Raw genomic sequence first — 121,896 nt, 5'->3', positions numbered from 1 at the left:
AGACTGCTATCTTTCAACTCTTATTATCCTTACTGCGTAGCTTCCATCCTTAGGGTGATCTGATAGGCAGATGACTGGGTTGCAGCCATCTCATTCAAGTCCCAAGCTGGAAGCTTGAGGAATCAGGCAAAGCTAAAGGATGTCTGCCTCCCTTCCATCACTCAAGGATGTTAAAGAGCCTCTACTGGGTGAGTGGGCGATGTCACTGTTCTTAAATTCACATATGGCCCTTCTGACCAGACAGACCTAGGCTGAGGCTGGCTGCGCCCTTTGTGACACTGGGCGAAGGCTGTCAAGATGTAAGGACAGTTCTGCTTGTGTGTGGTCCACAGCAATGGTTTAGTGGAGACCAGATCAGACTGTCATTTCTTGAGTAGACTCCTTCTGGGCAAAGAGTTAAGAGTGGCCACAAGTGAAGGTACACATGCTGCAGCCAGCCATCCAAACAGAGTCAGGAAATAAAATGTTAAGTCTTTCAACAGGAGCAGAGGCTGGCCACCATCTCGGCTCATCCCACAGGGCCTGATGCTTCTTGGGACACAAGAAGCAGAGCTAGTGGCCCTGGACTGGGAGAGCCTATTCTCCAAGGGAATTGTAAGTTGAAGCCAGAACCCTCCACGTGGGGAGGCGTGGGTTAAGAGGGGTGAGGATATAGTCTCTGTCCTGGAACTATGGCCTTTACTATCAAACAGCAGGAGAGTCAGTGCTGGGCTTTGTGAGGGGCATGGCTTCATGGATGGAGACATGGGCTAAGAACAGAAGCGGGTTATGGGCAGGCCATCACGTGGTTGAGTGGCAGGCTTTCTAGAGGTGCTCAGGGGCATCTGTGAGAGAAGGCCCCTGGCTCTATCTGCCGACTGCCAGAGATGAGAAAACGCCTGCAGTAGGGGCTTGGAGCCCACACCTTGTCAGATACCTATTTACCATCTCCTCCGTCTTCTCTTCAAACTAGGCTTCATGCGGTTGAAGGGGAGGAAAAGAGCAGGCTTCCTGGAACTTTTCAACAGAAGCACTCATCAAGGCAGCAGAGCACACTGAGAACTGAAATTTCTTTGAGATCCTGTGTTCTATTGTTGAAATTCACGTTGAAGTAGCATTTCATGCCCCCTCTCCATGCTTCCAGAATTTTGTCTTGTGTATTTCGCTCCTCAGGCATGCCAGGTGGCCTGCCTCCTCCCCTCGTGCCCTCCAGCCACACCAGTCTTTCCCAGGCAGCAGCCATGGAGGGTCCCCGGCGCAGGCAGAGCAGTTCTCATGCTGGGCTCCCCGGCCAGCCGGGCACACCTCCCTCAAGCAGCAGCCGACTCTATTAAGCAAAATCTTCAGATGTCCGGGTCGCAGGGCGGTGGGGATTTTCACAGGCACTGAAGTGGATGGTCACGTTGAGAGGCTGCCAGCATCTCACCTGCTGTCAGGAAGAAAGGCTTCTGGTGTCCAGGGAGTCAAGAATGACTCACTTAAGCAGGAGTGTCACTAAGATGAGAGAGGATTCAAGAGTGCAGCTGACAGCGGAGCACGCTGTTAAATCCTCCCGGAAAGTGACAGAGGACAAACCCACAGGGTGGGGAGCCGGCCCCCTGCCATGACCACGATGCTGGCAAGCAGACACTCCGGGAAGATTTTCCAGTTACAGTTCCGAGCGCCAGGACTTTCCCTCTTCTGCGGTGGGCCTGCTTTACAGCTCTGGATGGCCCTATCTCTGTGACTAATTGGAACCTGAAAGTGAAAGAAGCAATGCCCTTGCAAAGCTGCTGTGGTTTCAAGTGTGGCCTCCACGGTGGGAAGTGGCAGACAGATTAGATAGATAAGGGAATATTTAAAAACAAGATAAGACAATCACAAAACAAAACACTTCTCATTCATTCCCGGTATTAACATCAGTGAAGCAGTAGAATGAACATGCAGGAAATTTTTTGCTCTCCCTTACTAGAAACATACTAAAATATTAGCAACAAATGGGCCACTTGGGGGCAGGGAACAGGGCAGGAGCGGTTTGCTTCAGAGGTGAGGACAATGAGCCCAGGGAGGCTGACTTGCCCAAGGTCACCCAGTCAGGTGGAGGTGGGAGTCTCACCCAGTTCTGACTCCCAAAGTTTGTCCTGTTCTTTCCAAGCATCACATCCGCTTGGTGTTCTGCCCTGTCATCTGAGTCTCGGAGGTCAGCAGAACCGGTGCAGCAGCCTGGGCAAGTTCTGGTCCGGCCTACATGGCAGCACTGTGGCATCGGGCATTTAAAGTGACAGTGTCCACCATGGGCCTCCTCCTCTTGTCCCGTGCTGAGCTATTGAAGAACTGGTGTGGTGGATATTTCGTGCTCTTTTCTTCCCTGACTCCTTCGAGCCTCTCAGCTGCCTTCTACTTGGAATTCCTACAGCTCCATGAAGTGTTCCACAGCGGAAAAGCTGATTAAAAATGGCCTTGTAGGGTTCCCCGATTGCCTCGGGTAGGTCTGATCCAGGGCAGGAAGGGCAAAGGCATTTACCTCCCATGGACGTGGGATGCCTGGAGAGCCGTGTTGAGATTTCTGAGTCTGAATTCAGCGGAAGAGTACTGTGATCGATTTGTGATGCCTGGCACGAGCAAGGCAGGGAGACCAGGTGTGCATGCTGCTGCTGCTGCTAAGTCGCTTCAGTCGTGTCCGACTCTGTGCAACCCCACGGACGGCAGCCCACCAGGCTCCCCGTCCCTGGGATTCTCCAGGCAAGAACACCAGAGTGGGTTGCCATTTCCTTCTCCATAGTCTAGATTAAAAACACCTGCAGGAATGGCCACTCAGTCTGTGCCCTTTCTCCACATACCAGGCAGTCCTACTCAGAATTTTTCAGAACCACACCAGGTGCAGAACTAGGCACTGGATGCCCCACAGCAGGCTTCCACCCTAGCCTTGCAGGTAACGCCTGGAGAGAAGGCAGGGTGACCAGGCAGAACACAACAGCTTTCACTCCAGACTTCAGTCCCTTTCTCTCTCCAGACAAGGCCAATGATCTTTCCTAGAAAAATGAGAGCCTTTCCTCCCAGTATTCAGTGGTTCATATCTGCTCTGTCTAACAGAGCTCAGGCTGCCAGATGAAGACTGACATTTCCTGACAAGCACCAGTAAGGGTGGCCAGATTAGAACCTGGCTTCTCTTGATGATTAGCAAGCAAGACTTTGATCAATTTTTACACCTAACACACCAGTGGCTCCGAAGCTTTCCTTGCTATGATGTTAAAGTTTCAGAGGAGCTCTACAGAACTGCTGAGAGGTCATGGATGAAAGAGATGCAGGGCCTCACTGACAGCTCTTTCCTTCTCCTCACTGCTCTGGGGAAGGGGCTGGCCCGTTTCCATGTTACTGGACAATGAATGCTGAACTTTTCAGCTGAAGACATCATCCTACCCTCAACCAAGATTAACTCAGCAAGAGCTTCCTACCACGGTGATGTTACTACATCGGCCATGGTATTCCTCAGTAGGGGTGTCTAGACATGCGTTATCAAGACTGGCGTTTAACTAAAGACATGGGAAAGAAGACTTCACCTTCCTTCTCATCTTCACAACTTGAAGGAATTCACTAGAAGACATCCCTGCACTTCCATGGTAGGGACCAGCCTTCAGCTGTATCTATTACGGGAGGCAGCCTCTAGCTTCCCCAAAGGGTAGTGCCAGTGTGGGGACCCTCAAAAAGATTCCTCAGGCACCAAGGAAAGCTGAGAGTCAGGGTACAGCCAGCCCATTGCCTGAGGGCGCTGGGAAACATGAGAGTCACTAACCCTATTCTTCAATCCGTCCAGATTCTTTCCAAGACTCTTGAAGAGCCAGACTCGGGTTATGTATGACCCAGTACTGGAAGACAAAAAAGAATGAAGTTTGCTTTCTTTTACCAGGACAAATCAGTTTTCATATTACGATCCTGCACCATTTACACTCTTCCCATTTGCTAGTTCAAGTGCAGACTAAGAGTAATTGGGTGAATCTCAGAAGTGTCCTAAGTGGTTTCCACATTCTTTGGAAGTGACTACCTCCCTAGCACTGGGCAAGATGCCGGCTTTGTGCAGCTTTTAGGTATGACACCATTTCCTTTACCATGAGGGTCACAGTTAACCTACCTGCAGTTGGCCAGAAATGGGTTCTTTCCAGGGTTCTTCAGTCAGGCACTGAATTAACCAGTTACGCATCATCTTCAATCCCTTCATTAAATCACCACTGCCTACCTCAAAGGACTCTTTTAGAGACACTTGTTTGCTTTCTTCCAAAATTCGGGCGTCCTTTTGTTCCATTATATTTTCTGCTGCAGCTCTGAGCCATGTCCTGAGATGCCCAAATCAACTTCAGCATCTTATAAACTCAAGCTCTCCTCAAATACTACCTAAGTGAAAAATCTGAGTACAAAAAGTAACCTACTTGCTAATGTCTACACAGACAAAAATAAAGATTTCAATGTAAATTTTACTATTTTATTTGTGAAAAAACTACAAGCAGAATTCATAAATAGACATTTCTATTTAAAGCAGGAAAACGATAAAGTGGCTTCTAATAACATAGTCGTGCACATGCCAGTAACAGGAATATATTAACATCTTTTATTTGCTAGACAAAGAGCAGTGTCCAATATAAATTTCCCCCAAACATTTAAGACCTGTGAATTTCTGACCAGTTCACAAAACCACTGACACTTTAGCATGAAGAAAAAAACAAACCTAACAGACTGTCAGCTCTAAAGACATTACAGAGCAGAAACTTCCAAAAGCGTTATACAAGCTGTCTTTCTGGGCAAATGAAAAATATAGCTCGTATAATACATTAACAAAAATTCACAAGATAAGATTATGTTTTGACATACTTAACAAGCATTCTCTATTTGTCTCCAACAAACAAAGCTAAGGAAATAATGTAACCATCTTTACACAGTAAATTAAGGTTACAAGTCATACACAAGAACAGAACTGCTTGCGCATTAAAAACTGTTCAGCTCCATTGTCATACTCTAAATGTTGGCTCTTAAACCATTTTCGGTTACATACAAGCAAAGGTTATTATATATCAGCAATTAATAAATTTTCAATAATTTAAGATACGGTAGCTTAAAAAAGTAGACTGAGAATGGTCTTGATAAGGCAGGTGAAACATCTTAGTGGAACTAAACTCACAGAAGCTTCTGCCAATGTTTTAAATGTCCAGATTAAAACTGAAAGATTTTGATTGAAAATATTTTGAGGGTATCAGGATGTCGTATTTACCTTTTTTTGCCTTTTTTTGAACTGCATGACTCAAGCAAAGCAGGTTGGGTAAGCCCTGTGTGCGCGTGCGCACGCGCAAGTGTGAAAGATCGTGTGGTATTAAAACAAATGGAAACTTGCAAGCATTAACACTGTGCTTTTGTTTTGCTTTTATAACCTGCTTACTGTGCTGCCGAATACCAAGTATTTCTGGTCCTCTTTCAATATATATCTTTTATCATCTACACTAGTGTTTTTACACGCTGCCTACTAATTGTAGGGTAAACTGCAAAAGCAGGAAGTTACAGGAATTCCATTTCCAGAATACATGCCTGAGGGATGTCATCCATTTCGGAAATTAAAAGTCTGAAGTACCTATCATCTCACTATTGTAACACAACACACAAGAGCAGCTAGAGGATGGGCCCAAAAACACCTGATTGCTGAGAGCGCTCCCACCGCGAGCTGCTGCAGTTTCTACCAAACTGGCAGTATCATCTCACCTGTTCTAAAGCAGCCCTCCCTTCCTTCACCCCTCCCTATTCTTTATCCTTAAATTTATCACGGAGGCAGAACTGAAAAACCGAGACATTGGCAATGAATTAGCAGCCTCTGAGTAGCTGGTTAATCAGCTTTTTCCACTAGTCTAGGGGTCCAATCACTTTACATGAAACTAATTTTGCAAAAGTACAGTGTTTCTGAACAAAGTGCATACCAACATTACTGGTTCCAAAAGCAGTGCAACCCACATGAGTTTGGTGGCATTTAAATTTTTTTAAAAAGTTAATTAAAAAACCTAGCAACTTCTTACATCTCTGGAAAATAAATATGGCTGACTAATTTACCCTCCCTGAGACCCTTAATAAAAGGAATATTAAAACTTTAGAAGGAATGTCTTTGCAATACCCCACTAATATTAAAATGTGGATTTAAAATTCATAGTCAAATCACTATGTATTATATATTCTGATGCTTACAGAAAGCATCTGATTTCCTTTGGTTCAGTAATAAATACTTTAAAAATGTATTTAAAAAGGTTAAGTATAGCTTGCATCCCAGATACAAGCAGTATTTTTTAAAAAGAGGGGAAACATTGTCCATGCATTTGAGAATAGGACCACAGCAACAAATGGCACTGCTTTATCATCTATACCTTTGAGAACAGAATTTAAATGATGGTACATCAGTGACTACAGAATAGTTTTAATGTAAACGTGAAAGGAACCTTTCCTGTTGGCTACTCAAATCAAGCTGTTAATTTTTCTTTTAACTCGTTGCCTCCATACACAGAAGTTACTTCTATTCTTAAGCAAACCAGGTTTTTCAAAACACCAAAATGCAGCGTTTCATCACTAATCTGCTGCCCTCCCAGGTCGAATAAAGGAAGGTGACATCAAGTTCCCATGCTTGAAATGACTCTCAAGTCTACCAACTCTGCGAATATGAATGTAAGAGTCAGATAGAAGAGAGATCCTAAATCCAAACAAAGCAAAACAGAACATTTTTTTTTAATGAGGAGGGGTGGGTTCATATTAGTGGTCTTTTACACGTTTTTTATTTTTGCAAGGCATCTAAAAAAAAAAAAAAAAGAGTGAAAAGAATCTTTTTAAAAAAGAGTTTACTCAAGCTGTCTTTGTGTTGAGGAAGTAAAAGCTCACAGGCTCACAGAAAGTAGGAGCTTTCCCTGCAACTCTAGCTGCCAGCCCTCCAACCATTTCTTCAGCACTTGCATTCCTTCCCACAGCAGGGAACTGAGACACATCATGGGACTGAAAACTTCATGTCGGGACTGGATGTGTTGGTTGATAACCTCTGTTCAGTCAAACAACAAGACTAGACTTTAAGAAAGGAAAAGAATTCTCACTGAATGGTAAGGGAAACAAGGGGCTGTGAGGCAAATAAAGTTCGATTAAACGAAACACCATGGGCAAAGTGGAAACAGGGATTTGCTTCTTGTATGGACCAAAAGTACAAGTTAGACAGTTTGAATCCTAAAACTAAGAGACAATTTATCGATTTACCTCAGACATGAGTAGAGGTCTGGAATATGGATGGAATTCGAGTGACAGAATACCATATTTTCATGAGTGCTTATGTAAGAAGAGCAAAGTGAACATGTAACCGTAATTTACACGAATACTTGGCATTCTGGAGCTAGTTTAGTTACTTTCGAATGATCAAAGCCCTCCCAACTAAACCACTTGTGATTTGTCAGTCATTCCACCACAAATGCAGGCTATCTGGAGCAGTCTTTAAATTTGAGATCACATTGTTTAAAAAATATATATTTTCGTATCAAGCAGTACTCTTTAGACAGATGAGAAGAGTCAAGTTCCCACGTGGGTTGGAACATACTTCATGTGAGACTGATTTTACTTTACTTTCAGCACTTTCATAGAAGGGACTGTCCCAGATCTGTAACTGTTCAATGTTGTATTCACTTCACAGTGTATCAAGCACCAGCGTTGCCATGGATTGGTTTCAAATAACCTTTTATATATAATTTTATATTTATATATATATAGTTATATCAAAACTGATAGTACATAGTATAACTGGAAGAAAGAACTAAACGTAAAAGGATATGCTGAAAGGATGGAGTCTGTGAACACAATAAATAAAAGCGCCCTCCCCCGCCCACCCTGCCCTCCCCCAACAAAACAAAAACAAAAAACCAGTTGTAATGTACATGGAAAATTGTGCACAGCAGATTTTTTTTTTTTTTTATAAAAAGTAGATTCAGGAGCACATCCAATTATAAATGATTGTTAGGAAAATCATATAAAACAATGGAATACATAAAAGTGTCAAGAGTAATCAATCGTCAGGGTGCGAAATTCCTTGGTGGCCAAATGCCCATGGCAAGCAGAAATTATCCTGGCAGCATCACTAAGAGGTCGATGTCCACAGAAGATTTTCCAGGGGGTGCAAGCAGCATGGGCAGGTGGAGGATGTGAATTTCATACCCTGATTCATAGTTTTCACAATTCCATGTGCAACTTCAGAAAGACTCATCATTTACTGCTGACATGTCGCCCTTTGGCGTGGAGGAGCGGGAGGAACCCTTGTCTGTGCTCTCCGACCCCGAGCTGCTCTGGTTCTGCTGTTCTGACCCTGCACTGGAGGTCACTGTGGATGAGGACGTCGAGGAGGAGCGAGTCTTTTCCTTAAAGTCTGTGATAATGACGGTGACGTTGCCCACAGTCACTGCCAACTGCTGTGCGGTGCTCCTGTCTACGTTTTTCAGCCGGGGCCTGGAGGCAGCACCACATGGGAAGAGCCTGTTAAATCAGGTATGCGTGCAAAGGACCTCGGTTCCAATGTCACACACTCACACTTCATGACACTGTGGCAATCAATCTCTCTCTCACACACACACACTTCATGGCACTGTGGCAATGAAACACACACACACACTTCACGGCACTGTGGCAATGAATCTAAACTGCCAGCACGAATACCAATGCTTACTACCAGATCTGCTGAAAAGCTTAGCAAGAATGGAAACCATGGTGAGCAAAGCTTTGGACCACTGTGAAATTAAAATCAATTTATCTTTCTCCTGTTTTGGTCTCAGTGATTAAAAAAAATAGCTCATATCTATGTGCATGTATTTTGAAAGTTAATAGTCCCACCCCAACTCTTCATCCCACCCCTTAGCCTACAAACCCACAGACACAAAACCACCCCCGACTCGAGTATGAGCAGGTGAATCTGGGCAGTGATGTATTTCAGTCTAGTTTCAAATACCTTGAGGTGTGATTCGTTTCACTGGTCTTTGTTGTAGCATTTGCAGACTGTATACTGTTCACTTCGCTAGGAGGATCTTTCAGAATATCAGACTTTGGTCTAAATGGGGAGATAGAAAAAGAGGCATTTAAAAGATATCTTTGATTTGCCTGCAAAATAACACAGTACTGTACTGAGTTACTCAAGAACTTACTTTGTTTTCTTGTTGGTATTTTTCTTGGTGACACTAGGACTAATTTCTTTATCTTTCTCAGGCTTCTCTTTGTCTTGTTTTTCAACTTTCTCCTTCTTCTCCTTTTTAGGGGGTGGTGGAGTGGCATACTGCTGGGCCACTTGCTGTGCCACCAGCTGGGAATTGATCCGAGGTTTTCTACAACATTCAAGAAAAGATGCCTCATTATTTGCTTTATAAATATTTCTCTGATTTTAAAATTTTGGTCTCATAATGTTTAGGCATTTTATTACCAGCATCTGGCAACTCAAAACTAAATTATATGGTGTTATTTCTACATTATTATTTCTAGGTAGTATGGTTAAGTCCATAGACCTTTTCCTCTTTCAAATCCACTCTCTGTATACCTTTAACAACATAGACACATGTGCTCAAATACACACATCCCTGTGCAGTCAAGACGTTCAGCCAATAAAACACGATTGCTTCTAAGAGTGCTGAGAACACTACTTCTTTTGAGTTGTCAAGATTATACTGACTGACAGCTTTCAAATACTGCTGCTGCAGAGGGTTAATCTCATTTTATTAAATGGACACTGGTAATCCCTTGAAAAGAGAATGAAATTAGAAGTGTGACATTCACTCCTCAATCTAATTATTCCGACTTGGTCTGGTCCCCTGCAGTTCTGTGATTGGCACCACCAACAACACAGAGCAATAGAAGGTAACTGTGGTTCATGCGCGCTCCCAAGGGGGTGAACACTGAAAATCACTATGAAAAAAATCTTAGCAAAGTGATACATTCACTGTGCCATCGATCATTATGTGTGCGCCAGTCTCCAACTGACACTGCTTTTTAGCACTATTGTTTACAAAGTCTAAATGGTGCCAAATGTTTCTCACAATGCATGACCATTCAGACCCAAACGGCAAAGGGAGAAAGGAAAAGCTTAGAACACAATATTAATTTTCAAAGACATTAGCATCTAGATCGACATTTACAATATAATAAACTCTCCAAGTATAAGGTGTGAAGGTGAAAGTCAGCCAGTCATGTCCGACTCTTTGTGACCCCATGGACTACACAGTCCATGGAATTCTCCAGGCCAGAATACCGGAGTGGGTAGCCTTTCCCTTCTCCAGGGGATCCTCCCAACCCAGGACAGAACCAGGTCTTCCACTTTGCAGGCGGATTCTTTACACCAGCTGAGCCACAACGGAAGCCTGAGGAAGGATGCATGTATCTACATTAGGGTCACTAATGAGGTGAAGCACCTGCTGGCCACCATATAACAACCCCCCTCAGACCCTGTATCGGCTCTGCTCCCCACCATGGAGGCACAGGCCAAAGAAAAGCAACTGGACAGATGAGCCCTGACTCATCCATGAAAGAGCCAGTGGTAGAGGAACGGAAATGGAAGGAAAAAAATCAAAAACAAACCTAGGAAAAACAAGTTTCTTTTAAAAATAACCATGCCATTTTATTAAAAAAAAAAAAAAAAAAAAAAGCTGCTAGGAACAGGACACACTGTCTGAAATACCTCTTGGGAGAGGCTGTGATGTGGCTGAGAAGAAATAGAGGATGGATGGAGAGGGGACAGCCGCCTACCCCACAACTTCATCAAGGCCGCCTGCTCGGGGGAGTCCCTGGCTTTTGTCTGAGCGTCTCGGAGCTGGTTCCACAGTCGTGGCTTTGCAGGAAACTGATGAACAAAGGATCAACCCCAGGGCAAGTCTCCTATGGTCTCCAGCAAACACAGGCCTTGGCGATTGACGGCACACAATGAAACCCAGTCACAGGCACCGTCACCTCAGGCTGGCCCACAACCACCAACAGCCTCACCTGCCGCTGAGCAGGGACTCAAACACAGATGTGCAGTGCAGGGGGCAAAGGGAGGCGGCGCTTCAGCTAAGGCCCTGCCCTTTCCTGCGAAAGGGAACTTTCCTTTTTAATAGGTTTGCTTCCTTGGTGGCTCAGACAGTAAAGAATCTGTCTGCAATGCAGGAGACCCGGGTTCGAGCCCTGGTTAGGAAGATCCTCTGGAGAAGGGGATGGCAATCCACTTCACTATTCTTGCCTGGGAAATCCCATGGACAGAGGAGCCTGGCGGGCTACCACAATCCACAGGGTCGCAAAAAGTCAAGACACTTAACAAAGGCAGCAGCAGCCTATCCTACTCCTTCAAAGAGGAAGTGTATCTGTTAATACGTAAGAGAGAAGATAATCACCACTACAAGTCATTTCACAAGTACTCACCAGGGACACAAACAGATCAGATCAGCTGTCTACAGGGATTACCAGGCAGCTTAAATCAGAGTAAAAAAACAAAACACAACTGTCTTACACTAACCAATACTCAAGATGAAATAACTTAAGCAGAGTTTAACTAAGTATATAACAAAAAGCTACCTTGATGGAGAATTTCAATTAAGCTCGTATGTATACTTCACGACACAGAATGACGAGAGAGGACAGCGTGACAGCAGTCCAAGACCACCTTCAACAGACACTCAATGGCACCCCAAGCCCTTGCCCCAAAGAACCCCTAGGCTCGCCCAGCAGGCCTGCCCAATCTGAGTTACGGGGGCCCTGTCTCACTCCAGGCACATCCTATAAAGTTCTACAAGGCTACTTACCACACCACTATGTAACTATCAATCAAAGGCACACTCCTGAATGGCACGACTGCATCTTAATCATCTTTGTCCCTATGGCATTCAGCACAGTACCAGGTACCCAGTAAAATTACCTCCTGGTTGAATGAAGAATAAACAAACACTGCAGAGAAAGCCAAAGTAAGATAAGGACTGAGAAAAAAGCCCAAGCTCTGGTGATCAGGTCACTGCTGACTTTTAGGAGAGCAAGCCGCATGAGACTGGGGTTGCAAAAATGAAGGGGTGACAGGATGTCAGAGGAATAACCTAGAGGCGGCCAGTAAGAATTTTTTTGGAGAAATGTCGCGGTGAGGTAAAGATGGTCCTGCCACTACAGAGATGGGTCAGCATGGTCGGAGCAGATTTCCATAGGAAAGGGAGGCTGAAGTCACGTATATTGTAGAGGGAGAAAGACGGAAGGCAGGCAAGACAGCAATGTCAGCCATGGGCCAAAGGAGAGAAAGCACATAATCAAGCAAAGCACTGGCAGAGGCACAGTCTTCTGAGACAGGGGAGGGATGCTAGGTACTGGGGGGTTATGGACAGAATATGGAAATGAGAAATCAGAGAAGAGATCCTGAAACCATAGACATCAGAAGTGGTGCCTAGGTTGGTAAGCAGCTGGAACTGCCAGAACAGAGAGCTAGGAATAGGCAGAGATGAAAAGAAGTCACCCTTGTTTCACAAACAGCCCTTTACACAAGTGCCTGGTGCGACTGAGAGCAGCTCGCCAGCATCGGGACGTGCTGCTCCATGATGGAGCCCTGGGGGCCGCTCAGGCGGCTCACCCAGGCCAAATGCACAGTGTGCACAGGGAGCAGGCCCGGGCCGCCTCGCGCTCCTCCCACGGACGACCACGCTCTAACACCGCAGCAAGCAACCCCTCAGGGTGCTTCAGTACAGGTGCCGCAAGCCGGTACCTAAAGGGCACAACCTACACGCGTGTGCACACACAAAACCAGAGGATGTCCTCACGTGCTCCTAAGGAATGTCTGACCAGAATGGTGAAATAAATGTTCCAACACTCTAATGTGTAACCAAACCGAAACTTCACAAATGAAAAGGACCCAAGGCTAACTCGGAGAAGGCGATGGCACCCTACTCTAGTACTCTTGCCTGGAAAATCCCATGGATGGAGGAGCCTGGTAGGCTGCAGTCCATGGGGTCGCTAAGAGTCGGACACGACTGGGCGACTTCACTTTCATGCATTGGAGAAGGAAATGGTAACCCACTCCAGTGTTCTTGCCTTGAGAATCCCAGGGACGGGGGGGCCTGGTGGGCTGCCGTCTATGGGGTCGCACCGAGTCGGACACGACTGAAGCGACTTAGCAGCAGCAGCAAGGCTAACTGAGATCAGATTACCAAGAAATATAGAGTGTCTGCTAAAGGCGCCTGTGTTGTTTCAGAAGTACATTCTCAGTGTCCTCAAGCAACAACCTAGTAACTCTTCCATCACCACTTGCCCCTTGCCCACAAAAAACCCTCACCAACAAGTTGACAATCATCATTTTAATTATTAGAGCAGTTTTTTCAAACTAGTTCCCCCAACAAATTCCAGTCTTTCTTGGATCAGGGAACGTGGTGAGGTAGGAAAATGCATCCAATTCATTTTGAAATGGTGCAGTGTCACTGAACAAAATGCGTAACTTTTGGAGAAGATGAAGAAACAAGAAAGGGTCATCAGTGGGAGGCCCTCCAAAGGTGCCACCCTGCCAGATCTGCCTTGGCAGTTCCTGCCATCCGTCCCCGCATTTCTAGGCCAGCACGCTCCAATGGCATGAGGGTTGGGAATGTGCCAGCTCCACTAAGAGCCACATGCACCCCATTCCCACCCTGCGGGCCCTCCCAGTTCAACGCTATAAACTGCTGTGAAGCAGCAGGAGCAGAGCCACCTCCCAGCCACCCCAGGACAGGCACACTGTGAGCCCCGAGCCAGCAGTGTCCTCTAGATCAGGAGGTCCAGACCCCTGTCTAAGGCTTATAGCAAATGGCTGACCTGGGGGTTTCAACACAGGCCCAAATGAACCATCATTCAAAAACTCCTCTTACGAAAGGAACTTCACAATGTCCCTCCCTTCACCACCCATGTGTTGTGTGTGCACACGCGCGTGTGTGGGGTGGGGAGGGGGCACAGGGTGCTAGGAATGAAAGACCCAGGTCAATCCAGGCTACGATTTCGACAGACACCTGCACAAGAATTCCAGCACACCTGCTAACCCCACTGTCCTCATTGGAGCAAGCGGAGGACTACTTGGTTATCCTTAAGAGAAAACGGCAGGAGGAGACAAGCTGGTGAGAATGTTTTCTGATGTCTACGGAACATTTCCCATAAAGAATGAACCCTATCACAGTATTTAATACTGTTGATCAGTGAGAAATAGTTACTTCTCACAGATTTACACTGCCCAATGCAGTCTTTTAAATGTTACACAACACACCATAAATAGCTTGTTTAATGCGCATGTTGTAGGGAAGTCAGTTCTTCAATATGGAGCTGAGAGTCTGGATTCTCCAAAATTACCTAAGTTTCCCAAGAAACAAATCTTAAACAAGCAATCAACAGCCTTCACAATATAGGGGAAACCTCAGGTCAATGAACGTGGTTTATTGCTTTTAGTGTCTAAGCCTCAAAGCCCATCAACTAAAAATAATAAAACAAACAATAAAAATGCTACACAGCCTGACCAGAAATGCTAAAATACAACAGGGGGCCTGGTTTCCTTTGTAAAAGTACATTTAGCAATGAAAGCTTTTTCCTATCTTAGTCTTCAACACTATATTCTGTCAATAACAAAATTTTTAGTTTTCTCAAAAATTTTGTTTATTGTTGTTTTTACAATAGTTTACAAAAGAAAATCTGCTGTGAAATTTCAAATAGACATCATCAAGAAATCTTGTCTATTTGAGCCCACACGAACACAAATGAGAGCAAAAAACAAAAAAAACAAGCCATCTTCCTGGACTGCTTAAATGGGTGCACTCATGGCACTTTGGGGAACATGGGCAAACCTTACATTCCCCCACACAGCCCTTTCCTTTTCCACTGTGTGCTCAGGGGATCTGAGGTCACTTCTCCTGTGCTTTTCTGTATCTCAGCTCCCACAACCAGAAAAAAGAGACAACTACTTCTTTAGCTCAGGCAACAAAGAGCAGTAACACATGGTTTCTTTTGTTTCATGATGGCCAGCTGTTCCTAAACTATCACTTGTGTTCTGGCTCACCTATGGGATTTTCAACTAAAATACCTCAAAAGCTCTGGAATCAGACAATCAACTTATTCACTAAAAAAACAAACAAAAAAAACTACTCTGCAACTTACAAAATGTCTTCTCCAAGTTAACTTACATTGCCCTTAAGTTTTCTGAACATCGCCTTTATGCCCCCAGCTAACCCCTTCCTTGCCTTGGCAATCTGTTCACTGAAGAATTAGCAATTTTAAGATCTAACTACTCTGAAAATGCCTGTCCATTTAGCTCACACTATCAGGAGAGCCGACAATTCTTTATGACAGATCACATCATGACTGTAATTCAAAGGAGACATCTCCACATGACCCATTTTCCTGTCCCTACACTCAGAAGAGTCTACACATGTGCACTGGGCTAACTAGGGTGCACTCCTCCCGCTCAACAATGACTGAATTTTTCTATTACTGATGCCCCACAATACATACATGAGCGCGCACGCGTGTGCGCGCGTATACACACACACACACACACACACACACACACACACACACACACACACACACACACCAGCTGGGAACAAAGCAAAGTACTCTGCATATCTATTTCCGACTACAACATTTTGAAAATGAAATGGGAATAGTAAATGTAACCTCAAGGAACTGGGTGGGCCAAATGCATAAAAATGCTTTATAAACTTTTTCCCTTTGCAGAGTACCTTGGTAAAGCCATAATGAGGTTCAATAAGGCTGGACTTGTCTGCATACAGTATGTATTTCAAATTAAAGCCACCAAACAGCAAATGTATTTGTGGGATACAATCCATTTTCACATGGGCTAATGCCTGTATTTACCTTTTAAGGCGATTTAAGATTCATACTATGTCTGTCCCAACATTGTCAACCACACACTAAACGGCTCCTGGCTTTCACAGCAAAACAGAAAAGAGGTCCTACAAGAACAACTCGTTTTCTGTGCATTTTACCCACCCACTCCTGACCCATTATATTTTAAAGACCAAAGATAAAGCAGAGGAGAAATGCTGTGAGCAGAACACAGAAGTCAGGATTCTGGCTCCAACATCAATGACCACAAAATCTTAAAAGGGGATACAAGACTCCTTTTAAAATCTAACATGCACAGATAAAACAGATTTGAAGTAATCAGACTACTTTAGGCCTCCTTCCCCTATACCTATCCTTCTTAAAAAAAACACACACCAAAATCCAACAACTAACTACTGCTTATCTGCGACAACGCTAACAGGTATGTTACACAATCACTAGTATTTGGAGTTAAAAAAGAGAAAGAGGATTTACAACCAGACCAAGGACCATTAGTCTGGTAGTCTTTCAGGTATACCAAACTAGGCTGCGAGTTTTTAAATAAAGGGTTTTAATCCCATAAAAATTTCTGTACATTTTTGTATCTGATGACTGCTGCAGTACAGTTATTACTAAGAATCACCCATGTGAGCCAATCTAGCCCAACGAAGACAGACAGATGAGAAAACATGGCAGGTGATCTAGTTCAGTAAATTCCAAAGGAGTTTCTATGTAAGCACGTTCTTTGCCACTATTTTAAAGGATTGATTATCTTGACGGACCAACAGACAAATAAATACACATCTGTTCAGTTATGGCAAGATGAAACCACACAGTACTCCAACCAAATTCTCCCTTGATGGAAGAAACATCAGACGTTGTTGTACAGTTGTTAGTCCCAGTGACTAGGGTGCCATTTCAGCTTGCTGGTTTAGGCCCAGGTCATTATGGAGAAGGGAATGGCAATCCACTCCAGCACTCTTGCCTGGAAAATCCCATGGACCGAGGAGCCTCATAGGCTACAGTCCATGGGGTCACAAGAGTCAGACATGACTGAGCAACTTCACTTCACTTCACTATTACTCAGACCTAGCTGGCTTTGTTTTGGAAAGAGGAATACTCTTGGCCTTCCCTAGAGTTGCTCTTGGCACAGAGGCAGGCTACTCCACAAAGTAGTGTGGAATGTTTGTGACCTTGGGACCTTCACTGCTAGGAGCATACACTGTATAGTGTTATTAAATTCTCTCTGCTCCTCAAATAGTATCTCTTCTTGCTGTTCTTTTCTCTCCTAAAGAGTTTTCCCCCCATCTCAAGTAAATACTCATCTTCAGGAAGTTTCTCAAATCCTCTGGCTTATCTTCTAGAATGAGCCATTGGAGGGCCTTAGGGGTTTGAGTTCTTCTCCTTGACTCAGGAGAACCACTCTGCTCTGCATAAGGAAACAAAAATTTCCCCTTCAAACTGGACTCCAACTATCAGGTTAAAAACAAAAACAAGCCATTCCCTTTATCTCAGCAACTTCTCCATCCTCGCTTTAACAGATGATAGGCAGAGTGCAGACTTTGAGTTAGGACAGGCTCTGGACTTTATCCAGACTTGCTATTGAGCCTGGGTAAATTCTCTAAGTGGGAATGGGGCCACACCTAACTTAACAGGGCTTAAGATTAAAGGAGGTCAAGTTCACTTAGCTCTTGTCATAGTTCATGTACACAGAACATGTAGACATTCTACAAAATACTGATTGTTGTTCAGTTGCTGGGTTGTGTCCGACTCTTTGTGACCCCGTGGACTGAAGCATGCCAGGCTTCCCTGTCCTTCATCATCTCCTCATTTCCCGGAGTTTGCTCAAACTCATGTCCATTTGGTGATGCCATCCAACCATTTCATTCTCTGTTGTTGCCTTCCTGCCTTCAATCTTTCCCATCATCTGGGTATTTCCCAATGAGCCGGCTCTTTGCATCAAGTGGCCAAAGTATCGGAGTTTCAGCTTTAGCATCTGTCCTCCCAATGAATATTCAGGGTTGATTTTCTTCAGGATTGACTGGCTTGATCTCCTTGCTGTCCAAGGAACTCTCAAGAGTCTTCTCCAGCACCACGGTTCAAAGGCATCAATTCTTTGGCACTCAGCCTTCTTTACTGTCCAGCTCTCACATCTGTGCATGACTACTGGAGAAAAACCATAGCTTTGACTATACCAACCTTTGTCGGCAAAGTGATGTCTCTGCTTTTTAATATGCTGTCGAGGTTGGTCACAGCTTTTCTTCCAAAGAGCAAGCGACTTTTAATTTCATGGCTGCAGTCACCATCTGCAGTGATTTTGGAGCCCAGTCTGTCACTGTTTTCACTTTTCCCCCATCTATTTGCCGTGAGGTGATGCGACTGGGTACCATGATCTTCATTTTTTGAATGCTGGGATTTAAGCTAGCTTTTTCACACTTCTCTTTCACCTTCATCAAGAGGCTCCTTAATTCCTCTTTGCTTTCTGCCATAAGGGTGGTGTCATCTGCATATCTAAAGTTATTGATATTTCTCCTGGCAATCTTGATTCCAGCTTGTGCTTCATCCAGCCTGGCATTTTGCATAATGTTCTCTGCATGTAAGTTAAATACACAGCCTTGCTGTGCTCCTTTCCTGATTTGGAACCAGTCCATTGCTCTATGTCTGGTTCTCACTGTCGCTTCTTCACTTGCATACAGGTTTCACAGGAGGCAAATAAGGTGATCTGGTATTCCCATCTCTTTAAGAATTTCCCCCAGTTTGTTGTGATCTACACAGTCAAAGGCTTTAGCGTAGTCAGTGAAGCAGAAGATGTTTTTCTGAAATTCTCTAGTATCCAAAATACTGATAAACCAACTTCAAAGTAATAGATACATTTCAAAGCACTATCTCCTCAGCTGGAGTTGCATCTACCACCCTTGCTCAGCTGTGAGGCCAAGGGAAAGATATACAAGTGAAAGAAGCTGGTAAGCCTTGCTCCAAGGAAATGGTTCTAGCAACAGATATCCTTCATGTAGCTGTCCCTAAGTTAATCACACTGTCTGGCAGCAACAGCAGAACTAAGGATCCTCATTGAGTTAGCCGTCAGTTTTTCTGCATTATTTCAGACAGAATTTGGGTTTTGCAGATGTGCGTGCATGTGCTTAATCTCTCAGTCGTGTCAGACTCTTGCAATCCCATAGATATAGCCTGCCAGGCTCCTCTGTCCATGGGATTCTCCAGGCATGAATACTGGAGTGGGTTGCCATTTCCTTCTCCAGGGGATCTCCCCCACCCAGGAATCAAATCCAGGTCTCATGTATTGCAGGCAGACTCTTTACTGACTACAAGGGAAAGCGAAGTTGCTCAGTTGTGTCCGACTCTTAGCGACCCCATGGACTGCAGCCCACCAGGCTCCTCCGTCCATGGAATTTTCCAGGCAAGAGTACTGGAGTGGGGTGCCATTGCCTTCTCCTCAGACTACAAGGGAAGCCCCCCAATATACATGGTACTGCACAAATTCACCAGATACGACTTGGCTGGAAACTGGCTCGCTCCAAAAGAACTAACGTAAGCATCCTTTACAGCAGAATCTTAAATGTTCTACTACAGATTCAAAATTGTCATTGTGAATATTCAAATGTCTCTTACGCTCTGAAAACACACTTGAGCAACAAAAACTGTTCGCATTACTAACTTTTCTGTAACTCAGGAACATATATTCAGAAAGTAGGAGGAGCTACAAGTGGTTACAATTCTTGAGAACAAAATCCCTATTTTATAAACCAACCTGGCAGCAATGGAGAGAGATTCTGGTCCAACTGTTCTTAGGCTGTGGTCCAGAGACACCTGGGGGTATTCAAGACCCCTTGGGGAGGGTCTACAACACCCAAACTATTTTCCATAATCATCATCTCCATAATAATACTTGCCTTTTCATTTTTCAGCTTAAATGGCAAGTGACATCACCACTCTGAGAGCGAATGTGGCAAATTCTTGTGTTCTAAACATTGCTCAGTTTTATCTGATATAGAAAGTAGCTACAGGTATTACCAACAGGAACAAAAGGTACTTGGAACAAAAGGTACTTGGGTCCATAATAATTTTAAACAGTGCAAGAGATCCTCTGATCAAAAAACCCTAAGAACTGCAAATTTTAAACTTATCAAGCACAAGAAAAACTTCCAAGAAGGAGGCTTAAAAGTATTTTAACCACAGACTGTAAATCTGGCTTACTTCCATTTCCTCACCCAGGTGGTGCCTAAAACAACTGAATTTCATCATGGTCCTTCAAATACCTAAAGTAAATGTCCCATAAATATGTCCTTTAGATCTCTCACAAAAAGTAAGTCCACTGACAAAGAATGGAATAGTTGACAGATACGGAGAAATGTTTCCTAAACTGTTTTCAAAATGGACCTTTTCTGAAGATGGCTAACTGCATTTCTTTTTGACACCTGCCATTCCTTATTTCAACACAAATTTTATTCTACTGTAAAAGACTTCAGTGTTAAGACTGAAAAGGCTCTTTTGCTGGCTGAGCATCTGGCCTGAGCAGTGTTTCAAGGTGGCTACAGCACCTGAGGCAGAGTAGGAATCACAGGAGTTGCTGGTGCTGTGATTACAGGAGTGGTGGACACACCTCCCCTTGCCTCGCTAAGGAAGAAAGTCCATGTAGGTACCAAATCCTGACTCTCTGGGCAAGCATTTCTGCTTCCTAAAGCCCAACTGGGTAAAGGAGCAGAGAGAAATTTTAACAGTCCCTGTGTTGTCTCTTATTCTGGTTTCATCTTTGGCATTCTGGCTTATGTTTCCAAATTCATTAAACTGATGTCAACTATACGCAGAGGTAGGGCACTATGCATTCTAGGTACAGAAATGTTTATTTTCCAAAGAGTTCTGGTAAAATATAATGCATTAGATTTCACTGGCCCAGATCTCTGTTGAGGGTCCAGTGTGTTTTCTGGACTGGTACCTGTCACACAAGTTGCATCCTAGGATTTAGCAGGTGAGATGCCTTGGTTTTCTCCTCTGCTTTCTGCATTTATTTTGGAATCTAACTCCATGACTTTGGATGAATTACACACTCTCCCCAAACTTCAGTTTCCTCACTGATAAGAGAGATTAGAACAGAGTAAGTAAACAATCTCTATGGCTCAGATACTCGTATTCAGTATTTAATAAAAACAACTGTTCTTAAGGTACAGGCAAGTCTGCGTGCAGTACACTGGTTTAGTGACTCTGACAATGACCTCTCCCCACCCCCCAAAGATACCCGAAATTACCTTGTAAACCATGTCAGTGATTTTCAGAGGGATCACAGACACTACAAATCTCTTAGCAAACTGTATCTTCAGATGCAAGTAAACTTGATGACGAATCAAGTCTTTCTCCAAGAAACTCTATACTAAAGCAATCAATCTGCTCTGCAAATTACTTTACAGCTGTCAGAGATCCCATTTAAAACGCGTTTAACCATTTTGAAATTACAGTTCACGTCACAAAACTGGGCACTTATAAAGCACACAGAAAAATTAGTAATTCTTCAGAGGGGGCAAAAAAAAGCTACTTAGATAATTTAAACAAATCAAGGTCTAACAAACTTGCCCTCTTCGGGTCTTGGTTTCCTCACCTGTGAAATTAGAGAGTTGGACTAAATTAACGTAATCTTAAGAACTTCTTCAAATCTAATCTTAAAACAAAAACATACGTACTAGAAAATAACAGTTCTAACAAACAGGCTAGTTCATGGTCAAATTATAATGGGCTTCCTAAATCGTTGGTAGTCAAAACTTTCTTAAAGCCTACCATCACTTTGTAAGGGTGTCGACTGCAGGGTTTCCCAGCCACAGCATTGGTGATATGCTCGAGAGCTCCTAACTCTTTGCTGTGGGAACTGTCCTGATGCATTGTAGATGTTTAGCAGCATCCCTGGCCACTACCCACCACGTACCAGTAGCACTTCCACCCTCAAGTTCTGACAGACACTGCCAAATATTTCCTGAGTGGCAAAATCAGTCCCAGGTCAGAATCACTGGTTTATACAAGAATATAATATAAAGGAATAGAAATATTTACAAACAAAGGGAGGCAGCCCAGCAGAAAAACAGCCCTTGGCCCATCAAAATTTTATCAAAAGATATAATTTTTTGATATTAAATCCGTCAAAAACATAAATATAATTCATCATTCTAATTGCTTGGGATTGTAAGAGGGTAGGATTCAGAAAGAAGAATCCTAAGAGCTTTTCATATATCGATACTGTGGGGCTTTTTAAAAATTAAATTGTAACTATCACTCTTCTCAAATAATTTACAAAAGTTTTATTAGATAAAGTTCTATACTGCATAGCAGCAGGGAAATATACATACCCATTTTAAGACAGATCAGTTACAATGATTAAACATGATGTCTTTGGTAATTCTAAACAGCTATCACACATTTGTTCAGGAACATATCAGTTGCTCAAGATTTTAAGTAACATTATTTTAATATGCAGAGGCTTTTCTAGGGGAAAAACACGAAGTAAAATGTAAAGCAACTTCTGAGTGTAATACACCACAAGACCAGTCTGTTTAATCACCAAACAGATGCTTGAGGGAAGACCATCTGATGGTTTCTACACAATTACAACTCTGACAACTCACAACATCTTACACTCTATACTCTGGGCACTTGAGGTTAATCATGGTCTTTATTTCCAGGGAGAGAAGGAAAAAATTTTAGGTTTCAACCATTTCAAATGGTTGAAAAATCAGATGTGAATGAAGGTGAAGATTCTGAAACTACCTGCAGTTATTGCTTAGAGACACAAGCACTGGGTTGGAGAAGTCCTTCAACTCAATATACATGATTTTGTTGTGCTAGGACAGTGAACAGGTTAACAATGGGATTTCACATATAATCTTTGAATTAAATGGGGTCATATTTGCTACTCATGGATGAAACATTTCTCAGAATTCTAGGAAATAATTTGGAGGATAAAAACAGAAACTTAAATGTCAATACAGTCATCTCTCAGTATCTGAGGGGGACTGGTTCCAGGAACTCCAGGGACACCAAAACCAATGGCTGGATTTGTTTATCTGCTGAACGAACCTCACACTTCATCTGCAAAAGTCATACCTATTTTAAGACCCAACTCATATGCCACTGCTTTCCCAATTTCTCCTGGCAAACAACAGTTTGTGGTCACATTTTCAGGGTTCCCAAAACACAACATACCTCTACCACTTAATGTTCATAGTATCTGTATATCTGTACAGTATTATCTGTTGCTTTGTACATGTCTGCAGCGGGTTTACATTTTATGCTCTAAGTTCCAAACTTGCTTCAAAGTAATCATTTGTTCCCAACAGCATTCTCTGTACAGTGTGGCGTAGGGAGCAGATGCTGCATCAGCATGTACCATAACACTGTATTCTAATGTTGAACTCTCTCTGGGCTTCTGAACTGAGAACTTCATATAACTCATCTTTCATACTGCTAAGTCTAAGCAAAAAGCCTAGGACATGACACATTCTCAATGAATAGAACTATCTATCCCAGAGAGAACAGCTCCCAGTTTGTCAGAGGTAAAGGAAGAAAACAGATGATGAAATGCTTCCTATGACAAGGCACTATGTTGAGTTTTTACATATATAACTCATAATTCTCACAACTTTTTGATGTTTTTGGTGGAACCAAAGCCCAAAGGTCCAACAGCAAATAGGCTGGAGCAGTTTACTCCAAGTTTATTTCTGTTCTTTCCACTAACCTACACGGCCCACCCAAAGAACCTTAAGAAAGGGAACTCAACTGGAGCCAGTAAAACTGAGGAAAACAAAGGAGAATGGTATAACCACTAAAAAGAGCAGGAGAAAGATTTCATGAAGTGGTCAGTAGTACTGAAAACTGCTACAAAAGACCGGAAACAGGTCTCTGATTCGGCCTGAAGGGCACTTCAGGGATGCCCCCTTCCATACGAAGTGATGTGATTCTCTTCTAATCCTTCACTAGATCACATGTGCCCCCTAACCCTTCATCTTTCCTCTTAACCTCAAATATCCCAACTACTTCAACATATCCCACCCTAGAGTCACAACCATACTACAGATATGAAAAAAGCACACTCTGACATTCTGTATTACATTGCCTGTATTTTTAAATATCAAGGGCTAGGGAATTAGGACAAAATTCTTAGGAAGTCAAGTCTAATTCCTTCAGGAATGCCCTTGGTTTCCTGTTTCTCTATCAAAGTAAAAAAGACCTGTAAGTAGCAACAACTAACTTCTCAAAGAATGGCACATTTAGTAAGTCTGCTTACTTAACCTTAAGAGAAACTACATTATCACCAGAGTGAGTAATGCAGACCCAAGTGAGATTCTCACAGTACCAGCAAGCTCTTCAATTACACAGATTTATCTAAATCCTCAGCTTATAAAAACGGATACTTAAACTGGGATGATGATATACTGTATACACGCATGTATCTGCATCATTCTGGTACAGGCACTTTTCAAGTTGATATTCCACTCCAAAGCATCTGCCTTTGGCATCAAAGTAAGCCAATTTGCATGCCGGTAATAAGTTTCCAACAAGGTAAGGATTCTGTGTGTGCCAAAAATAACTTTGAAAATGCCTTCATTTGAAAGGGACTTTTTTCTTCTTCAACTAAATTGCTGCAAGTGCACTTTCATCAAACAAAGATTTGCTGAAAATTTGATTAACTCATTTGCAGAGGTACAATGGAGATTTGCAAGGTCTTTTTTGAAGTCTGAAATGAAATTTTCAATGTTTCATTTTAATTTTCAGAGTTTCAAAAATGGTACAGAGTTCCCAAATACCCCTCACTCAGCTTCGCCTAATGTTAACATCTTATATAAACACAGTATAATTATTAGAACAAGAAAACTAGTCACTGGTACAATTCTGTTAACTGAACAGGACACTTTTTTTGAAAAGTTGCACCAGTTTCCCCACAAATATTCTTATCACCAACAAATTTCCATCTAGGCATCCACAGCAGAGTTTGTTTTTCCTCTTGTTTAGCCTCCTCCTATCTCCTATCCTATCTGACAGTTCCTCAGTGTCTTTGATGGCCTGGACACTTCTGTGAGTATTAGTCACTTATTGTGGAGAAATCGCCCTCAATCTGGGTTTATCTCATGATCATGATGACAATATACACTCTGACAATATCAGAGCAAAGATGTGCATTCTGTTGACTGCATCACAGCAAGGAGTTCCTGAGTTTCCATGTCTTATCCCCACTGATGTTAACCATGATGAGGTGCATAAGGTGATGTCTGTCAGGTTTCTTCACTTTAAAGTTATTACTGATTAAATAAAAGACTTTAAGAGTTATCTTGAAACTATATATGTAACAATATGCCATTTCTCCACAAACTTTCACCCATTAACTTGAGCATTCCAACATGGATTCTGCAAATATTGCTATTGTTTTGGCCCCACGGTGATTTGGTCTTCTACATTTATTAACTGCAATTTTTCTGTACGTGAGAGCTGTCTCTTTGAATTCATTTATTTAATTTTTTTATCAGTATGAATTTATGGCTATTTCTCATATACTAGAGGTTAAAACCCAATTCTATCGTTATTTATTTTGTTGTGCAAATTGTCCCAGCTTTGGTCATCAGGAGCTCTTTCTTCAGGCTGAGTTCTTTTGATAGGTTCCCACCCTTTTTTCAAGCCCAAAAGTATAGAAGTTTTTAGGATCAAATGTTCCTTGGACTATTTTATATTTCTAAGTGCTATACTCAAAGAAAATCCTTATAGTCCAGTTAGAGAAGGAATAAAACAAGTGTCCGACATTCAAAGTGATATATCATTACATCTTATCCCAATCAGGGATATATTCCACACAGCATAACCACTAACAGAAGTTGGGTGATATCTAAGCAAATCAGAGCTCTGGATATCATAAGGAGTACATTTTCTCAGAATGTAATCATTAATCTAATGCTTCTATTAACAGAAAACTTTTGTGTTCTAAAAACATACTTAATCATCAAACATTTTGTAGCCAGTGGTAAAAATTCCAGGTGGAATGATAATACAATTCCACTTAGTCAGACAAAAGTTTAGTTGCTCAGTCATGTCCAACTCTTTGCAACCCCGTGGACTGTAGCCTACCAGGGTCCTCCGTCCATGGGATTTTCCAGGCAAGAGTACTGGAGTGGGTTACCATTGCCTTCTCCAGAGGATCTTCCCGACCCTGGGATTGAACCTAGGTCTCCCACATTGTGGTCAGACAAAAGTGTCCTCTAAAAACACACAATATATTTTTCTGGCATTCTGCAGAGGGAAAGGGAAAAGATTTCAGACTCTGGAAGAAACTGGAGGTCTTCTGCACAGGAATAAAGGTACAAGACCCGAGGCTGAGAGCATGTTCCAAAGAATAAACAGCCTGTGGTGGAAGAAAGCAACAAAGACACTGTTCCTTCAGACATTACCCTGCCGTCTCCACAGCTCTAAAGGCACTAAAGAAAGTGGGGCTTCCCAAATTCCTTTCTGTTTACTTACAGGTGCCTATTCACCTGCCATCCAAACATCCAAAAAAGGGAAGGGTTGGGGGAGCCAGAAAGAGGAACCAGTGCTGAGGTCTGCTGACTTGGACAATCTCTGCCTAGAACAAATCTGAAGAAGGAGGTGTAATTTACATACAACAAAACACACGTTGTTTTAAGAGTATAGTTTGTTTCGACAAATGCATACAGCGGTGAAATCACCACTCCTGATCAAGGTTCTTCAGTGTCCTTTCGCAGACAATCTCCACTCCCAGCTCCAGGAGACCACCAAGCTGTTTCCTGACCCAGGAATCGCACGGGGTTCTCCTGCATTACAGGTGCCTTCTTCACCAGCGGAGTTGCGAGGGAGGCCCTCTGTTCCCCTGCACTGTGGATTCAATGAGTCTTTTCTGGAGTTTCACATAAAACAGAACTACAGGGCATAAAGCTGCTGTTTTATATGGCTACTTTCAGTGAGGACAGCATTTTCTGAGAGTCATCCCTGTTGCTGTGTGTTTTGTTTACCGAGGCTCCTACTGATGGACAGCTGGGCTATCTGCAGCTTTTAGCTCTCATGAATCAAGCTGCTATGAACATTCATCTACAAGTCTTTGTGTGGACATGTTTTCATTTCTCTTGGCAAAAAAAAAATCCATGGCAAGTACAATATATATTTAACTTTGTAAGAAACTGCCAAACTCTTTCTCAAAAGTGACTGCAGGATTTTCCAACTGCTCCCCATCCTCCAGAGCGCTTGCTACCCTCAGTCTCTTTGAGTCATTCTAGTGCACGTATATTAGCATGGCAATGTGGCTTTAACTTGCAATTCCCCATGACTAATGACGCTGAGCCAACTTTTTGTCCAGGATGCACATTTACACAAATGCAGGTGATGGCTTACCAGAAACAATAACTTTTGCAGTGTTTGTGAAGATCAAGAAGCTTGTCAATATGGTAACTGCAGAAACTGAGTGATGGGCGGGGAGGCTGATGTCATTACAGAATTCTGTGTTTAAGTTGTGTCCACTGAAAAAAGTTATAAATAAACCAGAAGGCTGGTGGGCTGCCTACCTTAATTGAGGTATTGGACTCCGAAAGAAGAAAATAAAAGACAATGACTTGTCTAATTTAGGTGTAGAGTAATGGAATAAAAAGCATTTTGACTCTGAGCCAAGCAGCTTTTCAAGAAACTACTATCAACTAATTCTTAAAAGTTACCCAGTTGACCCAGACGAGTAAGAGTGTATGTACTATATAAAGGTCTGTAAAAATCAACTGATTAGATGTGGACACAGCAGACAGGTGGCCAGCCTAGAAAGGACAGCTGGAGGGAGATCTACCACTTTGGGTGACAGAATGGAAATCTAAGGGTTTCAGTGAACTGGAATAATGGATGTGGGATCAGACAGTAAGATTTCACAGGATAAAAATATTTATACAGGTAATCTGCTTGCTATATTTCTTAATCTGAATGTAACTGGTCTAGTGAAGAGTCATAGATGATAAGAAAATGGCATTTTATCCCCAGTTGTCTTACCAATTCGCAGAACGATCTTTAAGAACCACAGCCTTCAGCCTCAGTTTTCCCAACCACTTAACAGAGAGAAAAATACAGGTCCTACATCCGTCTCAATACAGATGAGATAAAATGTTAGAACCAGCAAAACCTACATTTGGGTGTAGAAGAGCAGAACTATTTTGGTTTTCACTTTCACACACACACTTTTATATGCACAGTCTTAAGCAAATCCAAGTTTTTAAAACTGGTTTAGTAAAAACAGAAAAATGCTTTCCTAAGTTTCATACCAATATATGCCTCAGAGGGTTGATACTACATAAATAATCATTCAGTAAGGAAAAAAAGACAAGTCTTAACTGCCACACTACATGTATTGAGCACCACTGGTGAGTCGAGTCAATTAGCCAAATAATTTTCTCTTTTTTAAGGTTTTTAAAAATTGTATTTTGAATTACTAGTATTATTAAACATTACATGGAAAACAATTTATCTTCTGGTTACTTTAGGTTGCTATTACACCGAAATTCCTTGGAGAAGTGCACAGAGCTGCTCTGGTCCTATACAGTCCCCATACAGCGTTTACACAGTATATAAATCGATGACCATATCCTGTACTTCTGCCATCTCTGTTGCCCTAACAGCTGTCCACTCATCCCGTTAAAATAAGAGCACCCACACCCAAAACCAGGCCTCATTCTGAGAAACTGGAATGCTCTTAAAATAACATGCCCAGACTTGAGAACACAATTCTTTTAGAAGCAGATTACAATGCATTCAATTTTTAACCACTAATTCAGGGTCTTGTCCAAATGTCTTTAAAAGGAATTTGTTTTTTTACATGAGTTATTACTGCATCAAATTCATCAATCACAAAAAATTTATTTAAAACTGCCTCCCATACCTAACTGTTCTTAACAAGTAAGCCACAGCCACACAATCTCGCCAAACTCAAAATCTAGTAAGGAAAACTTCAGCAATTTTCAAGTGGCTCAGTCAGTAAAGAATCTGCCTGCCATTCAGGAGACCTGGAAAGGAAAACTTCAGGAAGACACAAACTCATCAATAGTCATATTCACTCTATAAGTAGGAAACATCTCCTGAGAACAACGAACACAATAAATCAAGACCAAACCCTTTCCCTTCGAACAGAAGCTAGGAAATCTATTCTTGACTGGCAGGGCTATCTGTAAGGACATGAGGACTAACCATTAATATCTTCAACAGAGAAGAGGTGTTTCCTACCCCACAAATGACTCCTGAAGAATGAGCAAATTCAATTCAGAAGTTTTACAACTGCATGACTCTTAGGTAATATTCATTAACTCCCAATTTATCTTGCTTGGTGTACTTTTAACAGAATCAGCTTCATTTAACCTTTTCCACTACTGAAAAATATGATTAACAATTTGTTGACTATGTTTTGGCAAAACTAAAACTCTCCCATCGAGTTAAGAAAAATATGAGCATGCCTGAAATAGAAGGAACAGTAAGGAGAGCGAGAGGCTCCATCGCGGTGGGGAGGCACAGCCCCGGCAGTGCCTTCCGCTCCGTTTTTCAGCTGTGAGAAGCCAAGTCATCCACAGAGAGTATGTCATAATACCCCCTTCAAGGTTCGCAACAGATGGTAAACGTTCAAGAAAACGTCTATACTGGATCTGCATAGCACTGTTTTTGTCCAATGATCCCACGTTTACTTGACCATAGAAGCTTCTTTGGTTTTCCTACCAAATATTTCCTACCAAATATTCACTGAGTCTCTAACTTTCATACGGTGTGTTCTCCTTGTGTTCCATCCATCCGTCTCCACTCAAGTCAATTAAAGTATGAGGACGGGTGCTTTTTTCTTCTTCAGGAGAAGGGAGTAGGGGTGGTATTGTTATTCTGAAACAAGTTGTGTTGCACTGTTGTCCTTTTTCTCTAGTGATAGAAATTAACTCTTCAAAGTGCTGTGTCTGTGATAAAAGTCCAAGTTAGTAACCGATATGGTAATGAGTTTATACACTTTACATATGACAATTTGCAGGGTAATCTTACTGTGGGTGCATGATTATCCAGGAATGCAGACAGAGACAGGGGAACACCTGCAAAGGGGGCTGGTGTACACTGGCTGCTACTCTGCTTAGTTTCAAAGTAATTGCTTTTTAATAATAATGAAAAATTTTCTTTATTTTACAGAGGAGCAGTATGCTTAGAGAAAACTAGTCATTGTCACAAGAATCTGGCTTTAATTTGCCTCTCCACACAATAAACTACCAGGTAAGTGCCTAACCAAGACTCTTAAAAAAATTTTCAGAGTTTTTAAGAGAAGGGTCAGTGCATAACTGAAACTCTTATTCATCTACTCCAAGCCCCAACTGATGTCATGTTTTCTTACCAGATGTCAAAGGTAAATTTTCACACCTCTACTTGCGAACACCAAGTAAAATGTCAACCATTTTAGTATATGTCAGGAAGTTTAAAATACGGGAATGTGGCATATCAGAACAGGCAAAACAGTGTATGATTTGATTTACTCCTTTGGATCACTCAGCACTTGAGTTGCTACCACTGCAATAAAAACACACAGTGCTTAAAAACAAAACTGGATTTTAAAAACGGAATTAATTTTTAAATACCGTTTTAAAAAACGTTTATTTATTTTTGGCTGTGCCGGATCTTTGTTGTCGCGCACACTTTTCTCTAGCTGCGGTGTGCAGGCTTATTGTGGTGGCTTCTCTTGCGTGCGGAGCATGGGTTCTAGAGCACAGGCTTAGTGGCCCCGAGGCATGCGGGACCTTTCCAGATCAGGGATCGAAGCGATGCCCTGCATTGGCAGGCGGGTTCTTTACCACTGAGCCACCATGGAAGCCCTATATACACTTACTATTCTCATTTCGAGGTCTGCTTGGATTTCCTCCTCTCTATACCCACTTGACCTGAAACAGTTAACTTTGATTAATACCTACCCCCTAAAGCTCTAGGGAGTGGTGCCATTTCTCTACCTAGGGACTTTAAAAAAATAAAAATTCTCAAGATGATCCAAGAGAACTGCTCTCCTTAAGATGCTCTGCATTTTATTCTGAAGTTCTGGGGCCCAAGAAGAAAAAGGAAGCAAAACATGCGTTAGTAGAGGGAATTACGGGACATCTACAGCAATAAATTTTCGCAGAAAAATACCAGACTCATATCCCTAGGACATACTTAGTCACTGTGCTAAGTGCTGAGGAAACAGAGATAAAAACACTATGCATGTTGCAAGTAAATTCTTCAGCAGTTCTTAACCTGGGTGGGTGTGGGTCCTTCTTGCAAACTTTTGCAAATATGGTAACTATTTATCTACTCAGAAAAAAGTGCCCACAAGTAAATGTCAGGGTTTAACTTCAAAAGATTTGTAGATCCCATAGTTAAGACAGGTACAACAAACACTAGTTTATATAAAAACAAACAAGAACTACAGGGATGACGGGCTAAGATTTCATCTGGGACTTACAAAATCTCAGGATGGTATCATTGAAGCTGTCCAATTCTTCTCTTTATCAACTGTGAAAACCGCAAATACTTATTTAAGACAGTCCTTGAACAGTATCCAAACACTTAGCTAAAGGAAAATGACTGAAAATGACTGAACACAAATGCCATCCTACCTTTTTTCTATATAGTCACCAACATTATTACCATTAGGGTGCGACAGAACACCCATATCCCAGAATCATTCCATCTTTACCTTTCCACTTTGGTCCCTTCATTACCTTTTATTAGAGAAGAATTAACAGAGTTTAAGTTCAAACTTGCTTGTCTATTCTTGAGTTTCTGCTTGCCTATTAATTTCCCTAACTAATAAACTGCAAGTATTTTGTGATGTAAGAATAGTTTTTACTTATTCTCTTTTGAAATCTAAGCCTCTATAAACCGTTAGCTTGAAGACTAACAAAAATCGCCAATCGTCTAGTATTACAGGATGTTCTGTTTCTTTTCTCCTGTGACACCATGGGCAAATAGCCCTGAACTCAAAATCTGCATTTTAAAGTTCTCTCAAAATAGAAATGCTTTGGAATATGTTTCGACTTATTTAATCTCTCTCATAACCGAATCCACTAGGCCCAATCTGAAAATGTTAATATAAGAGTTTGGTGATACTTCGAACAGATCCTTGGTGATGGAAATAGGTGAAAATGGGTAGCTTGGGTGAGACAAATTCAACAGGCTTGTACAAAGGACATCCATATTAAATACATGTTTTTGCTGTTGTTCAGTCGCTAAGTTGTGTCTGACTCTGTGACCCCATGGTCTGCAGCACGCCAGGCTTCCCTGTCCTTCACCATCTCCCAGAGTTTGCTCAAACCTATGACTACTGAGTCGGTGAGGACATCCAAGCATCTCATCCTGTCGCCCCCTTCTCCTCTTGCCCTCAATCTTTCTTTCCCAGCATCAGGGTCTTTTCCAATGAGTTGGCTCTTCACATCAGGTGGCTGAAGTATTAGAGCTTCAGCTACATCATCAGTTCTTCCAATGAATGTTCAGGGTTGATTTCCTTAAGGATTCACTGCTTTGATCTCCCTGCTGTCCAAGGGCCTATCAACGTGTGTGTGTGTGTGTGTGTGTGTTTGTGTGACAAAATATTTCCAGTTCACAGCAAAGGCAGCGTCCAAAAGGAGAAATGCCTCTTGGAGGCCTCCAAATGAAATCTCACCCCACCTGAGAGAGTGAAGAGTCTACCTTATCCCACCAATCAATCAGTCTTCCTTCCTGATAAAAACAGTATCCCACTGTTACCTTACCTCAATCTCACTTCACATATACCAGCACATACCCCTTCAGACAGACACATATTCATGTCCACTCACACCCCTTGAACAATCTCCCAAATCCACTTCATAGAAAACCACACACTCCTCAAAAGCACAGACTCTTCAAACACATACCATGACACCAACAAAACCCAGACACAAATATACCACCCAAATAAACTAGTGCTCCTAATTCCACCAAAAGATACCTACTGCCATACCTTCCTTCTGTCCCTTCACGTCCTAACAGGCATCTAACGGACAGAATGGGACTCAGGTGCTCTGAGCCGAGAATAGGAGGGGCCTGCAGCATCCTCCCTGCTCTCTGGGGCCACTGAAAGAAGCCAGCAGTCATTTACTGAGGATGCTTACAAGGCCTTAAGAAGAGGTTCATGTGATGAGCAGCTAAGACCTCCTGCCTTGCCAACCGACAGGTGTTCAGCGAAGCCACACAAGAAGTCATCCAGAAAAGCAGATCCTCTGGCCCCAGTCAAGCCTTCAGATGACTGCAGCCCCATCCAACATCTTGATACAATCTCATTAGCGACCCTGAGCCAGAATCACCCAGCTAAGCCACTCTCAGATTCCTAAGCCTTTTTAAAGGTGTGAGAATTGGATAAGGGCGGTGAAAAGGCACAAACTTCCAGTAATAAAGTTAAGTAAGCACTGAGGATGTAGCACACACCATGATGACTGTAGTTAACACTCCTGTTGGTAATCTGAAAAGCTGAGAGTGAGCCTTCTTAAATTCTCATAAGAAAAAATATTTTTTTCCCTTTTTTTGGGTATCTGAGATGACGGATGCTAACAAAAATTACTGTACTTATCATTTCACAATATATTTAAGTCAAGTCATGCTATACACCTTAAACTTATATACAGTGCTATTTGTGTGTGTTTATACATAAGTCAATTGTATCTCAATAAAACTGAAAAAGCTGTGAGATAACATTTGTTTTAAGTTGCTATTTGGAGGATAACTTGTTACACAGCAATAGATATCAATAGTTCACACATGGACACACACCTCCTACAGTTCCCAAATAGACAATAAGTTTAAAAGAAAAATGTCTAGTTAAGAGAATGCATGTTTTCACGTTAAAATACATCTATTTTCTACAAAACCTTTAAGATTATACAGTCTCATCAGATCTACTCTAGAGGGAATAATGGTTAATTCAAGGAAGCCAGAAGTGAATCTTATTCAGTAATTAATGTAAGTAACTCAGCTCTGACCTCATGTCAACTCTTCAGATACTCATGACTCATATTTAAAACATATATGAAAAAGCCTAAAATAATCTCATTGTGTCCACTTAACTGTTATTAGGTGGTAAGCAGGTGTCCTTATAGTTAAAAGGGGAGTGTTGCAGGACAATGGAAAGAAATTAAGGTTTGAAAAATGCACAATTTGCTTATGCTCTTTTATTAGGAAAAGTCTCTAAAAAGTCAGTGAAATGTTATCTAAAGGGAATGCCAGTCTCATTGCTTAATTTGCCTTAAGACAATGTTTTGTCTCTGTCTCTAAAATTAGAGAGCCATTAATTTTCTCATTAGAAATCTTTTCCCCCCAATAAAGGTTTCTTGGTAAATGTCCTCCCTTAAGTGGAAATATCACTGACAGCACTTGAAATCAGTCTGGTGCGCCAATGACCCTGAAAACCCCCACAGGAAAAACAACAGGATCAAGCTACATCTGCCACAAACAGATAGCTGGCTACTCACTGTGAAATTATACATAATCTTGCATTCCCTTGGTTAACAGTTTTCCTGTTTAGTGGCTGAAAGCTTTTAGGAAAGACTCCATTGTCTATCTCTGACATCTGGTGACAGGTAAGGATTCAGTTTCAATCCAAGAATGATATGAATACTGTTTAAAGTCTTTTAATACTTTAGATATACTTAACATAAAGCTGTGTATGTATCTGGAGTCCATACTGAAGTAAAATTCTTAAAAAACTAAAAAATACTAAGTACTTTAGAGAAATTCAATGTTGTAAGAAAACTTAAAAATTTCTTTAAAAATCGAACCTTTATTCTACTTCCATTGTATACCACAAAGAAGGAAGTGGATGATAAATTTTCTTAATCAGAGATTATATATATATAAAATATATAATGAAAGACCAAAGCGGAAAATTAGGACTAGGAAAAAGAATATACGGCACTGATGTTGTCACTCTAATCACCTGAAATTCAAATTCTGGCTGAGTTTCCCATGGCTTCCTCATACTTTTAAAAACCAAAGGGCAACAGTCTTCACTTAGGGCCACTGGACCCTTAAGAAGAGAATTTAGGGACAAACAGACTGTTTACATTATTATCAGTAATTTGGGGGAGGGGAGATTTGGGGGGGGGGAGCTGAACAAAATAAGCTGGAGGAGGAATTTTGTGATGAGGGCCCAGATACGAGCGGCCATATACAGAGGTAAGTCCTGAAACGTGACAACAACGTAGGCACTTAGACCAGGTCAACCATCCCCTTGCAGGGTGGGCAAGCAGAGGCATCTATGGGTAAAGTCTCATGTTCTGTTACTTGAAAAGCCCACCTCAGTAAGCGTACAAGTTCTAAACTGACCCCCTAAAGCTCTACCTAAGCCATGGAGGGTGATTTTTGCCTGGAAATTTTTCAGAAGAGCTGGCTACCAAGATCCCAGAAAGGTCTTCATTCTACTGTCATGAATACTGCGGCTTTGCTAATGCTTTCCAGTGAGCTTAAGCCTCAGGCTTCCTGCAAGGTTGGTCATTAGCAAATAACACTGATGAATCACCATACATTTTATTCCCTGGACAATTAAAAGCAGGAATTAAGGGACGTGCATCTATGATTATCTTTCATTTTGTTTTCATTTAAGCTGTAAGGTAGGGTAAATTCAGACCAAAAAAAGAGCTGTAGGTAACAATGTTCTCTCAGTTCTTCCCAGTTAGAAAATATTTAGTTCAATTTCTTCTATTTTACAGATGACAAAAATGAAATGTAGATACTCAGTGATCTACCAAAGGTTTAACTGTTATTTACTGTCTAACTCCTGGGTATAGTGGTCTTGCTCTTCTTATTCCGTAACAGTGCCTTCCTTATAAAACTCATGTAAATATTCTGAAATTAACACTCACAGATATGTGAAAATACATTCCTAAATATTAGACATGTATCCTCAGACTCCTCTGCTATTAATAAACAGGTGGCTTAATAAACAATTGGTGTGCCTGCCAATTCTAAACCCAAGGTGTGAATTATCCCCATTTCCTTAAAAGAAAACAAAAGCACCCAAAAAAGCTTAATCTGTATCCATAAGTTCTGCTACCACTGAATAACAATTCCTCTAGAAATAATCACTGTTTATAAACCACTATTTTTCCCTATTGACTCTTAATCATCCATCCTGCAAAGCCCATGGAAGACAAATACCTAGCACAATTTCTCTCCCTTCCAAACCAGAGCAAACGTGCAGAGCTCAAATGGGGCTCCAAAATCCTCAAAACAGCACTCCTGAAAGCTTTAAGATAAAACCTATATGCTACTCAGTATCTCCAGCCTCAGAAGTCTCTGAGTTCCTATCAGCTGTCCTATTTATTTGGTTCTATAGACACACACAAGACTACGGAATTTGTGTCCAGTTACACTGCCACTTTAATTCACTCATTCAATGCACACAGTGTTTCAAGCCCTGTGCTAGATGCTAGACACAACCAATAGTGGGTAAAAACAGGTTGATCCCTGTTCTTAAACAGCTAGGTCTAAACAGGGAATCAAAGTAGCAAATAACCACACACATGCATAGAAAATTACAACTGAGAAAGCACAGGAACATGGAGAGCATATTCAAAAAAGTGGCTTTGGGGTAGGCTGATGGAGTTAACCAGAGATGGGTGGTGGGGGAGGAGTCAAACAGAGGCAGTCTCAGGTAGGGAAAACAGGCGAAACGACCCTATAGTCAGAAGGATAATAGTACGTTGTTAGGACATACTAAAGGAAGACCAAGGTGGCAGATTTGCAGACTGGGCATCAGATGAGACCAGAAGGCCAGGCAGGGAGCCAGATCTCCACTATTATTAAGGGAGCAGGTACTCAACTACTCTAAGTCCTCTGTACTGTCTACTACATACTATTTTATAGAAAAGTAAAATTCACTAGTTTAACGAAAAGTTGAGTTCAACAACAGGAATATGCTGAAGTATTAAAAGACACAAACTGCTAAAGGAGGAATAGCTTTGGTAGACAATCCTACCAGATTCATATCACTGATTGCCAACTACTACGTTTACCCTAGATCAGAAACTGTCAATATCGACTGCACATTAAAATCAACAAGGCAGCCTAGAAAGCATAATGAGGCTCCAATCCCACCAACAGAGACACTGACTCAATGGGTCTGAGATGGAGCCCATCTAGGCAAAGGAACCATGCTCCCCAGGAGACTCTAATGTGAAGTCTACATGAAGAGCCATTTTAGGAATAAACTCTCCTAACAAGCTTCTCAGAAATAGCCCCATGTTTCTCATAGCCCTTCCTTAACTGCTAGACATTGCCCCCTAATTCCTCCTAGATTTAACCCAATTGCTGGGGTCCCCAAACATAGATCTGAGTACCTGAGTCCCAGGAACCACACTCATTCTTTTCAGATCCTTTTCAAACAAGCAAGCTGGTATAAAAAATGAGGTGGAGATGGAGTGAGGTGCTGAACTAGAGTAATAAGAACCACTCTAAAAGTAAGTTCAGTCTTGAATACGAGTCAAAACTCTTGATTGTGGGAAAGGAGTAAAATCTATAAATGTCAGACAAAACTAGAAGGGTGACTTCTGTTCAAGAGAAAAGCTTCCCCCCAACCTCCAAAAAGAAAAAAAAAAAAAAACAACAGGGGAAAGGAAAGCACTGGATTTGTGTCTACTTGCCATCTACAGCAAAAAGCTCTGAGAAATCAACAGAGAATATCAGACAGCAGAACACCAAGAATGGGAAGAAAGAAGGGCACTCAAAACTGCTCCTGAAGCTGCAAGCATGGAACAGTCTTAGGAACTCAAATACAAAGTAATGTAGGTCAACTCTTAAGCTATTAAAATTGCCTGAGTTTAAGCAGAGAGACTTTAACTATAGCTTACGCTTGTTATATAAGAAAACTGCTAGTCGATATTATCTGTAATAATAGGATTCTATCCCTCAATCCTGGTTATATACAATGGTAATGTTTTTAATAATTCAAAATCAAATGCAACTTCAGAGTAATTTTAGATTTCTCTGGCAACTGTGGATTCTCTGTGCATCTCTCCAGAGGTGTGAGGTTGATGCACTAATGCATCAAGATTTCAAGCAGGCAGTTTTACGTATGAAAAAAATCAGAATTTGGTGACAATTATCTCAAAAAATGCAATGCAATTTTCACTTTCTCTATTTTAAAAGTGAAGCCATTCTAAGAACAATTACAGGTGACACAATGAGAAAAATTAGCTCTCTCCAAGAACTTTCCATTCTAAGATGAACCCGGGCCAACTGTAAACGACACCATCTTGGCACCATTATTTGAAGTCATTTCCATTTAAAGAGTCTCACCTCAATGGCAGAAGTACCTTTCACTGTCTGTAGCCCTTAATGCCCACAATTTCTCCCAGTTCCACTGATCAGAATACACAGATTGATGAGACAGTGGATTACTGGGATCCTTAATGTCTTTACTTCTCTTAGCGACAGGCTGGACCCTGGGCAGAGTGCCTGAAAGATGGAGCACATGAACTGTCAGCCTAACATCACGTGTCTTGAGGAGTCTTGAAGGAATTAATGAAATAAAAAACAATGTCTGCTCACCAAATGCCTCTCACCTCTATAAACTTCTAAGCTGCAAACATACATAAAATGTTTTTTTTCCTTTAAATTTATTAACAAGAATATCCCATTCCACATTTTGATGACATAATAAACAACAATTTTCGTGCATATTCTTATTTTCTTCCTGAAAATTACACTTTGAAAAAATGAAATGACTTGAAAATGCCATCCAGTAGAAGTCCTTCTTTTACAACAGCTGCATTCTTGGAAATGTGTTCTATTCCATCATCAGCACCATTAAGGCAACAGTATGTCTTTGTGTTTAAAATTTTAACTTAATATAAATCTTAGAACTGGCAGAAAAAAGTCAAAATTATTTTATAACACATCAGGCATCTTTTACAAATAAGTGCTTTTCATGTGGTACTTAAAAGTTGTTTCTATAAACTCAGCAATTTAATAGGCAAATTTCCTTTGCCTTTATTATTTCATCCAATTGGTGTAGCTTAAAACACACACAAAACTAGAATGACGAAGTTTGTTCCTTATTACAACTTTTTTTTTTTTTTTAATGAGTCTGCTCACATTGGATTCAATGCAAACAAGTGGAAGATATTACAGTTCCCTTTTGGAGATTATGGTCTAGATATATAAATAAAAATATTCACAACATATAAAGTAAAAAAAACAAGATAAAATATCTTAAGCAAGCTAAACACTGCATTTTGCTGTTTAGTCGCTAAGTCATATCTGACTCTTAACCCGCAAGCCCACCACATCTCCTGCAAGCAGGCAGATCTCATTCAGTAAACTGGTGAATAAACAGGCAAAAGGGTACTAGCAGTAAGCTGCAATAAATCATATGACTCCCTATAGAATAGCTGCACCTCAATACAACAGGAATCTACCTGATCCAAATCTCTGGGGTGACTGAGGGAAGGAAGGTGACCAGCTGATAGAAGCACTTCAGAAAGAAATGCAATTAGAAAGGCGGTTTGCATGAAGAAATAGAAAGCTTAAATGAAGTGGATTGCTGCGTATAAACCTCTAAGATCTATGTAAAGTAAAGAAGTGTGAAGACATCAGCGAGGAAAACATCATCTGTTCTAGGTAGGGGCTCTGCAGAATAAAACACACAGTGGACACCATCAAATACTTCACTGATTAAAATTTTACTTTCATTTCTCCTTTGGGTGGTTAATATATACTTAGGTTACTCAAGTGGCAAGTTAGTTACTGGACAGAGCTCTTAGTTTTACTTTCCAATGTGTGTATTTGTTATTTTTCCTACCCCAATTCAGGATCTTTACAATACATTACCCCACCATTATCAAATGAACTGGTAGTATGAATTTCCAAAGTGGTTAAAGATCCTTCTTCACAGTAAGACAATGTTCAGTATAACAACAAACAAACAGGAATTTTCACCCACTCCCACTTTTCCCTGTTATGTAACACCTTCCTCTGCAACTGGAGTCAATACATCATACTGACTCCGTATGTTCCGGATGGGTTATGTCTATCTTCATCTTTAAAACGGCAGTAATACTAGGTGTCCCCATGGCTTCTGTGAAGATAAAAAAGTATATGCCTGGGTAGCATATAATGGTCCCTCAATAAATGGTTATTATTCCACCTCCCACTGTGGATCAAAGTACAGCTCACCTGAGCTATTTTTTCTACAAACCTTCAGGCCTCTAGTATTGTCCTGTCTTCAGTTTATCACAAGGAGTGTCAAAGTTCATTCGCTGTCACTGATTACACCACTCCCTCCCGCAAAGCAGGAGAGGGCAAAGGCACCCCACTCCAGTACTCTTGCCTGGAAAATCCCATGGACGGAGGAGCCTGGTAGGCTGCAGGGCATGGATCACGCAGAGATGGATACAACTGAACGACTTCATTTTCACTTTCATGCATTGGAGAAGGCAATGGCAACCCACTCCAGTGTTCTTGCCCGGAGAATCCCAGGGACGGGGGAGCCTGGTGGGCTGCCGTCCATGGGGTCGCAGAGAGTCGGACACGACTAAAGGGACTTAGCAGCAGCAGCAGCTCCCTCAAAGTGTCAGCATGAGTTCCCTCATGCCCTAGAAGCCAGATCTAAGTTCTTACCATGACAATTCATTGCCAGGTAGCACTGGCACTTCTAGACATGCTCTGGAAGATTCTTTGGCCTGGACCACTCTTTTTGCACTCCAATCCAAGCCACGGTGTCATTTTTGTTCATTATATCCCCAAGCCTCACTTGTTTGCTTGACTCAAGAAATATTTATTGAACATTCACTATATGCAAGGCCTTATGTATTAACCTCTTTAAGAAAAGAGGTGACAATTCTAGAAACTTCTCAACAATTCAAACTTCAGAATCTGTTCCGGTTTCACTAATATTTCACACTTCTATTTTGTTGCTTTCTCACTTTCAACACACTTGCTCATACAGCCTCAAACAATTCTCTCAAAACAACAGTTTCACAAATGAGAAAACTATGAGAGGCCCAAGAATGGTACTGACTTTTTAAAGCCGTTCTATATATCTATGTAATATATATAGATATATATAATATCTATATAATATATAATTGCTAAGTAAGGTCCTACTCTTTGCAACCCTGTGGACTGTAGCCCACCAGGCTCCTCTGTCCATGGGATTCTCAAGGCAAGAATACTGGAGTGGGTTGCCATATTCTCCTTCAGGGATCTTCCTAACCCAGGGATTGAACTTGCATCTCCTGTATTGGCAGGCAGATTCTTTACCACTCAGCCACCTGGGAAGGCCTCAAAGTGACAGTATAAGCCATTTCATTTTAGGTTTTCTGGGTATGTACCTCCTTTGAAGCTCTATTTTATTTTTTAAAAGTTCTTTCTGCCTTGTTCTATGCCACTAATAACATACCTGTATTTGACGTACGCAGCCTTTACATCACTTAAGCTGTTTTTTAATGTCTTTATGCTTTTGTCAGCTGGTAATAGCAGTTATGGGGCTCAGGTGATTTGAGTGTGGTATTAACAAAGCCAAGACTGCATTTCTATATGCACATGGACCAAAACACTCTGCTGTTTGCTACCCAGATACACTGCTGCAAAACCGTACTATAAATGCCTATCATATCTACACTGAACAAGAGTGTAAATGGATTATTCCATATTCAACCAACACACATCAGGTGTTGACAAGTCTAACAGTCCCTCTGGGGATGGATAAGGATGGGGTTGTGAGATGCTGCTGTAAAATACTATTTTTCAAATGTGAAAGATGGTTACAAGGCCAGGTATTGGGGCACAAAAGAGGGAAAACTAACTCTGTACCGGGAGATGAGTAACAGAAGCTGACTAGGGAGTTTTCAGTCAATGAACCAGTGAACAAAGGGAACATTCCGAGGAGGGGAAACATGCAAGGGGAGAGACAAACAAGTTTTAAGTGTGGGGAACTCCAAATAATCTGGGCAGCCAAAGCACATGATCACCAGTGATAGAAAGGACTGTAGGTGTTCACTGAGTGTTTGGGTTCCTGGAAAACTAAAAGCATATGCCAGGTGCTGATTTCTTAAGTACACAGAACATCTCTGCTGCAGGTTTTTGTCGAGCATTTGTAAATTCACATGAGAATCGATTACACCACATCAGTGTCCACAGCTTTTCTCAACTTGAACCACAGAGCACACAAAAAATGATCGTATTATTTTCTCAAGTCTCCCAAAGATGCAGATAGGAATACGTGTGTGTGTGTGTGTGTGTGTATACATAAACTAATATGACTGTGAGTGCATGAGGGAGAAGGTAATTCACTACCTCCAATGCAAGCCTTAGAGCAGTAGAGTTCAATTCTCTTCAGAACCATTAAGAAAGTCAGTTGGGTTTAAGAATTCTGTGCATTTAGTTATCCTAGGACTTTACACAGAATGTGTATCTGTTCAGAACACATACAGAATGTGTATGTGTTCTATACAGAGTATATGTATAGAAACTCAACCTGAGGCTTCTGCACTTATCTAAAAGCTAACAGACGGCAAGAAATTTCCAATGGTGTTACAGTTTTTTCTTAGAGGTGGCGGGGGAAGCAGTAAGATACGCTAATCCACAACTGTACAATATTTGCAAATAATTTAATTGCTGAGCATCTCAGATGATGTTATTTACTTAGAATAAAACTAGGTAAAAAACAATTAGAACCCATGAATTTAAGGATTTGGAGCTGCAAAGCACTACTGAGATCTAGTAAAAGTAAGCCTCTTATTTTATAGCTTAGAAACAAAAGCCAGGGCAAGTTTAGAGTCACATCCCATATTTAGGCCTTTGCAGGCACTCTCCATTTCCCTTCACTATTAGTCCTCTTTATAGGTGATACACACCAAAGAATAAAAAAGGACTTTATAATGGAGTGATAATTAGCAATAGGAGCGATAGGAAAGAAGAAGCATTACTTTATAACGCTTCCCAAATTCAACGTTTATATCCAGTTGAACACACATTGTAAGAACTAAGCTTATCTGTTTACATTTCAATGTCAACTTTTTTAAAGTCTGAAAATACTTTTAGATTTCTTTACTTTTTAGTGACACTGTTGTTCAAGTCAGCGAGAAACTGACTACTATCAGGAGAAATATGCTAAGACCATCGAACCTACAGGTATCTCATTTGTAGTAATTTTTGAAAAAGGTAGAAATAAAGTGTGAATTTCATCTTTAATGCTTCTATAAGAAAATACTTTATAAATTCAACTTATTAACATCTCATGTCTCATTTATACTTTTAGAACGAGCTAAGTTTGAACTTACTTGGCTCAAGCCAAAGCCATTTATTTTTGGTGTCACAGGTTTTAATAGTGATTATTACTCAAACTTTTGCCATGATTTAGAGACTTTAAAGTATATATTTTAAGCTATTAATATACAGACACTTCAGAACACAAACTTAAATACAACTTATATATGAGAAATGAGGAACCAATCAACTTTAGCCCAAGAGACAAACTTAAGACCAACAAATAGCAAAAATTAAGGATGATTCAGCCAATTTGTGAATCCATGATGAGAAGTCACCTCAACATTTATCTCCAGAACCAAATGTAAACAGAGGATGCCCCACGGCCCATAAAACCAGGATGACATACGCACCTTGGCAACTTTAAAGGACAAGATCTCCAGGGAGGCAAAGGGAAGATGGGTCACTTTTATCACTCAAGAGACTCAGAAAGGTCCCAATCGACCCTTATGCAGCTACACGAACGGTACAAATAAAGGACAATAGATCATCTAACACTTTTTCTATATTGTAGCAAATGGGGTTCCATTATTTACTAGCAGATTCACCTTTTAAATGCATGTTCATGCTTAAGTGGAGTAGAGTAGCCTAAAGATACAGCAGTTCAAGTTGCCTGATCAAATCAGAATTCTTTACCCAAACACCCTCCCTGCATACTCTGGCACTGACACTGACAAACAAGGGTATCAGAGAATATTCTTCAAAAACAGAAAGATAAAAATCACCAGCTGTAAATGCTGTGAAGAAAACCTCATTAAATCATATAGTTAAAACATGGTCAGTGAGAGCAACACCATTACTTTGAGGAAGAAAATTAAATACAGGGAAGTCCAGTCACCTGCTTGTTAACTCTCCACATTTTCTCAACAGTCCGCAAAACACGCACCCTGGTTCGTAATTGAGAGATGGCATCCAAACTAGGTTGGAGGGTCCTCAGCTTACTAGATGTGGTTGGTAACAGGACAGGATGAGACTGCCTATACAACTAAGTGCTGCTTGGCTAACTGCAGCCTAACCAAAAAAGTTTGTGGTTAACTCAGCAGGATCTATCACGTTAGAAGGCTTGAAGACTATTACTTACTTGAAATACATTTCTGGCAAAACCTCTAGAGAGTAGATGTCTGCAAGATTATAGCATGCTTATTAAAACACTTTCCCATATTTTTACTTCTGTGCAATCAACCATGCTGGGGAAAACTGCAACAAGTAAATATCTGCACAAACAGGTGTTCCATGTCTTAAAGATCAACCTCCATGGCATGGTGTATAATGCAAAACAAAGACATCTTCCCAAAAGACTCCTGAGAGTCCCTTAGACAGCATGAGATCAAACCAGTGAAACTTAAACAAAATCAACTTTGAATATTCACTGTAAGGACTGATGCTGATGCTCAATATTCTGGCCACCTGATGCAAAGAACTGACTATCTGGAAAAGACTGATGCCGGGAAAGATTAAGGGCAGGAGGAGAATGAGGCAACAGAGGATAAGATGGTTGGATGGCAAGATCAACTCAATGGATACGAGTTTAAGAAAACTCAGAGATAGTAAGGGACAGGGAAGCCTGGCATGCTGCAGTCCATGGGGTTGCAAAGAGTCAGACACAACTGAACAATAATTTTCTCTTGGGATTGATCCTGCACGAGACCTTCACATGTTACTCCACCAACACCCTGGATGCTTACACACATTTTCCCGAATACAATTCTTTCAGGTAATAGGCCTTCACTGAAGCCACAACTAAATCCCTGCTAACTTTTCCATATTATCAACTTTAGATATGACATTTTACTTCTTGGCAAGAAAAATTTTACCTATTAGAGGCAAAAATATGCGTAGGAAGTTTACACACAGTTCATACTAAAAAGTGTCCTATCTGAGAGGTGATCACAGGTGAAGTTTCTGATCTTCATTATCAGAGTCTCTTATATGGTCTGCTATCTATTTACGAATACATACTGACCCAAAGCCAGGGCTGTTCTGGAATAGGGAGATTCATAAAAGACGGTTGATGCAAAGCAGTGAAAAAGTACTCAATAATCTTTAACCTGAACCCATCTTGAAATCCACCCAAGAAGTTCACTTTCAATTAAACAGAATCATTCTGCTGCCTTCTGCTTATGAAAATGAGTGGGTAAAAAATTCAACTCCAATGCCATAATAGGTGTAGTTTGCATTCCTTTCCTGATCAAATTAAAAAACAAACAAACAATTTACTCAAGATCTACCTTGCACTTAATAATTTACTACTAGTGAGCCAATGTCAAACTAAGACAGAAGTGAGATATGAAGAGGAAAAATGATGATAAAAAACTTGATACCTCTCAAGCAAGAATTACATAGTTGTGACTGAGCTCCAGAGTTCAGAGACACTGGTTCCCCACTACCCTGAATTTTGGGGGAGAATCATTTATTACTTTTTCACTATAAAGTAAATGATGAAAACCTAATTTTTCATACAAGATTCATAATACCTTCAGAAGGCTCTGAATATTATAAGCTGTTGTTTTACTGTTGGGCAAAAAAAGCTAAAACCAAGAAAACAATCAAGGCTGGAACTCAGCATATTTTAGAAACAGATGAATAAAGGTCACAACGTAAGTATATTTTTTTCACTGGTAAGACTGCCTTCTTAAAAAATGTTTTTCTATTAAGAGGATGAAAATGATAAATTTAAAACTTGTGCCCTTCAAAACATATCAATAAGAAGAAAAGGCACACATATTTGATAAAACAACATATATTCAGAACATAGAACTCTTACAACTCTAAAAACACAGACAACTCAATTTTTTAAATGGGAAAAATATCTAAATAGACATTTGATTGGAGAAAATACACAAATGGCTAATAAGCACAAGAAAAGATGCTCTTCCATTAGTCATTTCAGAACTGCAAATTAAAACCACAATGAAGTTTCAACACATTCACTAAAAAGACTACAATAAAAAATACAGTACAACCAAGTGTTGGTGAGGGTGTAGAGAAAATGTAACCCTCATATGTTGTTGGTGGGAATATAAAAAAAGTACAACCCCTTTGGAAAGCTCTTTGACAGTCTTGTGGAAGTTAAATATACAAGTCAGCAATCCACTCCGAAGTTATCTACTCAAGAGAAACAACACGCAAATAATAATAATAACCACACAAATGTTTATAGCTGCATCATTCCTAACAGTCGTAACTGGAAACAATCCTAACTCATTAACTGGTGAAAATACAGAAAACTTGGGTTTAACCATGCAACCAAATACTACTACAATAATGAAACAAGGTGGACAAACCTCCAAAACACTGTACTAAGTGAAAGAAGCCAGATACAAAAGGCTATATAGTGAATTATTCCACTGCCATGAAATTTATAGAGAGACTACAAACTTATCAATGGTTGCCTGGACAGTGAGGACTCACCGCAAAGAGGTCCGAGGGACCTTTCTAAGCTGCTGTGTTCTAAAACTGGACTTTCGTGGTGGCTGTACAACTGCATCAGTTCACTAAAACTCACTGAACCGTTTCACGGGTGAACTGTATAGTAAATAATGCAATATGCTATTAACTTTAAACCCAACCCTCTAAATTATAAAATAAATTCTCAAAATTTTCTCACTTATTCTTTATTTACCAATTAGACAATAGGCTATTTTCAAAGATAAATTTTATTAGAATTAAAGGAAATTCAAGATAGTAGCAATTTATCATTTAAGACATGTTTAGAAAATTCTACTCAGCATACATATTCCAGTCTTAACTGCAGTGTTTAAAAAAAAAAAAACGCACTGCCACTAATTGTACTCTTGGGCATTTATCCTAGAGAAACAAACTTAGGTTCACATAAAAACCTGGACACAAACATTTGTGTTAGTCACTCAGTCACTTTCGACTCTTTGTGACCCCATGGACTGTGGCCTGCCAGTCTCCTCTCTGTCCATGGAATTCTCCAGCCAAGAATACTGGAGTGGAAAGCCATTCCCTTCTCCAGGGGAAACGAGGGATTGAACCCAGGTCTCCTGCATTGCAGGCAGATTCTTTATCATCTGAGCCACCAGGGAAGCCACACAAAAAATTTATACCAGTTTTATTTGTTCATACTGTTCAAGGGATTCTCAAGGCAGGAATACTGAAGTGGTTTGCCATTCCCTTCTCCAGTGGACCACATTTTGTCAGAACTCTCCACCATGACCCGTCCAGCTTGGGTGGTCCCATGCATGGCTCATAGTTTCACTGAGTTAGACAAGGCGGTGGTCCATGTGATTGATTGGTTAGTTTTCTGTGAGTATGGTTTTCAGTCTGTCAGCCCTCTGATGGAAAAGGATAAGAGGCTTATGAAAGCTTCCTGACAGGATAGACTGAGGGGGATACTGGGTCGTCTTCTGATGGGCGGGGGCCATGCTCAGTCAATCTTTAATCCAATTTTCTGTTGATGGGTGGGGCTGTGTTCCCTCCCTGCTATTTACCTGGGGCCAAACTATGGTGGAGGTAATGAAGATAATGGTGACCTCCCTCAAAAGATCCCAGGCATGTACTGTTACAGTCTGTGCCCCCAACCCTGCAGCAGGCCACCACTAACCCATGCCTTCACCAGAGACTCCCAGACACCCACAGGCAAGTCTCCTAACAGACCACCTGACCTGCCTCTTGAGAAACCTGTATGCAGGTCAGGAAGCAAAAGTTAGAACTGGACATGGAACAACAGACTGGTTCCAAATAGGGAAAGGAGTATGTCAAGGCTGTATATTGTCACCCCGCTTATTTAACTTATATGCAGAGTACATCATGAGAAACGTTGGGCTGGATGAAGCACAAGCTGAAAGCAAGATTGCCAGGAGAAATATCAATAACCTCAGATATGCAGATGACACCACCCTTATGGCAGAAAGTGAAGAGGAACTAAAGAGTCTCTTGATGAAAGTGAAAGTTCAGTTCAGTCGCTCAGTCGTGTCCGACTCTTTGCGACCCCATGAATCGCAGCACGCTAGGCCTCCCTGTTCATCACCAACTCCCGGAGTTCACTCAGACTCACGTCCATCGAGTCGGTGATGCCATCCAGCCATCTCATCCTCTTTCGTCCCCTTTTCCTCCTGCCCCCAATCCCTCCCAGCATCAGAGTCTTTTCCAATGAGTCAACTCTTTGCATGAGGTGGGCAAAGTACTGGAGTTTCAGCTTTAGCATCATTCTTTCCCTGGTGGCTCAGAGGTTAAAGCGTCTGCCTGCAATGCAGGACACCCAGGTTCCATCCCTGGGTTGGGAAGATCCCCTGGAGAAGGGAATGGCAACCCACTCCAGTATTCTTGCCTGGAGAATCCCATGGCGGGAGGAGCCTGGTAGGCTACAATCCATGGGGTCGCAAAGAGTCGGACACGACTAAGCTACCTCACTTTCACTTTTCCAAAGAACACCCAAAAGCTCAACATTCAGAAAACTAATATCATGGCATCCGGTCCCATCATTTCATGGCAAATAGAGGGGGAAACAGTGCAAACAGTGGCTGACTTTATTTTTTGGGGCTCCAAAATCACTGCAGATGGTGACTGCAGCCATGAAATAAAAAGACGCTTACTCCTTGGAAGAAAAGTTATGACCAATCTAGACAGCATGTTAAAAAGCAGAGACATTACTTTGCCAACAAATGTCCGTCTAGTCAAGGATATGGTTTTTCCAGTAGTCGTGAATGGATGTGAGAGTTGGACTATAAAGAAAGATGAGCACTGAAGAATTAATGCTTTTGAACTGTGATGTTGGAGAAGACTCTTGAGAGTTCCTTGGACTGCAAGGAGAGCCAACCAGTCCATCCTAAAAGAAATCAGTCCTGAATATTCACTGGAAGGACTGATGTTGAAGTTGAAACTCCAATACTTTGGCCACCTGCTGCGAAGAGCTGACTCATCTGAAAAGACCTTGATGCTGGGCAAGATTGAAGGTGGGAGGCAAAGGGGACGACAGAGGATGAGATGGTTGGATGGCATCACCAAGTCAATGGACATGAGTTTACTTGAGTACACTCCATGAGCTGATGATGGACAGAGAGACCTGCCGTGCTGCAGCCCATGGGGTCGCAGAGAGTCGGACACAACTGAGTGACTGAACTAAACTATTTGTTCATAGCCCCAAAGTGTAAATAACCCAAATGTCCTTCGATGGGTCTATGTCACAATTATGGTACATTCATATCATGGAATACGACTTAGCAATAAAAAGGAATGAACTATTGATACACACAACCTGAATGGATCTCAAACGAATTACGATCAGTAAAAAAATCCAATTTCAAAAAATTACATATGTATGACTCCGTTTATATAACATTCTATAGAGATGGAGAACAGCTGAGTAGTTGCGAGAGCGGCTGGGGGTGCAGGTGGTTCATTATGGCCAGTAAAGAGCAGCATGAAGGACTCCTGTAATGGGGCTGTTCGGTGCCTTGACTGTGACAGTGGTCACACAAACTACACATGTGGTGGTATTATAAAAAAGCAAATACACAAAATTCTTTCACACCCACCACCAACAAAGGGGTCTGAGTATAAATATAGGAACCTGAAAAAAGTCTACGGATTGTATCAATGTCAATTTTCTAAAAGTGGTATTAGTCATGCAAGATATTACCACTGGGAAAAACAGGGTAAAGGATATATGAAATTTCTCTGTAGTATTTCTTAAAACCGCAATGAATCTATATGTATTTCTAGATAAAGGTTTTTTAAGTTAAAAAAAAAAGTCAAGACGCTATATATTACTACTGTGCAATACCAATGTATCACATATTCTGAGGAGGCATTATGTTTAAGTCTTGCTATACATTATTCTTTTTTATGGGGCATAAGCCTCCTCACCAGAAGAAAAGTTTTGATCAAAAATCAATCATTAACTTACAGCAGAAAGAAATTCAGCACTTAAAACTTTTATACCAAGTCACATCAAACAATTTCTGGAGGTAGACTTAAAATTTTCACCGAAAACAAGAACAATCTTATTATCAATCAGAAAGGTATATAAGCCATGCCTTTAAAAAACTGTAAGGCACACAAACAGATTTGTTACAAATTCCAGGTTTACCAAATAAGTTCAAATCATTAACCTGGGTTCTTAGCACCCTGGCATGTGACAAAGTGCATCTGATAAGGATATCTGGGCATTCTGGTTAGTGGAAAGAAGTATCACCATAAACTGCCATTCTGCTTCCAACCTGTCTTTTGCAAATCTGATTTCATATTCTTTCACCGTTTATTCCCACTACAAGCCTGTGACAAAAGTCAGTATAGTCAAAGCTATGGTTTTTTTGAGTAGTCAGGTACAGATGTGAGAGTTGGACCATAAAGAAGGCTGAGCGCCAAAGAACTGATGCTTTCAAATTGTGGTGCTGGAGAAGACTCTTGAGAGTTCCCTGGACAGCAAGCAGAGCAAACCAGTCAATCCTAAAGGAAATCAACCCTGAATATTCATTGGAAGGACTGATGCTGAAGCTCCAATACTTTGGCCAGCTGGTACAAAGAGCCAACTCACTGGAACAGACCCTGATGCTGGGAAAGATTGAGAGAAGGGGGAGACAGAGGATGAGATAGTTGGATGGCATCACCAACTCAATGGACAACTCCACCGGCTCAACTCAATGGAGTTGAGCCAATTCTGGGAGATGATGAAAGACAGGGAAGCCGGGCTTGCTACAGTCCAAGGGCTTGCAAAGAGTTGGAGATGACTTAGCAACTGAACAACAACAACAAAAGCCTGTGAGACTCAGTCCCTGGAACCTGGTGATCTACTGATGGCACTATGTAGTCTTCAAATGGAATGCACAGCTGCCAGGAAAAGGAGGATTGGGTAGAAGTGGGTAAGATTTCCTGTCCATTTCAAAGAAAGGAGCAGCTGTAAAGTAGTCATTTAAAACTACAAACATTACCTGGTAGTTATAAGAATAGAAAGATAATCAAAATGGGCACACACCATAGTCCTCTGCACCCTGAACTAAACAGATAACTAAAGACAAAAGGACAGAAAATATGAGAAGAGATTCTATAAAGCAACAAAAAAAGGAATGCCAAAGTTCAAAATTATAACTCAGGGAAGTATGTTCAGAAGATTAACGTTTCAATAGTTAACAAATATAGATGGATTTCAAATAGCCAACAAACATTTGAAAAGATGTTTAACCTTCTTGACAAAGGAAATGTAAATCAAAACCATGAAAAATCCTTCCCCATCCTATAGATTCCACTCTCCCCTCTCAAATTTAAATCGGATAATCCCACTGCTGGCATTATAGACATACCCTGGAGATATCCTGGGTTTTGTTCCTGAACTTTCTGATTTTCCAGTGCATATAAAAGGTATGTTTATACTATACTGTAGTTTATTAAATGTTATGGGCTTTAAGAAAAAATACACACCTTAATTAGAAAATATTGCTTAAAAATGCTATCATCTAAGTCTTCAGCACATCATAAAATTTTGCAATAGTAAAGTCTTTGATTTGTAACATCAAAGATCACAATCATCATTTAACAATGAAAAAGTTTGAAATGCTGCAATAATTACTGAAATGTGACAGACACACAAACTGAGCAAATGCTTTTAGAAAAATAATGTCAACTGACTTGTCTGACACAGGATTGTCACAACATTCCATTCGTCAAAAAAGAAAAAAAAATGCATTACCTGTGAAGCACACTAAAACAAGGTATGCCTTATATATGAAAACTGGAATCTGTTGCTGGCAAAGAGTCTGGAGGACAATTTAATACACAGTCAGCCCTCTATCTGCAGGCTCCACATTCACGGATTCAACCAAGTGCTAACTGAAACTACTTGCAAAAAAAGGAAATATTTCCAAAAAGTTCCAAGACCCAAAACTTTAATTTGGAGTGTGACAACAACAATTTATATAACATTTACTTTGTATAAGGTATTAAAATTAATCTAGAGATTATTTAAAGTACACAGGAGGATGTATGTAGGGTATATGCAAATACTATTTGCATATAGTTTATTTAAGACACTTGAGTATTCTCAGAGTTTAGTATCGTCACGGGTTCCTGGAAACAATCCCCTGGTAATTCCCAGGGATGACTATGATTCTTAATACTGAAGAAGCTCATATCTTACAATCCATCAATTCCACTTAAGATCTCTAAAGAAACTCACATATTATCACAAGAAAAATTTTCAAAGATGCTTCCAACAGTGCTATCTGTAATAAAGAAAAAGGAGAAGCAACTTATCTAAGAATAGACAAGCTATATTTTACCCAATAAAATACTACACAGCAATTAAAATTTGCAAGTCAGATCTAGTATCAACATGGATATATCTCAAACAAAACTTGAGTGAAAAAAAAGATGCAAAAGGAGAGGTACTATACCCCATTTAGGCAGATTTTTCAAAGAAAAAAGGTTTACACTGATAATGAATTCTTACAAACAAGTACTAGAAATAGGAAAGTATGCACATGAATGATGTACACCAGCTTGAGGAACAGTGGCCTGTGTACTCACCATTTCAACTCCAACTAAATGTTCTCTATTTAAACATTTGGGGCTTCCCTGGTGGCTCAGACAGTAAAAAACCTGCCTGTAATGCAGGAGACCCAGGTCCGATTCCTGGGTCAGGAAGATCCTCTGGAGAAGGGAATGGCTACCCACTCCAGTATTCTTGCCTGGAGAATTCCCCTGCCAGAGGAGACTGGCAGGCTACAGTCCATGGGGCTCACAAAGAGTCAGACACAACTTGAGTGATTAACACACACAAAGCAAATGTAGAAAAAAAAATATTAACATTTATTGACACCGAGTGGTGAGAGTACATGGGTACTTATTACTACTCTTCTGTACTTTTCTATTAACTTACAGGATTATGCTGTTTGTTACGTTTTTGAAAGGGGTTAACATATGTAAGTCAAGGAAAAAAGAATATAAAAAAATTATCTCTATCAGGAATGAAAGAAGAGACATCACTACAACTCTTACAAACTCTTAAAAATTAGAAGTTAATGGGAAAATTGCAAACAATTTTATGCTTAACACCGACTGCTTAGATGAACTATGTGTCAAGGAACTTTTCCAATCAAAGCTCACTTAAGAAGAGAGAATATAAATAGACCTGTATCTACTAAATTAACTGATTTGTACTTAAATAACCTACAGCATTAACAAATCCAGAAGAAACCCTCCAGGTCAAGATATTTCATTAGTGTCTCTCCTGGAAAAGAATTCTACAGATCTCCTCCAGAAAAAAACAAAGGCCTGCATTATTTGAATACTAAAACTAGACAAAGGTCTAACACAAGAACACTACAGACCAATCTTTCTCACAAATATGGACCCAAAACTTGTTAACAAATTTCTAGTAAACTGAATTCAGAAATGCATAAAAATAATAAACATGATGACTAAGTGGGTTCTATACTGTGAATGCAAAGTTGTTTCACTATTTGAAAAATCAAAATAATTCATCATGTTCACAGATTAAACAAACAAACTGTATGTTGGGACTTCCCAGGCAGTCTAGTGGTTAGGACTCTGCTCTTTCACTACAGAAGTCACATTCCATCCCTGGTCCAGAAAACTAAGATCCCACAAGCTGTGCAGCAACCAAACCCCCCACCACAAAGAAAACCCGGTATCTCAATAAATGCAGTAAGAAAGCAACATTCATTCACTGTAGTAATTTTTAAAAAACTAGCAAACTAAGGCTTCTATTCAACACTGTACTGGAGGTACTTACCCATGGAGTAAGCAGACATTCTAAAAAGACCAAAATAAAACTGTCTTTATTCAGAGTTTGCATGACTGTATATGCAGAAAATCCCAAAGAACATACCAAAAAAATTACTAAAATAAGTGAATACAATCATCAATTTTCTCTCTCTACATACGAGCAATTACTCATTAGGAAAGATCCTGATGCTGGGAAAGATTGAGGGCAGGAGGAGAAGGGAACGACAGAGAATGAGATGGTTGGATGGCATCACAGACTCAATGGACATGAGTTCGGACAAGCTCCGAGAGATGTTGAAGGACAGGGAAGCCTGGTATGCTGCAGTCCATGGGGTCACAAAGAGTCGGACACAACTCAGCAACTGAACAAAAGGGTTCAGTACTATCTACCCACAGTTGCAGGAATCCTTTAGGGGTCTTGGAAAGTATCACCCATGGATAAGGGCGGAACTAGCGTGTATCATGAAGCAGTGGAAACTGTAGTCATCATGCTGTGCATTACATCCCTACTGCTTTTTTATAACTGAAGTTTGTACCTTCTGACCAACTCTTTCAAATTCTCCCTCCTCGATGAAGGATACTATAGGAAAATATAAAGCTACAGACCAGGAAAATTTTTTTTACAAAATCTACATCTATGTAATATAGATGTATAATAATATTTTGTGTATTATCAAAATAGCTATCTGATAAAGAACTGTTATCCAGGAAATATGAAGAAATTTAGAAACCTGGTAACAAAGAAACAAAACATTTTAAAATGGGCAAAAAACTGAGTTCATTTTATCAAAGATACATGGGTGAGTTACATAAGCAAATGAAAACAGGCTTATCCTTATTCATTGGTGAAATGAAAATAAACATTATGATGCAGTACCACTACAAGCTACTACTCCAAACAGCAACTGGCGATACCAACTACTGAGAAGGACACACCGAAATGTAATTCCTCTACTGCTGACGTGAGTACTAAATGGTACTTTTTTGGGATGATGGAAATAATCTTTCTCTTGATTGTAATTACAAAACCAAGTTCAGACATATACATGAAAAGTTCTGATACTACTATACACAAATACCACAACAAACCTAACTTTTTAAAAATTCTCATATATTTTCTTAAGTATTTTCTCTAAAACATTTAAATCATTTCAGTTCTCCATTCAGAAACTCCTTTCATCGTGTCCTTGTAGATGGCTTTCTGATGAGGAGTCTCATATAAGCAGCTTCATCAAACATCAACTCTACAAGACAAGGTGAGCTGTCCATATTTCTAGACAGTATGTTTCTAATGCAAAGAAATGTACAATCTAATGACCTCCAAAAAGAGAATTAAAGCATTCTAGATCTGTAAAAGTATTCCAGCTGTTGCACAACTGCTTATAAATAAAGTCATCAAGGGGACTTCCCTGGTGGTCCAATGGTTAAGATGGTGCTTCCAATGCAGGGGGCCTGGGTTCAATCCCTGGTCAGGGAACTAAACCCCACATGCTGCAACTAAAGATCCCACAGCTGCAATAAAGATCAAAGATCCCCTGTGCTACAACTAAGATCCAGAGCAGCCAAATACATAATAAATATTTTTTAAAAGTCATCAAGAAGAATCATCAATATGAAACGATTCAAAAACAAAGGACATCTTACAAAGGGAAAGACATAGGTATCATATAGATGGTAGCTTAAAAAAAAAAAAAGCATACCAATCTCTTTTACATGCTTCCCACTGAGGGAAATTAGATGGGTTCAAGAACAGAAACATGTCAAGAGAAAGCAAGTTACACCCTGAAACCCTCATCTCAAATAAGAAGCAACCGTCAAGCAACCAAAGCACAGACTTCCAAAGATAACATCAATAGTGGAAGAGGTGAAGAGAATAATAACACTTAAGTGTAGACACTGTAACTATAAAGCTTCTAGAATATGATCTGAGAAAACTATAGTGATAATGTTTGGCAAAGATTTCTTAAATCACATAAAGAATATAAAAGAAAAAAGAAATTAAAACTTCATCAAAATTAGTAAATCTTCTCTTCAACACACTTTCAAAAGATATATCCACATCAAGAATAAAGAACTCCTCACAATTCAGTAAGTCAAGCAACCAAATTTTAAAACAAAGATACAAAAAATAAATTAAGAACTTAAAAAAAATACACAGATGACAACTAAACACATGAGAACATGCTCAACATCTCAACATCATTCATTATTAGGGAAACAAATTAAAACCACAGTGAGATACCATCAGAAGTCCTCTATCAGCCTCAGATTAAAAAGACTGACCACATCAAGGTCGGAAAGATGTAGAGCAACTAAAACTCTCAAACACTGTTTTGGAAATTTAAAATAATATAATTACTTTGAAAAAGATAGTTTGGAAGCTTATTAAAAAGTTAACCATACTCACTGATTTTACCCCTAGATATGTACTCAAGAGAAGTGAAAGCATACGTCTACACTCAAGACTTGGTCAGAAAATGTAAACTCAAATATCCATCAACAGGTGAAGGAATAACAAACAGCAGAATATGCACTCAATGGAGTATTACTCAGCAGTCAAAAGTAACAAACACGGCTAACTCTCAAAATAAGCAAGCTAATTCAAAGAAATCAGACCTAAACAAGTACATGGTGTATGATAACATTTAGATAAAGTTCAAGAAAATGCAAGCTAATCTACAGCGACACAAAGCAGATTAGCGGTTGCCTGGAGACAGAAAGGAGCAAAGGCAATTATGAAGGGGCAAGAGGAAATTTTTAGGAGTAACAGATGATCATTATCTTCTTTATGGTGGTTTCCCAGTTTATATTCTTAAACGTGGAGTTTTTTATATGTCAAATACACCTTAACAAAACTGAGAAAAAATAAACACAAATGACAAGATGTTGTGCTTTATTTCCTGACTGCAGTATACTTCTTCTTGGTTTCTCTTAAATAATACAAAGGATTATGTATAACACAGTTTACACAGAAATTATACATTAGTGTACAAAATTTACACAACTTTTACTGTTCATCATCTTTTAAATCAGGAGATAAAAATCTAACTGTTCAGTACTATTTGATGATACATTCTAGAAATGCTACAAATAGATCATCTTCTTGTAGAGCAGAGTTATTTTCTCACTAACTTCTTAAGTATTTTCAAAATACTCTATATTCATTCCTAGTAATTTTAACTGGCAATAGAGCCTGACATTTTAGCTGTAAATTTAGTATCAATATGATCATTACCATTTCATACACACACACGCAACACACCCTATAAATTATAACATGCATCTCTTCAGAAACAATCTGCACTGCCAGAGTTTCACCAAGGCATAGAGTGGTTTTCCTGATGACTGGAAGAGACCATAAATCAAGCTTGTTTACAACTTCATGTGATTTGGGGGTCACTATGCTATTTCTCATATTCCCTACATACAGAAATCCTACTCTTTTTCTGTGTTCACACCAGTATCTGGTCCAAACCGTTTTATGTCCAGCACAAGAAAAGATATGAAAGGAACAATACACAGCCAGGCTGAATTTACCTACAGGTCAGTTATCTAGATAGCTCTGAGTCTGGAAAACTCAGCGGTAAGCAAAGAAAAGTACTAATTTATCAATTTCTATTTGCCATAAGCCTTTTTGGTCTAATTCCAGGGCTTGGGTTTGTCTGGTGTTTTATTTGGGGGGTTTTCCTGGCAGGCAGGGGTGTGTGTGACAGCGGTAATAAAAAGGTTGAAACTAAAATGATTAAAATGAACTTGGGAGTTAGATGAGGAAATTCTAAATTATGTAAGACAACTGGAAACTGATGCATTCATCACTCCACATTCACCACTCTTATTTTGCTTCATCTCACAGGGCAGAAGTAGGGGAGGCCAACAATACTGGTTTCTTTGATTTTAAATACAGCCAATGGAATGAGTTACAAATGTCTTCATTCACAGGCAATCAAATGCATTCCAAAAATATTTGCTAAACTGAAGGTCAAATTATATACCCAAGAACAGGACTAGAGAAGAAGTCCGATTTATCTGCACACTACAAATATTCTGACTATAAAGAACAATTCATAAGTTCAAAAGCCTATTCTTTAAAGGAAAGAAAAAAATACAAAGGACACAAAAAAACCTACATACTGTATCCTACATTCTACAATCCAGGTAGGTTTACTCAATTACATAAAAGACTTTTAAAATGAAATTCATAGCAGCCACCACCATAAGTCAAGTTAGAAGTTAGCTCTGACCTATATTGAAAATCTCATCCATTAGCACCAGGGTTTGAAAAGTTTAAATGACACAAAAGTATTCATATGTAAGAGTTTGAAAGGTTTTCCACTTCACCATACTGCCTATAACTAAGAAGCTGCTGCTGCTGCTAAGTCGCTTCAGTTGTGTCCAACTCTGTGCGACCCCATAAGAGCAGCCCACCAGGCTCCCCCGTCCCTGGGATTCTCCAGGCAAGAACACTGGAGTGGGTTGCCATTTCCTTCTCCAATGCATGAAAGTGAAAAGTGAAAGTGAAGTCGCTCAGTCATGTCTGACTCTTTGCGACCCCATGGACTGCAGCCTACCAGGCTCCTCCGTCCATGGGATTTTCCAGGCAAGAGTATTGGAGTGTGGTGCCATCGCCTTCTCCAACTAAGAAGCTAAACTAATGTAAATTTGAATTTTACTTTATAGACATTTGAACAAGAGTTACCAACAAAAATTTCTGAAGTATTATTTCATATAAAACTATATAGACCCTAGATAAAGTAAAGGGAAATGGGAAAAGATAATCAAGACCTGTTTACTCGCAAAATCACTGAACTGGAAACAAACTTTGGTGACAGCAAAACAAAACTAAAAAGCACATTTTAGCATTCTATTAGTCACTGAGAAAAACAAAGCAATATCCTTATGCCAATTTTCTGTGAGCAGGTTACGAACAAAATTAATTCTGAAAAAACACCTTCAAAACCATGGAGGATCACAATGACTTGTCAAGTTAGCGTAAGTTGATTAAGTACTAGGATTAACTCTAATACTAAATTTAGCAAAAGTTTCTACTGATCAGCCCAGTTGCTGTATACTAAAATTATTCAATTTTTATAGGACATTTCCTGCTTGTAAATATCCTCTAAAACTAGGTATTAAGTTTCCATGTTAATATCTGTTTACAAACTTGAAGTCTCTATTTTCATTGAGAATTTAGTCTCAAAATTCATGCTCCAGTTATTAACTGTTCATTACTAGCTAAGAGGTTAATTTAAAATGTAAGAAATTCATTTTTATCGAAACGTAATAATGCATCAGGAAAAATATCTTCTCACATGAAATTCATTATTAAATCAAAGAGTTCTGAAAATACTAATTCAGAGGCTTACCAGCTGAAAAGGGAAAGATCTGGGACATCACTCCTGAAAAACTAACAGGTAAAATTCAAACATGTCTAAATTATTAAGCAAGTCAAAAAATTCTCTAGTCTACCTCTTGAAGATCCTTTTGCTAAGAGAAATACAATCATTCTGAGTCCCATACAGCTGCAAAATTTCTAGGAAAAATAAGACTTTGTTATCTTGTCAATTTTAATCCACCTTTTCCTCCTTCAGCCATACTTTTGAGTCTAGACCCTCTAGTCACTGTTTTACAAAACTTTCAAGATAACTGTTTTTAAAACCTTAAGCCAGCAAGCACAGAACAGAATGGAATTTAAGAGGGAAGCATTCTTTAGTTCTCCTGAGAAGGATCATCTTTTTAAAACAGACACCACTACAGAAGAATTCTATCTTGCAATCAATTGTTGTCTTAACTGTGAGCAGAAAAGCACGTATCAACTTGAAAGGGAAAAATCAAGAGACCTAACTTAACAGTTAACAACAGACTATGCAAAGAATAAATGTAAAATTAGAAACTATAGAGGGGGAAGTAAACTAGAGTTGGCAGTATTTCCTAGTCACTTACCATGGTTTGTTTTTTTTTTTAATGGAGATGCACAGAGAGGGTAAACCAATACTCTACAATTATTTTAAAAAGGAAAGAGGATTTTTCAAAAAGCGATTAGGAGAATGGATTACACCCTAGAGGGTTCAATGAAGAATACAACAGCAACAGCATAGAGGAACCTGCCTCTGAAAATGTAACCATATGCGCCCTGTGCGTGCTCATGAAAGCGTCAAAAGAAAAACTGGGTAACAAACACAAACAAGAGGTTCTGGCAGAAAATGATGCTATGCTAGAGATGCATACAAAGTGCTTCAGTGATCACAAAAGCAAAGAATCAAGGAAGGTTTCCCTAAAGAGTTTCCAGGAGCTGGGTTTAGGCAGCTGTTAAGAGTCATTAGGCAGCACAATAGCACGAAAGAACATGAAGTTTGACTGGAAGGTGCAGGATAAGACGTGGTGTGGATGAGCAGGTGGGCAGGACAGAGCCAAGCCAAGGTGGGCTTGTTTGTCATGTTTAAGGAAACAAGTCAATACCTCCTTGGGCAACAAGGCAACAACCAAGAATTCTAAGCGGATAAGCTACATCAGCTACATGTTTTCTGGACATGTGACATAACTGGCAGACAAGTCTCAAGGCTAATGTAATGGTCCAGGTGCAGGTCTCAACCACAGGCTTGTGATTAATTAAGTTTATAATTAAATAAAACATGAAATAATCAGGAACTAAATTAAGGTAGTAACAACAGAAAGGAAAAATAAATCAACAGAATTCTGTATCTGACTGCTACGGGTGGGTGTCTAAATTCATACATTTGGATTGCATGGCAAAATAGATGGCAATGCCATTTTCAGACAAGACTAAATAGAAAACAAAAGGAAATCCTGTGAAGTTGAAGATCCAAGTCCAAGTGTAACTGCTGTTTTAACTTCCATTAGGAATGTGAACTCTAAGATTCATTATCTGTAAAATGGAAGTATAACTATATACACACCATAGCCATGTAAAGATTAACTGAGACAATGATTGAAATGAACACTGTGCCTGCTGTATGTTAAATGCGCATTAAATGGTGGCCCTTACCAGCATTATTGGGTTGAGTGCAGAACTGATCAAGTCTTTGAGGAGCTACATCCCACTGTCCTTCCTGTTACCCCTGATGAAGCTCCTTCTGGATCCGTGTTACATTTACAGTTCCTAGCTCACTCAATAAAGTTGTCCAATAAACGCTAAGCATGAGAAAGTCCAAAAGTACACCTGTTCTATTAGAACCCAGCTTTGCCTTTGGGGTATGACGAAAGCATTAACTATTTTACTAATAATACAAACTTAAAAAAAAAAAGCATCAGCAACATCTTATTTAGGTATAGCTGATTTACAATGTTGTGTTAATTTCTGTTGTACAGCAAAGTGATTCAATTTTCATTAGTTTATCACAGGGTATTAAACATAATTCCCTGAGCTATACAATAGGACTTTGTTGTTTATCTATTCTATAAACTTGTTCTTTTAATTAAATACTGTAACAAAAAGTAAGAATACCCCTAGGGCTGCAATACCCCTGTCTTTACTTACCAAAAAAAAAAATTATCTTCCACACTACGTGTTCTGTCAGGAAGCCCGTATCATCTTAAAGATCCTTAATAGGAGATTAACTGATTCTAGTGTTTTGGTCAGTCTGCAATGAGCTTAATCTATTTGGCAAAATCAGGGACAAGGATTTGTTAACTCATAAATGAAGAATTTCAAAATAAAAAGATTAACTATAACTTAAATAGGAAATTACATAGCCACATATAAACTCGACAATGCCAGAAAGCTTTCACAAACAAAGAACTCCTATTGAGAGACTGTGAAATGTGCATCCAGTGTTACAGCTTGTGAGTGGAGGGTTAAGACACTACAAATACATTATTTTCCATATATTTTAAGACAAGTATTTGGTATCCATGATATTTAACAGTCATTATTAGCTACCAAAACTGACATACATCACAGTATTTCAAAATTGGAGGAAACACAGACATCATTCAGTTCTGTGAATTTCAGGATTTCAAGTGTTAACTGCAATCCATAGTTTTACATTCCAACCTTGTACACAAATCTGTACACATGTTTTATTACAATATATTATTTTTTATTATATAACTGTAGCAGCAGACACTGTGTACAGTGAAACTTGTAAGAAATTCTAGACTGCCCCTGACAAAATAGTAAACATGTTTGAAACATGACTATATCAAATTTCATCCCCAAAGTCAATCAGAATAGCTACATCCCACAATTCTCACACCCCTCCAATAAAGGAAAACAAACACTGAAGCAGAATTTCATGTTGTTAAGTATTACCAAGATCAGAAATGATGACTCTTTTGTAGGAGTTCTGATGGGTTCTTTGTGAAAGATTTATAGCCCTCAAGCTACAGTAAAGATAACATAGACAGGAAGAGAGGTATTGTAAGGTAAATCATGCTAAGCCAAAGGAAAACTATCTGAGAAGGCAAAGAGAAAACTAAGGGGCAAAGAACATTTCACCTACCTCCCCCAGTTATCACTCGTGTCCTAAGCACCAAAACATAATTCCCCTTCTTATAAATATGCTTCAATGATGTACACCAAAGTAGAAGATGACTTGATAGCAACAAATTAGAGGTCCTGTGACTTCAATTTAATTAAAGAAGAAACCAGAAGTTCTACAATGCACAAAGTGAAAAGAGAATCTACATATTATAACACAGAAACTGAACACCTGATGATACATGTTCCACCTGACTCCACCCAGGAGACGACTGCCTTCTACTGCACCACTGCCTCGAGAGAGTCAATCATTCACAAACTCATTGCCTCTCACCACTGACTTTTAATGGTGGCATGCAATGTTCTTTCAAAGAATTGTGTAATTTTCTGAGTAAGTCAAGCGATGAACAGCACTTCAGACAAACAGCACTTCAAAGAATATGATTTTAAGGCAGTCAGCATATATAGCATACTCTTAGCCCATTTTTTATGGGTATATTTAGCCAAGAGATAGACTGATAAACCCTCAACTTTATGAGAAACATCACAAAGAGCAAAATATATCACCTTGTCTATACAGGCTTATATTAACATTTTTACAACATAGGTGATCTGATTCAGCTAATAATAATGACTGGATAATTCTGAGAGGTAGCTATTCAACTCACATTCCATCACCACCCTCTCCTAATTTAAATGGCCCTAGACGAGGATGATGTGTTTCTCCCCTGAGGTGGAAAATGTGGAAGGGAAAGAATCAAAAGAATATAGTTAGAACACTTTGGTATCATATTTGCCTGTTAAATTACACTCATTTTTCTATTTCTTCTATTCTACTAACTTGGGTATGAAATAAGTAAGTTATTTCACTTTTCTGAGTCTCAGCTTCTTCAACAGTGAAAGCTGGAATAACAACTACCTCTCAGGATTGCTCTGAGTACTGCACTGGGAAAACAGACATAAAACTGGTAATGCAAAATGTAAAGTACTATGCAAATACACTGTATTTGAGGATATCATCTTAGAACTTACAATCCAAATGTTTGAGTGCCTCATGCAGTATTTTGCACATAAATGCTCAAATATTTGTCCATTCATTCAGCCATAATTTAAAAGTTAGTGCCCAAAACTTTAATTCTGGAACCAAAGATTATCTCATATACTTCTTACATATTTATTCACTAGTAATAATACTAAGAAATCAGCTGTGCCTTTAGAATGGTTAGTCGTTTAATTCAATACACAATCTATTAACACACCCAAGGTCTCAATATTGCATATGACAGACCTGATGTTATTCAAACTTAGGTCTGACGCCAAAGCCCTGACTTTCAACTCCTACTGTTACTACTCTCCAATATAAGAGCCATGAGGGACTTGTGGCTATTGAGCACTTGCAACGCAGCTAGTCTGAATTGACTTGTGCTGTAAAACACACAACAGATTTTGAACACCTAGTATGAAAAAAGAATGTAAAGTATCTCACTGCAATTTTATATTGATTACAAGCTGAAATCACGATTTCGACACAATGGATTAAATAAAATATATTCTAAAACTAATTTCACCTGATTTTATTTATTGTTGCTACTAGAAAGTTTAAAATTACTTGTGGCTTATAATGCATATACCGGACTACACTGATTTAGAATATCATACAGGATTTTGTGAATCAAAAGAGCACAGTTTTTTAAATGTTTTAATTTTTAAATTAATTTTTATTGGAATATAGTTGCTTTACAATATTGTGTTATTTACAACTGTGCAGCAAAGAAGATCAGCTAACATATACAAACTGGGTTGGCAGAAGAGGTCATTTAAGTTTTTCTGTACCATGCTAGGGAAAAATCTCAACAATCTTTTTGGCCAATCCAATGTATTCCCCCATGTATTCTCCCCACCCCATTTTTGGATTTCCTTCCCAATTAGGCCAACACAGAGCACTGAGTGGAGTTCCCCGTGCTATTCAGTAGGTTCTCATTAGCTATCTATTTTATACACAGCAGTGTGTAGGCAGCAGTCCCAATCTCCCAGTTCATCGTGCATCTCCTGCCCACCTTGGTATCCCGTCTGTTCTGTGTCTCTATTTCTCCTTTGCAAGTAAGTTCATCTGTACTATTTTTCTAGATTCCACATATAAGCAATGTTATACAACAAGAGCACAAGACAACTTTAAATTTATAAACACAGTATGTTTTACAGTATACAAGTATTTTGCCATCCTAACAGCTGTTTTAATACTAAGTTAGTTTAACCAGGGCTTCCCTGAAAGCTCAGTAGTAAAGAATCCACCTGTCAATGAAGGACACACTGGTTTGATCTCTGATCCAACAAGCTCCCACATGCGGCGGGGCAATTAAGCCCATGTGCCAGAACTACTGACCCTGTACTCCAGAGTCCTGTGACTGCAACTCCTGAGTCCATGTGCTGCAAATACGAAAGCCTGCATGCCCGAGAGCCTGTGCTCCACAACGGGAGAAGCACCTGCAGTGAGAAGCTTGTGGATCGCAACTAGAGAGTAACCCATGCTTGCACAGCTACAGAAAGCCTGTGCAGCAACAAGGACCCAGCACAGACAAAAATCAGTAAACAAAAATAAACATTAAAAAAAACTAAGTTAGTGTAATCAAGATAAACAGAACTTTAAATTTCCTTAACCTAAAACGTGATTTTGCTTATTTAAATTTCAATTTCTAGAATTAGATAATTATTTTTTAAATTTTCTATCATGAACATTGGTTTTTCCAACTACAAAACTGATACTGGCTCATTAACACTACAGAAACTACAGGAAAGCACACATAGAAAAAAATCCTATCATGCCACCAAACAGAATTAGTATTTGATCAGTCACTACTTCTAGGTATGTATAGCAGATGAAATCACAGGAAATAATATTTAACGTGGGATTACACTGTTTATCTTTTATAATTTGCTTTCTCTAATAAATTAAGAGCATTTTCTTTTACTACATATTATTTCTAATTTTTTTTTCTTAAATTTTTGTGGTTGTTCAGTCACTAAGTCATGTACAACTCTTTATGATCCCATGGACTGCAGCATGCTAGGCTCCTCTGTCCTTCACTATCTCCTGGAGTTTGCTCAAATTCATGTCCATTGAGTTGATTTTGGAGCCCAGGAAAATAAAATCTGTCACTGCTGCCACTTTTCCCCTTCTATTTGCCATAAAGTGATGGGACTGGATGCCATGATCTTAGTTTTTTTAATGCTGAGTTAAATTTTTATTTGGAAATAATTACATATTCATAGGAAGTGGGAAAAATAGTACAAGGTCCTATATAAACCTTACTTAATTTCCTCAAAACTGCATCTTCTTGATTATAGTACAGTATCAAAACCAGGAAATTTACATTGGTATAATACATGTAAACAGTTCTGTGCCATCTCATCACACATATGGATTCATGAAGCCATCACTACCATCAAGATTCAGATCTATTTCATCACAAATATCTCCCTCTTGCTATCCCCTTTACAGTCACATCAATCTCCCTCCTTTCTCCATCATCCCTAATGCCTACAACCATTAATTCTGTATTTCAAGAATGCTACTAGCATCCTACAATAGGTGACCTTTGGAGACTGGCTTTTTTCTCTCAGCACAAGGGCCCTTTGATATCCATGCCAGTTGTATGCATCAATAGTTTGCTCCTTTTTAAGAACTGAGTAATAGTCCATGGTACGGATGCACCATTCTGAAAGACACTTTTCTTTCCAGTTTCAGCCTATTACAAGTAAAGCTGCCATGGACACTTGTGAACAGATTTTGTGTGAATACAGTTTTAATTTCCCTGGGATAAATGTCCAGGAGTCAAATTCCTAGTTTTGTTAAAAAAACTGCCCATTTTCAGAGTAGTTGTACCATTCTACATTCCCACCACCAGTGTATGAGAGATCTCAAAACATTTAAGAGATGCAAAATATTTATAGCTATTTGACGGCTTCTAACAATTCCATGCCGATTCCTACGTAGGTAATTTCATTTTTGTTAAAATGCTGCCGTTAGTGTACATACACAAAAATTTTTGCATACAGATCACATAAATTCCTATATGATAAATTATTGGCTAACGAGATACAAATGCCATAATGACCTTCAAAAAACTTAAATCAACATACACACCACCCACCAATGGTCTGTGAGAATGTTCACTTCCTAGTCTCACTAAAATATCTTTTTCCATCTTTAATTTTTTACTTGCAAAAAACATTATCTTGTTTGGTATATATTTGAATAATGGGAAAGTTGTATACATTTCCCACATTTCCTGACTTAATTTGTAGTAGTTTCATAAATTATCTGTTCATATTCTTTGCCAACATTTTACTGGAATGTTGGTGTATCGATTTTAAGACCTGGTTCTGTCTCTCTGACTTATGGTGCAAAGAAAGAGGTGTTTAAATAAATATATGTGAAATTCAACCCAAGTGTTAGTAATGCAAGATAATCACTGATTTTAGGATGCAAAAAATAAACGTTTACTTGATATGGTCCCCCAACTTATCAGGAATCCTATATACCACACAATGTGGAGGAATCGACACTAATGCCAGCTCTGGATTAAAAATATGCTTCTTAGAATGTTATCACTTACTTAAGTTCACTTTAAATGCCAAGACATAATTTTTCCGTAACAAACATCAAAAACAATCTTCATCTTCATGAGGACTGGCTGGCTTCTCTTTAAAGGAGAATGACTGCAGCCATGAAATTAAAAAACGCTTACTCCTTGGAAGGAAAGTTATGACCAGTCTAGATAGCATATTAAAAAGCAGAGACATTACTTTGCCAACAAAGGTCCGTCTAGTCAAGGCTATGGTTTTTCCAGTAGTCATGTATGGATGTGAGAGTTGGGCTGTGAGGAAGGCTGAGCGCCAAAGAATTGATGGTTTTGAACTGTGGTGTTGAAGAAGACTCTTGAGAGTGCCTTGGACTGCAAGGAGAGCCAACCAGTCCATTCTAAAGGAGATCAGTCCTGGGTGTTCTTTGGAAGGACTGAGGCTAAAGCTGAAACTCCAGGACTTTGGCCACCTCATGCGAAGAGTTGACTCATTGGAGAAGACTCTGATGCTGGGAGGGATTGGGGGCAGGAGGAGAAGGGGATGACAGAGGATGAGATGGCTGGATGGCATCACCGACTCGATGGACATGAGTTTGAGTGAACTCCGGAGGTTGGTGATGGACAGGGAGGCCTGGCGTGCTGCCATTCATGGGGTCGCAAAGAGTCGGACACGACTGGGCGACTGAACTGAACTGAACTGAAACCAGTTTTCAAGGTATGCTCCCTAGACCAGCACCATCAACATCACCTTGGAACTTGTAAGAAATGCAATGCTATCCCAGACCTACTTAATCAAAAACTGAGAGCCTACATTAGAAAGCACCAGGTTTGTTTTCTCCAACTAACCACCACACATTTGATATTTTAAGACCCAATAAGTTGATGAAACTTGCATCCTACATCACCCTTAATTTCTTGTCCCTTCCAAAGGCTTTTGAAGTTTTCTCTTCAATTGTATTGCTAATGATCTCAAATTATAGAGAAAATGGTATGAATAAGTTTTAAGATGCTTCTTTTCCATCCCCCCTTCCTAGCTTCTTTTCCCAACCAAAGGATAACCTATACAGATTTTCTAAATTGACTGAGGGAGGAAAGGAGAAGAGCGATAAGGATCTAATTATATTTAAAAATAAAAATTTCAGCTGTTTACCCTGTGGTTTCAACTACAGACGGTCAACTTAATGATGGCTCACAACTTAGGATTTTTCAACTTTACGATGGGGCAATGTGGTACACAAGCAGTAGAAACCACACTTCAAGTTCTGATCTTTCCTTGGGCTAGAGGCATGGGGTCCAGTACTCTCTGGTGATGCTGGGCAGAGGGCAGGCCCCGCAGCTCCCTGACAGCCACACAATCGGCAAGACAAACAACCGATGCACTTACAACCATTCTGTGCCCAGACAACCATTCTGTTGTTCACTTTCAGTACAGTATTCAAACAGTACATGAGACATTCAACAGTTCACTGAAGAACTGGCTTTGTGTTAGGTGATTTTGCGCAACTGTAGGCCATCATAAGCGTTTTGAGGTGTTTAAGGTAGTCTAAGCCAAGCTGTGATAGTCGACAAGTTAGGCGTTTTAAATGCATTTTCACCTTTCAGTATTTTCAACTTATGATGGTTCTGGACATAATCCCATTTTAAGTCGAAAAAGGTCTGTACTTCTGATTTCTGAGTTACACAGAGATTTATTTGCAATGCCTTTACTGAGAATTCATCTTTGGCATCCATCTGTGTCAATCACTGCACAGAAGTGAAACTATAGCTAAATAAATGAAGGAGTCAAGACTTCAACTTAACAGCAGTAATTAATTCAAACAACAGTCATGTATACCATGTGCAAGGTGCAACTATCAAGTTATGGGTATGTTAACACAGTGGACAGCATAGCGTAACATTTTCAACAACACTTAAGATGCTCCGTAGCCATTTTTAAACTGCCTTTAGGACCAAGCTCACAAGCACACTCACTCAGTTCCTCGTTTAGTGGCTAAGTGGTGTCTGACTCCTGCAATCCCCTGGACTGCTACCCAGTTTCTTAACACACCTCAAAATCGGTTTACACAACATGATTGATCCTCTGCTTTATTTGCAGACTTTTCCATAGGACTTTTGGCAGCTTAAATCACCAAATGCGCAACAAAAAGAGAAGGAGAATGGTCACAGTTATTGTTTAGGTAAGTGTGCTAAAACTCTGAAGCCCAAAACCACTCCAGGAAGTGCTTTAAATGCATAGGCCAGGGTCTCCAAGATTACAGTCTATGTGTAATTTCTAGAACATGTTTAGGAAACAAAACCAGAAAATGAGAATACTACTTAAGGACATACTTTATAAGGACAAATTTCCCCTAATTCAGTAACTTTACAGACAAAACACAAGCCCTAATGTGCAAGAGTATGTATCAGAACTCTTTAACTGGAACAGTTTTAAAGGTACCTCTGATTCAAACTTCCAGTCTTCATCTATTCTACATACATTTACTGAACCCCTACTGAGCGCCTGGCTCCGTAACACAAAGAAAGATCATGCCCTCAAAAAGGTGAAAACGTAACAGAGGCATCAAACAAAAATACAGTTCAAAGGTTATGAAGAGGCATACATGACTGTAGGGCACTGGAAAGAGACTTCCCCAGATGCCCAGAAGGACAAACGGAGCCAGCCAGGCTAAGGAAGGAGGCACATCTGAGAAGAAATCCAGAGGAAAAGAATGTGTGGAGGTATGGAAATGAGACAGTATGGTCCATACAAGGAAATTCCAGGCAGTTTGGTATGAAAACACACAAGTGCTGTGTGTACGGGGCAGATGGTGTGGGGGCAGGCTGCATCCAGCAACTCTACAGAAACAGCAAAGGATCAAATCAGAAACCCTTTGTGATGGTTAAGGATTTGGACTTTACCCTAAGAACAATGAGAACCAGGAGATAATGTAAGCTGTCCAAGTGGCAAGGCCCAAGAACCAGTTGGAGCTGTTTGTCACGTGTATTCATGCATGGGGGTGGTGACAGGTGGTTAATCAATAGTATCTGGGAATTATCAAGCTGTAAAGACAAGTGGGAAGGTACGGGTGACAGCTGAGTGTGAACAGTTAAAAAGGAGAAGGCACAGAACTAACTTGCATCACATTGTATAACAAACCCCATATCAAGAACCAAAAAGGCGTAGTTTAAATCTCAGGTTCAGTGCGGAGGTCTTCCCCCAATACCCCTCAACACAGGGTCCCCACCTCCTGTGAAAAATCACTTGCATTCACAACCACGGGTCATCTTTTTACAGTCTTATCTTTTCAACAAGTTTGTTAGGTTCCTTCAGAGCAGGAATTTTGTGTTTATTTAACCAAAGCCTTGAAATATAAATGAGTAATGAACAATATTACTCATGACAGGCAAAAGTTTACTCTATTTATATACTCTAGAAAGCTCCACATACCAGGTTTTCCTCCTTTCACCTAATGATATGTGGATTTATGCTGCTGCTGGAAGGAGATGGCCGAGTTCAAGTATGTAGGTAATGAACAGAAGTCGCAGAGAGATTCTATCTCTAGAACGTGTTAGAGGTCTGCATGCAGAGTTAAACACTTAAGATATTCTTATGATAAAACAGCACTGGTAAAATAAGCAAGAACCACACACAACATGAATATTCACAAATATAAGAATGAGTGTAAGAAGCCAGACCCAGAAGTGTACATAATCTAAGTTAAAAGCAAGCAAAACTCATCTCCAGTGTCAGAAGTAAGGACAGGGCTGGGACGGGGGAAGTGACTGGAAGGGGGCCCAAAGGGCTTTGGGGGTCCTGTTAATATTCTGTTTCCTAATCTGGCTGCTAGTTACACAGGTGTGCTCACTTTGTGAAAGTTATCAGGTCTTACAATTATGGTTTGTGCACATCTCTGTATGTGTGCTACCGTTCACAAAGTTCACTTAAAAATAAACAAGCCAACAAGCCAAAAAAACAAAAAAAAACAACAACAACCAGGAGAGCAAATGATAGTAAGTATAGAAGATGTCACAAAGAGAAAAGGCCCTGGCGATGGAGCAAGAGGGCAATTGAGAACCGCAGTGACTGCAAAATGTTTTAGTTCAAGTTGTAAAGAGGACATCTGGAGAGCCACGATTTCCTCAAGGACTAAGGAACTGTGTTAGGAGAAGGCAATGGCACCCCAATCCAGTACTCGCGCCTGGAAAATCCCATGGATGGAGGAGCCTGGTAGGCTGCAGTCCATGGGGTCGCTAGGAGTCGGACACAACTGAGCAACTTCACTTTCACGGAACTGCGTTAGTGCTGATATCTATTTTGCTAAACTACATACAATTAGTTGGAATTTCTTCAGCATCTATAAAAGTACACAATAAATATATGATGCATAAAAAAATAACACATAACTGAATCCATTTAACATCTCCTATTCGAGGAACAGTTAACCCTTAAACAACATGGGTTTGAACTACACAGGTCCACTTATACACAGATTTTTTTCAATAAACACATACTACAGTACTGCACATTCCATGGCTGGTTGAATTCACAGCTGCAAAACTGAAGATAGCCTGCAATCCAGGAGGCCTGGGTTCAATTCCTGGGTCAGGATGATCCCCTGGAGAAGGAAATGGCAACCCACTCCAGTACTCTTGCCTGGGAAATCCCATGGGCAGAGGAGCCTGGCAGGATACAGTCCATGGGGTCACAAGAGTCGGACACGACTTAGCAACTAAACCATCACCACCAAGGCAGGTCCTATAAGTAATGCCCTTTGGATACCAAGGGACAACTGTTACGTTAATGTCCAGCTACACACAGAGGCATGGGAATCAGCACCCTTCATCTCCCAGTTGTTCAAGGGTCAACTGCAACAGTATATACTGGCATGGCAGCTGGCCACTTTCATCTACAAGTTTAACTAAAAGTTTAGCCTGGGCATAAAGGCTCAAACTCTATAAACTGTCCCCAACCAAATGAGCAAACTGGTGCAGGTAAACCTCCAAAAAAAAAAAAGTTATCCCCTTGTTCCAGAAGAAAGCAGCATGTGTTTCCTAAAAAGGCCAGTGTGCATCTCAATACTGTCTGTAAAGCTGTTGCTCCGCCCAGTTCTCACCACTCTAGTTCCCTATCCTGCTCCAATTTCCTTGGAGCACTGTTCTCCAGCTGAAACGCTTTTTCTTCTGTTCACGTGTTTAATTTCTTTTCCTCTCCATAGTACTTTAAGCTTCATGAAAACAAAGATCGCATCTGTCTGTACACCATGTACACAGAGCACAGATGACTGTGTATTCAATAAAAGCTTGTCAATCACAACTACCCAGGTAATTTATTGATACTTTAAGGTCACCAAGTATACATAAGATCAAGTCAGTAACAATAAATCAGTTAAGTCCAATGTAACAGCAAACACAAAATAAATTATCACTTCGTTTCTGGGTTAAGAATAATCTCTAACCTGTACCCGCTTTTGCACCAACTATGAGGCTGAAATGTTTAACAAGGTTTGATGATTTGGAAGATGGATAATTTTCTATGTACTTTATGGAGAAATTTTATGAAAAGGCAAACACTAAAACCAAACCAGTGCAGGGAGTTCCTGGTGGTTCAGTGGTTAAGCATCCATCCACCTGCTGACACAGGGGACATGGGTCCAATCCCTGGTCTGGGAAGACGCCACATGCCGCAGAGCAACTAAACCCATCCTGCAACTTCCGAAGCCAAGGCACCCTAGAGCCTGTGCTCTACAACAAGACAATCTACCGCAATGAAGAGTCGTCCCCCACTCCCCGCAACTAGAGAAAGTTCAAGCATAGCAACAAAGGACCCAGGGCGGCCAAACATTAATAAAAATTGTAAAACTAAAAAAACAAAACAAAAAAAACCCAATGTGGCCTAAGAAGAACCGCGGTGGCAGATGACTCAGAAGTCCCGCTCCACTCTAGGTGAGGGCAGAGTGGAGACTCTCCAGCTTTCTGGGAGTCTTCCTATCTGAAAAGTATCACAGGATGATGCACTTCTGAAGCTTTCAGCAAAGACGAAAACTTTTCATGTTTCACTAAATATGTGCATTTTCCCCCTAAAACTTCTAAAGAACTTCATGACAAGTCAAGAGACTCTGAGTTGTCAGGGAATCTCAATTTACGGGGAGAAAACGTCCAAAGTTACAACTGCAAAGAATCAGGGAGCTCCTGGACAAGGGAATTATTTTACACACAGACAACTGAGTACTACCAATTCCCATTCAATAGCCTGAGTACCAGGCTTTTTTTCCTTTTCTTTAAGGCCACACTATTTTATTACACACCTAACCTCACTTTTACTTGTCTGTAAAAGCTCTAAATAAAGTACATTTTTCAGGGGGATAGTATTCAGTGCAGCACTATTATCAAAGCACCACTAATCAAGAAAAGCTGCACCAGTATCTTAGTAATTTTTATTTTACAATATTTATTTATAGATAATTGCATTCAGAGAATTAACAAGACCAAAAGTAAAATACATTTATCAAGATGTCTAGGAAGTTATTATTCTGTCCTATACTCAAGAACTTCAACTTAGAAGAACAACAGGTAAATTTGTGAGTTTGTGGTTTTGTTGGGCTTTTTTTCCCTTTTAAAAGCTGATATCCTCTTTCATGAGATTTGCAAAGTGGGCTGGGAAATACTACTTAGGCTATCACCTACGGAAGGGATAGTGTTTCTTCCCACTCACCACCACCTTCCATACACATCCCTTTATGTTCTTCTTGAAAAGCTCAGGGTACATCAGCATGGTGGGAAAACGAACATTTCAGCTGCAGGTGCCTCAACCACTGAAGCCCACAAGCCCTAGAGACCATGCTCCACAAGAGAAGCCAGCACAATGAGAAGCCCAAGCCCCCCAACTAGAGAGTACCCCCACTTGCTACAACTAGAAGACCAGCACAGCCAAAAATAAATCACTCATTAAATAAATAATTTTTTAAAAGTGTATCACAGAACAGGCATAAGGAAGCCATTCACAGCGACAGAAATGTTCTAAAACTGGTTTGTGGTGATGGCTGTATAGTCAATTTTTAAAATTAGCAAAAATCACTGAATTAAAAACTTATACAACTGATGAATCTTACAGTATGTCTTAATAAAGCTGTTTAAAAAAAATAAAGAGTGGAATGCAATAGTTGGGAAAGGGAGTGTATTTAAGAACTAAAGAGATGCAAAACAAATCCAAAATAAAGATTTCCACTGCCCTCTGAACCTCCAAGTAGCCAACAAAGTATTTCTTCTTTCTTCCCTTAACAGATTCCTTTGGAGCTTCTGACCTTTCATTCTGCTCTATGCTACTAGAGCAGAATGAAAAGAAAAGACCTTCTGAATCACTTTCATGACTCTACCTGTAGAATTAAATTTATCTGGTACACATGGCAATAATAGTGAAAGATGGCAGGCAATTCTGTAGAAATCAATTCTCCTCCAGAAGAACTGAAGGGAGAGGAATTCTTCTAATTGATGCCCAAGCCAGACTGCTCAGACCTCCTGTAGCATTTTAAGCATACCTCTCTTAGAGCCTTTATAACTTAGATTATGGTCATTCCTATACATGTCTTACCAACATTCTAAAAAACCCCCTTCCTGTCTTCAATGTCTTGAGCAGGAATCTTTCACATCCTAGTAATTTAATAAATGTTCTTTGCATGAGTGACAGTATTTTCCAAATCAAACTGAAGAATATCAATTCTACTCTCAAAGAATACAGTCTGGATCCTACTGGACTACCATTAATTCAAAGTTGACTTCCTTACTTAATTGTCAGACAGATGATGGCAACAACAATGACATGAATGATGAACAAACTCCAGAATTACCACTAGCTACCCAACTGTCAAGGCTGTTATAAAATATCAGCTCAGAGCAATAAAACCAAATTACTATACCAGTCAGCAGATTAGAAGTCCTTTCATTACTTAAAAACTATACTAAATACCAAAAAAATTTAGCTTATTACCCAGTATCTAAAACCCAACAAGTTTTCTACTGCCGTTAACACCACGTCTGATTAAAACTATACAAGGCATGGGACTTCCCGAGTGATCCAGTGGCTAAGACTTAACATTTCCACTCTAGGGGGTGCAGGTTCGACTCCTGGTCAGGAACTAAGATCCCACATGCTGTATGGCAAATTTTTTTTTTTTAATAAATAAAACTATAAAAGGCAGCAAATGTCAAATCTTTGCTGTATCAATTAAATTACAAATAAAAAAGGCCCGGGGAAAGACAAAGCAGCAGTAACTAGTATCACAGAGATATTAGCCAACAGTTAACACACTGGATAGCACAGGACGAAAACCTGTGGAATTCACCCTTCTACATGAAACCCATTCACAGCATAGGAAGGCCAAAATGTTATTTGCCTTCTTATTAATGACTTTTAGAACAGTCTTTTATAAAGACTTTTAGTTCTAACACACCAAAATACTGACAACAACCAATATGAAATTAAGTTATGTAAAAGTATCATGAGTTGGATAAGAATCTAAATCCTCAGATCTCTTAAATCTGTGTTCAAATCCTACACAACCACAGACCTCAAAAAATCATAGACTCTTAAAGACAATACATGAGTATCATGTTCCTCTATTTTCATTATTAAGAATTTAATATATTTGTTTAAAAAACTTAATTCTAATGTTGTCATCTATGGGTCTGAAGAAATTTTAAACATCTACATTGTTTTTAAAATCAACACCTTGCACGTGCTTGCAAAAGTTGATGAGTCAGATTTTTTTTTTTTTTTAATACATGTAGAAACTGAAATGCACTTTGTTATGAGATAATTATTCCCAGCAATACACTGGATGTAAACTTCTGAATTTGTTTCTCTTCACCAGTAAAGTTCTCAAGTTCTTAGGAGTTTCCTAGTCATTACTTTAACATCATCTACGGTAACACTCAAAGCAAAACCACAATAAAGGGGTTTGGCCTCTGAGGGATTCTACACGTAAAAAAACATTACTCAAATAAAATACAATCACTATTGCTTTAAATAACAAATACATTTCTAAACTTTCATGTCATTTGATGGAATTCCCTGTTTTAAGTAGCAAAACAAGATCTACTGAGCTCCCAATGGGTGTTTTTAACTAAATCTGCTCTATAATAATACCAAATATTGATATGAATTTACTTTAAAAAGTACCTATGGGGAAATACTTTTAGCCCTGGAGTATTTTTACTTAAAGGTCTCATTACTTACAGTCAGTGAAATTCACAGAAGTGTTCCACCAGTAATTGGACCAATTCATCCCAGTTACATTCTTTAGGTTGCTCAATATGCTGTTTAGTCCCAGGTATAAACAAAGCAACCAAACCCTAACAGGACACATTCACTTAGTCAAAGAACAACATCCAGTTAGAACCGTGCAGTACTACTACACGGTCATGTTGGAAGATTACCAATTCAAAAACAAACACCTGATGAAATGAGACTTTCAGCCATCAACTTTAAAGATGCACAGGAAAATCACTCATTCCATCTTCCTTTCAAACACACACTCCCCCAATGTCTGCCCATTAAATGACATAAAGAATAGTTTAACTTCAAACTAAAATCACCGAAACAAATACAAGATAAAAGTTAAAAGATGACTGAAAGACTTAAAAAATCAGCTTTGAGATTTCCCTCAAGTATATTTAAATGTTAAATCTGAAGTAGTTCAACTCGTTTTGATACCATACACTTTACTACCTTCACTAGAATGAAAAGGAATTCCTTCAACATTCTTTTCATTATAATAAAGCTCTAAACACAAACTTCAGTATAATCACACTATTCATTACACATTTTCCAAAAACCCGTCCTCCATCACCATCCCTCATAAGCTAATCAGAAAAAAACACAGACACACACAAACTGGCAGTTCGGTCTTTCAAAAAATGCACTTTATCAAACCCCACCATTTATTGTCAAGTGCAAGGGCGGGGGGGGGGGGGGGGGGGGGACAGCTGCAGTTCAAGACAGGAAAAGCACAACAACCCCGTTACTGTACAACCACCACCAAATTTCTCAGGAAAGAGAAAAATAAATCAGGATAGGCCAATTAAAAACATTCTGCACATGGCAAAAATAAAAGGTCCAATGTCCTACAATCCATAGCAAAAGTACTGCTTCCTGTCTTTTGGAGCCAATACCAATAAGCCAATGGATACAAGTGTCAAATAAATCCAGCGTCTGTTTGAAATAAGACGAAACCTGGAAAAATTCTCTCCCATAAATCATTCAGTGAACACGAGGCTTTGCACCCAACATGAAATTACACACAATCAAAACCACACATCAATCCCCCCCACCAACCCGCAAATGCAGAAAAAGCCGTAATCAACAAGTTGGAAAGAGGGTAGAAAGTAGACCTCACAACCCTCTCCCCAACCTTGATTTAAAAAAAAAAAAAAAACAAGTCCTTTAACAAAAGGTAATAGAGATCTTCAAGTACCTGGTGGAGGTGCCTTTCCTCACATCGCAGATACTGCATTTAAAGGCTTCGGCGCTGTTTCTGAAGGTGCAGACGCTACAATCCCAAAAGCCTTCGTCTGCGGCAGGTTTTGCTTGTCTTTTTGGCCTTCAGAGGAGTGAGGAGTGGGGGAAAGGGGAGGGAAGAGTCAGGGAGCAGGAAAAAGGGGGAGCGAGAGCAAAAACACAGGCGCTGGTGAGCCGTCGTAATTTCCCAGGAATCCGGCGCTGGAAACTTCGCTAAGACGACCACCCACCCACCCTTTTCAGGGCCGAGAGGAGGGACCGGGGGAGGGGACGGGGCGCCCCCACCGGCACCCTGCAGCCTCCGGGCCCGGGCTGTGCTGCCTCGCACAGTAGGCGGCGGCGGCGCCCCGGGAAGGGCCGCGGCGGGCGCAGGAAGCGGGCGGACTTGTGGACTTGAGCGTGGGGCTGGGGGGGGCCGGGAGGGGAGCCGCGGGCCGGATCTGGAGGGGGCGCGCAGGGGCAGCCCGAGGCCGGCGGCGGGGAGTGGGCTGGCTCCTTCCCTCTCCCCTCCCATGCTCGCGCCCTCCCTCCCTCCCCACCTGGTTAAATCTCCCTTTGTCTGGGAGGAGTGGCGGCGGCGGCGGCGGCGGCGGAGGGCGGCTGAGGAGGAGCCGCCATGGCTGCGGCGCGCACGGCCGCCGGCCCCGAGCGGGAGCGACACCGCCTCCCGCCGCCGCCGCCACCGCCCGCCGCCGCCGCCTCCCCCCGCCCCCGGATCTCCATCTTAGCAGCGCCTCCCCCCGCCCCGGGTGGCTCCGGGGCCTAGTCGTCGCCGGCCCCCGCCCGCCCCCAGCCCTCCCTCCCCTTCCGCCCCCTCGGCTCGGAGCAGGTACCTGGTCGGGCTCTTCTTGTCGCCCATGGTCATGGATGGGCTGTACCCCCGCCCCCCCCAAATCCGACACCCGCGCTGCTCGGAGGAGAAACGCCGTCCGGGGAGTCGTCGCGGACCGGCCCCCCTCCCTCCCCCGCGCCCGCCCGCCCGCCCTCAGCCGCTGGGGCTCGAGCTCCGGCCGCCGCCGACGCCGCCGCTGCCAGTCTCCGGACGAGACTAGTCCCCGCCAGCGCCGCCTCCGCCGAGTGACTGACGAGGGGCGGGGCCGGGCGCCGCGCGTCACTCGCCGGACGGCCAATGGGAAGGCGGCGGCCGGCGCCGCGAGGGCGGGGGCGGGGCGCGGGGGAGGGCGGGGCGTGGTGGACGTGGGCCGGGCCGTCGGTGTGCGTGCCCCGGAGTGTGTGCGCGCTGGGGGCGCGCGTGCCTGCTGGTGGCCCCGCGGCCCGGCGTGGCGGAGCGTGCGAGCCCGGCAGGGTGCACGTGGCCGCGCCCGGGTACCCACTCTGGGCTTTGGCCCCCGCGCGGCCGCCCCGTAGGGCTGTCGCAGGGCCCCGGGCCCCGAAGCCGCCCCGGGGAAGTAGTTGGGCGCAGTTTGCGCGAGCCGGTGGGGCTTTCAACCGCCGCGACGCTCGCAACGCCTCGAGGCTTGCAGTGCCCCCGGAGCTGGCAGGGCCTCTTTTGGCCCGGGTTCCCCCGCTCCCTTCTGCTCCTCTGCCACGCGGAGCTTTGTACCTGCCTCTCGTAAATTTCCTGCCTCGAGTCGATAGACCGACCCGAAGCCCCTTTCCAAGCTCTTGACGCAGGAGGGAATTGTGCAGAAGAGGTGTGGCACAACTACATGTCCCCCAAGGCCCGACACTCTGCTTCTGCTTGAACCCCCCAGAGCCTAAATGGGGCGTTTCTCTAGGGAAGTTACTGTTCAAATGCCAGCAGCCACATGCCAGCAGTTTAAACCTTGTGCCTCAGTGCCATTCTCCTCCTTAGGTTGTTTGGCAAATTCAGGGACTTAATGTACGAAAAGCAAGCAGGTCAGTACCTGGCACTTATAAAGGACCAATAGAAAGTAGTGGTTGAGAACTATTATAACTGGGCCTGGGTTGTGCACCATTTCCCCTACTTGGAGGCCAGGAACAAGTAGTACCCTTTACTTTTTAGCCTGTTCCAAGAACGCTTGCCAAATTGACTTGAACGTGACCCGGGCCCCTCTGCCCTCAGGCAATGGGGAATCATGGTTGAGGTAGGACCCAGATGATAAGATAAAAGGCTTGGCTGGGTGAAAGCCCTGGGTGGGGGTAGGGACAGGGTCAGAGGATGAGGCTAGAAATTGAGGGGTGGGGATAGGGGTGTGGAGGGAAAATAAGAGGGGCTCTCAGCTTCCACTGAGATAGCTCCCCTGCCCCCAGTTTATATGCAAACGCAGAATGGGCTACTATCAAGGCTGCCCTATAAAACGGAAGCGGTCCAGGGCAGGACACCAGGGAAGCTCACTTCCCTGAGACAGAGTACCCACGGAGCAAGAAGTCCTGGGATCAGTCCAGCGATCAGAAGAGAGAATAAAAGAGGGAGGGAATGTGTCAATGATAACCTTGATCAGCACACGGTGTCCTTTCTAGGGAGGCACGCCCTGGAGGGCCAGGAGGGACAACAGTGTTCAGCCAGGGTCAGCAACCTCCTAGGCCAACCTTCAGGGAGAAAAGGAGGAAGAGGAGGAGGGAGGCATGGGGCTGAGGGCCAAAGAGGCCAGAGAAAGACAAGGGGCATGTACACAAGCCATGGCCAGGTGCCCACAGCCTTGGCCTCTGGTGTCTGCCTGGCATGCTCCCAGGACTCTGCCCCTAGCGTGAAGGTACAGCGAGAAAAAGGGAATTAAGAAATCCCAGCTGGAGGAGTAGCCTCTGGGGAGGGTAGCTGGGAGCCACAGGTAGTGGGAAGGACACTGACTTTATTATTGTTTACCTAGAGTAAAATGCACGGATTGTTTTTGATAGCTCCATGAATTTTTACATGTATCCACTACACCTTTGCATGCAACATCCAGATCAAGATATAGAATCTTTCCACCTTTCCTCCCTGCAGACTAGCTTTGCCTGAAGATCATACGGTATGTACTGAAGTGTCTGGCTGGCAGCTTTTGCTCAACCAAATATGTGTGGTATTAATCCATACTGTTGCCTGTCCTAGTAGTTCATTTTCATTTGCTTAAGTGTGTAGAATTCCACTGCAAATACACGGTCATTTAGCTATCCGCAGGAGACCAACCTTTTAGTGTGTTTGTGTGTGTGTGTATTTGACCTGTTTTATCTCTTTTAAAAAAAAGAAAAAGTTTAAAACCTGATTTGAAGAAAAAAGAAATTCCGGAATAGAGAACTAGTTTCTGGGAACATATCAGACGCACACATCACACCATGTAACTATAGAAGCTCTAAGTTCATTCACATGTTGGAGGTAAATATCTACTGTGAGTCTCCTTGCGGTTACAGGAGCCAGAGAACTCTACTTCATGCTGGAGAACAGCAGGGTTCTAGACAGAGCATCAGACTGTGATTCTAGAGCAGTGCACTCAACCTGAGCTGGGTGGGGAGCAAATCTTCTTCCACCGTGTTGCTTTGAACTAGTGTGAGGTGAAGGGATGGGTGGCAGTAGACAGAGAGCCACCCTCTTGTTTCCTATCTTGAACTTCCATTTCATATTTCACTGGAAGGAGAGGTTCTACTGCTTTAAAACTATTAGAAACCCATGATTTTAGAGTAGACACGGTCAGAGGCACTCTCCAAGAAATGTCTGGTGTAAATGATTCCATGGATACACAGGGCAGATTAAAAGACTACATTTGGACACTTTGCTTCCTTCCTCCTTATTCACCACTTCCGTTACACTGACTGTTCCAGGAATGTCATGTTCCCACCGCAGGGCCTTTGCACTTGCTATTCCCTATGCTTGGAATGCTCTTCCTCCACATCCCACCCCGATAACCACATTTACAGATGCCTTACCTCCTTCATGTCTTTGCTCAAAAGCCACGTTCTCAGTAAGTTTTCCTCAAGTCATCTAATCTAAAAATATCGTCCACCAGCCCTCTACGTATTCTTTAACTGCCTTACTTTTTTTTGTCCTTTGCACTTATCACCGCTTACCATACCATGCCGTTTACTTATCTTGTTTAGCAGATCTTTGCCCAGTAGGATAGAAGCTCTATAGCAGCAAGGATTTTTTTTTCTCTTTTTCTCCCCCACACCACCATCCCCACTCCAGCACACACACACTGTTATATATAAATGCCTAGAACAGTGCCTGGTAAACATGCATTGAAGAGGATTTCTTTCATTTAACAGTAATTTATTGCACAGCAACTTGGTGGCTTGCCCCATGCCAGAGACAAGAAGATCAGATAAACAAAATAGACTTGATTTCTGTTCTTTTGGAGTTTGCATTCTCCTTGAGAAGGCCAACTTTATCTGAGTAATTCATTATGATTGTGACAAGTACTGCCAAGTACAGGATGCGAGGCGAGATTGCCTAGAAGGAGAGAAAGGAAGAACGTTCAGGGATGTGGAGCTTTGAAGAAGTCTGAGGCAAACAGCTGTACCAGGAGCCCTACAACAGAGGAGACCTGAGACGGAAGATGTAGCCCTTGGCTACGTCCTGTTTGGTGGGGTGGGCTAAGGTGAAAGTACAGTCTTTATCCTAAGTGCTGTTGAAGCCACGGATGAGTTTAACAAGACTCTCTGCTGGGGACTGTCTGTGGTCTGCTTTCATGAATGAGGGCCTGGGAGAGGCTGATCCCCTTGGAGCAGGGACACAGGGGGAGAATTATATCTCCTTGGGAGTTGAACAGGAAGGCAGTTCATAAAGAACTTCCCTCCTTTCTTGTGCCCAAGAAAGATGCAAAACGACTGGTGGCTGTCAAAGGAAAGGTCTGAAATGTCATCAGCTCAGCTTTCTCCTGTATTTACTCCCAGACAGAAAATCTAAATACTAAGACTGGAACTTTAAGTGAGAGAAAAAAAGCCTTTCTCCAATACCTTAGGGCTTGCTCTCTCCATGATACACCTTCCTTTAGTCTGAGTGCAAACTATAGTTTGGGGTGAGATTGTCCCCAATCTGCAGTGAAATGAGAAAGCTAAAGGGGTAAATGGAGAAGGCAATGGCACCCCACTCCAGTCCTCTTGCCTGGAAAAATCCCATGGACGGAGGAGCCTGGTAGGCTGCAGTCCATGGGGTCGCTAAGAGTCAGACACGACTGAAGCGACTTCACTTTCACTTTCCACTTTCATGCATTGGAGAAGGAACTGGCAACCCACTCCAGCGTTCTTGCCTGGAGAATCCCATGGACGGGGGAGCCTGGTAGGCTGCAGTCCATGGGGTCGCACAGAGTCGGACACGACTGAAGCGACTTAGCAGGAAAGGGGTAAATGTATGAATACTATACTAGGTCCAAATAAATTACCAATGAGTTGGTTCTCAGCAAACACTATTTTTTATTCTGATATTATGTCCTTCCAATTTTTTTCATTTCTTGGAGGTTTGGGTAATTTAAATGCTCCTTTTTTTAATGAGTGTTGGCAATAGTAGACGGTATTTGCCTGCTTAAAATGTCCTCAGTTGACCAAATCACAAGTGGACAATCCTCTGTTGGCTTCCTAACGCTCTCTCCTCATTAATTTTATCTTTGATATTTTAAGTGTACCAAGATCTGAATAACTTGAACGAAACATTCCAAGACAGTGTTATTGAGTGAAACAGGAAAGAAAAACCAGTATCACTTAGTGAATGAAAAAGTTACCCAAGAAGGACAGAAGCTAGGAAGATTAAGATTTTTCGATCATAATTGCTAAGATTTAATGCCCTACTTTGCACTGAATATTCCTTGAGTGGTTTAAGAGAAAACATTGTTTCTTGAAGCATCTACCTACAGTATCTTAGAAACTGGAGAAAACCTAGCTCATTTCACTGAAAAGCTCAGCCTGTGCTGGTACCACTGCAGACATCTGTAGAGAGTTACTGAAGATAGGATTAACTTCTAAAGACTCAACCTTGGAGTCAGAAAGAGGTGGAGCTTCCCAGAACATCTGTGTTTGAAACTTAACCAGATTTTTCCACGAGCTACACTGTCACCTATGCACACGCTCATCAGAGACAGCAAGTTTTATTGATCTGCTTATTGCACAGTAGGAAATATGTCACATTTACAAAAATTAATTCAAAATAGGTGAGACCTAAGTGCAAAACCTAAAACTATAAAACTTTCAAAAGAAAATAAAGAAGAAAACCTTTGTGGCCTTGGATAGACCTAGATTTCTTAGATACAAAAAACAAACAAACAAAACCACATGCTCTATAAAAGAAAAAGTTGGTAGCTTGGACTTCATCAAAATTAAAAACTTCTGCTCTTTGAGAGACACTGTTTAGAAAATGAAAAGTCAAAGACTGGGAGAAAATATCTGCAAAACACATAGTTGATAAAGGAATTACATCCAAGATATATGAAGAATTTTTACAATACAATTGAAAAACAAGTAATCTGATGAAACATGAGGAAAAGATTTGAATGGACATTTTGTCAAAAAAAAGTATAAATGGTTAATAAGCATGTGAAGAGACACTCTACACCATTATTCATTAGAGAAATGCAAATTAAGCCACAGTGAGATACCACTGTACCTTAGAAAGGCTTAAATAAAAAATCCTGACATTCCCAAGGGCCGGGGAAGACATGGAGCCACCCTCAAACAACACCAGTGGGAGTGCAATATGGTATGATTCCTCTGAAACAACAGTTTGACAGTTTCTTACAAAGTTAAACATACACTTACTATGTGAGCCAGCAATCCCACTTCTAGAAATTTACAAAGAGAAGTAAAGACATATGTTCACATAAAAACCTGTACTCAGATATTGATGCCTCATCACCAAAATTTGGAAACAACCCAAATGCCCTTCAGCTGGTGAATGAGAAACAATGAGCAGTAGGTACCTCCACACCATGGAATACTACACAGCAAGGCAAAGGAATAAACTTGGGACATATCTGTGCAGCACAGGTGAATCTCAAATGCATTATCCTAAGTGAAAGAAGCCAGTCTCCAAAGGTCACATAGGGTGTGATTCTATTCAGGTGCCATGGTGGAAAAACCAAAACTATGGATGAACAGATCAATGGTTGCCAGGGGTGGGGGGAGGATTTGACTACATGAGGAGGAACAGCAAAAGGGAATTGGGGAAGCAATGGAAGTAACTTACATCTTGATTGTGGAGGTGGCTAAGACAAAATACATGTCTATAAAACTCAGATCTAGTCACCCAAAAAAGTAGCTATCACTGTATATAAATTGTACTAAATCACTTCAGTCATGTCCCGACTCTTTGTGACCTTATGGATGGTAGCCCACCAGGCTCCTCTGTCCATGAAATTGCCTAGGTGAGAAAACTGGAGTGGGTTTCCATGCCCTCCTCCAGGGGATCTTCCCGACCCAGGGATCAAACCCATGTCTCTTACATCTCCTGCATTGGCAGGAGGGTTCTTTACCACTAGCACCACCTGGGAAGCCCATATAAATTATGCCTCAATAAATCTGACTTAAGCCTCCACATTCCACATTGTCTGCCCTCTTTATAGTAATAACTTCAAAGCTACAATTTTGTAGTTCTGCTGTGTGCCTAGCACTGCGGGTAAGCCCTGTGCTTTCCTAGGTGTTCTTTCCAGTAATTCACCCAGTTACTCGGGCCATAATTCTTGGAGGCATCCATGACTCATCTCTTTGCCTTATACCCTATCTCCCGTCCTTCAGCAAATCCGCATCCTGAATCTGACCACTCCTCTTCATCCCCATTGCTATCACTCCAGGTTAAGCTGGGATCACTTTCCAGCCTTCTAAATGGCTCCCTACTTCCCCTCTTGCTCCTGGAATCTGTTAGGATAGATTCAGTTAGGTTATGGTTACAGTTCCCAAATCTTCATGATTTATCCTGATGAAGGTTGATTTCTCACTTAAATGATGTACCCACTGCAGGCCAGCTGCAGCTCTGTCCACCTACAAACCCAGGCTTCACCTCCAATGTTGTTGACTGCTCACACAGAAGGAAAACAAGCCCTGGAGGGTCTCATACTGGCTGCTGCTGCTGCTAAGTCGCTTCAGTCGTGTCCGACTCTGTGCGACCCCATAGACGGCAGCCCACCAGGCTTCCCCGTCCCTGGGATTCTCCAGGCAAGAACACTGGAATGGGTTGCCATTTCCTTCTCCAATGCATGAAAGTGAAAAGTGAAAATGAAGTCGCTCAGTTGTGTCCAACTCTTCATGACGCCATGGACTGCAGCCTACCAGGCTCCTCTGTCCATGGGATTTTCCAGACAGGAGTACTGGAGTGGGGTGCTATTGCCTTCTCCGACTGGCAATTGACTGCTTTCCCTGGAAGTGACACTTTTGACTTCTGCCCCCCCAACTCATTGGTCAGAGTATTATAGCCCCACTTGGCAATATGAAATGCAACCCACCTTGTACCTGGGAGGTGCAAGAAATACTTGGCAGTCAGCTTAGTGATTACCACGATTCTTTAAAGTCTCTTCTCCAACAGTAGTCAGAGGATCCTTCTAAGATGTGGATGACAGAGTCACTCCCCTTGCTCAGAATCCTCTAATGACTTCTCATGACACTTTGGTTAAAATTCAGAACCTTTTTTTTTTCCCCTAACATTTTCTTTCTGTCTTTACATTTAATAGTCTTCATTTTATCAGTATAAACTGTATCAAGGATGTTGATCTTTCCTTCTTAATCAACTTTGAGATGACAAAGTAAACATTCTGTTTTTATTCCAACCTCACAGTATATAAAAAATTAATAAATCATACATTTTCTTGAGTGATTCATGAGCTAAATGGAATTAATAACTAAAAATTACATATAGTGCTTTAAAAAGGTATGAAACCCAGAATTTTGACCCTGGTCTTCGAGGCCTGCTGACTTCATCCACTCCCAACTCGGCACCTCTTGCAGTTTCCTGCGAAGTGCAGCCATCCCTTAGGGTGTTTCTGCCTGTTCTTTCCCCAGATATTCCAATGGCTCCGTCTCTCTCATGGTCCAGGTATCTGCTAAACACCCCCTCTTCAAAAAGAACCTCTCTGACTAAGCCATCTTACCTGGTATCACCCCCCTACCACCACCACCCCTGTCTCCTCATTATGCTTTACATGTCCTGGCATAGCATGATGTATTATTTGTTTCTGCCTGATGCATCCACTAGAATTTAATTTCTCTCAGGATGATGGCTTTGCTTTCATTCTGTATCCCTAGTGCCTAAAAGAGGGTAGGAAATGTTTCTCCACACAGTTGTTGTTGCCGTTTAGTTGCTAAGTCGTGCGTGACTACTCAAAAATTACTGGTGGAATGAATGAAGCACTTTTACATCTGCTACCCCATGGAAACCCCAAACACCCCAGTGAGCCAAAAACTGTTATGACTGTTTGACGGATGAAGAAACTGAGTCAGTGAAGTGCCCAGAGTCAGGGACAGGGTTTGAATTCAAACTAAACATTGATTCCCCAGCTCCACCCCTTCATCTCTGCTTCTAGAGCACAACTTTAATTGAAAAATAACCAGTCGGTTTTGGAGGGAGCCTGAGGAAGGTGGCAGAGATGGAACTTCAGGTGGTCTTTTTTGACAGCATTGTGGGGTCCTCTTAAAGACAAGGAGGTTCTCTGCCCCAGCACATCTAGTTTATGATCCCACGTTATGGTGAGTTCTTGCCAAAGCAGACAAGCCACATGTGCTAGGACCGTGGGACTGAATGATACACATGGGCACTGCTGCAGTTGGGGCTTCGGAATATGCAAAGCAAGGGGTCCCTGTGACGGGTGTGATTTCCTGCATTGATTCAAGGAAATCTGATGCCTTGGGCCCAGAAACTGATTCCCCAGCAGCTTGTTCTTGATGCTTGCATTTCGGCCCTTAGAATCACAGTCATAGAATTTTGAGGATGGAAAGGAGAGTCAAGACAATCCATCTAGTTTTGCTTTTTAGGGCAGAGGCAAAAACCTGTGGGTGCAGAGGTTATGGAGGGTTTCACCCCTATGGTGCCCTTGGTCCTCACAGCTATCCCCATGTGAGTTACCATCCTCTTCCTCAGAAAAAAGATGCTCCATGAAGATCAGGCAAATCACAGACCCCTGAGCAGGTTTTAAACAGGGGCTTCAAAACCTGCTTCTCTGAGAGCAGGTTCTCAGTACTAAACCACAGAAGAAATCCCCTAAAGCCAAACACCCTGGACTTCATTATCAAGAATTAGATTAAGAGGTTCCCCTGCAGAACATGTAATGGTGGGATTTATTTACATGTTGTCATGGACTGAACTGTGTCCCCCACATAAATTCATGTGTTAAACCCTAACCCCAGTCACCCCAAAATGTGACTGTATTTGGAGAGGCCTTTAAAGCAGCATTAAAGCTAAAATGAGCCCATTAGTGTGGGCCCTAATCCAATCTGACCAATGTCCTTGTAAGAAGAGGAAGAGACCCTAGAGATGTATATGCACAGGGGAAAGGTCAAGTGAGGACACAGCCAGGAGGTAGCCATCTGCACGCCAAGAAAAGAGGCTTCAGGAGAAACCAAACCTGCCAACATCTTGATCTTGGACTTCCAGCCTCCAGCACTGTGAGACAGTACATTTCTGTTGTCTAAGCCATGCCCTGACCCATATCTGTGGTATTTTGTTACAGAAGCCCAAGCAGACTAATATAGTGTCATGAGTTTGTGGGCAGTAAAGAGAGGCCACGGCAGGATCATAATAACCAACATACACAGAGTACTTACAGTTGAGATGGTAAACAATTTAAGATTCTTTGTTTGGCTTTCATTTTCTGGGTTTTTCTTTTTGGGGTGGGGGGTGGTGGCGTCTGAACCACTAGACCACCAGGGAATTCCCAACAATTTAGGTTTTTTAACTCAGTGAATGCTAACAAAAACCCTGTGAAGGGTCTGTGATGGAGCCTCTTTTATACACAAGGAAACTAAGACAAAAGTCAGTTGTCCTGAGCTGCACATTTGAAAGTGGCAGGGGCTTCCCACTTGGAGCTAGTGGTAAAGAATCCACCTGCCAATGCAGGAGACGTGGGTTCAATCCTTACTGGAGAAGATTCCCTGGAGTAGGAAATGGGAACCTGCTCCAGTCTTCTTGCCTGAAAAATTCCATGGTCAGCAGAGCCTAGCAGGCTACAGTCCCTGGGGCCACAAAGAGTCGGACACAACTGAGTGACTGACCATGCACACTCACACAGGGATGTGAACCCAGGAGGCCTGGGTTAAGTTAGTTATCATCATTCCCATCTTCCAGATGAGAAAACTGAGACTCAGAAACTTGTCCAATTTCCCACAGCCAGGGCGTGGCAGAACCAGAAATCCAAGTTCTTTACCCTTCATCACAAACTAAATGCCTGGAACTCAAGCATCCTGGAAGTCACTCATTGGAAGGAGTGGAGGGACCCACCTGGAGGGGTCAGGACAAAAAGCTATGGTCTCACTAAATGCATCTGCAGAGGAGAGGCATCTGATATGGAAGTGTGGGCCACATGAAGGTTGAGGGGAGATGATAATGTCCAGCCAGAATCCGGGCAGGCTAGGAGGAGGGGCACTGTCTTTGAGGAGCACTGTTTCTCATCTCCTCTTCACACCCTTGGCTCCCTGTGGCTGCTGCTCATGGACAGAGATGCAGTAACTGGCTCCAGGTCACTCAAAAAGGAAGGCAGCTGGCAGGACTCATTCGGCTCTCCCTGACTCCAAAGATCACTCTTACTTTTAGCTTTAGATTTTAGCCTATTTACAAGGCACCCACCGTGTGCCAGCTTTCAGGTGCTGACAACCCTGGGAGAGAGGCCATGGCAGGCCTCAGCTGCTGGAATGCATGGGCTGAGAGAAATAGGCCTTGAGCAGAAAATGACAGGGGTGGGGGAAGGCGGCAGTGGCCAGGTGATTGTAATTGTCCTTGTGTTCTTTTGTCTCCTGGCATTTCCCCCTTTTCCAAGCAGTTAATTCCCTATCTGAAAGGAAGCAATGTGACACAGTAGAAGCAAAAAAGGCCTGTCAGTCTCTGTCTCTTGTGTTCCCTAATTATAAACTCTCCATGTTCCCAGAGAAGCTTAGGGGAAGTATGGAATAAGCAAATCTTCAGAAGAAGAAAGCAGACAGAAGTGTTATTTTATTTTTGGGGGCCACACCATGCAGCATGTGGAATTTTAGTGCCACGACCTGTGTCCTCTGCATTCAAAGCATAGCCTCAACCACTGGGCTGCCAGGGAAGTCTTTGGAAGTGTTTTTATGAGACGAGAAAACTTCCCAGGTGCCGCAGGAGAGACAGAAGGCAAAGAGGTAACGAGATGGAGAGGGCAAGGGCCGAACAGCAGGGGTGTCTGTCTGCAGACCCCCAGGAAGGTGGCAAGATCTCAGAGCAGGTATGGGGCTATCTATGCAGATACAGCAAAAGCCACCTTGTAGAGATTCCAGGGACCCAGCATGGAGCGGGCATTGCCAAGATAACACCTAGACTGGAAGCGGCCATGAAGAGAAAACCAGGGATGTCTCTATGGCAACCTGTGATGAACAGATGCCCTGAGACCAGGGAGTCACGTTCCTCAGCACCCTCACACCAGGCAGCCTAGAACTTGGATAAAATACTGGAGAAAGGGGAAGCACCAAATGGACCGAGATTGAGTTGGGATGGGGGCTCAGGTTAAAATCAAGGAGATAGAAATAAAAATAAGGAAAGGTATTGTTCTCACACGACTGAAATGCACACCTGCTATGTTCTCTTAGTGGCAAAGTAAGGTGCATGAGAACATCCAGCCAGCCAGGATTGTCTAGGGAAACAAGTCAGGGAGGACATCTGAGGTCGAGGGAACCAAACATGCAGTGATACTTGGCTAGTGGACCACAGATATGAGTGAGCTAGAACTCAGAGCATGTGTGGAGCGGTTGAAGTGAGAGTCCAGAGAAGTAAGCCCCATCTTGAAGCATCTAAGAAACCATGTGGATTGGAAGGATTTCATCTTGAAGACAAGGGTAGACTATTGACACATTTTAATCAAGGAAGTTGCAGAATCAGTATGGAGTTTTTAAATTCTCTTTGAGAGTAGTATAGATGGTGGTGACTTGAGTCAGACTGAGAAAGGGGGCAATTAACCAGTAAAATGACAAACAAAAGAACAGGAGAGGGTTAATGGGAAGGAAAAAATGAGAGATTTTCAACAGTAGAATCTCTTGGACTTAATTCATGATTGCACTTTGTGGGTGAAGCAGAGGGAGGAATCAAGGATGATGTCCAGTTTTCTGACTTGGGTGAATGAGTCAATTATAGTGATATTAACAGCGATAGAGTGTTATGAGAGGAGGCTGTTTGGAGGAAGAGATAATGAGTTGAGTTGTGATATGATGAATTTGATGTTTTACTTAGGATGCTTTTGGCTACAAGTAGCAACAACAAAAACAACGAAAAGCCCATACAAACAAGGAGAAAATGTATTATTTAATTTAGTTGGAAGCCCCTGTCCTAGTTAAGATGCCATCAACTGGTTATTAAGAACCCAGGTTCCATCTTTCCCTTATGGTTGCTGATGGTTGTCACTACTCCAGTATTACAAGGGAACACAACATCTAGAAGAAGAAAAGGAACCATTTTTAATGTATCTCTTTAAGAGGGAAAAAAAAAATGTCCTAGACATTCCCAGAACTCTCTCCTGGCAGAATCAGGTCATGCACCCACTCCTTAAACAACCCATAGGCTTTGACTAAATATCTGGAATGGAGTGGCCTTCAGTGAGTTCAGCATCACCACCTCTACAAGGTGACTGCGGCACGTGCAAAGAGAGAGATCTTGGAAAGGTGGATCAGAGGACAGATTTTGGCTGAAGATACCACAGAGGGGCTGTGAGAGGAAGGCTGCAGGGATGGGGCAGAGAGAAGAAACAGGGGCCAAACAGAGGTCTGGGAACAGCAGTATTTAGGGGGCTGCCTGGGGAAGAGAAATGACTGTGTGGTAGTTTAGAATTTGAGTCTGGATTCAAAGAACCCTAGATGGGAATTCCAGTCCTGCTACTTATCAGCTACATGATCTGGGGTGAAGATTACTTCATTGCTCAGAGCCTTACTTTCCTTGTCTGTAAAGTGGAACCTTAAGTCCGAGCTCCCAGACTGAAACATTGATAAGAAAAGACTCAAGAGAGCTCTGTGTGATGTCAGCGCACAGCAGCTGCTGGTAGCCACTGGTGGAAAAGAGAAGGGCCTAGAGAGGGCCTGAGAGGGAGTTGACGGGCAAAGCTGAAGTATAACCAGGATGGGGTGATGCTGTTGAAGGCACAGGGTGAGAGGATTTCAAGGAGGAAAGAGTGGGCAATTATGTCATCTGCTGAAGAGAGGTCGGGTCAGAAGTGGACTGAAAAATGCCCTTTGGATTTAGCAATTAGAAGGTCACTGGTACCCTTGACAAGAGCACTTTGAATGGAGTGCTGGGGTTGGAAGCCAGGAAATACGGGGTCAGCAGTCAAGACCGGAATTCAAGTTGCTTGGCTGCCAACATCAGCATCCTTTCTGCTATGCCAGGAGCTCCTTCATTCTGAAAATTCCTGTTTTTTAAAGTCTTGCCTCAAAAATACTCATTCAGAGAGCAGTAAACAGTAGGACTCCACAATCTGTGAATGAAACAGTCCCTCTTCATCATTTTTTTATTTTTGTGTGAATCAAGCGAAGGTGGTTGTTTCCTTTCATTAGAAATATGTTGCATCCTTTTGGAGGGTTTGTGTTTACATTACCATTTTATTGCTATATGGTTCTTTTTTCTATAACATATTTTGCAACTGCAAAAACAAACAAACAAACAAAACCCAAACAACATATGTGCTTTGCATTAAATTCAAAAAGTTCAAACCCCTCTCACTCTGTGCACATTTTTGAGGCAAAGTGTGGGATTTGGAAAACCCTAGAAGAACCATGCAATTTGGCAAATCCTCCTTTAATAAATGATAGCAGTTGCTTTTGAGACTGATTTGGTCATACGGATCATGTTTGTCAGGGCTCTCATTAAAAGCCTAACATTTTTCCTGTTGCAGAATGTCTCCAAGTAATCCAAACGTGGGCAGTGGTTAAGCACGGTCAATTTCATGACCTCCTTCCTGCTACCCACCTCCCGCTCCTGGCTATCTCAACTCCCCAGTGGATGATCCCTCATCCTTAGCAACAACTGCAGCTGCTACTGTTTCTTGACTCTGGCGAGGAAAGTGGGCTCAGGGCCAAGTCTACTGTCCAGGGCTCCCTGTGGAAGATACTAGAAGAACACTGCACACCCTCTCACTGTCCGTGACCCAAGTCCATCACCTCTGCCGAACATCTGGATTGCAACACACTGAGTTCAAAGGTCCAGCATGTGGGTCTGCACCTGGCCTGACTGTTTAAACGGAGCTGACCTCAAACCAAACACCGGGCCCCGTGCTGTTATTTATGTGGAGGGTTGGATGCCAAATATAAATATTAACTTCAGCATCTTCTCCCTATAGGTCTTTGTGAATTTTAAAAAATGCATATTAACCATCTACTGTGCAGGAAAAACCACCCAGCTCTTCTCTGAGTCCTACTCTCTTTGCCCAAGCAGGCTGCTCTCCCTTTTGATCCCTGTTTTGAATGTTTGGTTATTTTTTTTTTTAGTTTTTAAAAAATTTTGAAGTAGGATGACACATTTTCAGGAGATTTGTAAAATACAGAACAAGGTTACATGTAGTTCCAGTATATATTACAATTATTTTTTTAAGTCGATAAATTAAAATTTTTAGTTGGAGTTCCAATATCAAGCTCTCAAAAATTAATAGAATAGAGAGAAGTGGAAGGATATAATAGACCTGAAAAGCACTGTGAACCAGTCTGAATGTCGGTTTACTTGAATAATATCACAGCTCCTTTCCAGAGGCGCCCACTGTAGCCTCTTGTATTTCAAGTCATCAGGTGGTGGGCCTGCTGCAGGGGTGGTGTTTCCCATCCCCAGGAGAGGCTATGAGCGAGCACCATATGTTATTAAGACCTCTCAGAATTCACTGCCAGATCTGGGAGCACAATCAGAGAAGAGCAGGGCAAGATGGGGCCTTGAAGTAGAAGTCGGTTCTTAATTCTCAGCAACTCTGAGACTGTCCTTCTCTTTGAAGTCAGCTAAGGAAGATGGATGAGCGTGTGTGGAGGGTGTGGCTGAGAGCTGCCAGGGGCAGAACAGGGGTAGCAGTTTAAGGAAAAGGGAGATCATGCATTTCTTGGGCATAGGAATGGACCTAGTTTTCCTGTTTCTGGAAAGAGGCCTGAAGAGAGAGGGCACGGTTTAATTTCTACTAACATTTATTAACAAGTTGGCTGTAATTATTATCCAATGGAATAAGCGCTGGGGCACATACACAATATTATAGGGTAAAGAGAAGAAAAAAATTCTAACATTCACTCAAATATTTGACAAAAGTTTCACCAAGGAAAGAGTGTTTGAATGGGATCGTTCAGTCATCCCTTCGCTCAGCGGGTATCTGTGAGCCTTCCTGTGTGCCAGCAGCACACGGGGCACTGGGGTGAGGACAGGCAAGGTGGCTCCCGTCATGAAGCCGCCTCCTTCATGGAGCTGCACGGCATGCCTCTTTGGGGACAGGCCCTGTGAGATGCCCTCTTGGAGATAAAAGTCTGTTGAAACAAATGAGACAGTCAGAGAGGTCATTCTAAAAATGTGCCATAGGTGTGTTACAATGGGGAAAGAACAGGGAGCTATGGGGTGATAAGAAGGAAACCTGATCTAGTTCAATGGCTCTCAATGGTACAGAGGGTTGCATTTTTTCCTCCAAAGAATATTTTACAGTCTCTAAACACGTTTTTCTTGTCTCAACTGTGGGGAGAAGGGAGCTGTAGGCATCTCGTGGGTAGAGGCCAGGGAAGCTACTAAACATCCTATAATGCCCAGGGCAGCCCCTACAACAAGAGCTATCCAACCCTAAATGTTAACAGTGCTGAAGATGAGAAACTCTGGTTTAGTCCCAGGCTCAGGGAATGTTTTGGGGAAGAAATGCAGTTGGATTTAAGAACTGGAGGATGGTTCAGAACACTGGGAAATGGGGTCTGGCATGAAATCAGAGGACACAGTAAAAGCAAAGAGAAGTCAAGCTGAGGATTCAGGGAAGGTAGAAGGGAGATGGTAGGAGATGAAACACAAATCCCAGGCTGTTCCCAGAGAGACTAAAGGGTCTTCTATGCTACATAATATACAGTGTGGACTTTATTTGGAGGGCATGATGGACTGATACAATCTCCCACCCACACCCCCTTACACACACATCTATCCACTTGGAATATTTCAAATCCAGCGATATGATTCCATTTGCTTTGAGAAAATCTACTCTAACAATGATGCAGATGATTGGAGAGGGGAGAGCTTGGAGGCGCATGAGCGGCTTTCATGATACAGAGATGACAAATGGAGACGGAGGCCATGAACATAAAGAAGCTGCCACAGACTCCTAAGAGTAGAGACATTCTTATACTCTGTGATTAACTGGATGTTGAAAGGGAAGGAGTGCTGAGGATGACTTTGAGATTTCCCGCTGAGGGCTGGTGTGAGTAGTGAGGTGTGTCATGGAGGAGAAGTAATTTGTAGGGGACGTAGTTCACTTTAGCAATATGGTGTTTATTTATCCTGGGAGACATCTAAGTGAGCACATTTTTTGCACAGAGAGAAAGGTGGATTAGATGCTGAGGAAAGACCTGCACCTGGAGACTATGGTGGTGGCTTGGGTCTGTGGAGGCTTAGAACTGGAGAAAGCATTCAGGGAAAATGCCTAGAGAAAGACGAGAAGGAAAAGGCAAAGGGCAGGATGTCAGGGTTCATCCACAGTTGAAGGGCAGGAAGAGAAGGGAAAACAGAGAAGGGACCAGAGAAGTAAAGCAGTGACATCTGCCAAGGAAAAGACTCACTTTAAGAATAAGAAAGTGGTCAGGCTGTCCAGTGGATCAGGGGTTCAGCAGGATGTAAAATCAGATAAAGCTGTTGGACATGTCAATCAAGAGGTCATTGGTGACCTTTTCAAGAACAGTTTCACTATAATGGTGAGTGGGGAATTTATTTAACGACACTTGATTATCCAAATGTAGAAAAGAAAATGGAAGCTGAATGTCTTTATATGTAGGCAAAATTTGTATAGCAGTCATTTTCCAGACTTGGCAAACAGAAAAGGAGGGTATCAATTAAGTAGCAGAAAATCAGATTCACAATAGGCCAAATCATAAGAACAGTTATTGTGTACGAAAATAGAAATTTGAAAGCAAGCATCCCCAGAGTCAGTCTAGCAGTTTAGCGATGTCATTAGGAAGCTGGCCTCTTTTTTTTTTTTTCCTGCTCTGTCACCCTCACGCTTATAACCACATGGTCACAAAATGGCAACTGCAGCTCCAAGCATCACATCCTCAGCTGACAGGGGCCAAAATGAGGCTCACCCCACGCTACTCTCTCCTTTTCTTGGGAGATTTCCCCTTATATTTCATTGGAAACTCAATCACATGCCTTCTTCTAGACCAGTTAAGAAAAAGGTAAATGGGACAGCCATAAATGGCTTACCCAAATCATGATTCCTCCCTCAGGGTTAGGCACATGAAACATGGCTGCCTGAGTAGAACTGGTGTTCTGTTTACAAGAAACAAGGGCAATTGACAGTTGGGTTGGCAACCAGCAGTGTTTGCTGTAGGAAAGCATCCTTTCACAGGGTGAGGATGGATCATGGGGGAGCAAACCAGAGACTTTACAGAATGGGACAAGCCCTCAGTTTAAAAAGAACAATTAAGTTTTACAGTTGATATTCACAACAGAGATATGACATCCACCGTTTATTTACCAACTTTTGACAGAAGGCTGATTGCTTTGCAGATCATACACTGGGCATCACCAAGATATAGGCATAATTATAATGATGCTGGCCATAAAGTACTCTTACTGAGTGCTTACTATATGCCACACACTTTACATTGATTCTCTCAATTCATCCTCAAAACATAAGTGAGATAGATAGATGTTATTAATATTCCCATGTTATCAAAGAGAAAATCGGGGTGTATAGCAGTTCAGTAACTTGCCTGAGGTCCCTAGTAACAGCCAACTCAGGGCTGCCTCTTCCCAAAGTCAGTGCATTCACTGACTGCCTCCTTAGATTAAAAAGAAGCCACTGGGAAGTTTTACTATAACCCAGAGGTAGAAGCGATCATATCTAAGAATGGAAAATTTGCTGTCATGAGCTTTCTCTTTCCACCAGTGCTTTGAGTTTTCAGTATTTCATTTTTCCACACAACTTTGCATCCTAAGGACATCCAATGGACAGCCCATTCCTTCCAGCTTTGCACTCTTGTTTACAAGCCCACTGGCCTGACACTGCACTTCTGGGCCTGGAGACTAAGAGGGGGAGGCATGCTCACGGCTAAGCGCACATCACGGTAGCCAGAACTTCTTCCTGGTAGGAGAAGCTATGCAGACAAGGTTTGGGGGACTAGGATTGAATTCTGAAAGCATTCACATGGAGTACAGGGGCCCTCCAACAAATGGTGACAAAAACTGTCTCAGGTGTTCAACAAGTTCTCAACCAGAATTTAGTTTCCCATCTTGAGATGTGAGAGGAACTGTCATTTACGGATGCAAATGTTCTTGGCTCTGTCCTCACTGTTTTACATGTGTTATCTCACTGAACCTCCCAATGAGGTTATGGAGAAGAAACTTATTATCTCTGTTTTTCAGATGAGGAAAATGAGTCTTGGAGTATTTAAGCATGTTGCTTCAGGTTATAGAGCTAATAAGAGACAGGGATGAGATTTGAACCCACCCAGCTCTGTCCCTGCAGACTGTTTTATTAACCACTATACTACCAAGGTAATGCCGTGTTATAAATATCTCCAGGTATTGAATGAGACTGGGGTGAGGGGGCAGGTGGGAGGGGATCTTGAAACTCAAAATTCTCTTTCTTTAAAATCCTATCTCTGTTCCAAATATACTCCAGTGTGTGTATTTCAGGATGAGCACACATGCCTAATTTAAATCATGGCCTCCTGTTGGAAAGGCATCTTAACGTTATCTAGAAACAAAGAAAAGAGGCCATAAATACTATGTAACCCTTTAGTTGTGCCCATAGCATCCTGGGGGTTGGGCAGAAGTACTTTCAGTGTCCTCAGAAAGAAAGAGCTCTAAGGCAAGCCAGCCTTTCACTAGGTTAACACTGGCCTGCTCTAAGGCCAGGGTGAGTCGTTTTGCTAACCGAGTTTTCAATTTCTTTCCCCACTATTGCCAAGACTGCTAAGATTGCCTTGTGGCTTGGATTAGAGCTGTGGGTGGAGAGACCAGCTGGGAAGTGGCAAGGAGATGACCCTGCCTTCTCACCAATATGTGGAAACTCAGTTCAAGGCACCAAGGTCAACACCTCTTTCACTTGAGAACGTAACAGAATTTGAATTCCTCTTACCAATACAGAGATTAGAGGTATTATCCAGAAATGGCATCATCACAGATCATAATCCAAACCTAAAGCAGGAGGATCTGAAACAATGTTAAATCCATCCAAGGCTGCTTCTGGACCACAGCGCACCCACATGGTACCCTAGCTTGGAATTAGAATAGGGCACCTCTCCCTCCAAGCAATACAGCCAGCCTAGTATCAGGATTCATGACTTGATGAGTGGAGGGCAACCTGGATTTTAGCTCTCACTGTGCAAAGTACAATAAAAAAATGACAGCCCTGACCCAGGTCTTGTCTTGGAATCCTTGGAACGTTTTCCAGCGGCTAAAAGCACAAAAATGAGTGACACCTTCTCACCCAGCTTAAAAAGGAAGGAAGGGAATTCTGAGGACTCATTTCTTGTTGAATTACTTAAGTCCTGCAGCTCAACCTAGAAAGACTCAATCAAGAGGAGCTGTAGGAAAACCTCAGAACCATGAAAGGCCCAAGGCCATGTTCAAAAAGCTTTCAAAACCTGTTAGCATGGAACAACTTTGTTTAGTTCACAAAATTGGCATTGACTCAGCCGATATCTTTCCTCTTAGCTTCATCTCTCAGCCTCATTCTTAACTCCTCCTGGCCCAGGAGGAAGGCATAGACAGTGCTTAAGAGAACAGGGCTATAGATTTAGGTTTAGAATTGGCCATAGTTCTTTGGAGTTGTGTGAACTTGGGCAAGTTATTTAACTTTTCTGAACTCCAGTTTCTTCATGGTATTATCACAGCAAATAAATGGGATAATGATGTATAAAGCACTTTACATTATGTTAGCTCTTTGGAAAATGGACAGTACATAATAGTCATTATTAACCGAAGCAGTGCTAGAAAAAAGAATGCAAGAGTGATCCTATCTGATCACTCCTAAGCCTATCTGATCCTACTTTTTTTTGCCTAAACACTCAGATAGGTTATGACCAGTATGGTAAGAACTTTGAGAAGTACATATGACTAGAAGTTGGCATGAGCAACTTTGTCTTTCTTTACTTATAGAACATCTATATATAAGGCACTGAGTTAAGTAGTGCTGAAGTGGTGGTGAAGACATAAGATGAAAAAAGCTCCTCTACCCTTGAAGAGTCTGCAGGCTGGTAAGAAAAGAAGTTGGCTTCTCAGATGGCGCAGTAGTAAAGAATCTGCCTGCCAATGCAGGAGACACAAGAGACACAGGTTTGATCGCTGGGTCTCGAAGATCCTCTGGAGCAGGAAATGGCAACGTGCTCCAGTATTCTTGCCTGGAAAATTCCATGGACAGAGGAGCCTGTCAGGCTACAGTCCACAGGGTCGCATAAGAGTCAGACATGACTGAGCACACACACCCAAGAAGAGAAGTAGAAAACAGGCATCTGTTATTACCAGTTCAGAAAAAATTCTGGAAGCATCTATCATTTTCTACTTGCCCCATCCACCACCTGGTGGAACAAGCCTTTCATGTCTCATGACCTGACTCATCCTGGGTACAGTTGATTAGACCAGAACTAAACACTTGACCACATCAAGCCAATAAGTTTCTTCCCTGGGAATTTAAAATTGAGCACATCTGAATTCAGACTTGGGATGAAGTCTGTCATGATGGTGATGGGTACAGAACTCACAGTGATGTAAACTCAAGGCTGACAGAATTTTTAGCCTTGGGCGCATCAACCATTAAGCAGAGAATTTCAGAGTAAAGCAATGATGGGAGGCCAGGCAGCTCCAAAAACAGACGGAGGCAGTAGCCCTTTTGGATTCTTTATTTTCTTTGCATTTAAAAAAATTTATTTATTTTTTATTGAAGTATAATTGCTTTACAGAATTGCCCTTTTGGATTCTTAATGCTTTTCAGTTCCTGTGAGGCTCAGCTATCCTTCCTTCAGTGGGGTTTCATGAGTCTTCTCTTCTGATAACCCACTTTTCACCTGAGCAATCAACACCCCCTTGTTCTACAGAAGGGCTAAATGTGTGGGACCTACTGATTAGATATAAAAAGCTGCCAAAGGCCATTCAGATATGATTCCTTTAATCAAAATAACTGCCCTTTAAAAGCCTGATTAGATTAACCATTTGGTTTTAATCCAAACAACTGTTTGGCAATTGATCCCATTTGACCAGATCCAGGAACACTGGAGTATCCTCCCCTGTTACTCAGAGGACCTCAATGTTATATGATAGTAGACCATTAGGAAGACTTCCCTGAAAAACACATACTTCTGGGGAAATAAAGTGCCAAAAGTTATAGATAAAAGGAAAGTGCAGTTAAAGCTCTTTTAGGCTTTTTTAGGCCTGCCTTGTGATTTCTAGAGGGAGCCAATTGTTTGCTTTCAGGTCTTGGGCTTGTAGGTATGTACTTATTTTCACGGCTGACTTAAGAGACACTCTATGCCAGCACCGCCCAGCTGTGTAGAAGACAAGAACAGCTGGCCATCAATCCAAATGCAGCATCCATCCAAAACATCTTTTTAAAAGGCACAAACATAATTACTTTCATCCTATCACCCTTTCTAAATATCCTGGGCGTGCTGGTACATTAGCAACATTATTTTGCCATCACTAAAGCCTCTAAAATTTAATTCAGGGAAGTCTATGAAACGGGTATGGCATTTGAGGAATATGTATATTGCCTGTGCATCAATTGGCATCTTGGGACTGCTTTGGGGCACAGAGGTCAAAGCTTAGTGATGCATGGAGTTGTCGTCCTAATGGTAAGTATTGATTAGTAGCCTTAGAAACAACCAGTAGGCACTCAGTCTTTCTCTAGCCAGACGCCAGCCTCCCAAAGAAGGAGTGTCTTTCCCAGAGAGCCTTGAAAAACAATGCATGGAACGCTCAAGCCTGCCGTACAGAGAGGCACTGAGATAGTGAATGAGTGCTTCTGCGGCTTAAGTGGAAAATGATAAATTACATTGTGAAACATCTGCATAGCTATGATACCTGATAGGAAAGTACTCAAACCCAATAAATATCATTTTCATAGTGTAATATCATAATGTAAATACATTAATTTTCCACTGCTACCCAAATTACCCCAAACTTAGTAACTGAAAATAACACAAATGTATTTTTTCATACCTTTTAGATCCACAGTCCCAGTTGGCTGGACTGATTGCTCTACTCTGGGTTTCACAAGGCCAAAATGAAGGTGTCAGCAGGACTTCATTCCTCCTGGAGACATTCTGGATGAATTGCTTCCAAGCTCATTCAGGTTTTTGGCTGAATTCAGTCCCTGACAGATGCAGGGCCAATGTCCCAGTCCTTGCTGGCTATCTGCTGGGAGCTGGTGTTTGCCCCTAGAGGTTGCCCACATTCAATCTCATTCTGGACACATTCTCCCCAGCACAGCAGTGGCAGGGTTCCTCTCACACTTCAAATCTCTCCAACTTTGACTTCAGCCAAATCTCTCTTACCTCCAGCCAGAGAAAGTTCTCTGATTTTAAGGCTTCATGTGATTTGACTGGGCCCACTGGATCATCCAGAATAATCTATTTTAAAGTTTGTAACCTTAATTACATCTGCAATTTCCCTTTTACCATGTGATCTAACATATTCATAGGTTCCATGGATTAGGATGTGGACATTTTGGGGTTTCTACTATTTGACCTACCATGATATACATACACTTTTCTATACTGAAAAGCAGAGTTACAGGTGGACCAACATGGTGGGGTCTGCACTGCAGGTCTAACTGAGGAAAATGCATTGGATGGTGTGTTAGTCACCTACTGCTGCATAACAAATTGCCCCAAATTTACCAGCTTAAAACACGTCTTCATTATCCCATGGCTTTCATGTGTCAGAAAACACATGCAGCTTACCTGAGTGCCCTTTGATCTCTAGGGAGGTTGCAGTCAAGCTGTTTTCCAGGGCTGAAGTTTAATAGGAAAACCCCACTTGGGTGTCAAAGATCCACTTTCAAATTTATTCACATGTTGGCAGTTCTCAGAAGATTCACCTCCAAGTTCATACAGATAGTTGTTGGCAGGCCTCTACTCCCCATCATGTGGATCTCTCCATAGGATGTCTGAGGGTCTTCCCAACATGGCAGCTGATGACCTGAATGAGAACCAGAGCCAGAGAGTAAGCATACCAAGAGGGAGTGAGAGAGGCTGAGATGGAAGCCACAATCTTTTTTTTAAGCCATCTTAACCATTTTGAAGGGTGTAATTCAGTAGTATCAAGTATACTCACATTGTTGTATATCATATCTCCAAAACGTTTTCTTCTTGCAAAACCAACATTCTGTATTCGTTGAACAACTCATTTCCCACTACTCTCAGCTCCTGGCAACCACCATTCTACTTTCAGTCTCTTTGAATTTGACTACTCTAGGTATTCATATAAGTGGAACCACACAGTACTGGGGTTTTGTAATTAGATTATTTCACTTAGGACAAGGTCTTTAAGTTCATGTTGTAGTATGTGGTAGGATTTCCTTCTTAAGGCTGAATAATATTCCATTTTATGTGTATATCACATTTTCTTTATCCATTCATCCATCAGTAGGCATTTGGGTTCCTCCCACCCCTTGACTATTCTGAATAGCCTAGCTGTGAACATGAGTGTGCAAATATATCTTTAAGATCCTGCTTCCAATTCTTTTGGCGATATACCCCAATGTGGGATTGCTGGATCAGATAGTATTTCTATTTGTCATTTTTTGAGGACCCTCCATCCGGTTTTTCACAGCAGCTACATCATTGAATATTCCCACCAAATGTGCATATAAATCCCAATTTCTCCACATCCCCACCATCACATGTTTTCCCTGTGTGTGTGTGTGTGTGTGTGTTTACAGTGACCCATCTTCTTTGGATGGAAGATACATTTTTTTTGTAGAAATCTAAAATCATAAATAATATCTCATCAATTCTGTTGTATTCTGTTTATTAGAAAGGAGTCAATAAACCCAGTCCACAGTCAAGGGGAGCAGAATGCCAGAGGCAGGGACCACAGGGGTCATGTTAGAGGCTGCTTGCCACAGATGGAGTATCCAAGTCCATAAAGAAGGGCAGTTCAGGCCTGCTGGGAACCAAGGATCTCTTCCTAAACGTTGGCTTTGATAAGAATCATTTGAGGAGCTTATTTAAAAAGCAGATTCCTAGGTTCCTGCCCTGGAGGTGCTAAATCAGTGGATCTTGGGTAGGACCCAGGAATCTGCTTTTTAAAAAAATCTCCTAGGGACTTTTTTTTTAAGATAGAATTCTCATGCCATAAAATTCGCCCTTTAAAAGTATACAATTAGCAGTTTTTAATATATTCACAAATGTGTGCAGCCATGCTAAGAACAGTTCCATTACCCCATAAAGAACCCCTACTCATTGGCATTGCCTCTGTATTCCTCTCTCTCTCCAAACCCCTGTCTCTATGCATTTGCCTATTCAGGATATTTCACATAAATGAATTACACAGTATGTTGCCTTTTATGTCTGACTTTTCATTTTGCATAACGTTATTAATATTTATCCATGTTGCAGCAGGTACCCATATGTCATTCATTTTTAAGGGTGAATAATATTCTATTATTCATTGCAGCTGTGACGGCGCACGAGCGCGGGCGAGAGGAGCTACCCCACGTCCGAGGTCAGGGGCAGAAGCCAGGAGGACCCCGTGCCCGAGGGGCAGCGGCCAAGAGGAGCTACCCCGCGTCCGAGGTCAGGGGCTGCCGCCGAAAGTGCCAGGCTGCAACGGCGCATGAGCGGCCGGCTCCCTGCCCGAGGCCAAGGGCGGCGGCAGGGAGGAATTACCCCACACCGGAGGCCTGAGGCGGCAGCCGGGAGGAGCTACCCCAGGGCCAAGGAGCCGTGGCTGCGGGGCGCAGGAGGGCCGAGAGGAGCTACTCTGTGTTCAAGGTTAGGAGGGGCGGCTGTGAGGAGATACCCCACGACCAAGGTAAGAGAAACCCAATTAAGACAGTAGGTGTTGCAAGAGGGCATCAGAGGGCAGATACATTTAAACCATAATCACAGAAAACTAGTCATTCTAATCACACTAGGACCATGGCCTTGTCTAACTCAGTGAAACTAAGCCATGCCCTGTGGGGCCACCCAAGATGGGCAGGTCATCGTGGAGAGGTCTGACAGAATGTGGTCCACTGGAGAAGGGAATGGCAAATCACTTCAGTATTCTTGCCTTGAGAACCCCATGAACAGTATGAAAAGGCAAAATGATAGGATACTGAAAGAGGAACTCCCCAGGTCAGTAGGGGCCCAATATGCTACTGGAGATCAGTGGAGAAATAACTCCAGAAAGAGTGAAGGGATGGAGCCAAAGCAAAAACAATACCCAGCTGTGGATGTGACTGGTGATAGAAGCAAGGTCCGATGCTGTAAAGAGCAATATTGTATAGGAACCTGGAATGTCAGGTTCATGAATCAAGGCAAATTGGAAGGGGTCAAACAGGAGATGGCAAGAGTGAACGTCGACATTCTAGGAATCAGTAAACTAAAATGGACTGGAATGGGTGAATTTAAATCAGATGACCATTATATCTACTACTGTGGGCAGGAATCCCTTAGAAGAAATGGAGTAGTGATCATGGTCAACAAAAAGAGTCCGAAATGCAGTACTTGGATGCAATCTCAAAAACGACAGAACGATCTCTGTTCGTTTCCAAGGCAAACCATTCAATATCACAGTAATCCAAGTCTGTGCCCGAACCAGTAACACTGAAGAAGCTGAAGTTGAACGGTTCTATGAAGACCTACAAGACCTTTTAGAACTAACACCCAAAAAAGATGTCCTTTTCATTATAGGGGACTGGAATGCAAAAGGAGGAAGTCAAGAAACACCTGGAGTAACAGGCAGATTTGGCCTTGGAGTACGGAATGAAGCAGAGCAAAGGCTAATAGAGTTTTGCCAAGAAAATGCACTGGTCGTAGCAAACACCCTCTTCCAACAACACAAGAGAAGACTCTACACAGGGGCATCACCAGATGGTCAACACCAAAATCAGACTGATTATATTCTTTGCAGCCAAAGATGGAGAAGCTCTATACAGTCAGCAAAAACAAGACCAGGAGCTGACTGTGGCTCAGATCATGAGCTCCTTATTGCCAAATTCAGACTAAAATTGAAGAAAGTAGGGAAAACCACTAGACCATTCAGGTTTGACCTAAATCAAATCCCTTATGATTATACAGTGGAAGTGAGAAATAGATTTAAGGGACTAGATCTGATAGATAGAGTGCCTGATGAACTATGGACTGAAGTTTGTGACATTGTACAGGAGCCAGGGATCAAGACCATCCCCATGGAAAAGAAATGGAAAAAAGCAAAATGGCTGTCTGGTGAGGCCTTAAAAATAGCTGAGAAAAGAAGAGAAGCAAAAAACAAAGCAGAAAAGGAAAGATATAAGCATCTGAATGCAGAGTTCCAAAGAATAGCAAGAAGAGATAAGAAAACCTTCCTCAGCAATCAATGCAAAGAAATAGAGAACAACAACAGAATGAGAAAGACTAGAGATCTCTTCAAGAAAATTAGAGATACCAAGGGAACATTTCATGCAAAGATGGGCTTGATAAAGGACAGAAATGGTATGGACCTAACAGAAGCAGAAGATATTAAGAAGAGGTGGCAAGAATACACAGAAGAACTGTACAAAAAAGATCTTCACGACCCAGATAATCACGATGGTGTGATCACTGACCTAGAGCCAGACATCCTGGAATGTGAAGTCAAGTGGGCCTTAGAAGCATCACTACTAACAAAGCTAGTGGAGGTGATGGAATTCCAGTTGAGCTATTTCAAATCCTGAAAGATGATGCTGTGAAAGTGCTGCACTCAATATGCCAGCAAATTTGGAAAACTCAGCAGTGGCCACAGGACTGGAAAAAGTCCATTTTCATTCCAATCCCAAAGAAGGCAATGCCAAAGAATGCTCAAACTACCCCGCAGTTGTACTCATCCCAGTTCAGTTCAGTTCAGTTCAGTCACTCAGTCGTGTCCGACTCTTCATGACCCCATGAATCGCAGGACGCCAGGCCTCCCTGTCCATCACCAACTCCCGGAGTTCACCCAATCTCATGTCCATCGAGTCAGTGATGCCATCCAGCCATCTCATCCTCTGTCGTCCCCTTCTCCTCCTGTCCCCAATCCCTCCCAGCATCAGAGTCTTTTCCATTGGGTCAACTCTTCGCATAAGGTGGCCAAAGTACTGGAGTTTCAGCTTCAGCATCATTCCCTCCAAAGAAATCCCAGGGCTGATCTCCTTCAGAATAGACTGGTTGGATCTCCTTGCTGTCCAAGGGACTCTCAAGAGTCTTCTCCAACACCACAGTTCAAAAGCATCAATTCTTCGGTGCTCAGCCTTCTTCACAGTCCAACTGTCACATCCATACATGACCTCTGGAAAAACCATAGCCTTGACTAGACAGACCTTAGTTGGCAAAGTAATGTCTCTGCTTTTCAATATGCTATCTAGGTTGGTCATAACTTTCCTTCCAAGGAGTAAGCGTCTTTTAATTTCATGGCCGTGGTCGCCATCTGCAGTGATTTTGGAGCCCAAAAAAATAAAGTTTGACACTTTCCACTGTTTCCCCATCTATTTGCCATGAAGTGATGGGACCAGATGCCATGATCTTCGTTTTCTGAATGTTGAGCTTTAAGCCAACTTTTTCCCTCTCCACTTTCACTTTCATCAAGAGGCTTTTTAGTTCCTCTTCACTTTCTGCCATAAGGGTGGTGTCATCTGCATATGTGAGGTTATTGATATTTCTCCCTGCAATCTTGATTCCAGCTTGAGTTTCTTCCAGCCCAGCGTTTCTCATGATGTACTCTGCATATAAGTTAAATAAGCAGGGTGACAATATACAGCCTTGACATACTCCTTTTCCTATTTGGAACCAGTCTGCTGTTCCATGTCCAGTTCTAACTGTTGCTTCCTGACCTGCATACAGGTTTCTCAAGAGGCAGATCAGGTGGTCTGGTATTCCCATCTCTTTCAGAATTTTCCACAGTTTATTGTGATCCACACAGTCAAAGGCTTTGGCATAGTCAATAAAGCAGAAATAGATGTTTTTCTGGAACTCTCTTGCTTTTTCCATGATCCAGCGGATGTTGGCAATTTGATCTCTGGTTCCTCTGCCTTTTCTAAAACCAGCTTGAACATCTGAAAGTTCACGGTTCACGTATTGCTGAAGCCTGGCTTGGAGAACTTTGAGCATTACTTTACTAGCGTGTGAGATGAGTGCAGTTGTGTGGTAGTTTGAGCATTCTTTGGCATTGCCTTTCTTTGGGATTGGAATGAAAACTGACCTTTTCCAGTCCTGTGGCCACTGCTGAGTTTTCCAAATTTGCTGGCATACTGAGTGCAGCACTTTCACAACATCATCTTTTAGGATTTGAAATAGCTCAACTGGAATCCCATCACCTCCACTAGCTTTGTTCGTAGTGATGCTTTCTAAGGCCCACTTGACTTCACATTCCAGGATGTCTGGCTCTAGGTCAGTGACCACACCATCGTGTACTCATCTCACACGCTAGTAAAATAATGCTCAAAATTCTCTAAGCCAGGCTTCAGCAATACGTGAACCATGAACTTCCAGATGTTCAAGCTGGTTTTAGAAAAGGCAGAGGAACCAGAGATCAAATTGCCAACATCTGCTGGATCATGGAAAAAGCAAGAGAGTTCCAGAAAAACATCTATTTCTGCTTTATTGACTATACCAAAGCCTTTGACTGTGTGGATCACAATAAACTGTGGAAAATTCTGAAAGAGATGGGAATACCAGACCACCTGATCTGCCTCTTGAGAAACCTATATGCAGGTCAGGAAGCAACAGTTAGAACTGGACATGGAACAGCAGACTGGTTCCAAATAGGAAAAGGAGTATGTCAAGGCTGTATATTGTCACCCTGCTTATTTAACTTATATGCAGAGTACATCATGAGAAACGCTGGGCTGGAAGAAGCACAAGCTGGAATCAAGATTGCAGGGAGAAATATCAATAACCTCACATATGCAGATGACACCACCCTTAATGGCAGAAAGTGAAGAGGAACTAAAAAGCCTCTTGATGAAAGTGAAAGTGGAGAGGGAAAAAGTTGGCTTAAAGCTCAACATTCAGAAAACGAAGATCATGGCATCTGGTCCCATCACTTCATGGCAAATAGATGGGGAAACAGTGGAAACAGTGTCAGACTTTATCTTTTTGAACTCCAGAATCACTGCAGATGGCGACTACGGCCATGAAATTAAAAGACGCTTACTCCTTGGAAGAAAAGTTATGACCAACCTAAATAGCATATTGAAAAGCAGAGACATTACTTTGCCAACAAAGGTCCGTTTATTCAAGGCTATGGTTTTTCCAGTAGACATGTATGGATGTGAGAGTTGGACTGTGAAGAAGGCTGAGTGCCGAAGAATAGATGCTTTTGAACTGTGGTGTTGGAGAAGACTCTTGAGAGTGCCTTGGACTGCAAGGAGAGTCAACCAGTCCATTCTAAAGGAGATCAGCCCTGGGATTTCTTTGGAAGGACTGAGGCTAAAGCTGAAACTCCAGGACTTGGCCACCTCATGCGAAGAGTTGACTCACTGGAGAAGAGTCTGATGCTGGGAGGGATTGGGGACAGGAGGAGAAGGGGACGACAGAGGATGAGATGGCTGGATGGCATCACTGACTCGATGGACGTGAGTTTGAGTGAACTCTGGGAGATGGTGATGGACAGGGAGGCCTGGCATGCTGCGATTTATGGGGTCGCAAAGAGTCGGACATGACTGAGCAACTGAACTGAACTGAACTGAATATTCTATTGTATTGATGCTGGGAGGGATTGGGGACAGGAGGAGAAGGGGACGACAGAGGATGAGATGGCTGGATGGCATCACTGACTCGATGGACGTGAGTTTGAGTGAACTCTGGGAGATGGTGATGGACAGGGAGGCCTGCATGCTGCGATTCATGGGGTCGCAAAGAGTCGGACACAACTGAGCAACTGAACTGAATATTCTATTGTATGGATTTACTACATTTTATTTATCCATTCATTGGCTGAAGGACCTAAGAGGTGCTTACCAGAAGGACACTTTGAGAAAGGCTGCAAACTAAGTTTTATAGGGAGATCAAAAGCAGTTTGGATGTCTCAGGTGCTCATAAAAATGTAGATTTCGAGACCCAACCCAAATCTCCTGAGTTAGAATCAGAGGAGGGCCCAGAGATCTGTATTTTTTTTTTTTAATTTTATTTTAATTTTAGACTTTACATAACTGTATTAGTTTTGCCAAATATCAAAATGAATCCGCCACAGGTATACATGTGTTCCCCATCCTGAACCCTCCCCCCTCCTCCCTCCCCATTCCATCCCTCTGGGTCGTCCCAGTGCACCAGCCCCAAGCATCCAGTATCGTGCATCGAACCTGGACTGGCAACTCATTTCATACATGATATTTTACATGTTTCAATGCCATTCTCCCAAATCTTCCCACCGTCTCCCTCTCCCACAGAGTCCATAAGACTGTTCTATACATCAGTGTCTCTTTTGCTGTCTCGTACACAGGGTTATTGTTACCATCTTTCTAAATTCCATATATATGCATTAGTATACTGTATTGGTGTTTTTCTTTCTGGCTTACTTCACTCTGTATAATAGGCTCCAGTTTCATCCACCTCATTAGAACTGATTCAAATGTATTCTTTTTAATGGCTGAGTAATACTCCATTGTGTATATGTACCACTGCTTTCTTATCCATTCATCTGCTGATGGACATCTAGGTTGCTTCCATGTCCTGGCTATTATAAACAGTGCTGCAATGAACATTGGGGTACTCGTGTCTCTTTCCCTTCTGGTTTCCTCAGTGTGTATGCCCAGCAGTGGGATTGCTGGATCATAAGGCAGGTCTATTTCCAGTTTTTTAAGGAATCTCCACACTGTTCTCCATAGTGGCTGTACTAGTTTGCATTCCCACCAACAGTGTAAGAGGGTTCCCTTTTCTCCACACCCTCTCCAGCATTTATTACTTGTAGACTTTAGGATCGCAGCCATTCTGACTGGTGTGAAATGGTACCTCATAGTGGTTTTGATTTGCATTTCTCTGATAATGAGTGATGTTGAGCATCTTTTCATGTGTTTGTTAGCCATCTGTATGTCTTCTTTGGAGAAATTTCTATTTAGTTCTTTGGCCCATTTTTTGATTGGGTCATTTATTTTTCTGGAGTTGAGCTGTAGGAGTTGCTTGTATATTCTCGAGATTAGTTGTTTGTCAGTTGCTTCATTTGCTATTATCTTCTCCCATTCTGAAGGCTGTCTTTTCACCTTGCTAATAGTTTCCTTTGATGTGCAGAAGCTTTTAAGGTTAATTAGGTCCCATTTGTTTATTTTTGCTTTTATTTCCAATATTCTGGGAGGTGGGTCATAGAGGATCCTGCTGTGATGTATGTCAGAGAGTGTTTTGCCTATGTAAAATACAGAGATCTGTATTTTAAACAAACTTTTCAAGGAGATTCTTTTGCACAATGAAACTCAGACTTAGAGTGCAAGTGAGATGAGGTGGATAGCAGGGAAAGCGATTATTCCCTATAAAATTGTTGTTCCCAAGTGGCACCTTTTTCAAAAGTTTTTAAAGACAATGTGAAGAGATGAAACCTCATCATTGAGCAATATGACTATGATGAGAAGACTTGAACAGAAGCTCCACAAACACAAATCTTGAGACACATAGAGGAGGCAGTCAAAGATGATGCCTCTTACTATTTTTCCTACTTTGTGTTTTATTTCTCTGTAGACCCTACCCTCTGGTCAGGCCTCAACCCCAAATCAGTTTCTTCTGACATAAGAATTGAACTAAATAGGTGTAATGTCATAGATTCTGAGAGCTGGGAACTTAGGAGCTTATCTTGTTCAGATGCTCCAAACGTGTGATCGTCCAGTGAGTTTTCAGGGTTCTTTTAAAAACCCTTCTTTACAATAGCCCTCTCCCCAGCTCCAGCTGTCTAGATTTGATAGCTCTGGGATCTTGACGTCTATGGCTTTATGAAGCTATTCAGGTGAATCTGAGTGTCGGCCAGATATCTATAACCACTGGTCCAACACCCTCATTTTTCAGAGCAGGAAATTGACTCAACAGAAAACTGTAGGAAAGAACATTCCCTAGAATTTAGGTCCCTAAATTCTCATCGATATTCTTGCAAACCTGTGTTGTCAAAATGTCTAATCATAAGAGTAAAAACTACATGGAATTTGAGAATTTGGTTGCTGACACTGGAGTACAAGTCTATACACAAACAATCAGGATTTAACTCAGTCCTCAATGTTGTTATGTTAACTGGCCGATGACATGAAATTGTGAAAGAATGAACAATGAATGAAATGGTCATTATCAAGTTAATACCCTTAGGAATCAGCAGCCATTAGTATTTCAATTCTAGCGATATCTCCTGGTGGTTTGATTATCATTAAGATGTAGAAATTAGAAAACTTGGACATCAGCCGTATCATAAATATGGATAAAATGCTCACTCGCACTTATTTACCGTAAACCTGGAAATAACAACTTTCCGGCTCAACAGTTCTCGAATTTCACTGTGTATTAGAATCACCTGGGAGAGTTTAAAAATAGACCCTTGCCCAGTCCCATCCTCAAGACAAGAAAATCTAGGTCCAGAGCCCAGGCTCATGTATTTTTACATGAAAACTCCCCAAAATATTCCGATGCATGGCCAGGGTTGATAATCACTAGTGTAGCTCTTTGGATGCCTAATAAAATAAAAAATAATTAGAAAAGTTTAAAATTTCTCATCATATTCCTGAAAAATATTTTCACCCTGAATGGGCTCACGAAGGATCTCATTCTGTGCTCCTACAGCCTAGGAATTATAATCAGTAACATTTGTGCCCTGCTTTGTAATTTACTAAGTGCTTTCACATACATGTCACCACGCAGTTATGATTATTTATGAAGTGTCTATCATACCTTTTCTGCTAGAAGTTTAAGGTGGTAGAATCTCCTGTCCATTCTAAAAAGGACTCCATTAATGAGGCTTTTCTTTTTAGAATTTTAAATAAGTCAAAGGAAAAAAATGTCAGAAAACAGGACAGAACTCTTTTCACTGGAAAACTGTGCTGTAAGTAATGACACTGGGATACCTTGCATATTGTGTGTTGAGACTGAGCTAAATTCAGCCTCGGAGGTTCACAGACTGTTGGAGTTGAAGTAATGATGAGAAAGGAATCAGGGGGAAAAAGTGAGTTCTGGACCAGGGCTTTTCAAAGTCTAAATGCATATGAATCAACTGGGGATCTTGTTAAAATGCAGATTCTGTTTCGGTAGGGCTCAGGTTGGAGTTGGGATTCTGAATTTTTAAAAGGCTCCCAGGTGACACCAGTGCTGCCGGTCTACAGATCAGTGTGAGTGGGATGATTGTAGAATTAGGGACAGGCATTGGAAAAGGGTCAGAAGATCTGTGCCCCAACCTCTACCCCCAGGTTCTGGTACCAAGAGGCTTTGGAGAAAGAAGTCACTTTATCCCTCAAATTCTTAGATTTCTCATCCACAAATTGGGGTTGGGATACTGGTCTTGATCAAAGATGACAAATACTTAACCCTTGTGACTGCTCTGTCAGATGCTGTGGAAAGATGCTGGATCAGTCAGATGCTGGAGACAAGATGGACATGATTTCCAGTCCTCCCATCCAAAGAATGTAGGTGGGATCTTCAGGAAGACCTTAGTTAAGTTGTCACATGTATAAACTGTGACCCATTAACTCTTTAACATGGATCTGATTATCAAAACAATTAGGTGTAGTGAGTCAGACTTGGTATGGATAAGTTGTAATGGGAAGAGAAGCCACAGTGAGGAGCCTGAAGCTCCCAGAGGCCCTTCAACAGGAAAGATGCTCAAAGAGAGGGAAGGAGTCCAGAGGCAGGGGAGCCACAGGGCATATACTTAACTCACTTCCTAACATCCTGGTCCTGGGGATTACCATCTCAAACCTTGGTCTTCAGCTTCAGCCCTCAAACCTGGACTTGTACTACAGAAGGGACTTCTCCAACCCAACCAAAGCAGAAGATAAGACATCCCTAGAGGCAGAGCCTGCTCACTTTCTCCCTCAGGACCCAGGTATCCTTTCCAGCTCTGGCTGGTCCTGACTGTGCTGAGAGTGGGCTTCCAGGACTTCCGAGGGTGGGGTGGAGATGGCACTCAACCTCATTTTCTGGAGTTGTGCTCCAGCATCTCTTAATTTTACAAGGAGATGGTTCTATGTCCATGAATAGAAATGCAGTTCAGTGGGAGCTGTCTAGGGATAAAACTGATCAATGCAGTTCTCAGGCAAAATCTTCAGGGGTTGTGTGACTGGCACTGTTCTCAGATTTTCAAGGTTAAAAGAGATACTCCCAGAGGGAAAAGTACATATACTCAGATATAGACAGTATGCCAAGGCACTGTGCTAGCAACTCTCACTTTTACCTCATTGAAGCAGCACAACACTACAAATTTTGTGTTATTGTTCCCATTTCACAGGTGAAGAAACCGAGGCTCAGAGAGGTCACCAAACTCGTGCAACTTGCACAGCTGAAATGTAGATGACATGGCATTTGATTACCAAGTCATCTGACTCCAAGTCTGCTGTTCATGATGCTGCATCTCATTGCCTCCAAGGTGCTGTACTCGGAGGGAGGAGTCTCCATAAGCTAAAACTAAGCAAGACTGATGAAATGGAGTCAATTTTATTCTACCTCTCTAGCTGAGGATAGAACAGGTACCTAATTCGATAGAATACTTCTTACAATTCTTCAAAAAAAAACAAGAAAAAAATGTAGGCCTGGCTTTTCTGTCTCCAGGTGGTAACCACAGGATTTGGGGGAGTTACAAATAGATGACATCAAGAAGGTGCTAGGATGCTGAGTGCCTGCTTGAGTGGGGTCCAGCTCCTTCTAGATACAAACTGTGGATGCTCTTAGCAACTCTCATATGTATACCCTCAAACCCTGCAGTCAATTCAGACATGATTTGAAATGTGACAACCTGCCAAACAGAGTGGCAGGTGCTGCAAGGTAGATGCAGGTGAACTATGCAGATGAAGCCCCCTCCTCAGGGCTGACCTTCTGGTTGGGAGACAGGCAAGGGAGCTGGTCACAAGTAAGACATTTTATGTGTAAGGAAGATGATGAAAGGGGGCCCTGCAGTGCTCTAGGAGCACACAGGGCGCCAACCTCTCAGTGGGCAGCGTAGAAACCAAATGGATGAAATTAAACTGAAACAACCTTCCCCTGCCTGGAGGAACTTGAGCCAGACCAGAGGGTGAGCCACTTTGCCGCCTGGAACCGTGGCCGCCCTGCCTCTCACTGGCAGAAACACTCTTTGCTAAGGTTGTAATAAATCCTCCACCAACTTGGCTAAGTGCTGATGTTAAAGTACCAGGTGTGTACACACGTGTGCACACACACCGCATAAACACACACGCACAGCCCACTGCACTCACAAGGTCATATTTCACATCCTTTCTCCGCTCAGGTGAAGCCAAGTGGATGGGGTTTCCTTCACAGTCTGCCCTGGAGATGCTGTTAATGTACTTCAAAATCATTTCCTTTGTTCTTTGGGGAATACACTAAGACATTAACAGTGCTAGACCTGGGTGGTATAATTATGGGAGAATCTTTTCTTCCATTTTTTAAAAAATCGTTTTTATTCTGTAGCTTTTCCAAATGAGCATGGATCACTTGTGTTATAAAAAAAATTAAAAATAAAAATGAGATTTCCTTTGCTCCACTACAACTGCTCTCCATTTCACATTTGCCCTGGAAGACAAGGACACAGGTGGTGTCCTGGAAGCCAGTGGCAGCCGTGGTATGATGACAAGATCACTGGATTAGGAACTACAACACACAAGTTCAGTTCCCAGGCTTCCAGAACTTTCTAATTTTGGGATACTGGGCAAGTCCCTTTACTTCTGTGAGCCTTCATTTTCTCATCTGTAGCATGGAGCAGTAATAGCTCTCAAAAGATGAAATTTTTGCATAAAGGTCAAGTGGGATTATCATTATAACTATTTACATAACTGGATATTGCCTATTTCATGTTTGTGTAGAAAGAAGAAACAAACAGTGGTTCTGTGAATAGTGGCTTAGTCAGTTTCAGCTGGTATCTGGAAGTGGTAGATGGCCTCTAGTGATTCTCACTTCCTGGCATTTATGCCCTTGGATATTCCTCCACTGAGCTGTGCTGACCTGTGTACCCAATAGGATATTGCAGAAATGACAGAGTGTGACTTCTGAAGCTAGGTCATAAAAGAAGACATTGTTACTCTGCCTTCCTCTTTTGCATCACTCACTCTGGGGGAAGCCAGCTGCTATGTCATGAGGACACTCAAGTGTCCTTATGCAGAGGTCCTTGGAGTGAGGAACTGAGGTCAACTGGCAGCACCAACTGGCCACCCATGTAAGAGAGCCACCTTGGAAGCAGAACCACCTGTCTCAAACCTTCAGATGACTCCAGCCCAGGGTAACATCTCAACTGCAAACTCTTGAGCAACCCCAAGCCACAACCACCCAGCTAAGCCACTCCCTATTTCCTGACCCACAAAAACTGTGAGAGAACAAGGGTGTATCATTACTCTAAGCAACTCAGTTGTGGGGTGATCAGTTATGCAGCAAGAGATGACCCTTCAGCTGGCAGCAATCTAGGAAGGTTAAGGACCCACATGGCTTTGGGAAGGGAAATTCATTCCAAGCCGATTTCTTTTCCTTTTGTGATAAGGTCACCTGGTATATGAACAGGGAAGGGATGGGGGAGAGCAGTAAGCATATCTTTCGGACCTCAGGAGGGCTTTTAATTTGATACCACATGCCATGCTCATCAACATGCCTGGAGGCAGGATCTTAGCATGGTTCATTGATTTGGCCCCAAGAGAATAGATGCAGGAGCTAATTGAGGATTTGAGGGAACCAAAGGAATAATGATACTGATGCCAGTACCAATACTAAGAGTAATACTCTTCACTTCTACTCATATTAGCTCTGCTAACACTCATCACATGGACGCCTCCCCTTTGGAGAGCCCCAAGTTCTCTGGAATTCAGTAATCACCCTTTCCTTTAATAAACTAAGGAAATGGTTTCAACCTCCATGGTAGTGCTTTGACAAGTCTCCTTCAAAACCTCCACAGACTTCCAGAAAGATCTACCTTCTCTGGTCATGAGGGCTGTAGCCTTGGTCACTACTGTTTCCTAGTCCTTAACCATCATTCATTGCTCTTGAGGCTGCCATCCTGTGTCCCCCTCTGTGTTACTCCTGGACCACCTCACTTTCTCCACGTCCCAAAGCACCATGAACACATGGCTAGTTCCCAAAAGCTCGTGGGTAATGGGAGGGGAGTAACAGTCCTGCACAGCTGATGGGTTAAAGGGAATCTCCACCAGCCTGGTCCTCGAGTTCTTCAGCTGTCAGGGTTTCTCTTGCTCTGTAGATGCCCTTGCTGATCACTACTCCCCTGAGCTGCTTTATTTTTCCCTGAACCCTCTCCTCTCAGTCTCTTCCTTCCTTCCATCTCTAGTACTAGCCCCCAACTGCCTTTTCATTGGCTCGCGGTCCCCAACTCCAAATTTCCGTCACCTTTTTTTGCAGACAGGCTACCTTTACTGTGAGTCACTTTCCCCACCAGGGTAACATAGACATAATAAAACATGGGCTCTGAGGCCAGAAGAGAACTGCCCACCCTCCCCTCCCCCACGCCCACCCCTTGAACTCCCAGCTCTGCTTTACCTCCTCGAATCCTTCCTATCCCTATCATACAGCTGACATCACTGACTTCTAGGGGGACAAGGTTTTGTGCAAGGAAGGACCCAGGGTGAGCAGGAAGGCTCTGGGCCAACTCCCAGGCTTTCCCAGGCAGGAGAACTGGGTTGGAGATTGCTGGTTGGGGGCAGCTATAAGGGCTAAATTGAGCCTGCCTGAAGCTTAGGAGGAAGGGAATATACGTATAGTTCCTAGAGGACCATTGCTCATCTGTCCTGAAAAGTTACAGGGCCAGCTTTCCTGAGGTGAGGGGAGGGGGCGGGTCATATGTCCTGAGGTCATTTCTAGCTTGATGATTCACACGACAAAATCCCAGCGTGGGTTCAGCCCCTCTGTATGTACTTTCATTTTGCATTATGATTTGCCACTTGAGCTGATGTGAACCCAAATTGATGTCACTTCCCTCCTAATAAGCTCTTGACCAGAAAACATCTGTTTCTCCATCTAACTTGGGATTTTTTTTTTTCATCCAGTTCCTACAAAATCATCTTGCACTTTGCCTCAATATTTTTTCTTCTCTTTTAAAGATAGCATTTGTCAGGGCTTCTCCTCTGGTCATAAAAGTAATGTACATGCACATTTCCAAAGAATCTGGAAAGCATAGAAAGCTGAAGGAAGAAAAGAAAAATTATATATAACGTCACACCCATGGACAAACATTAAAATGGTAGTATGCTTTGTGTCTTTTCCCCATGTATATGATACTTTTTTTTTTTTTACCATAATTGGATCAAAAGCCTTTTTTTTAAAGACTTCTATTTAAGAGTGGGAGAGAAGGATTATACATTCTGGCTTTGATGAAAAATAAATTTTAATAATAGCTACACTTACTGAGTACTGACACTGTTCCAAGTGCTTTATTTGCATTGCCTTAATGAACATAAATCCTTTAGATGCATTGCCCTGTTCAGTGCTTATAACAACCCATTGAAGATGCTAATACCCCCTGTGCCCATTTTACAGAGAGGAAACTGAGGCTCTGAGACCATAACTTGCCCAAGGACAACTAGTTCATAGCACAGTTGGGATGGACTTGAGGGAAGATCTTTACGCCTCCACAGGCTAGAATGGTCTTTATAGTACATATACAGTTCACTTCTTTTTAGCAATAATTGCCACAACTGGAAACACCACAGTGGAAATACAGGCATGATTCTCATTTAAGTGGGAATATCCTAATTGAACCATAATATAATCATGGAACAAAGACCTCACTCCATTTTGACCTCCTGTAGCTCTTTGCTTGTAAAAAATACAGGCAGAAAGAAAATCCTAGTGAAAGGTCAGAAGTTTAATAGCTGGTGCTTGTGCAAGCTTAAACACACTTTCCTATAAGCTGTTGCTGTTTTAGTGCCTGATGGCCATCTAACATGTCCCCAGGCAGAGGAGCAGCTGACAGATGCCAGGGTTCAGTGCAGATGTTGTAAAGTGACTGCTCATTCTTTCCACGGGCATTCATTGAGCATCTACTGCATTTCTTTCAGGCACAGTGCTAAGCATGGTCTCCAAATGTAAGCAGTGTTAAGGCAGCACCCATGGGTTCAGCCTAAGTGGTGAAATGGTCTTCTAATTAAAACACACAGAATTAGGAAATGAAATCTAATTTCAAAACAATAGCTCAAAACGATCTACTGATTAAATAGCATATCTCTTAGGGTGCTTTGATTGCAAGCAACAGAAATGGACTCTGGCAGATTTAGACGAAAAAAGAATTTCTTGGAAGGATACTAGAGAGTATGCTAGAACAAGGGAGGGCTAAAGACTCAGGCTTGCAGCTATCAGGCACCCGGTATCTCCTTAAGGTTCTTGGCAGCAGAAAATGTTCAAAAATCTCACTCAGCTGCCTCGGCTGGAATGAGAACACTCCAACTGTGTGTGTTTTGGGCCTGAATCCATGATTCAGATTTCAGAGCAGGAGCTCCCATTGGCCTCTCTGGCAGTCATGTGCTGGGGATAGGCAGTACCTGGCTCATCATTCCGTCAGAGGACATGGGAGAGCTACTAGCTGAGGAATATGGGCAGCTGACAAACAATGAATGGACTTGCATTTCTTGAGAATGATGAGAGCCCAGTATAGAAGCTGTGACAATGTTTAAAAAAAAAAAAAAAAACCCTTCCTCTTCTATCCATTTCTCTCACATGCTGATGCTGCTCCACAGAATTTCTGTCTCCAGTTCTGTGCAAATCTCCCTGCTATCCAGTCCTTTACACCCTTACCGTGAATGAATCTGCATCACCTGGGAGCTCTTCAGAAATGCAGAGTCTCAGGTTCTGGCCCAGACCCACTGAATCATGATCTGCATTTTCACAAGATCCCCAGGTGGTTCCAATGCAGATGGTGGGAGAATCACTCACTTACAGACTTTCCTTTCCACTCCTTTCTCAGTTTCTTTATTATACAGATAACCTAGTCTCTCACCAACCTGAAAGAATCCCTCCTCTTCAGCGAGAGGGAGATGTGTTGTCAACTACAAGGTTGTTCGGGTGGGCTGAGGGAGAAGACATAAGAACATTCGCATGCTAACAATTTCTGTCTTGTAAACAAGGACTTAAGCGGACACAGTCTGTGACCTTGAAGAGCTCATGTTCTAGAGGGAGGAGCTGGCCAGCCAGTCCAAATCCTATTGAGGGCTTCCAAGGGGCATGGCACGGTTCTCAAGGCTGAGCTGGCTCTAGTATGCTAGGTCTGGTGAGGATCCAAGGTACAAAGGGACAGAATGGGCAATTAAGTTTTATTGGGCTGCTCAGACGAATCTGGAAGGCCAGAGGTCCTTTAGGTGCCTTACCAAATGCCACACTGAGATATAAAACAGTGCCAGGTACTCAAGGCTGATCTGTCTTCCACTCAAAGAGAACAAACGGAGCTGGTCCCAGAGGAGGGTGCAGAGGGTAGCACAGCGCCTAGAAAGTGGAAAGTTGTGAATGCAATTTTGAAAGCTTTAGTGTTCAGGTACACTGCTGCTGGCCTCTCATCATACTGGCCTTTGCAACATCCAAATAAAGCTGGCACAAGATTTCCCCCAGAGTTAGAGTCTCCTGTGACTCATTTCTCAGAAACTTGGTGGCAGCCACTCGGCTGAAAGCAGCAGTGAGTAGGAACGTCCAGGCATGTGGTTTCGGCCATGGGCGCGGAGGTGGGCGTGACTGGAGCAGGACAGAGACTATGGGTGTGGTCACAGTCGGGGGCGTGGCTGTAACAGAGGAGGAGGGTCTGTGGGCGTGGCTGTCAGCCTCAGCAACCACCAATTACTGTCAGACTGACTGGCCTTAGCTTAGTAACCCCATGGCAGGACTCCAGATGGTGCCCTTGGGCCCCAAACAGGTAGAACTAGAGCCAAAGGTGTGGAGAAGGCGATGGCAACCCACTCCAGTACTCTTGCCTGGAAAATCCCATGGACGGAGGAGCCTGGTGGGCTGCAGTCCATGGGGTCACGAAGAGTCGGACACGACTGAGCGGCTTCACTTTCACTTTTCACTTTCATGCATTGGAGAAGGAAATGGCAACCCACTCCAGTGTTCTTGCCTGAAGAATCCCAGGGACAGGTGAGCCTGGTGGGCTGCCGTCTATGGGGTCGCACAGAGTCGGACACGACTGAAGCGACTTAGCAGCAGCAGCAGACCCAAAGGTGAGAACAGACCCTAGGAGGGTCTGAAAGATCAGAGAAGAGGTCCCAGTCACACACCTTGGTTTTTTCTGTCGCTGCTGTGGCAGTGAAATACAGCATGAGGGTGACCTGAAATGCCTTGACCCCACCCCGCCTTCAGGGTGTCTGGACTGCACCCGGGTTCAAGGAGCCCCAGGAGCCCCAGCTGGCAGTGTCTGAGGCAGAGGGGTGCACAGAGAGGACACCCCTCCCCAGATTCCCTGGGGATGCAGCAGGATTCTCCTGCAGGATTCAACTCGCCTTCACCCTGCTCTCATCATTCAGATCCCTCAAGGCCACATGAAAGTATTAATGGCATCCCACCTCTTCCTCATCTCCTGTTCGGAGGCCTCACAGTCTACCAAATAATCTCCTCTCTCCCATCAGCAGAAATAAGTAAAGACACACCTCACACCAACCCCAATCCCTCATACCAAGTTATGGGTTCCTACCAGCTCAGTCTTTCCGCAAACGGAAACGATCGAATTTGTTAGAGCTCAGCTAGAACACTCTGTGGTGGGGTCCAACGAGTTAATGGTTTCGAAAGCTCTTAGAAAAAGACAGACACTCCTGGAAGAGTGTGATTTACATTTCTTTGACATTCTCCAGTTTCAAAAGCCACTTACCAATGCCAGTACTTGTGAGTTTTACTTCTGATACTTGTACCCACAAAGTAAGGCACCTTTCATAAAAAATTTAAAAAGCCTTTTAAACCATACTCTTCAAGACAGGAGAATGGAAGATGCAAAAAGAAATAATGATGAAATAAATAAACAAGCAGATCAGTTTGCGAAGTAGCCCCAGCTATGAGTCCACCCCTTGCCAGGACCTTATCAATACTGATGGCAAAGGTTCACCCAGCACTTACCTGGCAGCACTACTTCCAAGTGCTTTACAGCAGCTCTAAACAGGTGCTTTTCAAACAGGGATTATTTTTCCCTCCCCTCCCCCCACCAGGGGATATTTGGCACTATCTGGGGATATTTTTGCTTGTCACAACTGTGGGGAAGGGAGGATGGCAATCGTTATCTGGTACGTAGAGGCCAGGGATGCGGCTTAAACATCCTATGATGCTCAAGACAGCCCCCACAGCAAAGACTTTCTGGCCCAAAATGTCAATCAATAGTGCTGATCTGGGACTTCCTGGTGGTTCAGTGGCTAAGACTCCATGCTCCCAATGCAGGGGTCCGGGTTTGATCCCTGGTCAGGGAACTATTGTAGATTCCACATGGAGCAATTAAAGAGTTTGCATGCTGCAACTAAAGATCGCATGTACTGCAACTAGGACCCAGGGCAACCAAATAAATGTTTAAAAGAAAGAAAGAAAAACCCTGATCTAAGAGATAAAAATGAGCTTAACCCTGTTTTACAGATGAGGAAACAGAAGTTCAGAAACGTGCTTCAAGAATCTTAGGTTTATAATCGAACATAATTAGCAAAAATGAGCGAAACAAGAGATGGAGAAAAGTTTGCCAATATTTTGAAATGAGCTAAGAGAAACAGGAACTTGGAAACTGTTAGCTTTGTGTCTGCCCTGTAATTTTCTAAGTTAGGATAACGTGAATCCATGGCTCCTATTGAACTGAATGGTTCAGGCACCGGATTGAAGGCAGTGACACTTTCCAAACTCATCACTCGCTATCCCTATTTGCGAACACTCTGGTTTCCAATCTCACAGCCACACTTTTCCTTCTCTTCTCAATTTGTAGCCGGTGCTTCTACCTTATTAGGTCCATTTGTGAAAGCTCAGAGCAGTGGTGATGAAGGGAGACACCTGCCCTGCAAATACAGCACTATCTCACTTTAGACTGAGAGCCCGCCTCTACCTGGGGGTGCACAGGGTAGGTGGCTAGCTGTCTGTAGTCTCTCCTTTCTCTCCTGGACAGAACCTTCTCAGAACCATTGGGAATG

The 121,896-nt window shown here is 41.9% G+C and overlaps 1 protein-coding gene and 1 long non-coding RNA gene across 3 annotated transcripts; one reads left to right on the top strand and one right to left on the bottom strand.

Annotated features, from left to right (window-relative positions):
- Positions 1–4,413: 4,413 nt before the first annotated feature.
- On the bottom strand, positions 4,414–78,274 carry RYBP (RING1 and YY1 binding protein). Of its 2 annotated transcripts, XM_055558301.1 has the most exons (5): positions 78,124–78,274; positions 77,247–77,372; positions 9,141–9,317; positions 8,948–9,046; positions 4,414–8,451 (listed from the first exon to the last, which is right to left on the bottom strand). In XM_055558301.1, the coding sequence occupies exons 1-5, from the start codon at positions 78,153–78,155 to the stop codon at positions 8,199–8,201; spliced, it is 687 nt and encodes a 228-aa protein (XP_055414276.1). In that variant the 5' UTR covers positions 78,156–78,274; the 3' UTR covers positions 4,414–8,198. The 2 variants fall into 2 exon arrangements, with proteins under 2 accessions (XP_055414276.1, XP_055414278.1); XM_055558303.1 differs by lacking the exons at positions 77,247–77,372; positions 78,124–78,274 and adding an exon at positions 32,774–32,912.
- A 25,126-nt stretch (positions 78,275–103,400) lies between these two features.
- On the top strand, positions 103,401–115,129 carry LOC129635467 (uncharacterized). The gene is made up of 3 exons (XR_008706315.1): positions 103,401–103,502; positions 112,171–112,248; positions 113,070–115,129. It is a non-coding gene; the product is annotated as an uncharacterized LOC129635467 (long non-coding RNA).
- Positions 115,130–121,896: the final 6,767 nt, after the last annotated feature.

The sequence above is a fragment of the Bubalus kerabau genome, chromosome 20, assembly GCF_029407905.1.
Source record: "Bubalus kerabau isolate K-KA32 ecotype Philippines breed swamp buffalo chromosome 20, PCC_UOA_SB_1v2, whole genome shotgun sequence".
NCBI classification, from domain to species: Eukaryota; Metazoa; Chordata; class Mammalia; order Artiodactyla; family Bovidae; genus Bubalus; species Bubalus kerabau.
Note: the sequence above shows the minus strand (reverse complement) of the source record. Positions and strands in the feature narration are given on the sequence as shown.

What these genes read in the sequence shown, in the direction of transcription:
- RYBP (XM_055558301.1), bottom strand. Translation starts at nt 78,155, where the DNA reads ATGACCATGGGCGACAAGAAGAGCCCGACCAG. An exon ending in GACAAGAAGAGCCCGACCAG is followed by an intron (nt 77,373 to 78,123) that starts GTACCTGCTCCG and finishes ACTCCTCTGAAG; the next exon opens with GCCAAAAAGACAAGCAAAAC. An exon ending in AATACCAACAAGAAAACAAA is followed by an intron (nt 9,047 to 9,140) that starts GTAAGTTCTTGA and finishes CTCCCCATTTAG; the next exon opens with ACCAAAGTCTGATATTCTGA.